This window comes from Rhamphochromis sp. 'chilingali', assembly GCF_963969265.1.
Source record: "Rhamphochromis sp. 'chilingali' genome assembly, chromosome: 12".
Classification (NCBI taxonomy): domain Eukaryota; kingdom Metazoa; phylum Chordata; class Actinopteri; order Cichliformes; family Cichlidae; genus Rhamphochromis; species Rhamphochromis sp. 'chilingali'.
Window position 1 is genome coordinate 29407146 of NC_137939.1, and position 144179 is coordinate 29551324.

The 144179-nt window shown below is 41.1% G+C and overlaps 1 protein-coding gene across 5 annotated transcripts; it reads right to left on the reverse strand.

Annotated features, from left to right (window-relative positions):
- Nucleotides 1–17110: 17110 nt before the first annotated feature.
- On the reverse strand, nt 17111–92238 carry vps13d (vacuolar protein sorting 13 homolog D). 5 transcript variants are annotated; one of them, XM_080898955.1, is made up of 70 exons: nt 91529–92238; nt 90407–90608; nt 89917–89994; nt 86999–87189; nt 86520–86600; nt 85854–85970; nt 83001–83105; nt 82352–82522; nt 81028–81128; nt 79685–79853; nt 79168–79269; nt 78769–78958; nt 78429–78608; nt 77658–77788; nt 77495–77549; nt 75583–75762; nt 75268–75398; nt 74993–75125; nt 72596–74887; nt 72346–72497; nt 69540–70592; nt 68190–68280; nt 67927–68053; nt 67647–67827; nt 66906–67130; nt 65531–65684; nt 64660–64876; nt 64015–64186; nt 63560–63675; nt 60668–60892; nt 60283–60581; nt 58197–58330; nt 55474–55629; nt 54001–54187; nt 53368–53442; nt 53080–53280; nt 52629–52718; nt 51057–51197; nt 50832–50957; nt 50291–50365; nt 48707–48809; nt 48298–48450; nt 47783–47918; nt 47606–47653; nt 47011–47161; nt 46614–46830; nt 46279–46529; nt 46001–46192; nt 45781–45907; nt 45517–45659; nt 45020–45150; nt 44446–44621; nt 42467–42590; nt 41778–42013; nt 41592–41694; nt 40499–40656; nt 40272–40380; nt 40005–40175; nt 33959–34063; nt 32652–32801; nt 30457–30606; nt 30183–30279; nt 29956–30104; nt 28332–28466; nt 26494–26661; nt 25397–25529; nt 24125–24320; nt 21973–22104; nt 21650–21890; nt 17111–19675 (listed from the first exon to the last, which is right to left on the reverse strand). In XM_080898955.1, exons 2-70 carry the CDS (start codon nt 90501–90503, stop codon nt 19544–19546), a joined length of 13218 nt encoding a protein of 4405 aa, XP_080755081.1. In that variant the 5' UTR covers nt 90504–90608; nt 91529–92238; the 3' UTR covers nt 17111–19543. The 5 variants fall into 5 exon arrangements, with proteins under 5 accessions (XP_080755081.1, XP_080755080.1, XP_080755079.1 ...); XM_080898954.1 differs by having other exon boundaries at nt 78429–78611; nt 91997–92237; XM_080898953.1 differs by having other exon boundaries at nt 78429–78611; nt 91529–92237.
- Nucleotides 92239–144179: the final 51941 nt, after the last annotated feature.

Below are 144179 nucleotides of genomic sequence, written 5' to 3' on the forward strand. Positions count from 1 at the left end.
TGTATTTAATATTAGTTTCTACACCAGGATCTTTTTCTAGTAGCTGACGCTGGTAACTGTGCAGGGGCGGATCTAGCAAAGTTTAGCCAGGGGGGCCGATAGGGCATTAACAGGGAAAAGGGGAGCAGAAAGACATACTTTTCTTTCTTATTCTCATTTAAAATGTCTAGCTTTTAATAAATAATTATCTGACACCCAAAGTTTTAATTTGATGCAAAATGAATAGAAGTCCATTACTGTATATAGTAACTATTAAGTCTAATATATATACCCTAGTAAGCTATAGTACTTTTTCCTTTGGGAAGGTACCATCTGTGCAGTCTGCAATTTTGTTGAGGAAAGATGTTGAATCTATTTAATATTTTAATATATTGAAAAAGAATTGATTTCTGTGCATTTTTTTTCACACTGCATCAAATTAAGGTTGATTACGTCGATTGAGCATCATGAGGTGGAGCGTGAGGGGTGGTTCCCTATTTTTTATTTATTTATTTTTGTTGTTGCTGGGAGTTTGAACCCTATTAGTTAGGTTGCTTAATATTTACGCTAAGTACTCTTTAAAATACCAGAATAGGGAGGATGGTGTAGGTTTAAGTTTATTAGATTGATCAGTATTGCTGAACTATGAAATATATTTTTTTGCATACAGGTATAACAGAATAGCTTTAGTGTAGTTGTTGTTTTAAACTTGAGTATGAACTTATACAAAATGCAGCAAGATATTTAAAAAAAACAGTTTTGTTGAAACACACTATATCGGATTCATATCGGTATCGGCAGATATCCGAATTTATGATATCGGTATCGGTATCGGACATAAAAAAGTGGTATCGTGCCATCTCTAGTGTATATAGAGTTTCATAGAAATCCCTAAAAATGTTGTTTATTCTTCCAGGGTCATATATTGTGTTTCCAGATAAATCTTTAACAGCACATATAGTTGTTTTTTCTTTATTTATTTTTAACTGGTTAGCTAGAAATTGACCTGATTTGTTACTGTGTTCAAAATTCTGCAAGCGAAGTCTTTGTACTAGGAATTGTGTTTTTTTTATTAATAATTTCATTTAATTCTAGTTTTGTTTTGCATATTTTGTTCATTATTTCTTTAACTTGGTCGCACACGTAGGCTTCTTCTAAGGATTTGATGGTTTTTTTGGGGTTCCTGAATGTTTTTGTTTTCTTCTTTCTTTTTGTGTGATGAGAAAGAAATTATTTTACCTCTCATCACATCTTTCCCTGTTCCCATAGAACAGAAGCTGATGTTCCAGGAGTGTCATTAAAGTCTAAATATGCAGTCCACTCTTTTTAAAAATATTTAATAAAGTCTTCATCTTTGAGCAGCGATGTAGCGTTTTTCTTATGTATTAGTGTTAAAGATGCAGGAGCATGATCGCTGACAGCTATAGGGTGAATCTCAGTGTCTGAAATATCATTCAGCAGTGAGAGTAGGAGTGATGAACATGTGAGAAGAAAGAATATTCCTTACTGTTGGGGTGAAGGGAGCACCATGCATTGCAAAGGCCATAGTCGCTCATATACTGTTTGATTATATTTGTGGACTGCCAATTGCGCTGAGTTCCTGTGTTGAGTTGAGCCTATCCATTTCTTCATTTAATCCAAGGTTGAGGTCGCCTCCAAGAATAAGTGTGCAATCAAGGTGTTCAGAGAGTGCACTAAAAAATTCGTGGAAGAATGAGGGTTCATCAACATTTGGACCATATATACTTACAATACATAGCTTTTTGTTAAATACTGATAATTTAATAATAAGGAATCTACCCTCTGGATCTATAACTGTATCGAGTACTGTAAAATTAACATTTTTATGTATTAAAATTGCCCCTTTGTTTAGAATTATAACAGGCTGCAAACACATTAAGAAACTCAGTTGTTTTAAGTTTGTTTAAACCTGTGACAGGCCGGTCTCTTGTAATAAAACAACATCTGCCTGTAGTTTTTTAAGCTGGTTAAATATCTTTAACCTTTTTTTCTCTGGTGCCAGCTCCATTTACATTCCATGTGACAAACCTTAGTATGCCCATAATTGTGTGTGTATGTCTAATGATGTACGCTGGGTGTTTCGTTTAAATGGGGGAAGAGAATGTGGAAACATCACTTGTTTGTAAATAGAAAGAGAAAAAAAATGGGTGGTGAGAGGCTCCATAAGTCTGATTATGTGTGTGTATATTCACTAATATGAACAAGCGTGGCTTGCGTGTGTGTCCTATAAGTCTGTGTGTGCTGTGAGGCTGTTGTAAATGTGCTACCGTTGAGTGGATGTGTTTGCGTGATCGTGGTGTGTAAATATGCAGAAATATTGTTTGTAGGTGAGTAGGGAAGTAGGTGATCACAGCAGTGAAAGAAAAGAGAAAGAAAAAAAAACCCGAGAACGGTGAGTAACAACAACAAAAAAGAAAAGAAACGGAAACATTCCAATTACAGCAATGACGGAGGGTGACGGTGTTATATCAGCTATGACATCATACTGATATTACTGTCACGGTTCTGGGTCCGTTGGACCCAGTATTTTGAGTTTATTATGTTTTGGTTCACTTTTGCATCATGGATTATTCTTTGTTTCTCTGGTACTTTGTGTTTCAGTTATCTTGGTGTTTTGGATTGTTTCTCATTCTCTTGTTGTGATGTTTATTATTATTATTATTATTATTATTATTATTATTAGAGTTTCATGTTTCTATTATCCATGTTTTAGGAATGGTGGTTTCATGTATAGTTCAGTTCCATGTTTCATTTTCTGTCTCTGTGTTGAGTCCATGTCTCTGAGTTGTGATTCATGTTTCCTGTTTTATTGTGAAAGTCTTTGTCTTATGTTAGTGTGTGCAGCTTTGTTCCCCATGTCTCGTTAGCCCTGATCTCTCCCAGCTGTGTCCCCCTCCTGTGGCCCATTTCCTCATTACTACCCTGTGTATTTAAGCCCTGTGTTTTCCCATGCCCAGTGTCGCGTCGTACCCTCAGATTATGCCTGTGTGTCCTTGGTCTCAGTGTTCCATCCTCACTTCATGTTTGTTTTCCTGCCAGCAATAAAGCTGAGGTTTTTGAGTTACAATTCTGTGTTCGAGTCCTGCATTTGGATCCTCATCTCTGCCTGCCCGCACACAGAGCCCTGACAATTACAAGGTTAGACTCATGTTAAAGGAGAGAGTGTGAATGAATAAGAAAAGAGTGTAGTGGGTTTTTATCTGGAGTGCAGTCAATATAACCACGGAGTGGTGCCGGGGTTGCGGTAGAGCTGTCCGTCCACATAGAGCCGGTCCACGGTGATGACAGCGCGGGAGCCTCTCTGGATGAAGCTACGTCGAACTGGGAACAGGACCTTGCGTCGTTCCAGGATCTCTTTGGGGAACTGGTCGTTCACGCTGAAGTCCATTACTTTCAGCTCCCTGCCGCGACTCTTCACCTGTTCCTTCTTTTTGAATTGGCCGAATTTGGCCACAATTGGACGTGGTCTCCCAGTCGGCGACCTTACAGCCCCCAAGCGATGCACTGTTTCGAAGGCGATGTTCCTCCGGCAGCTTCAGGTGGGTTTTAATGAAGCGTTTCACCATTGCTTCCGCGTCCTCTCCGGCAGATTCTGGAATACCAGAAAACACAAGATTGTCTCGCAGCTACGGGCTTGTAGATCGATAACGGACTCTTTTATTTTCTATGTTTAACTGGGTCACGTTATCGGTGAGAGATTTGACCAACTCCCATAGTGTGGCATTTTCAGTGGCAAGCGTTTCCACCTGCTGCTGGCTGAATTCCAGGGATTCTCTCCGAGATTTAAATTCCCAGTGTAAAATCTCCACCAGGGACAGCCTCACATCAAAACTGGACAATCGCTTGTCGATTGACACCAGGATGTCTGCAATGTCTTTGCCGACAGGTGATGTTGTGCCGGAGGAGTGTGCCGGGCGACATCTCCTCGATGACGGTGTCTCAATTTTGGCCGGGGAAGATGCACTCTGAGCCTTCTTCATTACTAAATCTTGGAAGCACCGGTCGATGTAATCTTGGAGAGCGTCTAAACTCTCCCAGCTGTCCTCCAGGGTGTTAGAGATGACAGGAGAGATGTTGTTAGTTATATGACAATTGATTAGTTTATTTGGTAATACTGAAGCTTAAAGAAACTTTGTTAAATTCTACGCTACAATTCCCTTTTTTCCACCAAATCTCCGGCGTCTGATGTCACCTACAACATGGGTCGCTTACCTTTTCCCATCACTTCCGTCACGTCCATCAGTCCCTCTGGAGTCATCCCTGTTGACTCTGTGTTATCTGTGACACCAATTTGTCTGTCAAAACTGCTGTTACTGATTGTGTGAAGCAGTCACTCTCATGACTCATTGAGTGATGCCATTGACTGCACAGTCCCTGCCATGCAATCTGTATATGTCACATTTTGAGAGTGACTTGGAAACCTAACTGAGCAAGTACTAAAAAAATACCTGTTACCAGTTACTACCGCCTAATGGAAAGTCTAAAGACCGAGCTGAGTCAAGTTAAGCCTAGAATTACTGAGCCTTTTTTTCCCTGGTGCAAGTCCCTACTACTAAATTTACTAGCCTGCGCAAATTTGCGTAAATTCCCCCCGACCCTAACACCTCTTGGCACCCCTTCTGACGACTGGGGTCTTTCCCAAGTAAGGAGATGCACTGCAGACATATTTGGTGTCCAAATCCGTGGCCACCCAGAACTTGATCCCAAATTTGTCTGGCTTGGTTGCAATATACTGTGTGAATGGACAACGAACCTTGGTAGGGAACAGCTGTTCATCTATGGTCATGTGTTCTCCTGGAGTGAAACTCTTAGCACAGTTCTTGTTGAAGCGTGTCCAGATGTCGGAGATTGACGCAAATTTGTCTGTTTTCACCCGTTCTGCCCACGTGTCCCTGTCATCAAATCAAAGGTGTTGCATAATTGAAATGAATCTATCTCGGGGCATTGTATCTTTGATTACTGGCACCAGAAATCCTTCTAACCAGCAATCCACAATGGCACCAACAGGACATATGATTGCTCTTACAAACAGGATTGAAATGAATGCCATCAGTTCATGAACTGACAAATTCCAGTCCGGCTCTGTTCTGCGGGCTTGATGTACCGTGCATTCTCTGATGGTCTGCAGCATTCCCTGGTCTAACAGGCAAAGGAAGCTTTGGAGCACACTCGTAATCTTACGTTGTCAGAAGATAAACAAATAGAGAATGGTAAATTTACATGAACCTCACTTTAAATGGGTTTATATAAATATCATATGTAATATGGCAATGAGGTGTGAATGTGTGTCATTTATATTTGCAGGTCAGTCAGTGTGTGGAATATTTTGTATAGATACGGCAGGCATTTCTGAAAGTTGTAACACAGAGGTTTGGCCTGACTTGGATCTGAGCAACTCTGAGTGAGCAAATGCAAACGTGCCAGGCCTCAAGGATAATGGGTGGTTTGCACAACAAAAGCTGGAGGAGAAACGAGCTGACGACCTGTGAAAATCTCAGCAGGGGTGATTAACTCGGGACTTGCACCAGAAAATAAAAAAGCCAGTAATTCTACTAGGTGTTGGGTTTAGGGAAGTTACGCAAATTTGCGCAGGTTAGTAAACCTAGTGTTAATGGGTAATCAGCCCACTAAGTTTACTGTTGACGAACAGTGGTTAGGAAAAAAAATGTGTCCAGGCGCTGGACAAATTAGTGTGGAAAGATGGAGAAATCCTAAAAAGACCAAATGTCCCACCAGAGAAGGAAAATGTAGCCCATCTGCATTATTACAACTTAAAGGAGCATTACTGAAAGAAGTAGGAGAGACAAAAGATTTAAAGAAAAAAGGAAAACGCACGCAAGAATTAGAATATTTCCAAGTATGGAAGCGAGAGGCAGATAGACGATGTGAGAATAAACAAAAGAAACAAGAAAAGAAAAAAGAAAAGGCAGAAGTATCAAACCCCCCACCATATGCACCACTCCCTGAAGCAGCATCAATACTGAAGCCAACCCCCACTCCCGCTGCTGCAAAGCTAACCCCCACTCCCGCTGCTGCGACCCCCCTTAAACTATCCTGTGATCCGTTTAGACCTCAACCTGGTCCTTATGCAGAGGCACAAAACATGTTAGATAAAATGGCACTAGGTGAAAATCCACAGGAAAAAATAGGAAAAGATCCCTACGGACGAGATATGGGAGGCGATGTCGATCCACCTGGTCCTCCCGGCATTTTTCCCATGATAGCAGTACCAAACCCCAGATACGGCCAACCCACAGGGGAAGGTGAAGAAGGTGGAGAGGCACAACGTGATAATAACCCAAATGTATTCGTGTTCCGGCCATGGTCACAAAAAGATAGGCAAAATTGGTGAAGTGAAACAAAAAGAAAATGAAACAGCGTCCGATTTTTTAGATCGCCTGCGTCCGGTTTTTAGGCAACATTCAGGAATGGATTATAATGAAGGTCCTGACGGTCCTTACCAACAGCAGCTAAAAAATGCATTCCTGAATGGCCTGCTACCCTCAGTGAAATCCCACGTTGAAAAACACTGGGTCACAATGAATACGGGACCACTAGCCGACGCATTGCAACATGCCGAGCACGCTCGCCGTGTAATAAAGAAAAAAACTGCAAGCACAGGTACTTTCACATTAGATCCAGAAACGGTTTATCGCATTCTCAGGAGGATTTAGAGGTAACAGACAGGGACAGAGGAGAGGAAATAGAGGCAGAGGAAGAGGAGGATTTAGAGGAAAGGGCCAGAGATACGTAGGACAGACAGACTTACGCGAAAGAAGTGAAGAAAGAGATAATACATGCTGGAACTGAGGCAAGGAAGGGCATTTCGCCAGAGATTGCAGACATAAAACAGACAGACGGCAATATTCAAATGAATGACTAAATGAGAAAAAGCCAAATGAAAATGACAAAAGTGACGCAGAAGTATTTAATGTCTATCAATTAGTTTCTGAAGTAAAAGGCAAACCAGTGCAGATGTTATGTGATACAGGAGTATGTAAAACCGTTTTGAACAGAAAACCACAGGAAGTACAATTCTCAGAAGATACTTTAATAGTAAAATCAGCATCAGGTCACACTACAGTGCAGTGACTGATAAAACCCTTATTAAGTGAAAACCAGAGATCAAAATAGTTTAAAGTAGTTTAAAAAGGTTGGAAACAGACCCCACCGAATAGATATAAATATAAGAAGTACAAAAATAAAAATAAACAAAGACAAAATTGCATTAGAACTTATTTTTAACGTATTGAAACTAATAATAGGAAGGATAACAACCTGTAAACTGATATTAACAATGAAACATAGTTGGCATGACGACCATGCCCAGAATGTATAAAATGAATAAAAGGAAATAATTCACACGAAAACCTTTTAAATAAAATAGAGAGATGCATAAGGTACATTAAGGCTGTGTCATTGTTCAGCCAAGGAAAGTGTGTGAAAAGGTAAATGTCTCCAGCTTCGGAAAGGGTGAAACTGCAGATCACCCGAAGCCCTTGATGGATACAAAATAAAATATAAAATATATAATAATAAACTGCTTGGTCCGCCATGCAACAGAGAGAATGAATGTGACTGAAGGTTGGATCTGAGATGAGGCAAACAGAAGACCAGTCTAAAAAGTAGGCACAAACCTGTTCAGAGAAAAGCAAATCTGTGCAGATTGGATGAATTCTAAATTATCTGTTTGCTGAGTAAGATGATCCTAACTATTAAATTGGCTCAGTAGTAGTATAGTGATATACACTAATAAAATATTGTAATATACTATTGTTATTATATAGAAAGAAAAAGATGATAATATTAATAATGATATAATATTAATAATAAGAAGCAACCTAGTCAGTTATGATGTGAGGTGGACGATTGTTATGAAGTAGTCTGCATCAAGCTTAAGGTTTGCTCAAACTCAGTATAATGACATATGAGATGAAGAAAATAAAGAAACTTTCTAAACTAATTAGGTGCATAGAGGCACTTAACCTGCTTGAAAACCTGTCATTTATCCTAGATAAAATATTACTGAGATATAGAGCACATCTATAATAACAACTAATAAGCCAAACCCTGTAGACAACAGCTAAAGCTACAGGATTGAGAAGCTGAATTAAATATGTGGACACCGCTAAGTTGATGAGCATGTTACACATTTTCTTTTATTTTTTATTTATTTGTTTTTAGAGCAGAGGCTGCATGCTATTAAAAGCCAACACATGCAGCTGTCTGTGAGCTCAGTTTTTACCTCACACTTCTGCTCTGTTTCAGTAGCAGCATTTTTCTTTTTGTGTCCTGACTCATGTATGTTTTCTGTTTTGGTTGATTATTTTATTTTGTTGGTTTGGAAGCGAATTTGTGACCATACTTGTGGATCACAGTGACACATAGTGATTAGGCATATGATTTACAAATGCCCAGTTTTAGAACTGTGAGCAATTCAAAGTTTAAAAAAAAAAAAAAATATATATATATATATATATATATATATATATATATTAATTAGTGCTGTCAATAGATTAAAAAAAAAAAAACTAACTAATCTCACAATTTTCTGTTATTAACTGCGATTAATCTCAATTACTTTATTAATAGCCTGGCTCCAATTACATTTTTTTATTCTTTATATTTTAAGATTGTAACAGACATTTATGCAACACAATGAAGTAAATGCAGAATAAACACAAAGAATGTATGCTGAAATTCAAAGAGAATTTTAATGGTTTTCATCAATCTTTAACACAGTGAAAACTTACAAAAAACCTTTAAGGCCATCAACAGTGACTGAACCCAGGCCTACAGGTTAAAGTGAATATCATAACAATAAAGGGTGCACAAAACTCAGTATTTAAAACACAAAAAGACACGGCTGAAAACCCAGAATGTTGAACATTTTTCACTTCAAAGGAGCAATCTGGATTAGTCCTTCTTTGCACTCAGCCAGTTACTGAGGCAGACTATTCTGTTTACATTGTCTGATGACAAAGAAGCACGCTTCTTTTGAATGATGTGACCTGAGAGTGAGAATAATCTCTCACAAGGCACTGTGGTTGCAGGGGTTGACAGGTACTTGCGTGCAATAGGTGCCAGCCTGGCATGTGCTCCTTCTCTCTTTAACCACCACTGTAGTGGACACTCTCCTATGTCAATTTTGGGCTCTGCTTTGTACAGATTCAGACAGCAGTCTATAGCATCTTCCTCTTCCTCTGTATCTGAATCAGGAGAACCCAGCAAGCAGATGGACATCTTGCTCTTCTTTGGTGAGGGTTTCTCTGTTGTCTGAGCAGATGGTTGGTGTGCATCCGTCTCTGACATCAGAAGGTCATGTACTGATGCCCACACCTCTCTTCTTTCATCTTTGGAAAGGCATTTAAGGTCTTTAAACCTGGGATCAAGGGCAGTAGCGATCTTCAGCCATGTGAGATTGCTGCTGTCCCTCCGCTGAGCTAGGTCTGTGGTAAAAATCTTCTTAAACCTCAAAACGTAGACTGGGTCATCATCTGAGGGCTCCATAATCCTGAACAAATGACACAAGGCTGGCAACACCATGGAACAAGAGACATACCGCTCTCCTCCCAGCAGTTCGGTAACATATCTGCAATAGAAAGATCAAGTCTGTATTTTTCTATTAATCACACAGAGACAAACATAAATACCACATATGAAAATACACAGAGAGGTGGAGGTGGAGAACATACTTGAAAACAAAGCTAGAATGCAAAGATAGACACACAATCATGAGAAACAAAATGTATTTACCTGCAAGGTTCCAGTAGTTCCTCCAGCTTTTGCAGTCTGTCAAGCTCCTGGTCAGTCAACATAGTCACCTTGCTGTTTTGTTGAGTCAGGATGGTGGTCAGCCCAAATTTGTTTCTCTGGATCCGCTTGATCATCTCTAGGGTGGAGTTCCATCTTGTTGGAACGTCCTGAACAAGCGGTTCTGTTTGATGTCCATGTGCAGCTTGCTGTGCCTTTAATTCCTGAGCGTTTGCTGGACTATGCTTAAAATGTCCAACAATCTTGCGACATTTGGCCAGAGCCCTTTCAAATGCGCTGTCATTAAGAGAAACTGTGACCGTTCTTTGCAGAATGTGGGCCATGCAGGGCATGTGTTCAAATGGAAGTAGTCTGGCGGCTGCAACCATGTTACGAGCACTGTAGGTGCCAAGCGTGGTTACCTTGTCCTTGATTTTCCATTCGTTTGCAACATTCAGAAAATGGTCAGCACACGCCTCAGCATAGTGTCTCTCTTCAGTTTTACTCACTGTTAGTGCAAACGATTGCATAGTCCAGTCGTTATCAATAAAATGCGCCATGACCCCCAAGTAATTATCGTTGTTCACCGAAGTCCAGTGGTCTCCGGTGAGAGCGACATTCCTTACTTGCACAAGCTTGCTGACTGCTGAGCCCTCTGGTCCCCATACAAAGTGTGCAGTCTCGACACAATGGTTCCTCTCGAGGGCAGATTGTAACACACATCTCCTGATGCAGCACGAATGACTTCTCTCAGTCCATCATCTTCTACTATGCTAACTGGTCGGCAGTTTTTAGCTATCCAAACAACCAAGGAATTGGTTACCTTTTCTCTCACATTTTTTGTTATTCGTCCACAAGCACCATACTCCTGAAGCGTAGACTGGCGAGGTCCCGTAGAGGTGGATTCAGTTGGGTGTTTTGCTCTCAGGTGATACGCCAGTGATGAACTGCTTCTGTGGTACTTGAATTCAGCTTTGCAAATTGTGCATATTACTCTCGTTTTGTCCAACAAGCCATCAGGCAACTTCTTAAAGAGAAACTTTCCACCCAAAAGTCCGCCCTCGTCCATGCTTGCGTGTGTTAGCTAGTGTTAGCTAGATAGTAGCATGGTGTCACTTCTTCTTCTAATCATTTCTGTCAGGCCAAACGCCAGCATAGCACACTGTTGCCCCCTCCTCCAGAGGTGCTCATGAATTTAAAGGTCTTAGATTACAGGAAATTAATAAAAAAACAAAATCAGCGTTAAATTTTTTTAATGCATTAAACATTTCGCGTTGATCTTAACAATTAACGCGATAATTTTGACAGCACTAATATATATATATAAAAACTCTAACTTCAAAGTTTGAAATATGTAAGATGTGTGAGAGGGTGAATTCTTTGAAAAACTAGAAATTATCTAAAAATGCATTAAGTGAAAATGTAATGTTGCATCTATAGAGAAGAAAGAAGAAGCATTCAGTTGTTTAAAAATAGGCATTACAGACAGATACAGTTTTAGCATTGCCTGACTATGATAAGCCTTTCTACTTACGTGTAGATAGAGGAGCAGGTTATATAAAAGCTGTGATAACACAGGCATTTGGAGAAAAATAACGCCTGTTAACATTCCTGGTGAAACTTAGACTTGTGTAAATTAGACTCTGTTGCGTCAGGCCTGCCTGCATGTGCAAGTCTGTGTAGCCGCAGCAGAGGCAGTAAAAGAGTCAGCTGCACGTATGCAGTCATACGTGCATATGAATTGCACACAGGCCAAAATATAAATATATACACTGACAGCCAGTTTGTTTTTCAGCAGTGCACCACTTTGCAAAAATTTTGCATAATAGAGATATGGTCACCTCTACGGGTAACCCAGTGAAACACGGCAGCTTATTAAAAATCTTATTGGAAGTGATCACCTTGCCAAAACAATTGGCACTTTGCAAATGTGCAGCACATCAAAAAGACAATTTTATTGTCACAAAAGGAAATAATTTTGCAGATCAAGCAGCAAAACAGGCTGCACAACAATCGGCAGAGCTACTAGTATCCGACTACTGCCCAGAAATACCACTTGACGTACTAAAAACCGAACAAAAAGCTGCAACAATCACTGAACAAAACAAGTGGCTGAAATGTGGAGCACAACTGAAAGATGACTTAATGGTCTGTGATGGAAAACCAATATTACCAGAGTCGTTACACAGGACAGCGGCTGTAGTGACACATGAAGTAACACATGTGTCAACAGGAGGGAAATATAGTATAGATAAACAATACACACTTTTACACTATAAATTTTTACACTATAAATTTTGAAACTTCAGCGAAAAAATTTGTAAGAACATGCCTATTCTGTCAAAAACACAACTCACAAGGAAACTTAAGACCTAAGAGAGGCCAGTTCTCCACACAATCCACATGGATTTTATCAAATTGAAAGAATGTCAAGGATCAAAATATGCCTTAGTGATCACAGATGTGTTTTCAAACTGACCAGAGATACAGTGGGGCAAAAAAGTATTTAGTCAGCCACCGATTGTGCAAGTTCCCCCACTTAAAATGATGACAGAGGTCAGTAATTTGCACCAGAGGTACACTTCAACTGTGAGAGACAGAATGTGAAAAAAAAAATCCATGAATCCACATGGTAGGATTTGTAAAGAATTTATTCGTAAATCAGGGTGGAAAATAAGTATTTGGTCAATAACAAAAATACAACTCAATACTTTGTAACATCACCTTTGTTGGCAATAACAGAGGTCAAACGTTTACTATAGGTCTTTACCAGGTTTGCACACACAGTAGCTGGTATTTTGGCCCATTCCTCCATGCAGATCTTCTCGAGAGCAGTGATGTTTTGGGGCTGTCGCCGAGCAACACGGACTTTCAACTCCCGCCACAGATTTTCTATGGGGTTGAGGTCTGGAGACTGGCTAGGCCACTCCAGGACTTTCAAATGCTTCTTGCTTCTACACTCCTTTGTTGCCCGGGCGGTGTGTTTTGGATCATTGTCATGTTGGAAGACCCAGCCTCGTTTCATCTTCAAAGTACTCACTGATGGAAGGAGGTTTTGGCTCAAAATCTCACGATACATGGCCCCATTCATTCTGTCCTTAACACGGATCAGTCGTCCTGTCCCCTTGGCAGAAAAACAGCCCCATAGCATGATGTTTCCACCCCCATGCTTCACAGTAGGTATGGTGTTCTTGGGATGCAACTCAGTATTCTTCTTCCTCCAAACACGACGAGTTGAGTTTATACCAAAAAGTTCTACTTTGGTTTCATCTGACCACATGACATTCTCCCAATCCTCTGCTGTATCATCCATGTGCTCTCTGGCAAACTTCAGACGGGCCTGGACATGCACTGGCTTCAGCAGCGGAACACGTCTGGCACTGCGGGATTTGATTCCCTGCCGTTGTAGTGTGTTACTGATGGTGACCTTTGTTACTTTGGTCCCAGCTCTCTGCAGGTCATTCACCAGGTCCCCCCGTGTGGTTCTGGGATCTTTGCTCACCGTTCTCATGATCATTTTGACCCCACGGGATGAGATCTTGCGTGGAGCCCCAGATCGAGGGAGATTATCAGTGGTCTTGTATGTCTTCCATTTTCTGATGATTGCTCCCACAGTTGATTTTTTCACACCAAGCTGCTTGCCTATTGTAGATTCACTCTTCCCAGTCTGGTGCAGGTCTACAATACTTTTCCTGGTGTCCTTCGAAAGCTCTTTGGTCTTGGCCATGGCGGAGTTTGGAGTCTGACTGTTTGAGGCTGTGGACAGGTGTCTTTTATACAGATGATGAGTTCAAACAGGTGCCATTCATACAGGTAACGAGTGGTGGACAGAAAAGCTTCTTACAGAAGACGTTACAGGTCTGTGAGAGCCAGAGATTTTCCTTGTTTGAGGTGACCAAATACTTATTTTCCACCCTGATTTACGAATAAATTCTTTACAAATCCTACCATGTGGATTCATGGATTTTATTTTCACATTCTGTCTCTCACAGTTGAAGTGTACCTCTGGTGCAAATTACTGACCTCTGTCATCATTTTAAGTGGGGGAACTTGCACAATCGGTGGCTGACTAAATACTTTTTTGCCCCACTGTATATCCAGTAAAAAGCAGAGGCAATCTCCATTGCAAAATGTTTATGTAATCATTTTATTCCAACATATGGTATCCCTTCTCTGATAAGATCAGACAATGGGACACATTTTGTCAATGATGTGATCAGTAAGGTCTCTGAAGCACTAGGATTCAGCATAAGAAATCAATGTGCTTATCATCTATGGAGTGCAGGGTTAGTAGAGAGAACTAACGGCACCATAAAACAGAGACCCAGAAAATGCCTGAAATAGATAAAAATGCAAAGAGTTTAGTTTATTTAAAAGGCAGTGTGTGTGAGAGGATTATGAAATTATTGTGTGAATGATGCTACATTTTAGATTAAAAGTTAGTAGAATTACAGAGGGTTTGTAGATTGTAAATACAAAATGAGTTTGATTAGCCTGTAGAAACACAAAAGAGAGTAACAGGAAGTGTGTGTGTGACAGGACCTTTGCATGCCCATAAAAGGAGTGAGCACCCAGAGAGAAAAACAGAAGAGACAGACTCTAGCCAGATGAAGCAAATGGAGGCTTTAAGAAAAGAAATGAAAATGATATTAATGTTATGGTTTAGTGTGTCAATATAGGTCACAAATAAATAAAGGTGGACTTTTCTCAACCTAGAATTTTGAGCATAGCAGCAAAACCATAGATTAACATAATTGGGAGAAAACAGGCCAAAGTTTGGCTTAAATTTTTACAGCTTGACCTCCCACTTGTCCCGATCCTGAGAAGAAGCTCAAAGGACAGTCAATCTCCTGATGAAGACCAACAGAACATCGTGGACTTGAAGAATTAACAGCAGGCTGGTAAGAACAGTGTGACATAACTGTTTAAAGGCACTGAATGTGATATTTTGCCTGGCTGGGACTTAATCTAAAAGGAAAATACTGAAAAGAAACAGAGAAGAAACAGATTATGTTTGCTGGAGATTTAAGACAACGAAGGATACTTTGAGAAGGGTACAGGGGCCAGTGAACGTGAAGCCCAGAGGAGTATAATTGGGTTGAAATTGAAGCCTGAACTCATGATGGTGTTTAGAGATGTCCACCAGATCACAACAAAGAGGTAAACAAAAATAGAAAACACACATATATACAGTAAATTGTTACATGTGAAATTATTTTTGGAAAGAATCAGTGAAAAGATGCATGATTTGATGCAAGTGAACCAATAGATAAATCTGTTAGAGAGGCAACTTTAGTAGAAAATAGAGATATTGTTTTGAACTGCTGTGCGACGCTTCTCAAGTCTCTTGCAGATTAAAACCAGGCGATTGGGTCCTTATACGAGTACTCCAGAGAAAGAATTGGAACTCACCTCGGTGGGAAGGTCCATACCAAGTACTCCTAACGACACCAACAGCTTGCAAAATCGCTGAGAGGCCCTCTTGGGTCCACCAGAGCCATTGCAAAAAAGTGGAAGTGAGTGACAGCACAACCTAAAGACACCACCACCCCGACTCTTTGGTGATCTACAGGTGAAGGGAGGGCTGATTGGGTATATCCCGCCTTCTACTTCTCGCCTGTAGTCCACTCACCAGAGTAAATCGGTGTGTCTGGTCATCATGAAGATTATTCTGTTTACCACCTTGGCCCTGCTGCTTACAGCATGGACTCTGATGCACTTAAAGGATCAAGAAGCCAACTTGCATAGAAGGGCATGGACATATGACAACTCACACCTGGCTGAAGTGACACAGGACCACATCCATCCCTGGATGAACAAGGCCTGGTATAGATACATATATAATCGCACAGAAGGCAAAGATTGTTATATATACTCACACATGCCTGCTACAACACAGCATGCTACATTATATGGCAGACCTATGAACATGACTCAAGTGACATGCGCAGCAAGCTTTGCCAGTCTAGGTTATCAATATTCAGGAATTGTCCTAAACCACAGCGACCCCCTGACTATTGGATTATCGTTTTGGGCTGTTTTTAAATGCATCGACCAGCATCAACAAAGAGCAAAATCAGGAAATTGATGCCATAAGAATAACTGTTATGCAACACCGAGTTGCCCTGGACATGATCTTGGCAGAAAAGGGTGGACTGTGTGTTTTGTTTAATACAACTTGTTGTACATATATTCCAGACAATGTGCATTCTGGTAATATGACAAATAATCTACAATTACTTCGAAACGTTCAACAGGCACAGGTAACCGATTGGGCAAATTCACAAAGTAATTGGTGGGATTGGCTTATGAGCGGCTCATGGAGAACATTGATGTTTAAGGTTTTGATGTTTATTGGCCTAATACTTATCATGTTTTATATCTTTACTACATGCATTATCCCCTGTGTAAGAGGAATGGTATCAAGAATGATATCTCAATCTCTTGTTGCATATGTCACTGTGCCAGACGAGGAAGAAGGAGAAGACGATGAGTATGAAACTAATGTGATGAATGATTATGTTTGAATGATACACATTTTATGACGACCAGACCGAAAGCACTCACAATGTAGGGTCTGTGTCTGAAACACGTTGATGTATCTGTTTAAATTTGCTACAACAGGAGGGAATGATGAAAGATTTTTTAGTTTTGTGATTATGTTTAGTTGTAGCTTCATTTAAAGGAAGGAGAGCTTGTGAATTGGAACCACCACAGGAAAAGAGAGTGAAGCCATATGTGTAGAAGAATGCTGTGACATATGATACTACCTCCTGTGTTAACAGACAAGTTAACGGTCTCTGAGTTGTGAGTTTCTTTGCCTTCTAACAATTTTCTCCTCACAAGGGGTGAAAGGTCTTCAAGAAACTTAGAGAATTCCAGCTGCTTTCTTTCAAAGCTCCTCAGACTACCATGACCTGGATGACTGGGAACCCTTTTTTTTCTCATTCATTGTGTGCAGTCCCTCTGGAGTCATCCCTGTTGGAGCTTGTTAGTAGCAAAGGCCTGAAAGTACAAAAATGGCTACTGAGGAGCGCTTAAGTGCATTTGATAATCAGCACCTGGCTGGACAGCTAACGTTGGCTGTAGGTCAGGAGGTATAGTCCATCTACTAATTGGAAGGTTGGTGGTTTGATCTGTGGCTGCTCCAGTCTGCACGCTGTCAGATTCATTTCATGAGATGAAAGACAAATATGCCCAAAGTACATTTTCTTAAATTTATTAAGCAGTTAAAAGGTTCAAGTTAAAAACACCATGCCTCTTAGGTTGTTCAGGAGACCCAGAGTTGTTTTCTTGTAGGTATCACAACCCAACACCCACATTGGAAAGATAACATTTGAATGTGTGAGATTAGATAAAACATAAATGTGTTATGAGTTTATTTGAAATATAAAGTAATGAGGTTTATAAGCATTAAACATAAAAAGTATATTCTAACAATGCCCAAGCATCTGTGGAAAAGACACTGATACCCATAGTTGCTCTCTGATCATTGGAATGTGTAGAAAAGTAGAATAGAAAAGTGATATATAAGAACCAGTCCATTTTCCATTTATTTGCCTAAATAAGGCTTTACTTAATTGTTTCACACTACTTCTACATTTGGATTTACTATACCTGTTAAGGACCAGATGATTTTTAAACATTTTTTGCCACTTTGGGAGCATCCATATAGTGTTTGTTGATTTTTCATCGTTTTCATATTCTGAGGAGCTTTGGGCTGCTTTCACTGAGCATATTTATCTATATCGGTTTTGTTTTTTGTTCAAGTAGCTGGTGGATACTGAGGTCTTGCTTTGGATTATTTACTGGTTGACTGGCATCTCCTTCCAGTACCGTGTTGGAGGGCCCAGTCTTTTTTCACTTTGATGGTTGACAGCTGCACATTTTCACTCGTAATAACTGCCACTCCACGTTTCCGGTCCTTTCACTGTTGGAAGTGAGGATCGACTCTATAATATTGAACCACCACTTTCTCAGCATCAGTTACATGCTCCTGCAGCTCTTCTCCAGTAACATTGCCTGTTTTACTTTTTTGCCCAGCAAAAGTCATCACTGAAAAAGTTACAAATAATCACATCCCGTCCTATTAAGAGTTCTTCATTCCCACTGTCACAGAGTGCTCCCCATTGGAAGGTCATCTGATTGTTGCGGTTTCCTCTCTAATATTGTAGGGGTAAAGTGCTGTAAATTGGTGCTATATAAATGAAGCACAAGTTTCACAAAGTTTGAGCTTGACAGTGGAGGAATAGAGCATCAATTAGAGTTTTCAGAAGAAAGAAAATGAATAAACTGCTGTCCAGTGATATAATGTATAAGGTTTAAATGTTAGACTACAAAAATACCTTAAATGTACATTAACTGTTATGAAGCTGACCCCAACTTTAGGTGGAATTTACTTAAAATGAGGTAGTAAAGACTAATATCAGTTTTTTAGGGATTTAATTTAATGTATAGATTATGTATGTAATTTTTAAAAATATCATTATACCTTTATATACAAACGTTATGTAAAAGAAAGAAACCCTCAACTGCATATGACTAAATAGATTAAATGTGGACTATTAAACATTAAGTGAACTTGATTAGAGCAGGCAGAATGCAATAGTTAAAATGAATCAATACCTAAATCATACTAACTCTCAGAATCCTTGAAGCACAGGCAGAGGAGGAAGAGGAGTGACAGCAGCAGTAATCTTTCTTGCCAGCTGTCTAATTTCAGGGTTTTGCAACCCCTCAGCTGTGGCTCTGGTAATAAAAAGAAAAACAAAAAAAATATATAGGGAAAAAACACTGAGATTGTAGACTTGGCCAGCTCTTTCTTCCACATTTTTGGTCTTGGTTTTCCTGAGACAGGACAGTAGTGGCCCCTGTGTATCATTGAAGTAAAGACCACTGGACAAGCAAGAAGTCAACAATGGAAATGTGTGTTTTGAATGAGTCGGAAAATAATGCGTTCCCCACAGTGAGTACTGCAATCTGGTGCTTTATTTGAAGTAGTGTCTATTTAAATCTTACCATTTTAACAGGATCACAGACCGAGTGTGTCATCTCTCTGACAGGCCTGTGATAACGCACGTGCACGCACACCTGCAAACAGTGGCTTCCTATCGTATGGGGCTGCTCAGAGTAAAAGGTAAAAAGGAAGCCCTCACTTTGCTTTAAAGTTTGGTTAGAAGGCTCATTATGAGGTCATTAAAAAAGGGTAGCTAAATAAAATTAGACACATTAGATTTATGATTGTAAAAAGCAGTGTAGGGGATGACGGACACTCCAGTGTGTATAATTGAAAGGATGAGGGGGCTGCATGTCCCACCCCAATGTCAGTGCAAATCAATGTCCCCATCTCTAATAGACTCTTACACAAAATACATTTGTAAAGGCAGTTTCTTACATAATCCACTTTAGTTGTGACTTTCTATATTTCATCATAATAGAGTATGTACAACAATTTATACTCTTGGTATGCAGCTCTATTTACATTTAAGTCTAGTCACAAATATATAGAACTGTTGTGGAATGTGTACAACTACAGCCATAAAAGTCATAAATGCAAAGGCCAAATGCAGTACAAGGGCTTTCTACATATACACAGTGAAAAGAACACTGCAGTGCAAGTTTTATTTTTTTTCTATCCTGTACATGTCTGTGCTTTCTGAAACATCAGGTCACGTATCTGTACCCAGTACCCTTTACTGCTGTTTGTCAAAACAGATTTTAAAAAACTGTTATCTGCAAAAATCAATTAAATGCCCCACAATCCTGCAGACACCATCTCCAAAAGTCCTGATCAGGATTCAAGCAGTAAGCAGTCCTCATTCTCAGTGGAAGGAAGCATGAGCTGTTGCTCGTAGTACAGACTCTTGGCGTAGTTGATTTCTTGAGATATTTTGATGGCGAGGCTCTCGCTTTTCACATGGACCTACGGAAGGAGCGTCAAAGAATGAAAACACTGAAGTTGGGAAGAGACAGAACAATTTGAATGAAAACTGGTCCTATAAGCCACCAGTCACTGAAATTGGAGAACTAAATTAGACAACTTCTTACAATTTAAAATGACATGGATTTTAAAAATTTAGCTGAAGTGTATCTCATTATCTGATTGAAAAAGAATCCTAGCTCATGAAGGTTCGGGATTAAAGAAAGTTATTTTGGTCTTCTAACCCACAACTTGACCTCTGCAATGTTATCATCACATTATGTAAGTGGGGAGTACTTCTAAGACCTTGAATTTTGTATCTGCAGGCTTCCCCAAACCATTATTATAAAGTGTCAAACTCCAGTCCTGGAGGGCTGGTGTCCCCAAACGTTTACTTTTTTTGCTGCAACACACCTGAATAACATGAGTAGATCAACACTCTATAGACTTGACTGCATGCTGACAGCTCTGAAGCCCATGGGTGTCTGCCCAGAGTCAGCTGCCATAAGAGTATCATCTGTGATTTTGACCAGGGCTGTCTCACTACTGTGAAGTGACCAAAAACCAGAGTGAAAATGCTCAAACAGACGATTGTTAGGAAGGTGAGAGTAGATCTAAACAGCAAGTTTTCAAAAGAAAAGGTAAATTAGCAATTGGACACAAATTATTTAGGTTGGAAGGGTCTGCATCAGGTTTGTTGAGAGTTGGAATTATCACAGCTGTTTTAAGAGGTAAAGGAAAAAAGCAGAGATTAGGGAAGAATGAATAATGTCTGCTATTAAAGGAAAGAGTAAGGATAAGTAGGATTTAGCCTCCTAAGTGGGAAGTGGGTCAAATTCCACCCAGCAGAGTGGATAAAGGAGACACTGGGTTTTTAAAGGAGCAAAAATATCCATAAGACTGGAGTCCATAATTGCAGTGAGACACCAGTTCATCAGGAGTAGATAAATTGTCTCTGCTAGGAAGACTCAATTAAATGGGAGAAAGCAGTTATATCAATGTTCTTGATATTATGATAATCGAAATGGGAAAATTAGCTTTCTTCAGGCGGTGGATGTGCTCTCCCTTAGCATGGGGTGAGGAGTTCAGTCATTTGGGAGGAGTTCACAGTAGAGCTGCTACTCTTACATATCGAAATGAGCCAGTTGATGCGGTTGCCTCCTGGGTTCCAACTGGAGGCCACGGGGTAGACCCAGGACACACTGGATTGGGAATGAAGTGTTTTTTCCCAGATAAGGTGGAGAAGGTGGCTCACTGCTTTTTCAGTAACTTATCTTTCTTGTAGAAATGTGCTCCAAATAAAGAACTTTGTGTTGACAAGATTGTTAATTAATTGTTTACAAATCAATTGTCTGTATGGACAGCAATTTCCCCCCCCCCAAAAAGTGCACATGTAAAACTGTGGTGTTAAGCAATGCGGTTGAAAAATTTGGGTGCACCTAACTTTTGTGCTGGTGCGCAAAAAGTACACTGGTGCGCAAAGTGCTCACCAGTGCAACCGTGGCAAAAAGTTTGTCTAGAGCCCTGTATATGAGTGTTTCTTAGTTTTAAATTGGTCTATTAGTCTCATTTTCCCACTTGCTTAGTCGATTTAGGAAATTAGTCGGCAGGAACATCCCTACTTGTGATGACACATGATCAGAGGGTAAGCACCAGACACTTACATGGCTACTAAGATGAAGTTATATTCTTAGTTACCAAACATACTGCAAATGATGTTCAAAGGGAAATTAGGAGTCTCTTTTTCTGCAGTAAACCATATTGATGGGTGTAGTTGTTTGAGTATCACACAGGACACAAAATAAAAAACATAGTGGATTGGTTTCTTCTTCTGTGAATGAATCTGTGTCTGGCTTTTATTTGTCCTGCTTGGTCTAATGCAAACTATCTGCTTAAAGAGAAATGAGACAGTATTTTTGTCTAATTTGAATCAATCAAAACCACTGGAACAATCCAAAAATGTCACCGAAAACTCACCATGGGCTTCTGGTGGGAAGGACCGGGAATTGCCACACCACTGCTAGTATTCTCAGCCTTCTTGGTGAGTTGCACATATACCTTCCCATGATCCTTAGATACCAGACAGTGGTAGAGGTCATCGTATTTGACCTCCAGAATGATGGCCTCACGATCCACGAAGTCACCTGGCTTCAGGAAGTAGACAACTTTCGAGGAGATGAGTACGCAGTACGTGTCGATGGGCTCAACAGCAATGAAGCTGTAGGAAATAAAACATTAAGCTTTGCTGAATCTGCAGGCAATCAACTGTAAGAACACACAATGAACTGAGTTACACTCACAACTCGGAGTGAATGTTGTCTGTGAGGTGGAACAGTTGCTCCTGACCGTCCGCCTGTGTGGCTGAGTATCGAGGCAGCAGACCCTGGGGTCCCTTACAGCAGCGGGGCTTCCTCACACGCTGCACAGTGAGCCTGAACGACATAGCAGCAGAATGTAAACACTTCCAAGAACAAGAACGATTCAGGATATTTCAGTTCTAAGAACATTAGACAAAAATGAAGCTGTGCCTTAGGGTCGGGGAACGGGTCCTGACTGTCAATTGTGCTTATGCGCCGAACGGGCAGGGTGCTTGAGGGTGCTCCACCTGAGGACTCTTTTGTCCTACTGGGAGACTTCAACGCTCATGTAGGCAACGACAGTGACCTGGAGCATCGTGATTGGGCAGAACGGCCTCCTGGATCGAAACCAGAGTGGTGTTTTGTTGTTGGACTTCTGTGCAAATCACAGTTTGTCCATAACAAACACCATGTTTGAACATAAGGGTGTCCATAAGTGCACGCAGCTGCCCTAGGTCGCAGGTTGATGATTGATTTTGTAATCATATCACCAGACCTGCAGCCATATGTTCTGGACACTCAGGTAAGGAGAAGGGCTGAGCTGTCAACTGATCAACACCTGGTGGTGAGTTGGATCAGGTGGCGGGGGAGGATGCTGGACAGACCTGGCACACATAAAACGTACGCCTGCTGCCAGGTCTATGGCAGAACTTCAACAGCATTCTGAGGGAGACTGGAGACGTTGAGGTGTAAATTTGATCCAGGAAGTTATGGCCGCACATTGGAAAGTCTACATGCTGGTAATACTTAGCAGGAATTTCTTCTTGATTCTCAGCAGGGCTGAAGATTGGCTCCCACATACCGATGGACCATTAACAACTGACATATGAAATGATCTTGCGTGCCAGATATAATTGTATCGCTGACCGTAGGTTTGGCCTCCCTGGTCTAAATGGTTCAGAGAAGGCTTGGGAGAAAGTGCTGTGGTCAGATGAAACCAAAAAACAACTTTCTGACATCAACTAACCCATTTAAACCTGAACAAGAACCTCCCTCCCTCAACTAGAACAGTGAAGACCGATCGTGGATGAGTCTTCCACCATGGCAATGACTCAAAACATACCACCAAGGCAACAAAGGAGTAGCTAAAGAAGAAGCACACTGTAAGAGGCCATAAGAAGATCATTTGTAACCTCCACTAAAGCTGTTTCTGTGCTGTGATGAGTTTTGAAACCTGACTGAAACTGTTTGAATAAACCATTCCCCTGCAGATGATCTGTTAGCTGTTTTACAGCTACTATTTCAACCATTTTTAAGATAACAGGAAAGTTGGAGATTGTCTTTAATTAGAGAGTCTATAATTAGCTAAGACAGATGTGTAAAGCGATGGCTTTTGAGTAGTGGTTTAATCACTGCTAGCTTGAAAGTCTGTGGTACCGAGGTCATTAATAGAGATAGGCATGTTTAAGAGTGAAAGATTGTAGGATGGCAGGACTTCATTGAGCAGTCTTGTAGGAATATGGTCTAAAACACATGTTGATGTTTTGGAATTACTGAAGTAATAATTACTGAGGTTGGAGAAAAAGAGTCTAAATAAACTTCAGTGATACTGAAAGCTGTACTGCGCTGAAGAGAAATCTAAGGTTGCTATTATTTTTTTTTCAATCAGTGATGAACAGTAAGATGTTCTAGCTTCACAGGGAGCTTTTTTATAGAGTAACAAAGTATTTCAAAGTATCTTCAGGCTAAATGTAGATTGCACATTTCAGTTACATCTTTCCTTTTCAGAGGAGCCACAGTATCCAGACTTGTATGCACCAAACATGTAATACATTTAATAAGATAATTGATGTCTGGGGGCATAGAGTTTAAGTAGTTGCTCTGCACTGTGTGGGCACAAGGCATTGAAGGAGATAGTGGATAGTGGAGGAATAATATCCTTAAACTTACTTTCACCACTATCAGAAAAACATCTACTGAAATGAAGAGTATTCCCCACCGCAGAGTGGCCTAATCTGCTTGGAGAGAATCCGTGTGCACATGGTCAAAATATAAGCTGGTGCATGTTCAGGTTGAGGTTATATAATAAAACTGACTTTAACAAAATAAAAGAATGTTTTGGATTCGAATACTACAGAGAACAGACTTAACCCACCTATGATTACTTAGACTAGCCATATCACGGACTGTCTGGGCTGTCTCTGATGCAAAGTCCAGAGCTCCAGCCACCGGTTTGGTCACAGTACCAACAAGGCCTTTACCCAGGCCAGAGAAGAAGCCACCGACCCCACCCTCCGTCTTCACACCCTCCACTGTGGAAGTGATGATGCTCGTCATGCCTCCAATGATACCTGAGAGAGGACAGAACGTGTATTTAAAAGGATGTACAAACTTGCCAAAATGCTAGCTTCAAGGGGAGCAGGCAGTGGGTCTTTAGTTTAATGTAGGCAATCCGTAACTTTGATATTTCATGTGAGTAATGTTTCTGGTATGTTGTTCTGAGGCTCTTGGATGAGTCGTTGCTGCGCTGTGTAAGTTTGGTTGCCCAGCTACTCTTGGGAAGGTTCACTACTGTTCCATATTTTCGCCCTTTGTGGATGTCAGAGGTTGTGTGTGGAGGCGTGGAAGAGATGACCCAAACGCAGGACTCACGGTGCAGAAATGATGAGGATTTATTGGAGTGGGTGAATGAACAACGCAGGAACGGCAGAACTGACTAGCTGACTGAAAGACTGAGTGGCTGGCTAAATAACTGAGCACTAACGGGAACGACGACATAACATCAATGACATGACAAAAAACTGGTGAAACCGAGGAACTTAAATACACAGGTTGAATGATGACAATGATTGGAAACAGGTGAGTACAGGGCTGAACATAATCTGACTAATGACACGGGAGACAAGCTGACACGGGGAAAAAACAGGAAGTGAGAACATTAATGTGGCGAACTAAACTGAACATGAGCAAACTGAAATCACTGGGTCAACGACCCAGGAACCCTGACAGTGGATAATAGTTAAAAAATTCCTTGCTCCATTAAACAGCACTTTTCAACTTTTCACAATTTCCATAGGGGGCTAATAATTCTGTCATCTGAAGATCAGCTCAAATTATGTAAAAATCAATTCTGAAACATCACTTATTCCAAAGGGCTCAAATATTTTCTATTAACAATTATCATTTTAGTGTCATCTTTCATTCAGTAATCTGTATTGTTTGATCTTAAATCTTTTGTTTCAACAATAATTTGTTCTCCCCACCACTTTTTTTTTTTTTTTTTAGCATTTTAGCATACGGACAACAGAATTTACATAAATTACATTTTTAAGGGTTTGGGAGGCTCTTCATTCAGACACTAATTAAATGAATCTTTTATCAACTAGTGGTAGCATTAACCAGACAAAGAAGAGTTTTGAAGTTGTACCGTGAGCCAATCCATGAATCCCTGCTACCAGGTGCTCTCCACTGGTGGCTCCGTGGTATCTGATGTACTCTCGTTCATTCTGGTGCCGATTGTCCATAGTCTTTCCCAGCCCATCTGATAAAGTCCCTGCAAACTGACAAACAAAGTAGAGTCCCACCACACTATAAATGGACTGGTTCTATGCACCATTTCTGCAAAGAGTGTGGCGCAGGTGCCGTTTCAGGTCATCTCCAGAAAGACATACTGATCGACCAGGGCACATCGTTCATGTCTCGCACAAGTGAAATGTCACAGCTTGATGCGTAGCCCATGCCCTGGGTTGACGAGCTCACGGACCGGTTAGGCACTGCTCACTTTTTTTTACAACACTGGATTTAACCAAGGAATACTGGCACATTCCCTTGTCTCTGCAGTCTAAGGAAAAAAATGGCCTTCTCTACTCCATATGGTTTGTACAAATTTTTCACACCTCCTTTTGGCTTGTTCGGAGCCCCAGCCACTTTCCAACAGCTCATGAACCAGGTGCTACGTCCACAAGGTGAATATGCTGCCACCGAATTTGAATCATCCACAGTGACACCTGGGCAGAGCTTGATTAAATGATTAAATCATTTCAGATTTAATCTACTATAATCTTAGAATATTTAATCAACAAAAACGAATTAAAAGAATTTAGATGCCTAAATTATGACTAAAACTAAATGACGATTTGCTGTCATTGGCTGGACATTATACACCTAAACAACAAAACTTACTTAACTCTTCTAATGTCTATGTATATATTTGAGGCTTTATGTATATTTTTGATCATGTGTGGATTTGCAGAAAATCCTAAATAAATTTGAAGTTGTGTATCCGAATCTTGTTTTTTTTAATCTCATTAGAGATGCTGCACAATCATTCTAACCTGGAAAAAGAAAGTTAAAAGAAATGATTAAAAGATGACATTCATACCTAATGACCAGGGTATATAAACTATATAAAAATATCACAGAAATACAGAATTCCCTGAATTTTGGGGGTGAATAAAGTTTATCTGATTTTAACCAAACCTAAAAAGTGAGAGGCACCGTGAAACAAACCTAAGATATACATACCTTGGCTGCAGAGTTGGACACACCGTGGGTTACACTGCGTATGAGACCACCCACATTGCCATGTTTGAAGAGTTCAGTCATGCCCTCAGAGACGTCATTTAGGAGGCCCATGGGGTTCCCCAGGAAGTCCACAGACCCAAGTATCTGAGCCGCTTGACTGATGAGCTCCTACATAAAGACAACACTGCACTGTAAGGCTCTGACACAAGCTACACTGTCTACCACAGCACATGACATAGTTGTCTATGTGATAACTTATAGTGGATTTAAAAACATTTTTTTATAAACACTTTAACAGCTTAGAATTGTTGCAGTTTTAATTTTTTATATATTTTTTGTTGTTCTACTAAATTCTTCTAAATGAAATCTCTGTTGACATGTAGTACTGTGCAAAATTCCTGAGCCCACCACATTTCTTTATAGTTTGCTATGAAAATGGGATATAATAGCTGCAGCCTTTCATTGAAAGAGATATATATATATATATATATATATATATATATATATATATATATATATATATATATATATATATATATATACACACACACATATACATATATATAAAAATGCAGTATATAAGGCAAGAACAGAAGTTGTACAATTTCACAAAGCTTGAAAGTCTATATTTGGTATTTTTCAACACAGCCTGAACTGTCTTAGGCAGCTTGGGATGGGAATAAGAATTGATAAGAATGTAGTTATTCCATTATCATTATTACTTATCGATTCTCATTTGCTACATTTTGAGAGTCACCACTGAGACATTACATTAATGCAAATTAATTACATGCTGTGGGTCAAATGTTTGTCCATGTTGGAGGGATTTACCTTCTTTGTTGCTATCAGCGTTGGGATCATTACTCAAAAAAGTATTACACAGAACACTTTTCTTAAAAGTAATGCAGGATAATACTTTGCTACACTATTCATTACAATACTACTGCATTTATCTGTAAAATGACCTAAAACATATTGCCTCATAATTACCATTTCATATAAACCTGAAGTTACAGTTCCACACAACAACACAAATCCCTGTTTACCATTGTTCAACTGTTCTATTTATGGTGGTGTAGATCAGCTGATAGGCTGTGGTGATGGTTGCAGTAGGAATTGTCCATCATCTAGTAGATCTTCAGAGGGTACTTCACGTGGTCTTGGTAACCGGCTATGGAGGGTCCAAGTTTCCAGCTTTGCCATAATCCTATCTTTCAGGTCAGCACCTCTCACACTCAACACTCCTTCTTCCTTCATACTTGGGGTTTGGTACCAAATGTCAGATGGGGGTTATGATATCTCCCCTCTGACCTGTCGTCCTTGGTGTAGCATTTTTGTTGTACCTCGTCAGTCTCTTACAGTGAGAGCAGTTACCTTCTTCTGAATGTTGGAACACTGAGCTACTAGTTGTTTTGCCATCAAACTGGATGCTGGATATCGAAGATTCCATAGGTCCCTCATCATGTTCATGTGACCACTTCCACTGGAGTTACTTGTATAGTAGTGTTCCAACAGTGTCCTATTCTCATCTCTTGTCTACTTGCACCTTCTTGCTCCAGAAGCTCACTTCTCATCAGTGTGTCCTGGTTCCTCAACACCTGACGCGGGACATTATTAATCTGGGCGACGTCTGAGCCGGTATGGCTTCAGTCTCTCGCTCATATCAGAGGTAGGATTGGTTAGCATGGGAGTTCTAGCCTAGGGACCCTTACTTGATACAGACATTCTTACCACTATGCTAAGCGCGCGCACACACACACACACACACACACACACACACACACACACACACACACACACACACACACACACACACACACGTATATAAAGCCTGTTACCTCTCTAAAGTGCTTAAGGATGTCATTGATGATGATCTCCTGTGTTTCATAGGGATGCACTCTTGTGAATGGGTACATGTTGATGACTGCATCTTCAAAGCGAACTAGAGGAAAGCCCAGGGTACCTTTCAGGGCCTAAAATGACCAAAAAAAAGGAAAAGAAAAACAAATCATGTAATAATATGAGGCAGTAGCATGGCAGCTCTCAGATACTTGAATTGTTTTATGCCACAAATGCAGAGTGCCTGCAAAGTCAGGCTTTAACCACATTAGAATAGAATAGAATAATCCTTTAATTGTCCCACAAGGGGAAATTTGGGTGTAACAGCAGCAAGAAAGACACATATACAAACAAACAGTACACATGACAAAGAACAGAAACATGCACAATTTTTACATATTTACATGAAGGACAATGGTTACCAAGAGTACTGTACCGTTATTAAATTAAATAATTAAATACAGATAAGAGGCAAACACTGTTTATAGTGTGAATCGGTTGATAAAATAGTGCAAGTTACAGCGCTGATGTAAACATCTATGTTTGTTGGGAGTGGTGGTCTGAAACAAAAGGCAGCCTCAGGGGCCCACGGACAGCCTGATACAAAACAGCTTGGTAAAAAAATATGTTGCCGTCCATCTCTCCCTAGTAACAACTATATGGGAAGTAATGTGTTTTTTACGATAAATCTCCCATTTGGACGTTGGTTAGTCAGTGGCTTGGCTGCTTGGATTGCCAGGTGTACCTGTGTAGTGCTTTAGCTAGCAGCTGTCTGACTTCACCTCGGCTAACTGTCAATGATCTGGACCTTTTAACAACGTTTGGGTTTTTGGCGCCATTTGGTACTATTTTAACAGATTTATCTAATCAGCAGATATGCACAGGTGTGTGTGTGTGTGTGTGTGCATGTGTTGCATCAAGCAGTTTATAGATGCCCCTTGGTAAATGAGCTACCAACTGTTAGCTGATAACGTAGCACTCCATATCGAGCTCCAGATGTACTCTCCAGGCTCCAAAACCCAATATGGTGACAGCTTTAAAATAAATTAATTAATAATCGGCAAAGTCACAACTTTATGGTGTGAAAACCAGCTGATCACACATAACATTATAAGTATTTAAGTATTTAATGTAAGAAATGAAAAGCACTGATCTCCTGTGACAGAATACGATGTTCTGGTTGGAAACCTTGTGTCCTAGTATTCATGTGGATATCTCCCACCTAAATATTGCTGCTGTTGGCAGCACGAGTGAGAGCTACACAGAACTGGTGCCTGTCTACTGTTATATCAATCCTTTAAGATTTCATCTGCCCTACAAAGACGTTTTCAACTTTAAACAATTAATTTAGCTTTATTATTTATAAAGATCCAAGCTACTCCAATTTTTATACTTGGTTAGGTTAATTAAATTGTATTTACATGTAAACAGCATATTAAGGAAAAGAAGAAAATATTCTCAAAATGCTGAGCAACTGCTTTAAGAAAATAAAACTTTTGAGTGGTTATGTCTACCATTAAGCTTTGGTTTTTGGACATGTTGCTCTCTATCAAAGGCACCGCCACTTTGCATTATCAGAATGATTTCAAGCTTGGTTATAAAAAAAGATCAGTGTCTGGTTACCTTGAGTTCAGCAGGCAGCTTGTGAGAGGTGAAGACACTCAGTTTGACCTGAGGAAGGCTGATCTTCAAATTCTCAAAGTAGTACCGTTTGTGAGGTCCAGTGTCCTCGTTGGGCTTGTCACGGAGGTTTTCATCCAACTTCTCCAGCTCTGGATAAGGATAAAAATGATCAGTTTTGCGGTGAGCCTCTTACCACTATTAACAATGATGCTGAAACAAAGACCCACCAGCATCTGTCTGTCCATATCCAACGAAACTGAGCAGCTTGAGCAGCAACTTCTCCTCAATTATGACAGTGAAGCGACGAGCTGTCACCATCAGGTGCTGCGTATATATCATGGTTACATCTTTAGTCACAAGATTCTGGTACAACAAAGCTATATGTTTTCTAAAAAAAAATATCAAGATTAAGTTAAAAAATATACTTTATGACAGTTTCATCAGTTTACTTTTCTACAGTCCCCAGTGATCACCTGTGATGGAGCACTGTGTGGTACTCACCTTGTAGAGGTCAGTAAGCATGAGGCTGCTAGGAACCTTGACTGAATTGACTTGCATCGCTGGGCCACTGTCACTTACACTGCTCTCACTGGAACTGGGAGTCACACACAGCATGACAGGATGAGTGGTACCCAAGAGCTGATTATCCACCTGATAACCACAATGTGACAGAAAGAGTATTTATAGAGTTAGCGAAACATTTACTACATAAACAAGTTCATGAGGAAAGCATTCACAGCACAGTGTCAGACTGAATACTTATGTACATATTATATTTTTATTTTCAGATTTTAATTTACAAGAATTTCAAGAAAACTTTTTCCCTTTGTCATTATAAGGTATGTGTGTAAAAATGTGAAATTAAAAAAATAAATAAATCCATTTTGGAATAATATGACAACATCTGGAAAAGGTTAAATGTTGTGAATACTTTCCAGATGCACTTATCAGACTCACAAGTACAGCAAGTTAAATAATTATTTGTAAATTTGCTCACTTACAATACAAAGATGTGAAATCTCTCATTTTTATGGCAGCTTAATTTTGATTTAAAAACATATTTCATAAAAAGTTACGAATTGATTTGTATGTCATTGAGTGAATTAAGTATTTGATGCCTAAGCTAAAATGACTTAGAAACCACAAACACAGCAATAAGATGTTTCTTGTAGGATTTTGGCTGGGGGGGTCAAAATCCTACAAGAAACATCTTATTAAACATCTAACGGCACCAAGAAACCTAAAGGAATTAGTGTTTCTGTGGAGATGGGGGATCTCCACAGAAACACTAATTCCTTTAGGTTTCTTGGTGCCGTTCGGCAACTTGAAGCTTTAGCTCCCTCCATACATTTTCTCTAGTACTGAGGTCTGGAGACTGGCTCCATGATGTTAATGTGCTTGTTATCTGGCTGTTCCTTTGTTAGGTTATGTTGTTGGTATGTTTTGGATAACCGTCATGCTGGAAGACCCATCATGACCCATCGTCAGCCCTCTGGCCGAGGGAAAGAGGTTCTCATCCAAGATTTTACCGTACACGATCCCATACATTGGCCGCTCAATACAACAAAGTCACCCTGTACCCTTAGCAGAGAAACAACTCCAAAGCATCCACGTCTGTGCTTGACTGTTATTTATATGAAGTGTTTTTCTGGATTTTTGGTTTATATTCTGTCTCTCTCCAATAAAATTAAACTACCACAAAATTTAGAGACTTTTCTTTTGTTTGTAAGTGAACTTACAAATTCAGAGGGGGATCAAACAATTTTCCTTCTTAACTTTCAGCATGTATACCACATGAATGTAAAATGAAGCATCTTTTGCATTCATTTATCTATATTATCAACCGCTCTATTCGAATTCAAGGTCATGTGGGGCTTGTGCCTATGAATGTATGTGTTAGATAGAAAGCACGGAAGCATAGAAAAAAGTGCCTGTATGAATGGCTGAATGAGGCAAGTTGTATAAAATCCTCTGAGTGCTCAGGTAGAGTAGAAAAGCAGTATATAAGAATCAGTCCATTTCCCATTTACTCCACATGGAAAGGCCCTAGTCTGGACTCTAACCCAGGACTTTCTTACTGTGAGGCAATGATGCTAACCACTGTATCATTCTGCCACCCATTTAAGCTGAAAGTACACATTTCAATAAAATCTTGGTTGCTTAATTGAAGTCATTTATGCATCTTTTAATAACATGAATTCAAATTTAAGTGATTTATGGCTCAGCTGCAGGGCAGAAGTGGAGCAGTGGGTTCAGGGTGTGGTGTCAGGGGAGGCATGAGACCTGACTGCAGAGCGGTGTCCTGTACTAGAGAGAGGAAGCTGGAAAACTGTTTTACTCTAGGGTTTTATGTAAGCTGGGTTTTATGTATTACGAAGGTGGTTTAATTCCTACTGTAAACCAGTATGTTGCCATGGTAATTTTTGCTTCCTCCCAGACTATCATACACCACAGAGGCTACAACTAAGAGAAAAAAAAAACAGATTAGTGAAACCTTGTGTTAACGTTGATAGCCAGCTTTGTGTGAAACTTATCCTGACTGTCAGTGTTGGGTAAGTGAGTCCAGATAATGGAAAGCTACCCTGAGCATGTGAAACAGTTCGTTTAAAGTAGCTCTGGAATAAACCTCACACTGCGTGGTCCTCCAATGCGTTTATTAAGTACTGTAAATATTTTCAAATGTGCAGTAAGCTCACCTGTATATTGTGGATGCTCAGCTCCAACACTTCATTGGCAGCAGTGCGAGTAAAGTGGACATCTATACCAGACAGCGTAGTAAAAACAAGCTCCTCAGGAACCTTGTTGACCAGAGACAGCCCTAGCCCCTCCTCCAAGTTCACCAACACCTGGGTATAATTACAGAGAAGAAGTGTATGATTCCTAGATGAACCATTTTAAGGTTTTCTAGAAAGCCTATTCTAACCAAGACCAGTGCAACAATGTAAAAAATTCTAGAAAATAATAAGATAATATTCATCCACACATTCACCATCTTTCTCTTATTTAGGGCAGAGTTGTAGGGCTAGGAAGAGAGAAGGCAAGACAACCCTCTCCCCACCCCATCCAGCATAACCAGGAGAACATTGAGGGATTCCCAGACACGCCAAGAGATGTAATTTCTCCAGCAGATCCAGGGGCTTTCTCCTGGTGTGACATGCTTGGAACATTTCACCCATTTCATCTTTGCCAGATTACTGAGCCACCTCAACTGGCTCCTTTCGATGTCGAGGAACGGGGGCTCTTCTCTAAGACTCTCTCAAATGACTATCTCCTCATCCTATCTCTAAGGAAGAGAGACCAGAGAGCATCACTGTAGCCATGGTCTCTTGCTCCCTTCTCCCATCAATCATGAACAAGACCCTGAGATACTTAAGCTCCTTCACATGACGCAGCAGCTCACGTGGAGGACTCCACCCTATTCCAGCTAAGGGCCATGGCCTCAAATTTGGAGGTGCTAATACTCAGTTTTTTTTTGTTTTTTGTTTTTTTTTTCTTTTGCCTGTCCCGTTTGGCTCTTTTGCCATCAGAATTATTGTCTAAAGGCAAAGAAAGATGCCCAACAGATTTACTTTACCAAATTGACCATCCCAGCCTTGCCGTAATGGTCCATTTGATTCACCTTTTATTGTTTATTTTATTTTCACTTGCTGAATACGGGACAGACTTGACTGGGGGAAAGAAGGGGAGAAAGAAAGAGGGAAAGAGAAACAGCTCAGAAGAGGGAAGGGGGACTCATTGTTGGTACGTCACACTCTGCTGTGCTCCTATCCAGTACCATGGAACAGATTTTTCAAGGGAGGCTGTGGAGAGTGATCCCCCAGTAGTTTAAGCACAGCCTCCAGTCTTCGTTCTTAAAGATGAAGAGCTGGGAGAACATATTCACTTTTTTAAACTGTGAGAATATCTGAATCCCCAAATTGAGAAGTATATATACACTACAAATAAACACTTGAAGTGAAAGATTTTTGTTACAGCATAATAGATGCATTTCAAATGATTTTACCTCCAGCTCCTGCTCAGCCTCTCTCTTCTTCACGTCATCTTTGCCCCGATCCTGTTCTGTACTAGGTGAGCTCCTCATCATTCTCCTCTGATTGAAGTCACTGATCTGCAAAAAATGCAGTTTAAACCAAAATCAATACTGAGGAGGTTCACAGATATGAAATTCAGATATTTTCACAAGTATTTTTGGATCATTAGAGTGATAAATATCTGGTACATCATAAAAGAAGCAGTTACCAGATTTATAGTGTGTGAACAAAAAAGAAAAACCAAAGAGACTGTATATCAGATTTGGAACATCTGGAGTCAGGTCAAATATAAATGACTGAAGTAAAGACTGGAAAGCAAAAACAACTGTATTATGGAATTGCAATTTTTTTTCAACATCAAATGTGTTACTCTACCATCCCACCTTCAGTAAAAAAAAAACAAAAAACACATGCTCAGATGGGTTAAAATCATTCAAGAACATTCAATTCTTTGTCTTAAGGCACGCTCACACAGGAAGTGATTTGCCTGTCGTGCATCATTTTGTTGCTCACAGTTGTTCGCTACCAGTGTTTTTAGGAATGTTAGTCAGAGGTTTCTAACTTGTTTTGTGTTGCATGCTCTGGCCCCTGGAATACATTGACAAGTCTCTAGGGTGGAAACATGAGTGAGTTGGTAGTGTACCCAAGGCTTCTGATTCACACAATTACTGGGGGGTGTCCTATTGACCATAGCATATTCAGGAGCAGGATAATGAGTCAAGACCTGCTCCCAATAACATGATCCCAAAAAGTTGATTCTGTTCATCCAGACATCTCGTTTTCAGTGGGAGAAACCTTTCGTCACTCATTCAAGTGACTTCTTCAGTCTCAGCTGACTGCAGATTTCCCCAACCTTATAAACAGTACATTTGCATAATGACTGAAACAAGCACCACTTGTGAAAAATGGGCTGTGAGGTCAGTTTCTTGATCATTATTGCGCATGAACAACCACTGGTCACTGACCAATGACTAATGATCAGTGTCCATGAGTACCACAGAGAGTTCACAGAGAGTTGGGGAATGGCTGCAATCACAGCACTGCAAGATGGTGACAGATGTACCCTTAGGACCCCTCCTCGATTCAGAGATGGTCTTTCCCTTTTCATGTAAATGGCCTCTTTGACTCCCCACTCAAACCAGCGTTCCTCCCTGTCCAGGATGTGTACACCCTTATCACTGAAAGAGTGTCCACTGTGGTGAAGATAGACTGCAGAGTCCTGGCCTGACAACTTAACTCTTTTGAGTGTTGTGCCATCTGCTTCGCCAGAGGTTGTTTGGTTTCCCCGATGTATAAATTCTGGCAATTCTCCCGGCACTTAACAGTGTACAGTATACTTTTTTTTTTTTTTCTCTTCTTTATTTATTTATTTACCCCTCTTATTTTCATTTTCATTGTATTGCTTATTGTTACTCTTATTTGCCCTGAATGTCTACTGTACAAACTGAACTGGAATGATTGACTGTTCACTTTACAATTTCAAATAAAGTTCTGCAAAAACAAAACAAAACCTCCCTGCCTTTCGTGCTTCCTTTTTTTCTCTTTCCCTCTTTCTTTCTCCCCTTCTTTCCCCCAGTCAAGTCTGTCCCGTATTCAGTAAGTGAAAATAAAATAAACAATAAAAGGTGAATCAAATGGACCATTACGGCAAGGCTGGGATGGTCAGTTTGGTAAAGTAAATCCGTTGGGCATCTTTCTTTGCCTTTAGACAACAATTCTGATGGCAAAAGAGCCAAACGGGACAGGCCAAAAAAAAAAAAAAAAAAGAAAAAAAAAAAAAAAAAAAGGAAGCACGAAAGGCAGGGAGGTTTTGTTTAGTGTACAGTATACTACTCTGTTTGTGTCGGGGGACACGTCCTCCACGTCTGCAATGTTGCCGTTTCTGTGGCTGTGATCAGTTCCACTAGAGGGATTTGTTTCTGTGTCACAGCAAAGTTCAACCCTTTTGTTTTTCTCTGCTTGGATGAGTTGTCTGTTAGACATATTTTTCACCCACTTGTCCCCTTCGGTGTGGCATCCTTCTCTCTTCTGGCCGCATTGTAAGTCTCTGTTGGATCCGCTCCTCTTTCGCAAGTGGTGCTAGTTTTACTCATTGTGCAAATTTACTGTTTATAAGGCTGTGGAAACCTGCAGTCAGCTGAGACAGAAGAAGACACTTGGATGATTGACGAAACCTCCGGATGAACAGCATCAACTTTTTGGAATTTTCTTGCCTGGATGACTGAGCATTCATTAAGTCAATATCATGATGTTATAACAGTATGTTAAAGACTCAAAAAAAAAAAGCATACATACCAAGTTGCTTGAGAAGAGAGTACTGCACCTAATCTACAGGGTAGGCGAGTTTGCCATGTAGGGAGGAAAAGATTGATAACTCCCTGGTACGTTGTGGTTTCTAGTAAACCAGGTAAAACAACAATAAACTACAACAAACAAGCAGGTTAAACTATTGGTATGACCTTTTAAGATGAACAAAAGCTGTCAGAACGCATTTTCTTAGTTATTATTTTGAAGAGCCTGTTAGGTGAAACTGTTTGTAATTGCTGTGTTTTTTTATTTGTTTAAACCAGGGGTCAGCAACCTTTAAGACCCAAAGAGCCATTTGGCCCCAGTTTCCACGGAAAAGAAAACACTGGGAGCCGCAAATACTTTTTCACATCTAAAATGAAGATAACACTGCATACATTGTTTTTTTTACCTTTATGCTTTGTATGAACAGCTATAAAGTGTTGCTTATGAAATTCACGAAGTGCTACAAAGAAAATAAAATTTAATTCATGTAATGAACACATTTTGAACTCTTAAAAAAATTACAAAAAAGAATGACATCCAGCTGAAGGTCTCTTTTAAATGAATTAAAAGGCTGAACTTAAATTATCCATGTAGCAAACAAAAACTGAGCTGTCATTCTTATATCACCTTTGGGCTTGCTCTGAATTTTAAAAATAATTGGAAAAAAGCAACCTATCCCCACAAGCTTGTGGGGATAGGTTGATTGGATAATCCAAATTGTCACTAGGTGTGAATGTGTGAATGAATGTGAGTGCGAATGGTTGTCTGTCCCTGTGTGTTGGCCCTGTGACAGACTGGTGACCTGTCCAGGGCAGGGCTCGCAATATCGCTAGCCCGACGTCCCGGAGCTAGCGATTTTTCCAGTCGGGCTACCAAAATCTATCTCTTCCCTGCCCGTCGGGCTATTGTAGGAAGGAAAAATATATGTCAATGCTTTTGCATTCTTTCAGAAATGTAGCTGGGTAATTATGTCATTGGCATCGGTGAGCCACTGTCAATATGTGACATATTGAAATCGCGTTTGAATTTGCGCTTGTTTTTTTGCTTTCACTTTGCAATCGTGCGAACTGTGTATAGAGAGCGACAGCACTGATCTGTGAGTGATGATAATTTGTGCACCAATTCCTCTGACATCGTCTTATTAATCGTTAGCTTACTATGCAAACATGACAAGTGAAATCTCCCGCAGCAAGCTTAAACATGTGAGAGGTTGATCGCGCAGAGAATCGCTGAGCTTATGTGAGTGCGTGTGTAAAAGCAGCAGGATATATATTTTAGTTCTGCTGAGCCAAATAAGACAGGTCAGGGTGAAGAAGTGACAGCCAAAGAAAAGCTTACCACAAGCAGCTTTATGGTTTCATGGACAAAAGAATTTCTGTGGCTGCAATATGACGAGCTATATAACCAGGGGTGCACATAAGTGGTCCGCAGGTGCGCATTCGCTGTCAAAAAAAAAAAAAAAACAAAAAAAAACGCGCACAAGATATGAACTTGCAACGCGTGTTTGCATACATAAGATTTTCTGGAGGAGGACAGACATTTGTTTAAAACTCTTAAAGATGTCGAAGAAGCTCCTTTAAGCAATTACTTTGGTGTTCCTCCACCTCCAAAGAAATGTCAGAAGGAGTCCGAACCACAAAAGAAGCACGTATTCTCGGAAAAGTGGTTGCAGGAGGTGAGCTGGCTTCAAACAAATGATGAACGCACAGAGATGTGGTGTGGAATGTGCCGTGAAAATCCCACTCTAGCGGACAAAAACAGTGCTTTTTATATGGACGCAAACGCGCGTTGCAACTCCTTATCTGGTGGCGTCTTTTATTTTGACAGCGAATGCGCACATGCGGACCACTTATGTGCACCCGTGTAAATAACATAATGTTCTGCCGGGTGTGTTGTTGGTTTTCTCTCGATTTCTGAGTCGACAAGCGCCTTTGTTACTGGGACCAGTCATTTTAAGAAAGGCCCCCATTAGAACCCATGAGAAATGCAAGAAATGCATTATTGCTCAGTCTGCAATATCTTTCCCAGAACAAACACCAATTGCAAATAACATACTAAAAATAAACCTGAAAAATCTGTTTAGAACAGCGTACTATGTTGCAAAGAGTGAACTACCACTGGCAAAATTTAGCAGTCTTTGCAAACTTCAAAAAGCAAATGGCCTAGATCTTGGTTCCACTTGTCTCTTACCCGTGACTTCAGTGGAAATTTCAAATTCAGGATCTGGCACAGACTGATTCATGTCCTACACAGTTCTTACAAGTTCATAGAAATTTCTGTTCAATTAGAACCAAGTATTTGAGTTGATGATTGTAATTTTTATACAATGTTGTAATTTGTTTTTCAACAATTTTTTGATTAATGTTTTGTTTCCTTTACAATATTATACTTTAATGTATAATATTGTAAAGGAAACAAAACATCAATCAAAAAATTGCTCTCTTTTTTATTCGGGCTACTTACATTTATTTTGGGCTACCAAAAACTGAAGAGTCCCTGCCCGAAGGGCTACCAGGAATTTTGAAATTTTGAGAACCCTGCAGGGTGTACCCCGCCTCTCGCTGGGATAGGCTCCAGCGCCCCCCGCGACCCTGAAAAGGATAAGCGGAAGCGAATGGATGGATAGATGGATGGAAAAAAGCACTATGCTGCTAAAAAATGGTTAATGTGTATGGCGGGGCGTGGCCTGCAATGCCTCTGCAGAAGAGGTGGACGCACCTGAGTATCATCCGCAATGACGCCTTGCCACCTTAAAGTCTGTGCTCTCTCTGCTGTTGTGTTATGTGTCGGGCTCTGTGCTGGAAAGCTAAAGCCAGCTGCATGTGTACAGCAACCGTGTGTGAAAAGTGGTCAATAAAGAGATGCTAAAAAGCATGTTCATGCAAACATTGTTGGGTCTGCCGTGGTATGTTTACAATGGGGCTTTTGCTCCTGAACCTCTGCGCACAGCGTCTGCAAATCGGGGCTGTATGAAGTCACTTTCATCTTTACGCAAGACTGTAAGCTGTCATCTGTGAGGCGCGAGCGGTTTTTGTTTTTAACGTAGTGGGGAATAGCTGCTCAAATACGTATGTGGATCCGAAGTCCGAATTTAGGCATACTGGCAGGCCTCGTCAGAAGTAAATGCAAATAAATCTGCCCAGGCATCATTAAATGTTCTATTTTCTTCAGATATTTTTCTTTTCTTACATTTCTCCATACTTGGCCTACCTGGGGTTGAAAGTCCCGAGTCACACTCGCGGAAGCCGGGAGTGTGACTCTTATTTTGAGCAACGAAAAATAATAAAATATCATTTTATATTTTTTCAAGATCACCATGGTAAATGGCCTGTATTTGTATAGCGCTTTACTTAGTCCCTAAGGACCCCAAAGCGCTTTACACTACATTCAGTCATCCACCCACACATTGGTGATGGCAAGCTACATTGTAGCCGCAGCTGCCCTGGGGCGCACTGACAGAGGCGAGACACTGCCGGACACTGGCGCCACCAGGCCCTCTGACCACTACCAGTAGGCAACGGGTGAAGTGTCTTGCCCAAGAACACAACAACCGAGACTGTCCAGGTCGGGGCTCGAACTGGCAACCTTCCGATTACAAGACGAACTGCAAACTCTATACACAGTATAAAGACTAAAGAGCCGCAGGTTGCCGACCCCTGGTCTAAACAATTCTTTACGAGCAGCTTTTTGTCATTTCTTTAGACTTTCCTGTTTTGGGTTTTTCACCTGTAAGACACGTGTGGGTCCATCTGGCAGCACCTGGACCGACAGAACCCCAGAACCCGGCCTCATCTTCTGGTTGATGAACTGCTGCTCAAGACTAGGCTCCAGAAGTCCAGAATCTGGTCCCAGAACCACCTCTGCTCCATCATACAGACCCGCAACCCCACCTTTCACCTGGAGAGTACCAGTCACCGAATAGTGTAAAACTGAAGAAAGTCATGAAAGGAAAAACACAAGCACAATAATAAGCTAAGCTGGTGGTGCACCTACCTGTACTACCAGTCGAGGCAGGCCACAGGTCAGCATGCCTGAGCTGAAGTACCATGTCTGGGTGGTGCTGCGTCGTGAGTCTGGCCTCCTCAGCATTAGTGGCTCAAAACTGGGAGAGGTAAAGAAATACCTCTTACACCCAGAGTTCATCTCAGCTTACGGTCTGGGGTCATTAAATTACTGAAAATTACTCCTGAGAGAGAATTCTTAAACTGCAGAGAACAAACCTGTTGTCACTAACAGCTGCAAGTCCAGCGATGTCCAGTACAAGAGAGGAGTCCAGTGGGCGTGGCTGAGCTGGTTTGCTCTGTGGTGGAGATGAACCTTCATGACAAAGCATGCCAGTCCCAGTCATCCTCCACAGCTGGGAACGCTTTCCTGGTTCCTGCACAATATTCCATGTAAACAGAATGATTAGAATTTTCTATAATTTTCCTTTTTCCTCTCTCCTCTCTCTCTCTCTCTCTCTCACACACACACACACACACACACACACACACACACACACACACACACACACACACACACACACACACACACACACACACACACACACACACACACACACACACACACACACACACGAAAAGATAATGGCAACAGGTTTTCTGATCAGCCTGACACGTGCATAAAACTTGAGTTGATGGCAAGTTTTGCTGCTGGGTTGCTGCTTATTCACAGTAGTGGAGAGCTAGCCTGCACACAGATGAATGCGTTAACACAATTCCAGGTAGTATTTAAAGTGTGATATTAGCAATGTGACCATTTTTAAAAGAGGGCACCTATGACTGGAGATTCAAGCCATTGCACGGTTGTATAAGGACCGGTCAATCTAAGTCGCTACACTCACCAATAGACAAGTGCTAGTGACTGAAAGAATTAGATCTTGGATGTTAGATGAGCTTTCTCCAAAGGGTGGCTGGCCCTCGTTAAAGCCAGGGGGAGAAGCTTAGCAATTCGGGAGGGGTTCCAAGTAGAGCTGCTACATCTATTGATAGATTTAAATTTATCACAAGCAATGTGATGGAGGAGACTTGTACGTTTTTCTTGAGAGGCCATTAGTCTTATGTTGTGGGAATGTGGATCTACGTCATATTGTAGCTCTTGTCTTTTTCTATTGCATTCATTTTGAGACATTTTGAGTTTATATGGCTGCTAACCTGGCCAGGTCTCCCTTGAAAAAGAGATTTTATCTCAGTGAGACTTTAAGGTTAAATAAAGGTAATAACTAATAAATAAATCAATTACTATCTTAAATGACTTGTAAATCAGTGCATTCTGTTTTACATTTTACAATGTATAACCTAACAAATATACTACCTTCTTCCTCAGGATGACCCTCTGAGTCTTAGTGTCCACATCTAGAACCAGTTCAGCACAGCTCACCAAACACTTCTTCCCAACAAGTCGTCTCTCGACAATCCTGCAGATACAAAATTAACCTTTGAACTTTAAAAAAAAGGAAAACAAAGAAAATGATGTCCTTTTTAATTCCTTCAGCCATACTGTGAGAAAGTGTGCGTGGCTGCGATGTAGATGAAGTTCTCATAGTAGAGTTTGTTGTATTCTCGGAAGAAGTTCATGTCAGCTGTGACCTCAGAAGATCCAGCTCCCTTCACAGTGAGTATGAGGCATGGGGGCAATGTAGGCTCATCACATGCGTAGTCTAGCACTGCGCCTGGCTTCACCTCAGTGTGCAGCTGCATGTCAACTACACCATGCTGCCAGAATCGAATAGGCACCTGCAACAATTAAAACAAAGGAGTTTATTCTAACAATTTACCTCATGCTCCATTTGTCTTTCATTTTTACTGAAGACGTGTAACAGATAATAAAGCCAACCCAGACACTTTTGCATGTGAAGGACACAAAAAGATAAGAAATAACAAATAACCAGACCATAACTGCTATGGATCTCAAAAAAAGATTCTGAATTCCTCTCAGAACAACACCCCCCAAGTTGCAAATTAATAATAAGACCCTTTGTCTCTGGTATACTATCCATTACAGGAGGTAGAGCAGGTCGTTTAACACAAAGCACATCAAAGTATCCTTGGGCAAGTTACTGAACCCTTGGTTTACCTAATGTGTGAGAGTGTGCATGAACGTTAGACAAAAGCACTTGTTGTCCAGTGTTTTGAGTACAGGCGTTGTTTATCTGACTAACACAGTAGCACCTGACAGTTAGGACCAACCTCAGAGGTGTTGTCAATGCGGAAAGGAGGAGGCAGCTGGTCAGTGTCAGTAAAGGAGATCTGGTAGGTGGCTCCCTTGAGGGTGATCTCTGTCCGTAGGAAGAAACAATTCCCCAGTGTGTCCCTTTTTAAAATAAGATACAAATAAAATCAAATAAATACATAAAATATTGTGAAATGTGTTTCTGTTTGTCTGTCTGTAACACCTGCTCCCCAGTATCCTTCTCTGTCTCAATCACCCTCTCATGTCCTCCTTCACTACATTTGTGAATCATCTCTGAGGTTTCCTCCTGCCTGGCAGCTCCATCTTCAAACTCTTTGTCTTATGTATCCACCATCTCTCAGTTGCCCATGTGCAAACCATCTCTCTAACTTGCACTCAGCTCTACACACCACCCTTGTTCTTGAAAATTGATACCAGCGCATTTCTTTCAATTTCCAAGATTGTGTTAAACAATCTGAGTAAAACATCCACTGTCCTTTTTTCCGAGACATCTTCCTACCTGTGCAGGTATTTACACGAACCACTTTTCTACTCTTCATAGCCAAACTCACTTTTTCATTAAAAATCCTCTTCATTATTCACTAACTATTCCCCATCCCTCCTCCCGTAGATGTCTTTCTGAAAGTGCTGTAACTAAGTTTAAGAATATAATCCACCCACTGTTATCATCTTCAATGCCCTGTACCAACACAGAGCAGAGCAGCTACCTGAACACTACTCCAACAGAGGTGGATAGTAATTTTGCATCCTCACTACGTATGACTCTGGATACTGTAACTCCTCTGGAATATAGAGCCTCAAATCAGAAGTACCTGACTCCGTGGTATAATTCTCAAACACGTAGCCTAAAGCAGATGACTCATAAGCTTGAGAGGAAATGGTGTGTCACAAATTTAGAAAATCATCATTTAGCCTGGAGAAATAGTGTGTTGCTTTATAAAAATAAATAAATAAACAAAATTAAATTTTAAAAAGCGTCCCCCTGTTAAGCTACAACATCTTTCTATTCTTCACTGATTGAAGAAAATAAGAACAACCCCAGGTTTCTCTTCAGCACTGTAGCCAGACTGACAAAAAGTCAGAGCTCTGTTGAGCCAACCATCCCTTTAACGTTAACTAGTAATGACTTCATGAACTTCTTCACAAATAAAATGTTAACCATTAGAGAAAAAATTACTCATAATCATCTCACAGATGTAATATTATCTACAGCTACTTTTAGTACCATTGATATTAATATAGACTCTTTTCTCCAATTGATCTTTCTGAGTTAGCATCAGTAATTACTTCCTCCAAACCATCAATGTGTCTTTTAGACCCCACAAAACTACTACTTCCTACAAAACTGCTAAAAGATGTCCTGCCATTAATTAACCATGGGTTCCTCAGTTTCAGCCAATGTGGCAACTTGTACATGGAAGAATGGAAAAACAGGGCTTTGTTATCCTACCCTGGTCATTGTCATTGTCTCAGGTATGTGGATGACACCTGGGTGAAAATCAGATCTCAAGATTTAAGAGATTTTATCCATAAAATATTCTCTCAGATTATTAGAGAAACAAAATTCATGAGAATTTTTTTTACAGCCAGTAACAAGATTGCTTTCAATGCAACATTCGATACCCCTCATCAAGTGACAGATGGAGCTGTTTATCATGAATTTGTCTGCCATGACCTGACCTAATCAAGTCATAGCAGACACAGATGAGAGAGGGACATGGAAATCAAATAATCCAGACTACACATATGCATAGCAATTCCACAGTAGTATATCATTCCAGCTTTTGAATTTTTTGTTTAGAGGCCACGCTACACATAAATAGAAATGGCACATTCTTTAAATAACTGCATGTGAATTTCATCAAGCTGGCTGCTGAGTGGGGAAACGTGCTCCTAGAGGGACTTTGGCATCACGGAAAGACAACATGGACATTTGCTAAAAGATTAATGTGTCTTCATACAGTAGGTAGCTCACCTCATATTTACATGAAAAGACTTGGGTTTGTTAACCTCAAAACCTCCTGACCATGTGCAATTGGGGATGTCCATGAAGCGCACACATAGCAGTTGGTCATAATCATTTCGTGGCCAGTGAAAGACAACGCTGGAGCCTGGCAGGGTGGAGATGTAACCATCCGGGTTGGCCGTACCCTAGGACACACATGAATATTTGTTGTTATGGGAATACTGGTTCCCTGGAATCACTTTATTACTTTATTTATCTTTAATTATTTACTTAGTTACCAACCAGCAAAGCAAAAAGAAGCACTGTTTTAGTCTTTGGGCCTGAAAAGTAAAAGTCCAGAGTGACAAGGATGTCAAGGCTGAACCTGGTTGGTTTGTTTGTTTGGTTTGTTTATGTAGGGACAGGATATGGACAGTTTTTTTTCCTGTTTGCATATCGTATCTTTGCAGGTCAGAGTAAAGAAGTAGACAGGGAATGATAGAGAGGAGTATGAAACAAAGATCACTCTAAGCTGCCACTACTCTAAAACACCTGTGCAAAATAAATAAAAAATAAAATAAGTATTATCCAGAGTTTCTTTCACCTTTCCTCTTGCAAATTCTCTCTGAGCAAAGGCCAGTTTGTGTGTAGATCGGTTGTCCAGCAGGTAGCGTGGGGCAAAGGTTACGATGTGTGTGTCTCTATAGCGTCCTTTTCCTTTGCGCACACTGATACCTGTGTTAGTGAGACAGGGAACAGTTAATGAACTGACATTATATTTTGGGGTAGTGAGAAGAGAGTGCTGTAACAGGCGACATTTAGGAACAGGAGAAAGATCCTTGTTGCACAGAACTATAGAATCAGGGCAAAAGGCCACTATTTACAAGGCACAAAATAACTCAAAACTGATCAAAAAAATGAGGGAGAATACTAAGAAAATAATTAGAGAAAAAATATTAACTCATCTAAAATGTAACCATGAATTTGTTGCATCAGTACTGACAGCAAATCATCCAGAGAGGTCACGAACACACTATGATAAAATCTGCCGGACATCATTCAATCATTCAGCTCACACCGATTGTGAATAGACCAACTTGCCTATGTTGTAAATGAGGCCAGGCCTGTTTCCATGTTGGATCACTTTGACTGCTCTGACTCCACTTCCTCCATCCAGGGAGAAGCCTTGACACCAGCCAGGAATTCCATCTGGATGGATCCCTTTACCAATCCGCATTGTACACCTGGGATCATTATAGATGGGGAAATAAATAGAAAGTAAGGATGAAGGAATCAAATTCTATACCTGCTGGGTAGAACTTGAGGCTTACTGTGGAATCCCTGTTGTTTATGGCACACACTTACATGGCAGGCTGTTCCTTGTCGGTGTAGCAGAAGAGTAACGGGCTGAGGCTACGGGCCAGCTCGTGCTCCTCAAACTGGCCTGCTGCATCAGTCTTGGTATTGTCCTGACGGAAAATTAATGGCAGACCTGAGGGATAAAACCGGCTTTAGAGAACAGAAGCTTCCGGGAAAATGTTTGCTTTTAATAATCAGAGTAACTATTGCGTTCAGAAAACATTACCAGTCTTGTTGATAAGCCAGTAGGGGGCAGAAATCAAGATTTTTAATGCTCCTTGTGCTCGTAAAATGATGCGAATGGTGAGACAAAGAAGACGTTTGTTGGTGTCATACAGCCGCATGCGCACTACATAGTTCTGAGTTCCCGGAGGAATCAGCAGCTCTTTACACACAGGGAAGTTCTCCAGCAGGACTCCTAAAGAACGATGCACATCATCAACATGGAGACTGAGAATACAAGTTTATGACATAAACACCAGCTGATGTTTGGCTAATGCTCACCCAGCTCCATGTTCTGTGAGGTGTCAGCAGCATGGAGCACAGCCTCTTTTCCCGGCTTCAATGAGCCTTTAATGGACATTCCTTTAATGTAGTAGCTGATGTCACAGGGCAGCAAATTGGCCAGCACCATGGTAGGCAGAAGGTAGATCGTGTGCCCTGGCTGTCGATAGATTTGCTTTGTACTGCCAGAAACGTATTTGTTGGCAGGCTGCTGGTCTGGGTAGTTCTCCTTTTTTATGACCACGCAAAACCTGCAAGACAGGAAGAAACATTAAGAATGGTATTGAGCGCAGGCGAGACAAGAAGAAAGAGCAAAAACATCTGACCAGATCTACCTGAAGTTGAGCTTGAGGCTGTCATCAAAGTCTGCTGACTGACACTCCCTCTTACTGCTGCTGATCTCTCCAGGCCGCTCCACCGTGGTCCAGTGGATAGGAACCTTACAGAAGAACAAGCCCAGGCCTTTAGGCCGAGACTGCAGCCGCCAGGAGGTCAAGTGGAGGGGGACTGCCAAGGCCTGGCCAGGCAGGATTGGAGGCAACACTACTGGTTCTGTCAAAACACACACGCACACACAAATAGAAGGATTTGACAGAAGACAAGAAAATAACATAGAATAACCCAAACTACATACAATAAAACATAATTAAAAATAGGATAAATCAGTGGTTGATTGGATAGTTGATAAAATAAATGACCCTACAGTAGATGGGAAATTGAGCAGCGTCTTACTGTCAGGCGCGGAGGGGCTATCCAGTCTGACCTCCATAGGAACATCCAGTTGGTTCTTGACCATGAGGGCAGAGCGGACTGTGACCACCTTCCTGGCACTGCCCTCCATTGTGATGGAGAAGACCACTCTCACAGGAGGCAGGGCAGAGAACTGAGGAGCCATTAAGTATGAGGTGTATTATTAGCAACAGTCACGTCAAAGTCGTCCATCTCTTCACACTCAGAGTCTCTTAACTTCTGAGAACAGCTTAGAACCTTTGTAATTACTTTGACAAATGCAGCGAAGTTTGTCTTCAGCTTCTTTGTCCTTTTAACTCCAATGAACTTCATTTTTTTTTATTTGTAGTATTAGATCATAATCAACAATATACAAGGTACATTATACTAGATCCCCTATTATACTGGGCTGCTATTTGTTGCCAGTCATTTGAAAACTGTGAAAAACCTGACTAGACTAAAGACTGACAGAGCTGTTCACAGTCTGATTTCCTGCTGCGTAACAAGCATTACGCTGTTACTGTAGCTTTAGAGTCTCTTCAAAATGCTTGCCTTCTCTGCTGTTCACTAATCTGGAAACAAGATGTGGCATACTTACGTAAACGTGTGGGTGGATAATGTTGGTCCTGCTGATAGGGCTGCCGACCTGTGGGAAAGTAAAGGAGCAAAAAATATTTAAGATGAGAAAAAAAGGAACAACAAAAAAACATCCAACCCTAGAAGGCAGAAAACCTTAGCATTACTAATATGAATTCTGTTTTTGAGTTGCGCTCACAGTGTTGGAAGAGCTGCTCCTGTCTGGAGCTGCATAACGAAAGAAAATGCCCACTTTGTCCACAGACACCGGCTTCACTTGCTCCCATCCACATACACGAACCAGCAGCTGGTGCAGTTTCAGCTCATGAGTGTGTCTGTATTGAAAAAGGCAGTGATACACAGTAAGGGTGCGTAGCTCTATAGAGATGAACCATCTAAAAATATGAGCTGCATCGTGTTGGAGCTCATTTACCTCAACCAAATTGCTATTCACCCTGTTAATGTACTGATAATTTTCTTTTGATTAAAAAGGCAAATGTGAAATGCTTTACACTAACCAAATATCATTCAGATTCTTCTTGCATATCATCATTTGAGCAAAGTAGACAGCTTCTTAACAACATCTTAATTTCAGACAGCTGCTTATTAATAGCACAGTTAAGCTGCTGTGTTATCACAAATAATCAAACCGGGAGGAATAAAGATTAAGACAGTCAACAGAGTCACTGGATGCAACGTGAAGCCGAGCAGTACCGATGACGGAGTTTCTCATGGGCTTCAAACTCAAAGGGAATCTCCTCCCCAGGCAGCACCTCTCTCCACTGGCTCACATTGTGGCTGTCATCAGATCCTGAACTGTGGACATCAGAAATGGAGTCTGCACTACTGCTGTGGGAGAGTGCTACCCTGTGGGAAACATGTAAAGAGCTTCAGGTACTTGTCTATTCTTTGTGGCTGAGGCAATTCTTTGCTGTGTAAATTCATGCTTCATTAGATACAAATTAAACCCAAACGGAGAAAGTTGTGGTGTTAGCAAACTGATGCACTCAGCATTAACAGAACTGTCAGAGTACAGTCAGTGTTCACTTGTTGGCAGTTCATTTCTATGAAACATGGTGTTTCTGCAGATTGTATGCATTAAGATCGTTATGGTTACACCTACCTGGTGGGTGTTGTAGTCATAGTGGCAAACCACATAGTACATCCAGTATGGTTGCGTAGAGCATAGGGGACAAAGGGCTGCCTCTTCTTAGACAACTTGACATCTGACAGAAACAATTAAAAACAGAGTTTGTGTATATACATATACACAGACAGATAGAAAGATAGATATTCAGATGGGTTACTGGAACAAGAAGGTCTAAGTGGATGACGGATGAGAATAGGGAGCAGAAAGGATAACAATAAAATTAAATATATATAAATAAAACACATAGAACTAATAATGGTTCATCCTAATACCAACTGCAGTATTATTTTGAATCCCTCAGTAATGTTTGTAGCGCTGCTGAGCAGATAGAGCTAGACTTAAATGGGTTTATTTTTTGGTTAAGAACTCTAAATGCAGACATTTAGACACATTTTTTCCATTCCAAGTCATTTCTATTTTTTTGTATGCATGTTGTTTGTATGGTTGAGTACTATAACAGTATTAACAATTAATGATCAACGGCCAAAAGGAGTGATGTGTGCAAGCAAGAGAGTTTTACATCCAGAACAGGTTTTAGCAGTTCATCCACAACCAGAGACTGAAATGCACCAAGTATTGCATTTCACTTGGTATCAAAAAACTTAACAATACTCACTTAGAAGCTGGAAACATCACATTTTTTATTTAAAAGCTTTAGGTAACAGACATGAGGAGAAATGAGAGTGAGAGAGAATGAACAGATGGAGCGGCTCTGCTGTAAGTCGGCTTCTTGGTTATTCTTGTCTGTAGTTTGGCATTTTTAATACTGATATCAGACATAATTTATAGAGTACGATCATTTTGGTGCTAGTCAGAATCTGACTGAGCCTAGTATAATAAGGGAACACACAACAAACTGTGATGCAGTGATAAGAAGATTCAAACCCATCGGCCAGCTTTGCAAAATTTGCATGTTCTGTGTTGTTTGGTTACGACAGCTTTTCCCCACAGTCCAAAGACACTGTGTTGGGTTAACTGGTGACTCTGAATTGCCTGCAGCTGCGAATGTGATTCTGCCTGTCAGTGTTAGCTCTGTAATAGACCGGGGACCTGTCCAAGGTGCACCCTGCCTCTTGCCCTATGACTGGGATAGGCTCAAGTAGTTAAGAAAACGAATGGACAGATCAATGGATGAAGTGAGGCTATCCAACAGAAGTCATTTTGTTCTCACTTCTAAACAACTTGTGGCAATTTTGAGCAAAAACAGTTTGGGTTTAGTAGCTAAAATAGATTCCCAGCACGAAGCAGGTGCCAGTGAAATCATGGCGATGCTGACATCAGGTCAGCTACAATTCAGCTTCACAGGTTTAGTACAAGTACTAACGCGAATTACAAGTACTGAAATAAAGAGACTACTCAGAAGAACAAAAGGTCTGCAGAGCTTAGGAAAAAGCTGGCTTTGTGTACCAGTGGAAACACATGGGGTATGTGGTTCCTAAAAGAGACAGGCATGCAAAACAAGAACCTCACCAGCACTCCAATAGTTAAAAAAAAATCCCTAACTGTGGTACTGATGCTACTGAGGAAGCTGAGTGGGTGGCTTAATCTGAACTGTACCTCTGGAATGAATCTGCTGCTCGAGGCAAGTCAAGCTGGCTGTGCTCCTAGTTCTAAGGTGAGCAAGAGGCGCACCTGATAGTAGAGACAGATAGTTGAAACAGAGACACATGCAGAGGGAACACACAAGAGGGTTAGTGTTATCCTTCAAACAAGAACACCAGCAATGCACTGAAAATCATCTCTCGACCAACACCCAGCTTCTAAACTAGGATAACAGGCGGGCTTCTGTTTTCTTACCCTGGCAACAATCTTACATAGTACTGTCTGAGCTGACAATACAAATAAAAACGGTTCAAAGAACACAATGTAACTGTTCATTCAGCTTTACAAAGTTACAAGACTGGAGATGTCATGCAGCTTGTCGTGCAGTGTTAGCATTGTACTGATAATGACACCTGAGTGCTGATGACACCTGAAACGGCCACTTTACCATTCAGGTGATTTTCAGGCGATTTCAGGTTTTTGGATTTTCTCTTTTACGCATTAAAAAAAAAAAGCTCTAGAGTCCATTAGGTGTTACCGATTTGCTGTAACTTACTTTGCCCAAAGCTGGGTGGATCAACTGAAGAGCCTATCCAGGGCATAGGGGGCGACGTCTGGGGGGGCTGGTCCTCCTCATTACAGTAGTCAGCTATCCAGGAGCTCTTGGTGGTGGTGTATTGTTCTGAAAAGGCCAGACATACACATGAGCCACAGGTCTGCCATGTGGGACAATTTTAACAATGTAACTGGAAACACTGTGTGAAAGTCCCTCCTTACTTACCCAGCAGGACAGACGTGATGTTGATGTCCAGTCTCTGCTTGGCTCGAATCCCCATCTTAAGACGTGGAGGATGGAGACGACCGGCGGCCTGCTGCTGCCACGAAAGGATGCAGGGCCAGGGCTCAATAAAGGGCTCCCAGCCTGGCACGCAGACAGAGATCAACTTAGCAAAACACTGTGCAGTATGCAGTATCATGGTAGTATTAATTTCTTATTATTTTTTAGAGCTAAATACTGCCTGAACTGAAGCTCCTATTTCTGCTTATCTAGCATTATGTCAAAGTTTATAGCAACTCTTGGCTCTCTATATTCTTCTGTTATACCTTTCTACTATAAGGTTGGACTGTCTGTGGAAGTCGCTTCTCTCATCTCGGGAACAATGTTAAAGTCAAGCCCTTGCTCCTCGATAAATGGATGATTGGGTGAATGAATGTTTTTCTCTCATTTACACAATATAATTCACAAATCCTGGTTTTGCATTCAGAGCATTCTGTTGTCAGTAACGTGCCCATTTTAAAGAGCTGCTTAAAACAAGCAGCCAGAAGGAATCTGAGTTTCTCAGATCAGAGAGGAGGATGAGCTTTGATGGTTGTAGCTCTATACCTTTAGAACTCCACCCTAATGGACTCTTGGGTCCTCCACTAGGCCTCAGTCCCCCCCTGTGAGCAAAGTGTGCAGTGACAAGAGAAGAGGCCTGGCCTGCCTACAGGGGCTGCACTTGACATGACTCACTTTGTTGATCGTGGTGCACATGATTCTGTTATACAAACCTGCTGACAACATGAAAATGAAGAGCCGTTGTTTTTCTAATGGCTGTAAAATAAGTAAACACGAGTTTCACACTAGGGCTGCCACGATTAGTCGACTAGTCACGATTACGTCGACTATCAAAATCGTCGACGACTGATTTAATAGTCGACGCGTCGTTTGAAGCTTTGTAAGGTCACAAAAGACGCAGGAATAAGTAGTGGGATTTAAGAGGGTAATAACGGACTGAAACAGAAGATGGCAGCACTGCATGTACAAGGATGCCAGCTGCCGTTAAACCCCGAAGAAGAAGAAGCAGCTCTGTCCCAGAATTCATAGCGCAGCCCAGCTCAGTTTCCAACAATGGTGGCAGCTAGTTAGTTTTAATATTACTCTTATTATACTTTCTGGGTCACAAAATAAACGTTTAACATATTTTCAGGCGAGAATGTAGCTGTATAAACCTCAAGTATCTGTTCAGTTTATCAAGACACCACATATTTTCAAAAGCGCTCCGACGTTTTCGGAGACGTCTGTTACCCACTAGCTTGATAGCTAGCTGGCGGCAAGGCTCTGTCTGAGATTGAGAGATAGATTCTCTCAATCTATCTAGAGAGAGATCGATTGAGGTCACCTTGTTCTGAACTCTGTTGTGAAACATCCTAATACATTTTACAATGCCATTAAAACTCTTGTCAAACTCTGAAAATAACAGTCTACTGAGACACTACTTTTGATTAATCTGCATAAACATAAAAACACAGATGTAGGAAACAAAGAATGTTCACCATATTGTGTAAACATGCAGTAAGTAAATCCTATTACCTGACAGCTCTCTGTTGTAGTAGTCTCCAGACAGAGTGAAGCTAGCGTTGCCTTCATGGATGGAACCAATGCGCTGCAGCACGTAAAGTCCTTTAATGACAAAGACTCTGAGATCAGGCTGAGAAACAGGTGGATGCTGTTCATTGGATTTAGTGAAGGTGCTTACCTGTTTCATCTTATGCTTAAGGTCTAAAATTTCTAATACTAAAGTATTTTCTCCAATAACATAAAAGAAGCGCTTTCAATTTTGTTGTCCAACATTATTTGGAACACAAGCAGCCCATGTTAGTGGGCACGAGAACAGTAACTTCTAAGTGAATCTAATAAATGGCTTTGCTCAGCAGCAGTTGCTGAGGTAAGATTAAAATGTGCCACTTGAGCTTAAACTACTGGATGCTGACTAATCAATTTTAAATGTCTTTGGTAACAACCATTATTTAGAGAGACTTACTGGAAAAGGTTAGTTCTGCCAGCGGAATGTCACAGTCCAGGCAGTCATCGATGAAACAGATGCAGATGCTATCAGCCTTCACCTCCACTCCTGACAAAGGAGCCGAGTGGCTGCTGGTCCCAGAGCTAGCCCTGGCTCGATGATGACCTGCTATATTCTCAGCATTCTCCAGCAGCCATGTTGCAGCTTGATCCAGCTGACCTGATGGACAAATAATTGGATTTTTAGGAAGGTTTGCACAGATTGTTAAGCATTTCATCTACTTCCAGTTTTAATAGTCTCACTCACCTTTACAGTGGATCAGGGCTGTTTTGCAGTCCTCCTTCCTGAAACCAAGGTCTTCTAAGTGGGTTAGCTGACCCTCTGAGGGAAACATATTTTAGAGGAATAACAGCATATAATCAGTAATCAGTGCAACTAAAAATACAATCTAAAAAGTCAGGAATGAGGTAATAATGTAAAAAATTATGTGTATACATGCACACTGATCCAAGGAGCTTGAAAAGAAAAGCGTGTGGATTTCTTTAAGTTTCCTTGAATACGTTTCACCTCTCATCAGAGAAGTTTCTTCAGTTCTAATAGCAACTGGTGGAGAGTTCCAGTCTTAACGCCCACTCACATCCTGGGCCATTTGACCTCAGGAAATCACATGATAGGGTGGGGCTAGGTTTCACAGTGGGTTCACCCAAAACCTTGGCTGATTGTGACCCACACAAGTTTTCTCACCTTGGCTTAGTGTGATTAAGCAGAGGATCAATAGGGGCTCCTTGACCCTCTTGGGGGACACTCCCATAGGGCTTAAAATCTGGGACTCTCCTCCATTTGACCTTAGAACTGATGAAGCTTGTCAGATGAAATGTCTTCAAGAAACTTAAATGCATTATGTTGATCTATGAAGACTTAAAAATCTGTACAGCATACCTATAAGGGACTCAGTCTTCTGCCTGAAGATGTCTTTGGGTGCAGGGCTGGCTCCTTTGGTGGGGGGAGCAGTGGTGTCAGAGACATGAGGCAGTGGGGCACTGGCAGTAGGGAGAGACTTGGTGATGGCCAAGAAGAGCTGTATGTCGTTGTAGGACAGACGGATGTCTAGAGCTGGAAACTGAATCTGCCAGAAAATCAGATCCAAAGCTAACTTGGTAATCCATAATGTTACATTCTGTGAAGAAATACTGGGAAATACTCCATATCTGCTTTCAAAGCTCTTTTTAACGTATGTCTTCTAACTTCAACTATTTTATGACAAAACTAAAACCTCAATCGTAGGACAAGTCTTTACCAGCCATGCTCAGCGTCACTGATATTTTTTTCACAAACTTATGTAGTTACTAGTTGAAGCTATCAAACATTAACAAAAATATAAACAATGAATGGAAATGATATGTGAATTAAATTTTATTGATGTTAGGGAAAATGTTCTAAAACACTTCTTCAGTAAAGACTCAGAGAAGAGAAACACACAGAACTTCTTGCTAGCAAGGGCAGCCTCCACTCTAAGAGACTCCAGTGAGAGAACTGCCCCGGTCTTTATTTATACTCCATTGAGCGTGTGTGTGTGTGTGTGTGTGTGTGTGTGTGTGTGTGTGTGTGTGTGTGTGTGTGTGTGTGTGTGTGTGTGTGTGTGTGTGTGTGTGTGTGTGTGTGTGTGTGTGTGTGTTGATCAAAGGGTCATATAACATGAAAGCACAAAAGGTACATCCTTGGTCATAAAGAGGGTAGTCTCCCCCACCCTAGATGGCACGGTGAGGAAGTCCAGCAGTTAAAGCACTTAGACTAAAACAGACATAGCTACGTTAAAACAATAAAACAAGGTACGACCTCTCCCATGCTCCCAGGATGTGGGGGTGAACCAAGCCTGCTAAAAATCACACATCCTGTCACTACCAAATAACTACAAACAGCATCCTACCATAAGCAAACTTATATCACTAAAAGATTATACTGACTACTAAATACAATTTTCCATTGACAATTGACATAGAGGCAGCAAAGGTTGAGTTGAGATTAAGGAAATTGTCCAAAAATACAGTACAGCTAGCTTCATGTGCATTTCGAGTTACCAGCTTTAATCACCAAGTGTCATCATTATTCCAAAGCCATTGTCATTAAAGTTGAATCTTGCCCATTTCTATGCACTAACAGGCAGCCTGGACAACAAGGCTTTCTTAACTCATTCACTGCCATTGACGTCTATAGCCGTCAATTGCAGTGAATGAGTCAGTGGGTTTAACTCATTCACTGCCAATGGCTGACAGTGAATGAGTTAATAATCTTCGGGGCGTCCTGCCAATGTAATGCAATATCTTATCCTATGTCTCTTTTGAAAATATGTTGAACTTGCAAGTAACTCCCAACCTTAGTTTACTGTACATAGGTTGATTGTAAACCTCTAACCTCCAGCAGCGGTGGGATGTCCTCTACATTGAAGGCGTCCAACAGACCTGAACTGCTTTGGTATGTGGGGCTCCCACACAGCTCCAGCTGGATATTGACCGGGTCGATGATGGAGAGTGCAGTTTCCTGCTCGCTGCCCAGCCGACATGAGAACACCTGGTGTCACAAAATTCGTCAGAATCAAAGGAGTTGAAGTTGATAGCAGTTTTCATATGCTAACCTACTCACTCATCCAAGTTACTTCTGCAGTTTCAGCTGAATGCTGGTTTCCTCATTCTTATAAACAGAACATTTGTACAGGGTGGGCCATTTATATGGATAAACCGTAATAACATGGGAATGGTTGGTGATATTAAAGTCCTATTTGTGGCACATTAGTATATGTGAGGGGGCAAACTCCTCAAGATGAGTGGCGACCATGGTGGCTATTTAGAAGTCGGCCATCTTGGATACAACTTTTGTTTTTTCAATAGGAAGAGGGCCATGTGACACATCAAACTTATTGGTAATGTCACAAGAAAAACAATGGTGTGCTTGGTTTCAACGTAACTTTATTCTTTCATGAGTTATTTACAAGTTTCTCTTTGTTCACAGCCATTGACATGTCCAAGAGGTTAACACATGAGGAGCGGATCGAAATTGTGTTGATATCTGGTGACCGCAGTAACCGGGTCATTGCAGCAGATTTCAATGGAAGACACCGTACGAGACCACCCATCTCCCATGCTACAGTTAGCAAACTGCTTGCTAAGTTTCGTGAAACTGGTTCAGTGTTGGATTTGCCAAAATGTGGACACAAGAAAACTGTCACTAATGAAGAAACATCAGTGGCTGTCCTAGCTTCATTCAGCAAGAGCCCACAGCGTAGCACTCGCCGCATGTCACTGGAGAGTGACATTGGTCGAACATCCCTTCGGCGGATATTAGCTACTCACAAATGGCACCCTTACAAACTCCAGCTACTGCAGCATCTCAACGAGGATGACCCAGATCGGCGCACAGAATTTGCAGAATGGGCAAAACAAAAATTGGAACAGGATTTTGTTCAGTGATGAGGCAAACTTTTATGTGAATGAAGTTAACAAACAAAACCACCGCTATTGGTCTGACACTAACCCACATTGGATGGATCCCTCCAAGACTGTTGGACCAACAAAAGGGATGGTTTGGTGTAGTATATGGGGTACAACGATAGTGGGTCCATTCTTCATCAATGGAAACCTCAAGGCCACTGGATATTTGAAATTGCTACATGATGATGTGTTTCCCTCTTTATACACTGAAGCTGGCACGTTCCCTGAGTTTTTCCAGCAAGATGGTGCACCACCACATTATGGGTGCCAGGTCCGAGCATTCCTAGATGAACAGTTTCCTGGAAAGTGGATTGGTCGTCGTGGGCCAGTTGAATGGCCCCCAAGGTCTCCCAATCTGACCCCCTTAGACTTTTATCTTTGGGGTCATCTGAAGGCAATTGTCTATGGTGTGAAGATACGAGATGTGCAGCACCTGAAACTACGGATACTGGATGCCTGTGCTGGCATTTCTCCTGCGGTGTTACTATCAGTGTGTGAAGAGTGGGAGAAGAGGGTTGCATTGACAATCCAACACAATGGGCAGGACATTGAACACATTTTATAAGTGGTCAGAAACTTGTAAATAACTCATGAAAGAATAAAGTTACGTTGAAACCAAGCACACCATTGTTTTTCTTGTGACATTACCAATAAGTTTGATGTGTCACATGGCCCTCTTCCTATTGGAAAAAAACAAAGGTTGTATCCAAGATGGCCGACTTCTAAATGACCACCATGGTCACCACCCATCTTGAGGAGTTTGCCCCCTCACATATACTAATGTGCCACAAACAGGACTTTAATATCACCAACCATTCCCATGTTATTACGGTTTATCCATTTAAATGGCCCACCCTGTATATTGACTGAAACTAGCACCACTGACTAACAATGTGCTGTGAGGTAGTTTCTTGATCATTAATATGCATCATGACCATTGATCAGCAAATACTGATCAAAGACCATTGATCAATCTCAACTGATTAATGTCCATGAGTACCATTCACAGAGAGCTGGGGAATAGTTGCAATCACAGCATTGTAAGATGGTGACAGATGTACCCTAAAGCCCCCTCCTCAATTCAGAGATTGTCTTTCCCTTTTCATGCAAATAGCCTCTTTGACTGTTACTGATGGGTGGATAAGTGATGAAACACTTAATAATAATAATAATGGATTGGATTTATATAGCGCTTTTCAAGGCACCCAAAGCGCTTTACCATGCCATTGTTCATTCACTCTCACATTCACACACTGGTGGAGGCAAGCTACGGTTGTAGCTACAGCTGCCCTGGGGCAGACTGACAGAAGCGAGGCTGCCATATCGCGCCATCGGCCCCTCTGGCCAACACCAGTAGGCGGTAGGGTAAAGTGTCTTGCCCAAGGACACAACGACCAGGACAGAGAGCCCGGGGATCGAACCGGCGACCTTCCAGTTACAGATACGCTTCCCACCCCCCTGACCCACGGTCGCCCCACTTCTCCCACTGAAGGCGCTACATCCAGATGAACTTTTTGGTAGAGCCATAATACTAATACCACAATTAGATCATTTAATGAGTTTTAATTTTTAAACATCATCTCTTTGAACTGAATAAAAGAACTGTGATAAATGAGCAGCAGTACAACAACTAGCAGTCTCAGCTGTCACCTCTATTCCTGCCAGGCTGCCAGAGAAGGGTCGGTCCAGCAGACGGGGTTTGTAGGTAAGGACAGTGGTGCCCTTTAAAATGATGGCATTGGTATCCAGGCAGGACGAATCCTCCACAACCACAAACTCTGTTCCTGTAAATCAAATGGCAAATATTTAAAATGGCAAACTCAGTAAAATATGCAGGTCAGGTATTTTAGGATAACCCAAAATATTTCTAAGCCCTGGCATAATTTACAAATGCAGGAGATGAAATGCTACACAAATATATTTTTCTTCAGTGAGATTTAAGTTATTATGTGACTTTTTTTTAAACTATAAATGTAAAAAAAAAAAAAAAAGGTTTTAGTTGTCTGACCAGTGACTGCCCGATGTGCAAGTCCTGTTTTTTTAACACTATGCAAAATAATTGTTAACAACATAGCATTCTAAAATGGGAGTGTATACAGCAACTAAGTTGTGCATGAAGATTGTGAGAGAAATACAGCACGTCATGTAAAGGAGATGGGGTATACAGCTGATTTTGTAAGTTTTCCCTCTAACAAAGAAATGATCAGCCTATAATTTTAATGGCAGGTTTATTTGAACAGTGAGAGACAGGACAATAACCAAAAAATCCAGAAAAATGCATTTCAAAAAAGTTAAAAATTAATTTGCATCTTCATGAAGGAAATAAATATTTGATCCCTTTGCAAAACGTGGTTTAGTACTTCGTAGCAAAACCTGTTTTGGTAACTGCAGAAGTCATACGTGTCTTGTCGTTGGACACAAGTTTTGCACATACCTCAGGGGGGATTTTGTCCCACTCCTCTTTGCAGATCCTCTCCAACTCATCGATGTTTCATGGCTAATGTTTGGCAACTCTAACCTTCAGCTCCCTCCACAGCTTTTCTCTGGGATTGGAGACTGACTAGGCCACTCCAAGACCTTAATATGCTTCTTCTTGAGCCAATCCTTTGCTGCCTTGGTCGTGTGTTTTGGATCATTGTTATGCTGGAATAACCGCCCACGGCCCATTATCAGTACCCTGGCTAAAGGAAGGTGATTATCACCCCATCCATCCTCCCTTTGATGTGATGCAGTTGTTCTGTCCCTTTGGCAGAAAAACACCCCAAAGCATGTTTCTACCTCCATGTTTGATGGAGTTCCTTCCGAGTAGTTCTGGCCTGATTCCTCACAGTTCTTATTTTATAAACTCCACGAGGTGAGATCTTGTGTGGAGCTCCAGACCGAGGGAAACTGGCAGTTATTTTATGATTCTTCCATATGCGAATAATCGCACCAACTGTTGTCACCTTCTTACCCAGCTGCTTGGTGATGGTCTTGTAGTCCATTCCAGCCTTGTGTAGGTCAACAATCTTGTCCCTGATATCCATGGAAAACTCTTTGGTCTTGGCCATGGTGCAGGTCGATTGATTGCTTCTACGGACAGCTGTCTTTTATACAGGTAACAAGCTGAGAAGGCTCCAAATGTCAGCTTGTTACCTGTATAAAATATAAATGGGAGCCAGAAATCTTGCTGATTGATGGGGGATCAAATACTTATTTCCTTCAAAATACAAATTAATTTACAACTTTTTTTAAAATGCATTTTTCTGGATTTCTTTTTCTCTCACAGTTCAAATAAACCTATCATTGAAATGACAGACTGGCCATTTCTTTACTGGTGGGCAAACTTACAAAATCAGTAGGGGTTCAAATAATTTCTCCCCTGACTGTGAGAGACCAAGCAATCTTTTCCCAATATGTCACAAGCACTAAAGGACAGTCTTATGAAGTAGTTAGCTCCATATAATGAGTGGAGGAAAATCAATCACTTTTCATTGCAGTTCTTTTCATTTGTAGATGCAGTGAAAATACAACTGCTGAATGGAAGTATTTCTGAATTCATTAAAAAATAAAACTATCTTTAAAAAAAACAACAAACTTGTTCCTGTTAGACTGCTAGTAGCATTAGTTACAGTACTGTGTGTAGCCACTGTAATCTGAAGTTTAAGCTACATTTTGGTGTGCCAACAACCACACTTTGACTACTTTTCAATATAAGAGCACACACAGTTTTCTTTCTTTGTTCTTCATGTCTGACCTGTGACGTTGATCTTGATCTCAAGGCAGCGCTCCTGGGTGACCGACACTGTGGACCTCTTGGTGACTACCCCACTCTTGACTGTCTTTGGCATAACAGTTCCTATTGTACTGGCCATGGTACAGGAACCTGAATCTGTGCTAGTGTTACTAGGCCAGCGCTGATGATGTTTGGCATCACTGGGTATCTTCTCAGTCGGCTTCTGCAGGAAGTCCTGTACCAGCTGGACCCAGTCAAAGATGAGAAAGACCCTGAGGTTGTTGAGGACCACTGTGAAGCTGGAAGACTCACGTGTGGATCTGTAGAAAGGGAGATCATAATGTAAGTGACTAACATTATCTAGAATGTCCACTTCTTCCAGTTCAAAGATGTTCTCCAGTGTTACCTATAATGCAGTTCAAGCTGTAAGGATGCCCGGTTGGTGCCTGTTTTGGATGCCTGGAGAATGCAATCAAATACATTGTGCCTTGCCCCATCATCTTCACCGGCTCTTTTATTTAACCCGGTGTATCGAGTGTCATATGCCAGCAGGGAATGAGACACCAGGTTGACAGACTTGGATCCATTAGAGAGACTCTCAAAGAGCAGCTTTGATTTAAGGAAGTCGAACCTTTGCAAGAAAAATAAAAACAAAAGGGTGAAATGGAATAGTTTCAGACTCCCCTGTAAAAAAAATTAACAATTTAAATCCCTCGAACACCACCACAGTTTTTCATCCATCAAATATTAGATGACCAAACCCAAGTTGCAACTTTTAGCTGATGTTTCTAGGAAATCAAAGAAGACATATAGCTTCTGTTTCTTCTTGGTGCACAAACTAAAATGATACCAAATGATTTAAAATTCTCTGGAGAAGTTTGGCTATGATGCACAGTGCCACGTTTGAAGAAAACCAAATACAGCATATCAACACACCTCATGCCAACTGTTAGCTTAATGCTAGAGCGGTGATGGGCTACATTGCAGCCACTTGCAGTCACTAAGTATGGAGACCATGAACAATCTGTGCACATATCTCAAGCACTGTCCACCATAATGGACATGATAAAAGCACCAGTTGCTAGGGAAAAATGTCTATTCCCCCACAGGCTGGCAGAGGTTTTTGGAGGTTTCTGGCTTTTGGTAGGTGACCTTGAATGCAAAGAAGGTACTGTACCAGAAAAGCGCCAAGTGTTTGATTTGATTGCTAGCAGACTGCCACAGTTGCTGGTAGCTTTTTATGTTTGTCTGCAAACTACGAGTTAAGCAGTAGTACATCTTGAGAAAGAGTGACGCAAACCAGAGATTAAGAAGATTGATCTCAAAATAAAAGTTGTGCCTTTGTGCTGCAGCCAACATGGTTCCTTAGGCACAGCATTTACTCTGAAGACAAACAGTCTCCATTTCCAGTTTGAGGCACCCTTAGTTTCACTTCCGCTCAGAGAGTAACTGGCCAGCCTGCATGAACTGTGTAACTGAGGTTACACAGGCTTAGAGAATGTGGGTTCACTTGATCCCACATTGTCACGTGTCCAAAATGGCAAACAAACGAACCTCAGTACCAAAAATTCTAGGGCCAAATGTGAGGCCTCGTCTCCCACAGATAAAAGCTTGAATTAAACCGGGTCATCCATCAGGATAATGGTCCCAAGCACAGCAGGAAATCTACAGTTGGTAAAATAAATGTTTAACCACTCATCGATATTCGAAGTAAATATATGTCTAAAGGTGCTATTAACATGAATTTCTTAATAGATGTGGTAACAACCCATACAACCCACACGAGCAATGAAATCAAATTGTAGATGTCCATAAATTAAGTGCAATTAGCAATGAGAAATGACACGGAAAAAGTATTGAACACACGCAGAACAGGGGGTCATGACAACGAAAGCCATGACCCTCAAGACCTTTGTGACCTTATTATTGCAAAACATACTAAGGGGCAACAAAAGTCACAAAACAAGTTAAAAAGAGGTAAACAAACAAACATACAAGAGAATGTGTCTGTCTGTGCATGAGCGTTTGTCCCCAGCATGAGCCAAGGAAGGGGCCCCAGACACCAGCCACCCAAGAACTGCCTGACACCTGCCGCAGCTCTCACCTCACAACAGAGAGGCCTAAGTGACCGAACCAGGGAGCAGGCTAGCAACCACCCACTAAGCACCTACATCACGGGGTTGTTACCGTTCTAAACCATGTCCCAGAGGGACCCAAGACTGGCCAAACAGATACACACACAGAAACTGCACAGAGGCACACATCCTTCCACATCCACCAAGAATTATCGCAATAGCTGTGCAAGAGCCAAGGGCCCCTTGTGGAGAGCTTAAGAAAGACCCTGAATCAGAAGGTATGATTGTTTCAAAGAAAACAACAAGTAACACACTCAATCTCCATGGCCTGTACCGCACAACTCCATTGCTGAAGAAAGCCTGTGAAATACTGGGAAACTATAGCCTGCTAAGATGTTTGGAGGTCTAAAAGCACAGCATATCACCCCAAAAACACCATACCATGAAGTCTGGAGGTAGGGCTGTTTTTCAGCACACACCACTTCATATAACTGAAGGAAGGATGAATGGAAAACGTACAGAGACATTCCTGTTAAAAATCTGCTGCCATTAAAATGAAATGAGGGTGGACATTTCAGCAGGACAATGATCCCAAACACACAACCAAGAAAATAATCAACTGGTTTTAGAGAAAGAAAATAAAGCTGCTCTAATGGCTCAGCTAATCAGCTGACCTGAATCTAATTGAAAATCTAAATGCTAAAGCTCAGAGTTTAGGATTTGGAGACTCTGTGGAAGAATGGGCCAAAATCACACTTGAGGAGTGCATTCGACTAGTTTCCCTATACAGGAGCTTTCTTGAAACTGTCATCACCAATAAATGCTTTAAATAAATAAATTTCCGTCGCATAATTTTTGGACATCTATGGTTGGATTTCTTTGCATGTGTGGACTGGATGGGTTGTTACAGACATCTGGTGAAAATAGCACCTTTAGAAATATATTTGCTTAGAAAAATGGTGACCATACCTATGTTACCTGCTGTATAACACCATGGCTGAAACCCCGCCCACAAGGTGCTACAATGACTCAAAGTCCAAACCTCAACCTGACTGAAGTGCTATTGCGGGACTGTAAGAGAGCTGCGCATAAATGACTGCCTGCAAATTTCAGTGAAGTGAAGGAATGCTGTAGCTCCTCCACAACAACACCAGCCCGAAATATGTTAAAGAGCCGTGAAATAGCTGTAAATGCTTCTATATAGAAAGTCAGAAAGGACTTACCTTGCTAGTGAGCATTTGTGTTCACTGTTTTGGGGATTGTACAGTAGCTCCAAACTGACATCCATCATGTTCAACAAGAATGAAAAGTTGGTATAAACATCTCCACTCAACACCGTCTAGGGAGAGAGAAAAAAGTCAGTCTGCAAACTGAAATATGAAAAAAGAGCTAATCTGTTTTGCTATTCTGGCAATGAGATCTTCTATAATTGTAGTTGCTGTCCTCACTACCCACCACGTAGCCTCACCTGAAGAATTCCCTGCACTTTCCAATGTCAGCTTTACGCTCTACATCACCTCCTTTTTACAGCTTTTAAAATGAGTAAATGTTCTGCAGTATTTAAGACATAAAAAACCAGCAAATGCTATATTTTGTAGGATATATGACATATCCTTATTTAAAAATGTACTACAATGCACTGTAAACTGCTCAGGTGTACGTATGTGTGCTTTCTCACATAGGTGCTGGGATCCTGCAGGTTGTAGGGTCGCAGGAACTCTTCAATAGGCTCTCCCAGGTTGTTTTCCAGTAGCCCTCTGACAAGTTGGTAGTGGTCCACATCCAGAGAGCAGTGTACCGATGACAGGCTGCCTTGGATGGACATGTCGGGTACCACATGGCTGAGCTCTCTGAGTTAGGACCAGGTTTGGATTATGAGTATGGTCATATACTGAAACAATTCTAGCATGTGCTACAGAAAAAGGTTTTCTCTAAACATTATCCCATTATTCATGTGAGAGTTGGTGATGTTTAAAACTTCAGCATATCAATGAGTGTAGGATTAAAATATTTGATGTACTGAAAGCCTGTACTTTTCAGTATCCTTCAAAGTTGGAGGAGAACCCAACAAAGCCAAAGTTGGGTGCTCGTGAGCCTAATAGCCCTGAGTTATAACTGACTTATTTTACGGTAGGGGAGCAAAACAACACAAAAATAATGGATGGACAGTGAAAATATGCCCTGAAAACTGATTTTCAATTCAGCTTCAATTCAGTTTTATTCATTTAGTGCCAAATCTCAACAAAAGTCACCTCAAGGTGCTTCCACTGCTAAAGAAAAAAGAAAAGAAAGTCTGTTATGAGCATTTAAAAGCAGGGCTTACTTGTCCAGGTTGCGCTCCACTTTAAGTTCGAGGCGGCAGCAGTCTTTCAGCAGGTTGTTTCCGGTGCGACGGACACAATAGGAAGGAAAGACCAGGTCTGAATATTCAAGAGGTTTACCACCACTGTCCAAAGGTTGACTTGGCAAACGCTCTGCAGCAAAGATATCCATCTCCTGCAGGTCCAATGCAATGCAGTCCAACAAGCACACATGGTTTTCTAATGGGGATAAAGACACACCACATACAGCTAGGTTCATAGTGTTTTGGACAAATTCTATAACACTGCCTTTACCATCTTCAATAGATGACATGGCTTCCTTTGGCTGCTCTTACTTTCATAATTCTTTTCACTTCCCATCATTCTGATACAAATTAATCTTGTACCAGAATGATGGGAATCAGTCCAATGTTGTTTCTCTACAGGCCTCAACTGACATGTTAAATGTTACGTTTCATATCAGTATAATTACAGAAAATATGGCCTGTTTGGAGTTAGGGAAAGTCTCCTCGCTCTTAAAGGAAGACAGCAGCAGGGCTAAAGTTTGCAAAGCTCCAGCTGAACAAAGCACAAGACTTCTATTATGTCCTTTGGATAGATGAGGTGAAAGTGGAGATATTTTGCCATAAGTTATGCAGTCTAAGACCTAAGTCCAGACCTCAACAAGATTAAAATGATGTGGTAGGACCTTAAGAGAGCTTATCATAAATGACGGCCTGCAAACACTATGAAACACCAAGGACTGCTAGAGATGTGTGAAATGGCCGTGCATCCTTATCGAGGGCTTTAAGAACTCAGAAATTACTCACCTTGCTAACGAGCATTTGCATTCACTGTTTTTTGGGACTGTACAGTAGCTACAGAGATGCTGACCTAAACTGCGAGGGCCATCCTTCTCAGGTGTCTTCTCTGTGTTTACGGTTTGTGGCCTCCCAGAGGTGAAACCTGTGTATGAGGTCGAACTGGATGTGGAGACTCTGCACGTCTCCTGATCACTGCACCTCTCTGCTGCACTCTGGACATGCTCCTTTAAAAAAAAGAAAAAGAAAAGAGCTGTATAGTTGAACACCAAGTACTTTTAAAATTGATTTCTACATACACACACAAATAGTAAATCATATTTTTGTTAAATGCCAAAATAACTAAAAGCAAAAGACACTATAAACTGTTTTACATATATATTTATGAGATGGGACTGTGGAAAAGCTTACCAAGAGCTTAGAAAATAATATACACGAAAAACAAATACAATTTTCAAAATACTTTATCATAATAACCTAAATCTAACATAATTCCTAAAATTTAGTAACACCAATTGTTAATTTTTAAGTGAAGTCTATTTCTTTGTAAGCACATTTAAAAACAACACACAGATTGACCAAAGTGTCATGCAAACTGGGGGAAAAACACTGAAACAAAAACAGAGACAAGACACAAACCAAAAAAAGAATTTAAAAAAATCCTAGGGAGTAAAGACGTGTCTTCAGGCGGGTTATACAATACAATATTCTTAATTATTTTTATATAATTTAATCTGTGGATCTCTTTAGGTCACAGTTAAACTTATACATTCAAGCATGTATTTGTCCTTAAGAGTATTTTTTCCCCCCTGTGTTATACATTTATGACAGGAGGAGTAACCTCTGTTTAGTCAGTGTAACATGTAACAATAACTGTACAACCAGCTTTGTGAGGCAAATGAGTATGTAATATATGCCGATCATTGACATATCGGCATTACTTTACATCATCATTCAGATATTTATAGTATGGTGACTTGTGGCACTGTAAAAACAGTACAACCTGTTTCCACATCAAAAGCATTGTCCCATTTCAGATCCTTGTTTTTGAATTTGCTGGGATTTAATTCTTCACACACACACACACACACACACACACACACACACACACACACACACACACACACACACACACACACACACACACACACACACACACACACACACACACACACACACACACACACGTAGATAAGCATCATTCCAAAAAAACAGTGATGATGTGCACACAGTCATCATAATAGCTGGTTAAACACCAAAGCCAATCAGAAATTGAACTACACTTGACAATCACTAACTTATAGTACATTAGTGTGTGAAGTGACATGTTGTTTTTTTTAAACGTATAATTTAAATAATAATAAATGTGGTGAAATTAGAAAAGACTGGAAGAGAAATGGGGCGCAGGCATCACTCCATGCATGGATGAAACCAGAAGCATGACTCACCAGAGAAGGGAAAAAGGCATGTGCCATGGTCAGTTTCTCTACCTTGTCTCTGAGGGAAAAAGTCCCATACGCCCCTGCAGGAAGGAAGTGGTTCTTCACCCTCAGCTGACCAAGGTTGACTACAATGAGCCTTGGTGACCAGGAGCTCTCTGGGATGAGAATAACTGGGGCACCAGCCTCAATATCCAGCAGGAGTCTGGATGCCCTCTGAGGCTGATCTCGTACCTTTTGACAGACACAGGGAGGAAGGAATGAGCAATATGCAACAAAACCCCCACTGGTTAGCACAATCTCTCCAGTGATTTATCATGAAATGTAATGGAAAAACACAATCTAATTAAAAAATTAACAAGTAAACACCTGTGCTTATTTAGTGCCCCTCCAATTAAAAAAAGTCATGCAAAGTGTAGTTACTGACAAAGCCTGCTCTGCCCAAGAGTGAACTGTGCCACTTTAGCAGTGGTCAAATTGACAATGTGGTCCATTCTCCAAAAGAAGGAACGAACCTTCTCAAGAACACTAAACGGCCTGAAGACCACAGAGGACAACTGAAGTCTTTCCTTGGTTAAGAGTCTTTACATCTAACCAAATGAAATGCAGCCTGGAGAACATATGCATAACTTTACAAGGGGCTACAGGCAATGACACCAACTTCACTAACATTTGGTTTGTAAAAACTACAGCCTAAAGAAATCATGTTGTTTTCTTTCCATGACGGCAGCCCTAGCAGACAGCACTCACAAGCTGGCCCTCCACTGCAGCCCGCTGCCGGCCTAGCACATCCTGTAGCTGAGTGAAGTGTTGGATGAAGGCTGCCACCTCAGCTTGAAAGCGCTGTGTGTGCACGTAATGCACTGACGCCATCTGCAAAGACACCTTGATGTCACATTCCCGCTCCAGGTCGGGGTCAGGCTGGCCATACCTGAGGAGAACAGAGCACACAGGTGACTAAAAACAGCACGATACTTCTAATTCCTTTAGCACAGAGGAACAGTCTTTCGAGCACTGCAGTGATACATACTTAAGAATATTGAAGATCAGTGCCTCCCCTCCTTGTGTAGTGAAACGCTCTCTGTAGAGATCACCATGTGGGGTCAGGTCACTCAGGGACAAACTTCCTAAAGCTCCTTGTAATGCCATGTCACCATCTGAAATACCAGACAAAATATAACAACAATATACATTTTGGTGAATCGATAGTAATAAGATAAAATCTGAATATGCACAGTTTGTTTTTTTGCTTTTACAATATGGAAAATAAAATAAAAAAAGATTCATTCATACCAAACATCTCCAGATGAGCAGATAATTTGGACACACTTGCTTTGGCAAGCTCATTGAGTTTCTTGTTCAGTACAAGAGACAAAGAATGAACCTATGAATGAAAACACGGAAAGGGGTTAGCAATACAAAAATCACTTCAGAATTGCCACTTTACACTCACCAGCCACTTTTATCAAGGACACCTTGCTAGTAGTAGGGTGGACCCCATTTCACCTTCAGAACTGCCTCAGTTCTTATTGACACAGATTGAACAAAGTGTTTAAAACATTCCTCAGAGATCCATGTCCATGCTGATATGACATCATCACACAGTTACTGCAAATGTTTTGCCTGCATCCATGATTTTAATTCTCCTGTTGCACTAGAGCCCAAAGGTGCTCAAAGTATCTAGCCATTACATTACCGCCAACCTGAACCAATGATAAAACGTAGGATGGATCAAATTGTGACTACGATCCAAATCTTGCAGGAGAAACTGAAACTCATAAGACCAACATTTTTTTCCCCCAAATCTTCTGACCATTTTTGGAGAGCCCTTGTAAACTGCGGCCTCAGTTTTTAACCCCCTACTTAGCTGACAGGAGTGGCACCCGGCATGGTCTTCTGCTGCTTTAGCCTATGCGACTAGTTCACTCCCATGTATTCATGTGTGATTATCAGGGTTGCAGCAAGGCTATATGTTCCAGGTGTAATCTCTCCACTGTGGAGGTCTCTCCGGTTGGTTCACAGCATGACTGACTGTTATGAACCAACACTTGATGAATTTGCTAGTATGTTTACTAGATGATTAGCAAATGACATGGTATGCTTTAGATCATAAGCCCTGTTTTTCCCCAGCAACCCCCTCGCCTATTATCATTGTGCTACAAAGTCCTTCTTTTCCTTCTGTTTTTTTTATTTCTAGCAGCGTGACAGAAGTTTATGTTCTTGAATTATTATGCTATCTCTTGATTGCAGACTTTGAAAATAATACACCTACCTGTTAAGTACGTTCTTGACTTGACTACATGCTGTACACCACATTCCAAATTATTATGCAAATTGTGTTTAAGTGGCATAAAGATCAAATAAGTTGTTTTTCAATTAAACTCTTGGATGGAATTGTGTCTCAGGGCTCTTTGTATCACTGAAATTAATCTCGGATACCTATGATCATTCGTTTGGCAGGTGAGCCCAATTAAAGGACAAACCACTAAAATTGTATCTGACAGCCTTACATTGCTATCCTTAGAGCAATGTAGCCTGCATCAATGATAAACAGACTATATTTTCATACAGGATCTCTTAATTATTGAATCCATATGCATTCAGCATAAGGTCTGATAACTTTTAGCAGGCTATGTGACATACCTTTAGGTCGACTTTGGTGTTGACAGGCTCTCTTTTGTCTTTCTCACTGCTGTCTGGCTCATAGAGAGGCTCTCCTGGCGCGGGCTGGGGTGTCACAGGCACCTTGACTGCATGATTATTGGCAGTAGAGCCAACACCAAAAAAGTCCAGAATAACCACCCAGGTCTGCAGCGTGATCAAGACGTCCAGGCAGTTAAAGTCAACGTCCACACTTCGGCCTACGCTCCCATAACGCGTTCTGAACTCTGGATGGTTCTGGTCAACCAGCTGTACACTGATATGGACCAATGACTCATCAAAATCTGGTGGTGGGTTAGGAGAGGGTGTGTGGTGGTTCGGAGAAGGAGGAGGAGTGCAGGGACAGTCCGGGCCCCTCTTGGATTTGCGACTGCTAGATGAAGGGTTGCTGGGGTGCCTCTGGTACAGCTGGAAGACATTCTGAGCCTCCTCCATGTGAGCGGGCAGTGACCGAGGCATGACTGGGTACAGAGCATTAGATGCTGACGGACAGCTTTGAGAAAGGTACTCCTTTGGACTAAAGGTGGAAGGTTTGGGAGCTCCACGCGACACCATCAAATGTTTGTACTTGGACTCGGGATTCTGCTCCAAAAGGTCTTCCATGAGCAGGGAACGAAGAGCCAGCTGGATTTCCAGTAAATGAGGGTGATCCTTGGTAAAGTCTCCCTCCAAATCTTGGAAGCGCAAACTGACTAAGCCCTGGGACCCCTGTGTTAGATCAGCACTGAGATGAACCTGCAATTCTGCCACATGTAAGGTGACTTTTAGCTGAGTGAACGAGGAAGAGTCAATTGTATGTTTGTTTGACTGTAGAGGCAAAGGAGATGAAAGTGACATGTGAGAGAAGCTGAAGTGAGGAGGGTCCCTTGCAAACATTCCTCCCTGGGGGTCGGGAAAGCGGTGAGGTTTGGTGCAGGAAGGTGTTGGTGGTGGGGGTGTGGGCGGCTGGCTCGGTGTAACATGTTGCTCTTCAGTCAGAGACAAATTGTCCAGTGTCTGGAGGACTTGTTCATACACAGGCTTGCACAGGAACACCTGTCACCAGAATGAAATGTTAAAGCAATTAATAACCCAGCAGTAAGACTTGCACAGCCATCGCATGTTATATCCGACTTCATCTCAAGCAGAAGATGGTGCAGCTGTGTTGGAATAAAGTATTCTCAAAAGGGAAAGGTGAAGCCAGTCAAGCTAGTCTTGGTGTAACCATGTGATGTTGTGATAAGCCAAAATTATTAAAGTAATAGAGTCAGTTTAAAATTTGTATCTTTAAAATCTAGAAAAAAAGAGAGGTAGTTACATCTAAACAAAAACTGTGGTTTTTAAATTATTGCTTTTAATTACAAAAGTCTTACTTCCTAACTTTTTACAAGTATATTTTAGGAAGATTAATCCAAAATACTCTCCACCTTTCCACCTCTGAAAAATATAAATGATGCAGATGTGCCACAAACTGCAGTTACACGAGTGGCTGGCAGCTGAATTCCATTTTTATCTTAAAATGCACAACTCTACAGCAGCGTGTTATAGCCTACAATAAAAAATGTTTTTTGTCTCTATGTATAGTTTTCTCTATATTAAAAACATGCATGGGCGGTGAATTTTTTAAATCAGTTGTTTGGGGAATCTGGTGTCTACGACAGAGTATTATGGCCACATTAAGAAAAAAAACAAATACAGATCAATTTGAGAATAAAGTTGAAATTCTATTTTAAGAAAAAACTCAAAATGTGGAGATTACAGCTGTTTCTAGGCAAACTTCCACTTTCACTTTAATTTTAAAATGATCAATGCTATATTTGTTTCTTATTGTGGTCATAATACTGCTTCATAGATGTCCACAGCTTTTAGCTCAGGTCTCTGAACTAGACCTTTAGACCAACATTTTCTGTGTTGGTGCAACTTTTGTATAAATTACATGACTTACTACATGTTACAGACCAGCTCAGAAACTAATGGAGGAAATCAAGCTATCTGTGTTATTTTTGTAATCTTGTTTATAAATTTAGTTTAAATATAGTTTACACTTCTCACACATTAATATTCAGTAATTGTCAGACTACTGTTGTTTAGAATTTTTCTTTTATAGAAATACAGATTTTTCCAACTATAAGGAATTCAAAATGTTCTACTTCATGGTTCTTTGTTCAGTATTGATGTGAAGGACACTTTACAGAAACATCTACTGACAGTAGTTTAAAGAAAGAAAGGTAAAGTACAGGTTTGAATTGTTGTAAGGACAGCATTTATGTTAAAAAGTGAAATTGGGCCCAGCTCTGTTGTAATACTGATGTGCAAGCACTGTTGTGCTTTCCTTAATGTACTATGTGATCTGTAAAGGCAAAAACCACCAGTCTGTGTTTTCTATTTATGTGTTTAGAAGTAAATGGTAAATGGCCTGCATTTGTATAGCGCTTTTCTAGTCCCTAAGGACCCCAAAGCGCTTCACACTACATTCAGTCATTCACCCATTCACACACACATTCACACACTGGCGATGGCAAGCTACATTGTAGCCACAGCTGCCCTGGGGCGCACTGACAGAGGCGAGGCTGCCGGACACTGGCGCCACCGGGCCCTCTGACCACCACCAGTAGGCAAACATGGGGTTAGTATCTTGCCCAAGGATATTTGGCATGCAGCCAGGAGGCAGCCTGGGATCGAACCACCGACCTTCTGATTAGTGGCTGACCTGCTCTGCCACCTGAGCTACAGCCACCCCATAGTAACCAGTCCTTCATTCACGAATAGTGACTTATATTTAGAATGCATATATAGTTATGTTATATACCTTAACAGGATTAACAAATTTGCCCTCAATTCTCAGTAGTCCTGTGCTCTTGAAGGATTCCTCTGTGGTGAGGAGAGTAAACTGTGCATCTCCATCAACAGGAACTTTCTCCAGGGTGAACTGTATAGTGGTGTCTTTCAGTATATGGAAAGCTAATGAAAGAAAGAAATTATATGAACATACTTGCATTACCATGGAGAGAATCTGCCATCCGAAATACAACTATCCTAGAAATTTTAAGCGTGCTCACCTTTTCCATCATTTAAGGATTCAAAGAAGTCATGACGTGTGAACTGTGGTCCATCCTGAGTGTTGCTCCTGTTGCGAGTTGGTGACACGCTGCCAGCATTAACCCCCTTGCCTAGCCTCTTCACAACTAAATTACTCATGTTGAGTGAATAGAGGCAAATGTCCTTCACCAACACCTGCAACCTTTCTTTTTCTGAGTCTTGCCCAGCAACAAAATTCTGGATTGTTATGCTTCCCAGGTGACCAACCAAGAGTTCTGGGTGACCAGGTTTACGGGGAATGGACACAACTGGTGATTCAATGCTAATGTTGAGGGTCAGTTTTACTAAGAATGTATCTAAAGTGGATTCAGGTTCCTCCATGGGAACGTCCTCTTCATCCTCAAACGGATAGGCCCAGCTCTGACTCAAAGATCGCATTTTCCGTGACGGCGTCTCAAAGAGTGACACCATCCCACTATACTCTGCTGTTTTGTTAGCTAAAACTGTTGACACTTTCGTGGCAGCTCTTTTCAACATGGAGCGGAAATTGTCTTCTACTTCATTGGCTGACAGACTGAGTTCCTTTAAGAACTTAGCTGAGTGGTTGTAGTGCAATGATGCCATTTGAAGTTTCAAAGAACACTCTCCTTGGGATTTCTCCATAAGGCGGAAATTCAAAGCTTCTGCAGGAGAACGTTCTCCTGTATTGGGAAGGAATGTTAATCCATCAAGACTTGGGGAGCAGTCTTCAACACTACCGATGCTGACCACAAACTGGCTTCGGCCTCCCTCCTGGGTTAGGTCCACCAGCTGCATGCATCCAAGTGAACCATTAATGTCCAACCGGCTACCCATGGACACATTGACCTTGGTACCAGTAATGCTGGCAGTGGCAATCTTCAAACCCTTCTTCTCAGTACCTAAAACAGTGCTGGTAGACTCTGTACGGAGGAGAAGCAGGTTGAGGCGATGGATCTCCACAGTCAGTTCTTTGTTCTGGTCATAGGTGGACTGATATATCCCATCTTGTTCCTCACCACAGTCCTGTTCTGTATGTTGTTGTGCTTTATCGTGTTGCACTGGTGACGTCCAGGTGCCTTCTTCTTTGGGGAAAGACTTCTGTAGGAACTTGAGCAGTTCTACCATAGTCTCAGGGTTGAGAATGATATCCAGGTTATTAACCTGCATGCTTGTAACCTGAAGGGAGCTTTCCAAATTCATGGAGGGGCAGTCTGAGCTGACAAACTGGTACTCAAGCTTAATCAGGGCTTCTTGGTCTTTGAAAAAGGAACTGAAGGGGGAGAGTCCATCTGAGGGCAGGTGAGAAGACTGCTCAGTATAGCTTTGCTGATGTGGAGGAGAACTGCCATTAGCTGAAACAGGAGACGATGGCTGGCTTTCTTTTAGGCTGCCTGTGGGTATGTCAAAACTGAGATGCTTATGAGAAGCAACAAGGAGGTCAAAGTCTGAGCCGTAAGTTTGTAGGGTGTCCACCAGCAGAAGACCATGGACAGTTAGAGCAACTTCTGCATCATATGGTCGCTTGACAAAATGAGCATTTGTGCCAAACACTTTAAGAACAGATATGTACCGCCCATCACTCTCTACACCAAGCTGCATGTAGTTAATGTTGAATTCAGCTAACAGTAGACGGGATTCCACCAAGACTTCACGTGTATGCTGCTCCAATGTCATCACGCTCTGAGTAAGATTTTTGGCTGAACCCTGCAGCTTCCATGAGCTCTCTTCTCTTTGAAATATCTTTTCATGGCGGAGGGTAAGAGGATCAGAAGGTCTGACAGTCTGACTCTTCTCTTGGCCTTTGTTTCCTTCATTTACAGCTGGACTGTTTAGTCTAGCCAGACAACTCCTGAGAGCAGTCATCTTCTCAAGGTTCATATGGATCTTGAGGTCTGGTAGGGTTCCTGACAGCACAGCACCGGGGAGCTGGGGGTCAGATGTGTAGCGCAGTCTCTGCTCAAGCTGCAAGAGCACATTGAATTTCTCCACCACGTGTGTAGGCCCTACCTCACTCTCCTGAAGATGCTTCCAGTTGTCTTTATAGCGACCAACCATTATCTGGAGGTCTTTAAAGGACAAGGAATATTTTTCATAAAGCTTTTGTCTGTAGGCCTGAGTACCTTCCAGAGACCTGAAGCTTGTAAACTCAGGGTATTTCACCTGTGCTTTCAAAGGCACATCGAGTTCAGGTGGGGGAGATTCTGGTGGGGTTGCAAGAGGAGTCTGGTACTCATCATCACTTATGTTTTCTCTTTCTGGCTGAGTAGCCACTGAGTTGGACTTATTGTCATCTTGAAAAACAATGGATACAATAGCAGGGGTAAGTCAGATATCACTCTTAACAGTGGGAAAAATAACAAAGACACTGAGGCATATTAGTGAAATGGCTAATTTACCTTGAGAGTTTGTCAGTAGAATCCTGCCTAAATCAACAACAACAAGCATTGGGTCTCCTGACTGGAAGTCATCAGGAAAAATCACCTGGGGTGCAGAGATGTCCAATTTCATTGTCCAGCGCTTACTGTTCTCCTACGAATCAGACATGAGTAAGATTTAATGGTGATTTAACTTTTTCATACCACCATGAGCAACATGAGGCAATTGTTGTTGTGATTGACACTATAAACTGAATTGACTGAAAATATAATTGAATTCAGAGTATGTTTCTTACAATGAACTCTCCCACAAGCAGCTGATCGATGGTTTGTCGGATTTCTGCCTTGGTCTGCATTTTCAGCTTGTTGTACTGCCTCCTTGCAGCTTCTGCCACTCTCAGCTCCAGTTCTGACTGATACCCAAAACCTGGGTTTGAAAGACATTTATTTAAACAGTAAACTGTTTTTAAACAGTCTCAATTCAGTCAACTCTGCTTGTAATTGCATATCACATGACCACTCACGCAGAACACATTTCTGGTCTCAGTGCTTGCAAAACATGCTACAGAGGAAAACCAGCAAGGTATAAAATCCACTTTAAATATACTTACCCGAGGTGTGAATTCTTCCCTTATAAAAGAATTCAATCACTTCTTTTATTGCTTGTGGGTTGTAGATTATGTTCAGTGGACTAGTGTTTACTTCCAGTCTTCTCTCAAACTTGCACCTCACAGGGTTACGCTCGTAAATCATCTCAAACACTGGGCATGAAACGCATTCCACATTGCATCCTGACAGAAACATAACAAACAAAGTGTTCTCAAGTGCGTTATGTTAAAAAAGGAAATAGTCACTCAAATCTGGTAGTATGCAATAAAAGCACAATTCCATTACACAGCAGTGGGTGATAAGTTTCATCACAGCAGGTGTCTTTCTGAAAGTGCTGCAACTAAGTTTAAGAATACAATTCCTCTACTGTTATTTTCTTCACTGCCATGAGCCAACACAGAACAGAACAGCAACCTGAACTCTGCTCTCACATGTAGGCTGATTATCTCAGCTTTACATCTTCACTGCATATGACTCTGGATACTGTGTAAAGGAGAACAACCCTAGGTTTCTCTCTGCACGGTTGCCATGCTCACAAAAAAATAAGAGCTCTGTTGAACCAATCAATCCTTTAAATCTTAACTAGCAACCTTAAATAGCAACAGCTTTATGAATTTATCCACAAACAAAATTTTGCTCTTTGGAGAAGAAGTTACTCATAACCATCTCACAGACGACATTCAATTCAGTTCAATTTTATTTATATGGCACCAAATCAAATCAAAACAACAGCCGCCTTGAGGTGCTTAATACTGTAATTTAAAGAGATTAGTTAAATTAATACAACCAAATGCTTTGGTTACAGTGAGAAGGAAAATCTCCCTTTTAACAGGAAGAAACCTCCAGAACCAGCCTCGGGGAGGGGCAGCCATCTGCCATGATCGGTTGGGGCAATGAATGACAGGACAAAGACACACTCTGGAAGAGAGCCAGAGATTAATAATAATTAATGCAGAGTGGTGTATAAACACAGTGAGTGAAAAAGGTGAATGAAGAAGAAACACTCAATGCATTGTGGGAATCCCTCAGCATTTCCCTCGGGATAAATATCATCAATCAATCCATCATCCTAGACCTATTGCAGTGTAACTAAGAGGGGGTTCAGGGTCACTTGATCCAGTTCTAACTATACACTTTATCAAAGTAGAAGACATATATGATTCAAACCACTATAGCACAGTTCCTGTAATACCTACAGTATGCTCTAATAAGCACAACGATGAATCCACACCCAGAGACCACATTCTGTACTGAAACCTGACTGAAACTCAAATAAACCTTTCCTCTGCAGATGATCGGGAAGGTTGGAGATTGGAATGTAATTAGCTAAGAGAGAAGGGTCAAGTGATGGGTTTTTTAGTAACAGTTTAAATACTGCCAGCTTGAAGATCTTTGGTACATTTGGTACACAGCGGATTAATCGAAATAGGTTGATCATATTTAAGATTGAAACATTAATTAATAGTAGGACTTCTAGGAAGAAGACTGCAAAAGACTGACGAAGTTCATGAAGTCATTACTAGTTAAGGTTAAAGGAATGCTTGGCACAACAGAGCTTTGACCTTTTGTCAACCTGGCTACAGTGCTGAAGAGGAACCTAGGGTTGCTTTTATTTTCTTCAATTAGTGATGAAAAGTAAGACGTTCTACCTTTACAAAGGGCTTTTTTAATAAAAGCAGCAAACTATTTTTCCGGACTAAATTATGAGATGGTCTAAATTAATCCACTGGCAGGACACAAATATCGACACACTGAATTTAAAAACTTCCCCCAACCATTTGTGCACAATTTAATACTCACCCACATACAGCATGGCCACAAGCTCAGCGAACCAATTATTTTATTCCGTTTCCATAAAACTTTACTTCATAACTGTAATTGGTCATTAACATTAACACAAAACAAAAATCTTACCAGAAGTAGTGCTGGACTGGCTCGATGACTGGTTAGCTACAACAACAACGTTCCCCTATAACATGTAACAGCAAAATATAATTAACTGTGTGTTTGAGGAACTGCAATCCACTTTTTCAATATTTTTATGTGATGAACTCCCTGCTCTGCCATCACTGCTTACCGTTTTGGGCGACACCAGGACAGGAAAGATGGTGCCCTGAGTGGTCAAGTCTCGAAGGAACAAACTTCCCAGCTTTACAGACAATAAGGAGGACTCTGAGCGAGGGAGAGACTCCACCATCACTTTCACCCCTGTGGAAACAGTTACAGTCATTTGGATTTTAACAGACGTGCACAGGTTTTGAGTTTATTACATTTTCCCATCAGTCTATGGGAAAAACAGCTGTAGGTAGATTAAACTACAGCTAGATTGTGAACATCAGTCACTTGTTGGAACAAAGACTTTGATGGCATCAGTCATGTGACTCTTAACTGGCTGGTTTCTTATGTCTCTAACAGGTCCTTATCTGTAAGGCTAGGACATTAATGTTTTACGTGAGATCATCCATCTCAACTAAAATATTTTAGGGGGACTTGAATTTGTTCACCCAGGGTACCCCCCTCTCTTGATATTCAATGCAGACTGTATTCAACTATGTTTCCATCCTGCATCCTGCAGGTGAATGAAGCCACAAAACAAGTGAACAAACATGTTACAGTTTATCAGAGCTGCTGGGTCCATTTAGGGTTGATTAACTGCCCGAGTGGAAGAAGTTGAAAAATTACCATCATTGAGAGAGTATTAATGGTTCTCTAATAAATCTAACCAAAGCACGGCCTCCTCAATCCAACTCTTCCACACACAGCAGATTAGACGTGCAAATACTCTGGTTTTTCACTTGAGATGCTTGAGTTTAGACATTTAAAAGACACAATTCCTGCTTTGATATACCAGAGAATTCCAGCTGTATGACTCCACTCTCATGTAGCGTGTCTCCGCACTTGTCCTGGTGGAAGAGGGTGACTCCACCTTTCTCCAGTAAGAACTCCAACCGGCCAAACAGATGATCTCGCCTGGTGAAAGTGTTCAAAGTGTGAGAGTCCTCCAAGGGGTCGAACAAGTCTTCTGTTTCTGCTGGAAAAATATTAAACGTTTACATTATTTTAAACAGAAGATTGTTTCACAAGACATGTGTGCACTACCACAACTAGAGTTTACAAACAGATGAAAAATAGATGTAAAACTGTTCGCAGCTGGCATTTGTCAAAGGTACCACGATCGCCTAGCTCACCAAGAATATTCCAAGAGGATGGACTTTGCAGGAGTTCTTGTGGCCTATCTGGATCCTGGGACTCTCCATACCAGCCCCCCCAGCCTGGGAACCACGATTGTAGGTACTGGATCATTCCTGAACTCCCGCTCTTTGGAACAGATGTTGTAGATGAACACGTCTGGGGCTCACTGCTGGGCTCACGTGCATTCTGACAGAGGTGACACGGAAATAAGATGACTGGAACGTTCACAACGATCAATGACCGTCTGAGGAGTGATGGCTGCATTTCTTGTAGGCTGACTAGTTTAAGGGTGGGGGTGATTAATGACAACACAATATCTGAAAGGCATTTACGTAAGGCTGGGAAATGACACAATAATGTGTTTTTTGTTTAAAATGAATAAAACCTGAGAATACCTCTGCGATTACTTCCTGCTTTCGAAACCACTCATGGACAACTTCTCTGAGAAGCTGCAGCTCTTCAAAAGTCTGCTCCTCCTCAACCCGCTCCAGCTCACTCTAGATGAAAAAGTCCAGGGAAATGTTCTCAGAAGAATATAATCTTGAAAGATCAGTACAGTACAAATTAACTGCCTTCCTATCCATGCACTTGGACAGACAACAAGAGTGAATCTAAGAAGATAATGAGGTTAATGTGTTTTAGCTGGAAACAAATCCAACAATTTCACACACTTTTCATGCCATCACTGTTCAGCTAAGCAGGATTGTATACAAAAATATCTTTCTTATCTATAGAAAATGGTACAGATGTGGGCAACAGGAGTATCTGTTAAGGGATCTAGCCATCATTCAAAAATACTCAACACTGTGTACTTTTGGCAGTTTTTATTAGTAATAGATTTTTTCTTTTCATATTAGCAACATGTTATACTGAATGCTTATTATTCATCTCGTCTTTCTCTTACTGAAGTACCTCTTCCTGAGGACTCAGTGGAACTCCTTTGAGTCTTCTGAAGTAGAGGCTGGTGTAGGTTAGGGAGTCCCGGGCGCGCTGCAGGGCAAAGTCCCAACTGCCTCGCCGCCGTTGCTCGTTTATGTCACTCAGGTTGGCTTGGATGGCAAACATCCACCACTGTCGGCAGCTGCATGATTTCAAAGGTTTATTAAACAACAACCCGAGTATTAAAATACAGTACAGCATGTTATCAAGTCTACTGGTAAAGGAAAAAACAGACATTATTTTGACCCGTAGCAGAGCGGGGAGAATGTGACTGAACACTTGGGTTACTGACTGTTCTGAGCAGCGGGGTTACGGTAGCTGAACTCAGGAGAGACTTTAGAGTGTGGAAAACTAATCCGAGGAAATAAAGAGGAAATTCCATGGCCAAATGGTAAATGGCCTGCATTTGTATAGTGCTTTTCTAGTCCCTGAGGACCCCAAAGCGCTTCACACTACATTCAGTCATTCACACACACATTCACACACTGGCGATGGCAAGCTACATTGTAGCCACAGCTGCCCTGGGGCGCACTGACAGAGGCGAGGCTGCCGGACACTGGCGCCACCGGGCCCTCTGACCACCACCAGTAGGCAAACATGGGGTTAGTATCTTGCCCAAGGATATTTGGCATGCAGCCAGGAGGCAGCCTGGGATCGAACCACCGACCTTCTGATTAGTGGCTGACCTGCTCTGCCACCTGAGCTACAGCCACCCAAATAGTTTCAGGTCTGAGCAGCAGAGCTGAGGAGAGGCAGCTGCAGACTGAGGCGGAGCAGAGTGGATGCTGGATCAGAGGCTGGAAGTTTGGTGATCAGTGTTTGTGTGTCTGCATGTAGCTACGGGCCAGGCAGATACACAGTAAACCACAGGTGGAGAAAATAACTTGTAGGCATTCGTGTGCTGTGGGGGCATATTTGATTTGAGTGTACACCTTCAAGATATACCTTCAAATCAAGCTATCAAGAATCACATCTATGTTTTATCATCGAACAAAGTGTCCTTCACCAAAGAAGCAAAACATGAAAGAAAGGGACAACGTGACCAGCATAGGGATAAAGTAATCCGATTACAAAGGTTCATGTTTTTGTCATAAAAAACTAATTTCACCTCCTGATTTCCTATTCGCAAATATCAACTTTTTAAGAGAAAGTAATAGTTTATAACTCAAAAGCTAAAATGTCTTTGGTTACAGTCGCTAGTGTTATGGAGTTCAATCAAGAGAGGTAAGAAAACGGAATTCAGTTGACTGCAGTCTGCAATCTACTGACATCCAGCAATGAGATCTTCCACACTGTACCTTTAAGTGTGAACTTACTTTCCTGAAATAGGTACTTTTGGTCTCCACTTTCTGTAAAACATCTCCCTTTCCCTGCGATCCAGCTCTTTAAGGAAGGCCATGATCTGCTGGTACTGCACCTAAGAGGCAAGACACACAGACAACAAACATCATCCAAAATTCTAGCCTTGGTCTGTGAAAGCTCTAGATTAGGTTCAGTTCCTAAGGATACAAGGAATGCTTCAATGGAAAATCCATACATCCATTTTCTACTGGTGATCAGGGGTCAGATTGTGGGGCAAGTAGCCTGAGCAGAGAAGCCCAGACTTCCCTCACCTAGTCCACCTCTTCCAGCTCATCCAGTGGGACACTGAGACGTACCCAAGCCAGCCAAGAAATGCATTCTCTCCAGTGAGTCCTGGGTCTGCCCTGGGGCCTCCTCCCTGTAGGACACCTAGGAGCCGTCTAGTAGGTATCCTAGTCAGACCCCCCCTGAACTACCTCAACTGGCTCATTTCGAGGTGAAGGAGCAGCGGCTCTTGTCTAAGGAAGAACCCAGCTACCCAGAAACTCATTTCTGCCGCTTGTATCCATGATCTCATTGGTCACTACTCATAGCTTGGCGCCACAGGTGAGGAATGCAGATTGACCAGTAGCTCAGCTCTTTTATGCTCAGCTGTTTCCTCACCAGAACAGATCTGTACAGCCCCAATCCATCTGTCAATCTCACGCTTTGCTCTCTCTTCACTAGCGAACAAGACCCCGATACCTCCTTCACCTGGGGTTCTAACTTTTCCTTGATCCTTTTCCAGCTGAGAGCCATGGTTTCAGACTTAAGAGGTGCTGATTCTCATTTCCACCACTTCAAGCTCAGCCTCAAATCACTCCGCTAAAAGCTGGAGGTCACTACCTGGCCATGCCTAGATTTTCTGTATATAAAAACTATGAAAAATCAGTGACAAAGGGTAGCTCTAGATGATCCCCTTAGTTCGAGCACATCCTCTGGTCCCTCTTCTGAAACAGGGGAACCACCTACCCAGTATGCCAATCCAGAGGTATCGCTCAAGACAACGTTGCAAAAACGTGTCAGCCAGGACAGCCCTACAACATCCAGAGCCTTCAGGAACTTTTAGGGCAAATCTTATCCATCCCAGGAGCCCACTGTACAGTTGTTTACCTACATCAGTTATCTCAGCCCCAGTTATGGGCAGACACTGCTTCAATCATACATCCCCACAGCATGACTGTGGGATTATGGAGATCCTCAAATTATTCCTTGGGGATATGAAACCCTCACATATATAATTTTACGAAAACAGTTGTCACTGTTTAAAAAAAGAGGGCATTAGGTTTTCATACAGACCTGTGAAAGGCGTAAAGACATAGACTCCAGCTGAACCTGGCCTTCGATTCGTGGGGTGTGTCGGGACCTCAAAGGCTCCTTGGAGGTGTTTCTTCGGAGCAGCACAGAGGCACACACCGGCTCAAAGATGTACTGATGCTCACGGCTTTGCATACACTGGCTCATAGCATCCTGTTAGTTAGAAAAACAATTAGCCTACTCATATGGGGTATCTCTTTTGAGAAAATTTTACTTTTGATCTATCTTTGTATAATCACAGATCAGAATCCAAGAGGATTTCTAACTGGTGGACTATAAAAAGAGGGGTGGCAAAGTAAAAGAAAATCATGAACCCTTGATCCTCACAGTATAACAATCAGGTGGACCTGTGATGCTGTGGGCATCATCTGGGTCCCTAGAGGACTATGGTCATCAGAATAAACGTCTTTTGAATGTGTTGTAATGCTATGGAAATTATAGTTATTTGATACAACCCAAACACGTTTCATCATCATCAAAACAGCAAAAGAGTGAATGTATTTTGGAAGATTGTTGTTCATTCTATCAGCGTTTTAGTGAACTGAATTTTAAAGACAAGCCATCCAGGTGGTCTTCAGAACTGAGCTGTAATACTCCAGTGATTTGCCACCAAGTTCACCTTATGACTGACCTGGATCTGGTTAATGGGCAGCTTTCCCAGCATTTCACACTCAGTGTCCCAGTAGACACTGAAGTCTTCGATCTCCAACTGCTTTTGTCTGAAGAGCTTCTGGACCTGCAAAAGAAAACCACCACTAACCTCAAATCCAAAGACCAAACCAAGTCCTTAATCAATAAAAGGAGCAGTTTACCCTCTAACCTCTTTTGTAAATGTGATGCACATCTGATATTAACTGACTGATTGACTGATGTCATTTTAGGGCATGTCTCAGGGTTAGCTGACAGATTAACAGACTGATGGCTCTTAATGGAAGTGTTTGATAATGCTTCTAATTTTCCACAGAAAAAAATGAATAGGCACACAGAATCTCTTTTTGTGATACTCTGCTGCTCATCAGTAATACTTAATACTTAAATAGTTAACAGTATTTAGTGCTTTCAAGGGAAATTTTGCATTAATGTAACACAGCATTAAGGAGGATGACTTGTGATTAGGCATCTGCACGTCTAGTTGACTAGCCGACTAATTGTCAGTGTTGTCACTGGTCGGTAACTAGGGGTGGGGGAAAAAATCGATACTGTGTAGTATCATGATATTTTGTTTGCTAATAATGTATCGATACAGGGACAGCAGAAATCGATATTTTGTTACACAAAAGGTTCTTGTGCTCTGACTTCAGAGCATGTTGATCCTTTTTCTGAGCAAGAATCCTGACATTCCTTCACTGTCCAAATGTGTTTAACTTATTTTTGGCAGCAATAAACATGACTGTTTACTTATTTTAATTTAAGACATGTTTTATTTTAATTACGTTTAAAACTTTTTTATTTAATGTAAAATTATATTTTGTTTTAATTTACTTTCAAATTCTTCAGTTGCTGAATGGGCTGCATAGTTTTCATAAATTGCATAGTTCAGAATAGCTATAATTGTACCAGATGGTTGCATTCAGTTAAGTTGGACTAGACTGTAATACAAACCGTTCAGTTTGTCAACAATAAAACTGACTGAAATGAGAGAAAGACTGAGTGCGAGACTTTGATATCAGATAAAATGAATATTGATAAAGTTTACCTTTATGTACAGAATCTGAATATCGCAAAATATTTTTAAAAAATTGCAATAATATCGTATCGTGCGTTAAGTATTGTGATAATATCGTATCGTGGGATGTATGGTGATTCCCACCTCTATCGGTAACAGACATAATAGTCTTTTAATCTAATAGTTCAAATTTGAATTGATGCCCAATGCCGGTAAGTTATTGTCCTAAATATTAGGCAGACATCTGCCACGAGATGGCACACTGTTGTTGAAAAATGGCGTAAATCTGTTAATCTAGGCCTGTTGTTTTTGCTAACCCTATCAGACTGAGATCACGGATATACCCGGAAATTAACTTTCTCCAAAAGGTGGGTTAGGAGTTCAATCATTCAGCAGGGTTTCAGAGTAGAGCCACTACTCATCCTGGATCGAAATGAGACACCTAAGGCCGTCACCTCCCGGGTAAGGTGCTTCGGCCAGGTATGGCCTACCGGAAGGAGGTCCAGGGGTAGACCCAGGACAAGATGGAGAGATTACATCTATCAGCCGGCCTGCGAATAGCTCGACGCTTCCCTGGATAAGCTAGAGGAGTTGGCGAGAGAGATGTCTGGGCTTTCCTGCTGCCATGCGGCCCGACTTCAGATAAGCGGAAGAAAATAGTTGGATGATTTATTGATTTATTATTTTAGATTTTAACCTACATTGAAGTGGTTGTCATGAATTTTCAAACCGCATGAATCATAATGCACGGCATAATGCTCCACTCTTTTCAGTTGCAATTTAATTGATCACATTTTAGTAATACCAAGTGATATCTTTTATAGTAACATGTTGGTTTATTTTAATTGTTTTTCGTCTGCTACTTAACGGTGCAAAACCTCATGTCGTGCATTATCAACATTACGCTGTGTGTAATGTTGCCACCAACATGATTTATTATTAAGAATGTCCTTAATAGTTTAAAATGCCTTTGTTATTAGTTTTTGACATTTTCCATTAAACGGTTCTCAGATGTAACTGAGTATATATAATAATGCAGTAATATCTTAGTGTTTCTTAGTTTCAGACTAGTCACCAGGAACATCCCTGTGTAATGACTGCCCATTTCATGAAAGAGGCTGAGAATGATCAGAACAAGAATAGATGACATATTAATCCACATCAGTTAAACTTTCTAATACAAATATATATGTTTACACTATAAGCTAAAGACCCTACAATAATACAGAGAAAACCCCAACTATGGGGTGATAACCTTCTATGAAAAAGCACTTGGTGACAGTGGGAAGGAGAAACTTCCTTTTATCAGGAAGAAACCTCCACCAGAACCAGGCTCAGACAAAGGCAGCCATCTGTCATGACTGGTTGGGGTGAGTTGGTTATGGTGCTGTAGGAAGATGAGAAGAACGTCTTATGGTAATGTTTTTTTGTTGTTCTTGTTTTCAGACAAACACAGGTAATTTCCTTCTTGTCTTTTCAATTTCCTTAGTTCTCATTCATTGCTACAGCTGCTGTTTGTAACCGCAAAATGTCATGATGGCTGCCAGTCCAAACTGAGAGTAGCAATAGTATGAGATGCAATAAGTTTACAGGTCTGGGCTAAGCTATAAAGTGAAAATGTCAATACATAAATCAGTATGCAATGGAAGAACTTGTTTACAATGATGCACACAGTGTTTTTGAACTGCTTTGATCAGAAAATCTTTATGTAGCAATAACTAGTCTTACAAGAAGAACAGAAAACAAATGGACTACTGTATCATCTGTTCTCATGAATATAACAAATGATTGGATTTTATGAAATCAACTAACACTTACCAATTCCCTGGAAGGGTTCTGAGCACATATATTTTTGATGCAAACACCAAAGGAAAAGTGCTTCTCTGGGTTGGAAAAGTCATCCTCAAATCGTAGATGCACATTTTGGATCTTCAGCTAGACATATAAAAAAAACATCATTTAGTCACAGTTCAATCTGTAACTCAAGGTCAGACAATGAGAACTACCTTAGTACCAAAGAGTTAAGATAACTTTTTAATGAAGCAAACCAGCTGTGTCGTTGTTCATAAATGAAGAAATTCAAAGTCTGCAGTAAATGTGACCCTGAGAGAATTGTGCCTGATGTGTGTATTCTGTGTAGTTTGTAACCCATTCATTCACATGTCAGGTGTTCTCAACAGGCCAAAATGACCCTCTGGTCACCGCCTGCTCCTTGTTCAAAAAAGATCACAAGCTGACTGCACACGCATTCACGTTTCTATTTTCAGAGACTTTTCAGGAAGATTTCTTTTAAAAGCTGCTTCATGGAAGAGAGGAGGTTATTTATTTATTTTTAACTGCTGAAGACAAAACCACCGCTGAGATCTACTGTGAGGGCAAAACATAAAATGGACCAAATTCTGTTTATCCGTTGGGCTGTTTGTAATAATTATTTATATTATTATTTGTTTTTGATATAATCTCAACTGGTATCTCATGTCTTACCTCAATATTTTCCACAATTCTGGTGACTAATGAGGCAGTCACAGAGTACCAGTACGACTCTCCTGTCTGTTCACACTCATTCTGAAAGAGCCAAAGACATACGAAAAATACATTAAAGATAACTGTGCTTAGTAGAAAAGCCAGACATCATAAAATCACTGTATGAGATAAAAGCGATTCCTGTGACTTCTGGATGGACAGACGAACAGACAACTTGTCATGTCATGAGCTCGTCTGGATATAAGACAGAAAATAATTTTATCACAATCAAAAATAATAGTTAGGTGAGATAACCTTAAATTGTTTAGGCGAGAACTGATGCAGTGGCCTGCATCTACAATTTACAACGGTGTTTTCACTGTGTGGCAAAGTTCATTAGTAACCAGACAATTAAATGGCAAGACAAACTTATTGTTACATTGTTATTTTTTATTTCCACCATTTCTGGGAAAAAAACAAAACACTTTTGATCTACTTACTTTGAATTTGTCCTCGAGAGCTTTGAGGAGGCGTTTTTTGCGTTCTCTCTCCTCGTCTATGTCCCTCTCCCTATCATACTCCTGCAACTGGGCAGGGCCAACAATCAGGTTGAGCTGGGACATGGAGATGACCCATGGGTCACTGTGAGGCCGGTAGAAAGGGATCTGGAGAGTGATCTTTCCAATGAAGCCTAGTAAAAGAAACAGAACAAGTACTTTTTAAATTCATGTCTGTTAATCATGCATTGCAAGGCTTGAAATGGCTTTTAAACTCCCTACTGAGTAATCACTCAGTAACACAAAAAGAACCTGACACATAAGGCACTGCAGTGCTGTGGAAGTTTATTTTGTTGCACTTTGTTCACCACAGCTTTTCCCACTATTTGAGAAGGTCCAACGGAAAGCCATGATTGGACGATGGAGACCAGCAATGCTGGTTAGCCTCCCCTGACACCACCGCTGAACCCACTGCTCCAACCATCCCCAGCTGAGCCAGAAACCACAACCCACCAAAGACTCCTTACAGCATTTGTGCTTATTCCACTTGACTGCAGCAACACCTTTCAAAAACAGTTGCAACAAAAATTATTCACACTGTGTTGTACAACCTCTTCTTTTACCAAAATGCTGTAATGCTTTGAAACTGCTGCAGTTTTGAATCCAAAAGGTATCCTTTGTCATATTTTTTGCCGCCACCCTTTAAAGCCTGAATCATGAAATAACTGCAAACTGGAAAAATAGAGACTTAGCGGGGCTGCATTTTGATGCTATGTCATCTTAAATCGGTCATGTGATTTGGATTTAAGATAAGATAAGATAAGATAAGATAACCTTTATTAGTCCCACACGTGGGAAATTTGTTTTGTCACAGCAGGAAGTGGACAGTGCAAAAGTTATGAGGCAAAAATTAGAATACAATAAGAATAAATACAGTACACAGCTGTACAGAATAGAATAAAATAAAATACTATATACAGTAGAATAAAATAAAATAAATATACAATAAGATAAAAATAGAATACAAATACAAATACTATATACAACTGAGTAAAAATACAACGATGCCAGAAAAGATTATTGCACTTAGTATTATTGCATATGTATGGATGTGTGTGCTTGATCAGTTAAAGTCTTTATTATGGAGTCTGACAGCAGTGGGGAGGAAAGACCTGCGAAATCTCTCCGTCCCACACCGTGGGTGCCGCAGTCTCCCACTGAAGGAGCTGCTCAGTGCTGTCACAGTCTGCTGCATGGGGTGGGAGATGTTGTCCAACAGGGATGACAGCTTAGCCGCCGTTCTCCTGTCACTCACCACCTCCACTGGGTCCAGAGGGCATCCTAGAACAGAGCTGGCCCTTCAGATCACCCTGTTCAGTCTCTTCCTGTCCCCAGCAGAGATGCTGCCGCCCCAGCAGACCACGCCATAAAAGATAGCAGAAGCCACAACAGAGCCACAACAATTTGTTGGCGTGTCTGTCGTCCCCAGAGGGTTAAAGGAGCTTCGCAAGTTACTAAGCATCAAGTCTATTCGAACCAGCGTCTACCATCTGCTGAGGCATTGGTGGAGCAGCTGAATAACACCTTGAAGTTCATGCTTTGTAAGTTCATTCACAGGGATGAACGCAATTAGAATCCTGGTTAGACTCTCCCTTTGAGTTACTGTTCGCTCAGAGTGTTGGATCTGGTTAAAAAAAACTGGGAGAAAAGTCCAAGCCCAGCTAAGAACGAAATTCAATACGTTCTGGACCTGAGAGCTGAACTTCACACATTGGTGAGGTTATCTCACGAAAATCCGCTCCAGGCTCAGGAATGTCAGCGCAGACAATTTTCACTCATTGCTCCCTTCATTCAGCTCAAAGTTACTCGCCAAGTGACAATGGCCCTTTGTTGTCATACAGCCAGTAGGGGATGTTCACTATGCAACGGTACGGTTGGATAGTGGGGGTGCCACACAAATATATCACCTCAACCTCCTGAAAGAATGGAGAGAGGCTAAATCACCTCTCTGGTGAGCCTGGTTAAAGAGATCGGTTGGGACTGGAAGTGCCTAATTCACCCATTCCATCCTTGCCTCATTGTGACAAGCGTATCACACAGGCCCAGACAGCAGATGTTGCTGCTGGACTGGGCTAGATGGCTTCCCGGCCGGTCAGAAGGTATGTAGCAGGGTACGGTCGGCATAACACCCCACTGTTAGAAAGGCAATGATAGAGAAAAACTTGTTTGACCTAACAGAGAAAGTCCTATCAGACAAATAGGAAAAAAATAATTTAATGCAGAGCCAAAGATATCCACTACAGCCTTAAGCATGTTAGGTAAGAATTTATGGTAAACAGTATCAATGACTGATACTGTAGAAAAAAAATCCAGAGCAGTTCCCTGCATCGAAAGCTATCAAAAGATAACTATAGACCTCCAAAAGTCGAGTACAGCTTTTGAAAATCCCACTGAAAAGGGTGAAAAACCTTCCATTTGCATAATAAAGATCTGAACTGACTTTCCAACTTTTTAAAAATAATTTCCTAACAAAGGGCAAATTCAAAATATGGCAACAATTGCCAATAGAGCATGGCATCAGGATTACGTTTCTTTAGTTCTATATGACACTACTTGGATTACAAACACAACACAAAAGGCTTCTGGTACCAAATAAATGTGGAAGGAAATATTGATACAGAGATATATTATATCCACTGCCTCTTTTGATACACTGATGCCCAAAATCAATTGTTTTATGAAAACATGTAGGCACTCTGAAAATATTCTGTAGCCAGTCTGACAAACTACTTGGTTGACTGCTGGTGATTTCACTTAGCAAATAAGTGACTAGTAGTTCTGTGTATTCATACAGATACAGATCTGTTTAAACAAAGTAGTTGTCTCTACACTATGTGCAGATATCAGTGAATGTGTTTCACCTGCTTTGACTTCGAATGGTAAGTCAAACTCTCGAAGGGCATCCTTCCTCAGAGGGAGGTTCTCTAACTCCACCGCACCTGAGGAATAACAACAAACAGATAAACACCATGTTTACTAGGGCTGCTGCACACTCCTTTAAAAGTGTCTGAATTCAGATTGACCTTGACAGTTTTTACACTGTCTTTAAATGATTTTCCAAGCACACTCCCTTTGACCACACACAGTTAACATTGAGCTGCAGATCATTAAAACAGCAGCAGATCAAACCACTATTAGTCCACCGGCATAGCAGAGGTGTGCCAATCTTCATCCCCCTGAAATAAATTTTACTTAGAACTAATATTCATAAACTGGTTAAAGTGGAGTGGCAGCCATCTAGTACAACAGACTAGGGTGAGAGGAAAATGGACAAAGACAACAAGAAGAAACACAAGCAAATATGAAAGAAGTGAAGTTACTCGCCTGTACAATTTCAGCATGTGTAATTACCTTTCAGAAGAGCAATGGAAAGTTGATCTGTATTTAGGTTGCTAACATATTTTCCTAGGTATGTGTTCAGCACCCAGGCAACAAGGCCCTCCAACATCCTGATGGCTCGGGGGTGATGAGAGCCACCCGCGGTGGGAGAAAATTGTGATGATGAAAGATTGACCCTCTTGATTGCAGGTCTTACGAGGGAGCCGTTAAATGTCTAATAAACATAGCAAACAAATTTCTTTTAACCATTTGCATAATGTTCCTACAAAATTCTAGTAAATTGCTACAAGTCAGATACAGATAGATGACAGCTTAAAGAAATCAAGCTGTAGTGGTTCAGAGATAGCACTTGTACTCTAAAATGAAACATTTTGTCTTAATGGGACTGGTTTCGTGTGGGATTTCAACTACTTGGTCAATAGGGCACACACTGAATTGTACGAGAATGAAAATTGTGTGATTCATATACTATAACCTTCACAATCATCATACCACTACTATGGGAGATTTTTGCCTGAGGGGTCAGAAAATGCTCTCCAACACCACCATTAAAACATTAAAGTATGGTGTCTGTTGGAGCAATTATGTTTAGCCCTCCTGTAAGATCCAAGGACTGAAGCTACTCTATCAGCATGTGGTGGCTGAACACTTTACTAACACAGGTTTTCCATGAAATGCCCTTTAACGTGTCACTTGTGCAGTGCCCCACTAAGAGACCCGAAATTCGTTTCGTAATCACACATATTTATTTATAAGCAACTGCGGTGCGGTTTTGGGGGTGTAGGCTTGCTGTTCTTTAGCCAAATGTAGCAGCCAGGCTGTGATAACCTTCTCTGCAAACTGGTATCCTCACAAATCAGCGGTTTTGCAGCTGGTTTCATCACCGAAATACTCACGGCAGGCACCAGGCTAAAGCTATCCAATCACGTGTCGTCAGAAACGGCTACTATTAATGAAGCAACGACATAGTCATATATATGGGATTAGCGGCAATGTTTTGATTTATCCAGTGTTAGCACAGAAGGACTAACTGGAAATTCCTCAACTGGAAAGTCAGCAGTTAGCTATCATATGCGTGTTACAACAAACATCGGTCAAATGTTACTCTCACGGACAGCAGTGCCACTGACTCACCGCCAAAGACGACAGCTGCCTTATCGATCCATCCTTGAGTTCTTGTCAGTACCAGCCTATTGCCACTATCAGTGGGTGGCCATGTCATGTCAGAGCACTCAGGACAGGACTTTAGAAACATTTAGCGGGACAGCAACAGCAACCCAAGGTAGTCAAATATGTTCCGGCATTAAGGAAGGGGCACTAGCTAAATAAGGGAAAAAGTGAAACTGAAAGCGGACTTATTGACAAGCGTTATTCGTCAAAAAAGAGCACCCAAGTCGAGATGGCTGTAGTGACGGGTGATAGCAAGGTAGCCAGTATGCTAAATGCTAAATCTAGCATGTTACAGAGCTCACAACCCGCTAATCTAATAAGCAACTGATGGCAACACTGCTGAGCTTCTCAAAATAAAAAAAAAACAACAACCTGTAACTGTCGTATTTCAATGCGTTAGAGTTATGTGTCGCTACATTGTAAATAACACACTTCCGAATAATGTCGAACTTCACGTATACTTCCTGTCACATGACAAAAACAATTCTTCTCGTGTGGCGTTGATGAACCACGGGGAAAATGAATGATACTAATATCTCGTCGCAAAACTAATTTCGATAAACAAGTATTTGTTAATGATGTACAGCCAAAAAACTAATCTTCGTACAGCACACTTGTTCCCGTATTTCGTTGATATTAGCTGTCATTTAAAGTGTTGGCGTATAAAAAATGTAAATCCCGTGTGCTGTCATTAACAAAGGAAAGAGACCATAAACACAACACGAGAACTTCCGGTACTAGGTAAGTTGGCAATACTGGAGTAATACCTGAACTTCCGGTTCATATCGTAAGAAAGAAATATGCTTTATGCAACAGTCTGTGTAATCCCGTGTGCAGGAATATAAAAACATAGTTAAACACAAGCATCCGCACATGACGACGTGTTTTCACATACGAAATCGTTTCTACCTCATAACTTCCGTTTATATCTTTCAAAGTAAAAGTCCTCCTGAAGGCAATAAAACAACTTGTACATTAATAATTACACGGAATCAGATAGTACTGATAAAGCACGTGTGAAGAAAAAATAAAACACAAACAAAAAAATAAATAAAGTACACAAACTGATTCATGGAGGGGTTCTGAAGCCTGTACAAGTGATTCTTGTTCGTGGCAGATACTTGAACCACCAGAAGGGACTTCCCAGGGTACCTGTCCCTCCTCTACGGAAAATATGTGAGGGCTACCTCGGTGCCCTGGATCCCATCATAGAAGAGTATGAGTTAAAGCAAGCAAAACAGATGGTGGAGACGTTTATGAAAGGAGGAGGTGTTGGAGAGGAACTGCAGAGAAACCTGGTGAGGAAAGCATGCAACACTGACAACTGGGTGAGCTCATTTACTGCCACTAAAAGAGAGATCCAAGTTGCAGTGAGCGGACATAGGGAACTGACTGATAATGAAAGAAAGTATGGAAATTCCAACTCGTGATCATGCTATAGGGAAGGAAGAAGATGGAATTACATAGGTCTGCATAAGGATTGCATATCGTGGATAGACAGGTGGGATACCCCCCGAAATAAATCGCACATCATACTTTATAGATGGCATATAGATTCGGAACTGATAACCATTCTGATTGAAAAGATGAAGTGAATCTTTATTGGCCTTATGAATTCACAATGTTGCATTAAACAGTAAAATGAAACACTGTTGCAGCAAATGTGTTGATATTAATCCAAAAGAGAACTTGTTTTTTGTTAATTGCAAGTGGGGGTTTGAGGGATGCAAGTGAAATTTATATAAGTCTGTTTTTCTGCTCACTGTGCTCCAGGTGCTGCCATCAGTTTCTAATCTGACAGCTGCTCATCAGTGTTAAAACATTTTATGTTTAAATGCATTGGGTTAAAGTTTACTCTGTTTCAAGTCTGACATTGTCCCACAGCCTGATTTGGAAACTAGTTTATCGCCAACAAAGTGTGATACATTTTATTGAGTGAATGCGATTCCCGAGCAGTGGCAAAGGTAGGATTTTGTCTAGAAGTAATCACACATTAATCATTACATTTTTTGTTTATGAGCAGTTTTAGTTTTTAGTCCAATAAAATACCATTCTTTAAGTGAGCTGTGGTACTGCATTCAATGAATTTAAAAATCTTTTAAAAATAACTCTCAGGTGAGAAGTTGTTTTTTGTGCACAACATATTACCAGAGGCTTTGTGCAGATACTTGCAAAGAGCCAAAGTTGTTTTACAAGCATAATGCGGTTGTTTCTGTTCTGGATATAGTATACACTTTGCCATCAAGCTTTTGTGCAATTGAAATAAAAGTAATGTTCATATCTATGGAGGAGACTGTGCCACTGTCTCCTCTGAGACAAAATAAAATCAGCTGATTGTAGTGCAAGTGGAACCGATTAATGGATTCGATAGGCAAGCGAGCTAACAATTCCAACAAACTGAACTACTGGGATGAAATGAGTACACCTTTTTCAAAAGACATTTGATTATTTGCTTGAATATTGTAGTGTAGCGAGTCACATTTTCACAGGTTTGACATAGGATTGTTGCTCCTGGCTACTGACCTGGGAAAACACTGTCCTACTTAATGTTAGCTTAATATTTGCTCTATAAACACTACTCATGACCTAGAAAAAAAACTGTCACATGGATTCCATTTGTCACCATTCCTTATCTTTGCATATTCTCCATTGCTCAAAGGGTATTTTCCTTCCTCTTCTTATCCTCCACCACTTGGTTGGTGGAGGACCACCAACCAGTTGGTTTTATTTATACAGCACCAAATCACAGCAGCAGTCGCCTCATGGCGCTTTATATTGTAAGGTAGACCCTACAACTTATCAATAAAATCATAGCAAAAGATTTAAACCCCCGTCAGTTCCGTACGTTACTGGATGAGGTGGAGAGCACGTACTCTGATCTCCTGCTGTATAACAGAGTCCAGTGGCTTTCCAGAAGAGAGGTGCTGAAACGGTTTGCTGCATGTCTGGGAGAGGTGAAAACTTTCATGAGCAGCAGAGGGCTCACCTTTTTTGAGCTGGAACAGCCAGAGTGGCTGGAAAGCTGCACTTTATGGTGGACATGACAGCAAACCTGAACAAGCTGAATACAACTCTTCAGGGGAGAGGAGGCAACACGTTAGTGTTTGAGCTGACAAACTGACAGTTTTAGCCAGAGATTTACAGAGGGCTCTTTGCTTAGGCTGCTGCCCCCGCGACCCGGCCCCGGATAAAGCGGATGAAGATGGATGGATGGATGGATTTACAGAGGGCCACGATGTCTGTCGATCTTCGAATCCACATACGTATGTGAGCAGCTATTCTCCACCATGAACTATGTTAAAAACAAACACTGCTCACGCCTCACAGACGACAGCTTACAGTCCTGTGAAAAGATGAAAGTGACTTCGTACAGCCCTGATTTGCAGACGCTGTGCGCAGAGGTTCATGAGCAGAAGCCTCATTAGCCAGGTAAAATAAATATTTAGCAAATATTTATTTTTCATAATTAATTTCGAAAGCCCAAAGGTGATAAAGATGACAGCTCACAATTTTTTTTTGTTTGCTACATGGATAATTTGAGTTCAGCTTTTTAATTCATTTGAAAGACACCTTCAACTCAGTGTGTTTCTTTTTTGTTATTATTTTTTTAAGAGTTCAAAATGTTTCAAATGTGTTCATTACATAAATATAATGTAATTTTCTCTGTAGCACTTCATGGATTTCATAAGCAACACACTATAGTTGTTTATACAAAGTGTAAAGGTAAAAAACAAACAAATAATATATATCGTGTTATCTTCATTTTAGTTGTCAAAAAGTATTTGCAGCTCCCACTGTTTCCTTTTCTGTGGAAACCGGGTCCAAATGGCTCTTTGGGTGTTAAAGGTTGCCAACCACTGCTCTAGGAGGCAGGATCAACTTTTTAAAAATGTGCATACTCCCTAAAGTTCTGTACTTGTTCCAATGTCTCCCTATCTTCCTAAAAAAATCTTGTTTATCAACTTAAATAGCCAGGTATCTCGGTTTGTATGGAACAAAAAACAACCATGAAACGCAAAATTGGCGGCCTATCCCGTCCAAATTTTCTGTTCTGTTATTAGGCAACAAACATTGGCCATTGCTTGTTTGGGGGGATGAATGGCGCTGTTTCCAAATTCAGCTGGCTAGCTCTGGAGGACAGCTCAATTAAAGAAACATCTCTTGCAGCTGTACTGGGATCCAGCATACTGTGAGAACTAGAAATGTTTGGTTTACAAGACCTATGCTCGCAAATGATACAGATGTCTTTTTCTTGTGTGTAAATAAGTAACGCACTACATTACCTTTAAGAAAAATGTTCTGTGTAACATTCTGTGTGATAATGACTTTTTTGAGTGATCAATGTTGGGGTACATTGATCACAACAAAGAGGGGAAATACCTTCAACGTGCACAAACATATGACCACTTAGCACGTAATTAATTTGCATGAATGTAATGTCTTTGATATGCTGCTTAGAGGAGGTGGAGCCAATGACAATTGATAAGGAGTCAGTTATGCTGGAGGTTTCCTCCTGTTAAAAGGGAGTAGGGGGTCATATGATTGTTGGGTTTTCTTTGTATTATTGTAGGTCTCGAACTTGGAGCCCAACCCGTCATCCCTATTTGCGCCCCGTATATTGACGTGGTGAAATATGCGATTTGACCCTTGAAATTACGTTTTTTGTTAGGGAGGATTTGGTTGTTGTTGAGTGCAATGTTAAAATGTTTTTTTAAAAAGCAAAACATGATTTAATATGAAGGTGATATGAGCAGAGAGTACAAATTATTATTGTTATTTGTAAAGAAAACAGTTTTCACGCAGGCAAAAACTAATGTGTACACTTATGTCTGCATTTTTATTTTGTTAAATACAAAGCAAAAGTATAGCAGAAGTGCTGCCACGTGTCTGGCCAGAAAGAGAGTACCAATTTGTTTATTTGGTAGTTCAATGGAAGGCTTCAGTTACTTAAGAGCGAGAAAAATCCCCTGTTGTTGGATTTATCTTACAGTATAAAGCGCCTTGAGGCAACTGTTGTTGTAATTTGACGCTATATAAACTACCAGTCAAAAATTTTGACATACCTTCTCAATAAATATTTTTTCTTTATTTTTACTAAATGGTAAATGGACTGTTATAGCACTTTTCTACTCTCCCAGAGCACTCAAAGCGCTTTATACAACATCCCATATTCACCCATTCACACAAGCACTTTCTTCTATGCTTTTCAGTGCTTCCTAGCTAACTAGCTTACCTGGATGATTGAGCGTGCATCAAGACTTCCTAGCTAACACACACACACACATTCATATTCTGATGGATGCAGCAGAGAGCAACCACTTGGCATGCAAACTGGGGGAACGAGGAATCAAACCACTAACCTGATCAGTAGATGACAGCTACCCCTACCATCTACATTGTAGATACATACTGAAAAAAATCAAATATATGAAGCAAGACATATGGAATTATGTAGCAAAGAATAAATAACAAGAATAAACATAATAAGAATAAATATGTTTTATATCACAGATTCCTTAAAGTAGCCACCCTTTGCTTTGTTGACAGTGCTGCAAACCCTCGGTCTTCTCTCAGTGAGTGTTAGGCTGCCTGGGTCGTTGACCCAGAGTTTTGAGTTTATTATATTATTTATCATTTCTAGTTTTTTGGTTTCTTTGTCAGAGTTGTGTCTTCTGGTTTCTGTTCTGTTCCATAGTTGCTGCCTCCCTGTGTCCAGTCAGAGTCTGTGGCTGTGTCCCAATTCAGGTTCTGCACGCTTGAAGTACACATTTTAAGTGCGATTACGTCACCGCCACGCAACGACGGCTGTCCCAATTCGAAGTGTACTCCAAATGCGCTCGATTTCCCCAAATATCAAGCGTGGTCCGGTGCACGCTTCGTGGTTCCATATATCCCACAATTCATAGCGCGGCGGTGGGTGTGGATAATTTTGCCGTAAGAATACGGCAGAAGGGAGCGGCCGAAGAGTGAACTGTCAAAAGTAAGTACTGAATATGATGTCACTTATTTATGTGCTAATGTTTAATAACGAAGAACATTAAAACATTACAGTTGACCACATGTCGGCAAAGTTGTGTGACATTAGTGATGTTTGTACTTTCAGCATTAACTTGGTTTTAAACCTTAAACCATCTTAACCTTTATACCTTAATCTTACAGAGAATGTGATGATTTTATGGATAATTAAAGTCAGTCATATATCCACAAACACAACAAGCTGAAAGTCTGTGATACTGCTCGGTTTGTAGTCCTGAATATCACGGCACAAGCAGGATTCACTGCACTGTTAATGTTAGCTATGTTATATTGCTGCCTCTGTTCGGTGGTGTCGAGCCAAACGGACTTTAACGTGTGTTTGAACGAGCTGACGGTTCACTCGTTAAGCTGAAGGAAAGATGCTTTAATCACAGGAGTCACACATGTGTCCACTGTACCATCTGGAAACTCTTCTTGTTTCGTAATAACACAAACACTAAATCCTCCTTCTCTTGTGCTGTTTTGTAGCAGTGTATACATCTGAGACTGTCACCTGTCTGTCTGTCCTGCACTCTCTCTGTTTCTTTCTCTCTGATTGTGGAATAAAAGTATGAACATGTATTTATAAGTTACACTTGTGTTTGAATCTTGCAGTTTATCACACATTTGATTTCCATGTGTGACAACTGTTCCCTGTTTGTGAAGGACTGCTAGAAAAGTTTAAAATAACTAATTGTCTGTCCTGAATCAGTCGTATTAGGTAATGTTCAAACAATTTTATCATTCCAGTGTTTTCAGTGTGGGAGAAAATACTCAGGGCCTTCAAGTTAAACACTATGAAAGGCAGAAACAAGTTTAATATTCAGAAACCTAAAGTATGTATCAGCAGCAGAATGGACCTAAAAATAAATGTTTGTTTCAGTTCTATGAAGCTTTGAGTATTTTCGGTTAGTAGTACTGCTGTGTTTGTTGCATCATATTGCTGTAATTGTTTATATGCTTTATATATCCTGAGGTAAGTTGATCTATAGTGTTACATCATATTCTATAAGGATGTTATGTGTTTGTATACTTTCTGCCCAGTTTGACCCATTTAGCAGAAGTCAGCCTGTTTAAGGCTCTGATATCTATTCTGTATGACTTAAAGCAGTTATGACATGGTATGATTTTCTCACCCAATAAAGGAATATTTCATATATCAGTTTACTCTTCATTCTATCAGAAACAGTTCTCACAGCTCGTACATTTTCCTTTTTACACATATATGTAAGCATTGAGCCAAATGTAATAATTCCAACATATTAAACGAACAATATTTGTCTCTTATGTATAATACATCTGTATATACACTGTCACAGATACTTGTCTTTGAGTGAAGATTTAAGGTGATAGGAAATATAAATAACTGCAACTTGAATCTTTGACGCAGAGTTCAAGCTCACTGCTGTAATATATATATATATATATATATATATATATATATATATATATATATATTAGGGGTGCAACGATATTCGTATCGATATTGAACCGTTCGATACAGTGCTTTCGGTTCGGTACGCATATGTATCGAACAATACAACATTTGTAATTTATTTTATCAACTTTCCTTCTGACGATGCTGTCTGTGTTGAGCGCTCAGTGAATCTGCGTTCGACTACTCCGCCTAGGCTGCACTGTCGAGCGCAGATCCACTGAGCGCTCAACACAGACAGCATAGTCAGAAGGAAGAGCGCAGGGCAAGCTAGCAAGACAGAAGTTAAGCTCTCCTTGCAACATGGACCTCCCCCACTCTCATTCAGATCTGGCGTTTGGAATTATTTTGGTTTTCATGTGACGTATGACCCTGAAGGTAAGCGAGTCATGGACTAAAGTAGGGCTGCCACAAACGATTATTTTGATAGTCGACTAGTCACTGATTATTTTTGCGATTAGTCGACTAATCAGATCATCATCCATTGGACGTAAAACTACAGCTTATTGCACCAGCAGCATCTGCTCTTATATAACTATCATTAGCTTACAGCTTTAAGTGTTTAAGGTCTGTGCTAACTAAAAATAAAGACAAGATGATAGTTTATTAAATTTTAATGAAATTTGCAGATTGTTTCGGTGAAGTTTAATAAACTCCTTGCTATCTAAAATATAACAGGACACTGGAGTATATTCTGGAGCATCTCACACTTCTGATAATCAGTTGTCTGCTTGACGTTTATTCAGCTGTGTAAAAACTATAACTTTAATCTCAGACAAACTGATTTACTCAGGAACAAATAAAATATTTTTTTAAAAAAAGCCAAACAATAACATTTTAAGTTATCTAAGTGACTCATATATATTTAACCTGAGTAGCGAAAGACGGCGGTGGGTTTGAAAACGATTTGCGGGGAGTCCGGTGTTCTCACGGCGCTAGTGAGCCTAGCCCCCGGCTCGCTAACGAGCTAGTGGGTAACAGATGTCTCCGAAAACGTCTGAGCGCTTTTGAAAATATGTGGTGTCCTGATAAACTGAGCAGATATTTGAGGTTTACACAGCTACATTCTCGCCTGAAAATATGTTAAACGTTTATTTTGTGACCCAGAAAGAATAATAAGAGTAACATTAAAACTAACTAGCTGCCGCCATTGTTGGAAACTGCGCTGGGCCACGCTATGAATTCTGGGACACAGCTGCTTCTTCTTCTTCGGGGTTTAACGGTAGCTGGCATCCTTGTACATGCAATGCTGCCATCTTCTGTTTCAGTCCGTTATTACACTCTTAAATCCTGCCACTTATTCCTGCGTCTTTTGTGATCTTACAAAGCTTCAAACGACGCGTCGACTATTAAATCAGTCGTCGACGATTTTGATAGTCGACGTAATCGTGACTAGTCGACAAATCGTGGCAGCCCTAGACTAAAGTAAAACAGTATGTTGGATGTGCCATGCAATGCTCAATTACATGGGTGGGAACTAGTGTGTTAGCGCAGTTAGCTCGTTAACGTGTTGGCCGTCTAGCCCCATGCACGGGGCGATCGGCGGTAGCTCGTTAACGGAGATTTGCCGTGTTGTGGCGTTAAGGTCATTTCAACGAGATTAACCTGAAAGCACTAGTGGGAACACAACGAATATGACTGCACATTTACATCATCCTAGTGCAAAGACAAAAACAACAAGCATGCTACTAACTTTAGCCGAGTCATTTAGACAGCTGTTAGCACATGATTCTACTTATGCTGCTGAGAATATAGCCCAGAAGAAGCGGATAGTATAGCTTTTATTTTGGAAAGAGACATTTCTCTGTAATAAACTCTCTTTTCCAAAGATGAGTGATTCCTCAATCAGATACAGGGCTCGCAAAATCGCTAGCCCGACGTCCTGGGGCTAGCGATTTTTTTCAGACGGGCTACCCTGCCCGTCCGGCTATTGTAGGAAGGAAAAATATATGTCAATGCTTTTGCATTCTTTCAGAAATGTAGCTGGGTAATTATGTCATTGGCATCGGTGAGACACTGTCAATATGTGACATATTGAAATCGCGTTTGAATTTGCGCTTGTTTTTTTGCTTTCATTTTGCAATCGTGCGAACTGTGTATAGAGAGCGACAGCACTGATCTGTGAGTGATGATAATTTGTGCACCAATTCCTCTGACATCGTCTTATTAATCGTTAGCTTACTACGCAAACATGACAAGTGAAATCTCCCGCAGCAAGCTTAAACATGTGAGAGGTTGATCGCGCAGAGAATCGCTGAGCTTATGTGAGTGCGTGTGTAAAAGCAGCAGGATGTTTAGCACTGATCACCACCTGCACTCATGTATATATCTATCTATCTACTTAGCACTTTTAATTCTTATTCTCATTTTTATTTTCATGTCTATTTAAGCTTAATTTATAACAGTATGTTTGCACTGAAGCACCGCAGCAATTTCCTAATGTTGTAAACCCGCTCAACATTTGGCAATAAAACCCTTTCTGATTTCTGATATATATTTTAGTTCTGCTGAGCCAAATAAGACAGGTCAGGGTGAAGAAGTGACAGCCAAAGAAAAGCTTACCACAAAACGGAGAAGTTATGACAAATCAGACTATAAGGCAAAAAGAAAGTGCAGCTTTATGGTTTCATGGACAAAAGAATTTCTGTGGCTACAATATGACGAGCTAAATAACCAGGGCTGCACATAAGTGGTCCGCAGGTGCGCATTCGCTGTCAAAATAAAAAACGCGCACAAGGGTTAGGGTTAAATTTAAAAACTGTACTTTTGAGTTAAAATATATATTTATAATTTTAATAAATGACAAATTAAAAATGCATGAACATTTTTTTTGTATCGAAAAAATATCGAACCGAACCGTGAATTTTGTGTATCGTTGCACCCCTAATGTATGTATGTATATATATATATATATATATATATATATATACACATACACATACACACACACACACACATACAGGGGCAAAAAAATATATATATACAGTGGGGCAAAAAAGTATTTAGTCAGCCACCGATTGTGCAAGTTCCCCCACTTAAAATGATGACAGAGGTCAGTAATTTGTACCAGAGGTACACTTCATCTGTGAGAGACAGAATGTGAAAAAAAAAAAATCCATGAATCCACATGGTAGGATTTGTAAAGAATTTATTCGTAAATCAGGGTGGAAAATAAGTATTTGGTCAATAACAAAAATACAACTCAATACTTTGTAACATAACCTTTGTTGGCAATAACAGAGGTCAAATGTTTACTATAGGTCTTTACCAGGTTTGCACACACAGTAGCTGGTATTTTGGCCCATTCCTCCATGCAGATCTTCTCGAGAGCAGTGATGTTTTGGGGCTGTCGCACTGCGGGATTTGATTCCCTGCCGTTGTAGTGTGTTACTGATGGTGACCTTTGTTACTTTGGTCCCAGCTCTCTGCAGGTCATTCACCAGGTCCCCCCGTGTGGTTCTGGGATCTTTGCTCACCGTTCTCATGATCATTTTGACCCCACGGGATGAGATCTTGCGTGGAGCCCCAGATCGAGGGAGATTATCAGTGGTCTTGTATGTCTTCCATTTTCTGATGATTGCTCCCACAGTTGATTTTTTCACACCAAGCTGCTTGCCTATTGTAGATTCACTCTTCCCAGTCTGGTGCAGGTCTACAATACTTTTCCTGGTGTCCTTCGAAAGCTCTTTGGTCTTGGCCATGGCAGAGCTTGGAGTCTGACTGTTTGCAGCTGTGGACAGGTGTCTTTTATACAGATGATGAGTTCAAACAGGTGCCATTCATACAGGTAACGAGTGGGGGACAGAAAAGCGTCTTACAGAAGACGTTACAGGTCTGTGAGAGCCAGAGATTTTCCATGTTTGAGGTGACTAAATACTTATTTTCCACCCTGATTTACGAATAAATTCTTTACAAATCCTACCATGTGAATTCATGGATTTTTTTTCACATTCTGTCTCTCACAGTTGAAGTGTACCTCTGGTGCAAATTACTGACCTCTGTCATCATTTTAAGTGGGGGAACTTGCACAATCGGTGGCTGACTAAATACTTTTTTGCCCCACTGTATATATATCAGAATAATCTGACAATACTATAATATTGGCCATATCATATTTACATTACCACAGTGAGATAATTTTAGTCTCATGAACAACATTAGCTAATTGTTATTTACTAACTACTCTTGAAATGACTGTTCAGTACACAAATGAAGCCCAACAATCATGTTTTACAGTCCCGTGGTCTCAGCCTCAGATACTCAATTAATCAAAGGGATGTCATGACAAAAATTAATGACCAAAAAAACATGTTTCTCCTTCATTTCTGTCAAACAATGCTGTATGTAACGTTTCTCGCGGTTAGTATCATGGTTGCTAGGGAACCTGAACAGCGCGACGAAGGCTAGACCGTCCCATTTCACAAGCCTCTCACTTCCACCCTTCTCGTGCTTATAGTACGCACCGTACGTAGTACGCTTAGTGCGTGTACCCTGAATTGGGACACAGCCTGTGTCTGTAGTTCAGTCTGTGTTATGTTTCCTGTTTTACTTTGGAGGTGCATGTCTTATGTTAATGTGTCTGGTTTTGCTTCCCCTGTTTCGTTAGGCCTGATTTGCCCCAGCTGTGTTTCCCTCCTGTTACTCATTCCCTGATTGCTCCCTCTATGTATTTAAGCCCTGTGTTTCAGGTTGTTGGTGTCGTGATCTACCTTTATCTTGCTGTGTGTTCTGTTTGCGTAGGTTTACCTTGGAGTCTCAGTTTTGTTACATTTTTGGAGTTCAGCATTAAAGCTGTATTTAAGTTCATCTTTTGTCTCCGGTTGTCTGCACTTTGGGTCCTTTTCCTGCCTGCACACAGCCGTCAAATAACAGTTAGCTTCATGATGTCGTCACCTGAAATGGTTTCACTTCACAGGTGTGTCTGTCAGGGTTCATTTGTTGCCTTCTTAATGGGGTTGGGACCATCAGTTGTGTTGTGTAGCAGTCAGGTTGGTACACTGCTGACAGCCCTATTTGACAACTGTTAGAATTCATATTATGGCAAGAACCAATCAACTAAGTAAAGAGAAACAACAGTCCATCATTACTTTAAGAACGGAAAGTCAGTCAGTCCAGAAAACTTTGAATGTGAAACTGTCTCACATGAGGACGCCCCAGGAAAGGAAGACCCAGAGTCCCCTCTGCTGCTGAGGACACATTCATCCAAGTCACCAGCCTCAGAAATCACAAGTTAACAGCAGCTCAGATTAGAGCCCAGATACATGCCACACAGAGCTCCAGTAGCAGACACAGCTCTACATGTTCAGAGCAGACTGTGTGAATCAGGCCTTTATGGTCAAATAGCTGCTAAGAAACCACGACTAAGGAAAAGCAACAAGCAGAAGAGATTTGTTTGGGCCAAGAAACACAAGGAATGGATATTAGACCAGTGGAAATCTGTGCTTTGGTCAGATTAGTCCAAATCTGAGATGTTTGGTTCCACCCGTGACCCAGAAAGATGAATGGATGGTCTCTACATGCATGGTTCCCACTGTGAAGCATGGAGGAGGAGGTGTGATTGTGTGGGGGGCTTTGCTGGTGACACTGTTGTGGATTTTCAAAAATCAATCCAATCTGGTTTGCATTTAGTTGGACCATCATTTATTTTTCAACAGGACGATGACCCCAAACACACCTCCAGGCTGTGGAAGGGTTGTTTGACCAAGAAGGAGAGTGATGGAGTGCTGACCAGATGGTATGGCCTCCACAGTCACCTGACCTAAACCAAGTGGAGATGGCTTGGGATGAGATGGAGCGCAGAGTGAAGGGAAAGCGACTCAGCACCTCCTTCAAGACTGTTGGAAAACCATTTCAGGTGACGACCTCATGGAGAGAATGCCAAGAATGTGTAAAGCAGTAATCAAAGTAAAGGGTGGCTGTTTTTAAGAATCTAAAATATAAAACATGTTTTGAGTTATTTCACACTTTTGTATTTACTACATAATTTAATGTGTTTATTCATAAGTTTGATGCCTTTAATAACAATCTGCAAAACAAACAGTCATGAAAATAAAGAAAAAATATTAAATGAGGTGTGTCCACACTTTTGACTGGTAATGTAAATAAAACTGAATTCAATTCAATTTTATTTATATAGCGCCAAATCACAACAAAAGTCGCCTCAAGGCGCTTCATAGATACAGAGAAAAACCCAACAATCATATGACCCCCTATGAGCAAGCACTTTGGCGACAGTGGGAAGGAAAAACTCCCTTTTAACAGGAAGAAACCTCCGGCAGAACCAGGCTCAGGGAGGGGCGGAGCCATTTGCTGCGACCGGTTGGGGTGAGAGAAGGAAGACAGGATAAAGACATGCTGTGGAAGAGAGACAGAGGTTAATAACAGATATGATTCAATGCAGAGAGGTCTGTTAATACATAGTGAGTGAGAAAGGTGACTGGAAAGGAAAAACTCAATGCATCATGGGAATCCCCGGCAGCCTACGTCTATTGCAGCATAACTAAGGGAGGATTCAGGGTCACTTGGTCCAGCCCTAACTATATGCTTTAGGAAAAAGGAAAGTTTGAAGCCTAATCTTGAAAGTAGAGATAGTGTCTGTCTCCCGAATCCAAACTGGAAGCTGGTTCCACAGAAGAGGGGCCTGAAAACTGAAGGCTCTCCCTCCCATTCTACTTTTAAATACTCTAGGAACAACAAGTAAGCCTGCAGTGCGAGAGCGAAGTGCTCTAATAGGGTGATATGGTACTACAAGGTCATTAAGATAAGATGGGGCCTGATTATTTAAGACCTTGTATGTGAGGAGCAGGAGTTTGAATTCAATTCTGGATTTAACAGGAAGCCAATGAAGGGAAGCCAAAACAGGAGAAATATGCTCTCTCTTCAATCAGTGACGAATAGTAAGATGTTCTGGCTTTGCTTTCTTATAAAGCAACAAACTATTTCTCCAGGCTAAATGATGATCCTCTAAATTTGTGACACGCCATTGACCCCAGTTGCTCTAGTCCCTGCCCCCGTAACACTGCTCTTTTATTGAGGTTACATGAATATGCATAGGTTCATTAACATATGACGTCTACATACAAACAAAGAGTACCTTGTGTGTGTGTGTGTGGTCAGAGTGTGACCCCATAAATGACTTCCCTAAACCTGCTGGTCTGGAAGTCCAGCAGTTCATCTAAACAAAAGGCACTTAGACTAAAACAGATATAGCTACGTTTATCCTACCATAAAACAATAAGAGAAGGTACGACCTCTCCCATGTTCCCAGAGTGCTCTGGAATGCACACAAAGTTTTACAGACTATTAAGGATCAAACCTCTACCAATCTACAACTAATTATAAAACTCTAAGCATATATAAGTAGATATTTCTAAGCATAAATGACAATCAACAATACAAAATCTAACAGTTCAGACAGGAGAGGGTTTTCAGGAAACATTGTTAAATGTTCAGTTTCTATGCCATATGTTAAAACAAGATCTAGTGTGATTAAAGTGGTGGGTGGGTTCTTTTACATTTTGAGAGAAGCCAATTGAGTCTAATAACAGATTAAATGCCATGTTGAGGCTGTCATTTTTAGCATCTACATGGATGTTAAAATCACCCACAATAATTATTTTATCTGAGCTCAGAACTAAATCAGATAAAAAGTCTGAGAAATCAGAGAGAAAAACTGTGTAAGGGCCAGGTGGACGAGAGATGATAACAAGTAAGACTGGTTTCTGAGTTTCACAGCTGGGGTGGACGAGGCTAAGCATCAGGCTTTCAAATGAATTAAAAGTCTGTCTTGGTCTTTCATTAATTAATAGGCTGGTGTGAAAAATTGCTGCCACACTGCCCCCTCGGCCTGTGCTTCGAGATTTCTGGTAGTTAGAATGACTCGGGGGTGTTGATTCATTTAAACTAACATAATCATCCTGCTGCAACCAGGTTTCTGTAAGGGGGGGGGTAACAGGAGGAGAGAAGCTGCAGAGAGGCGTGTAAGACTGCAACTGAAGCTGAATTGAATTGACTTGGATGAGCAGTGTCAGAGCCCTACAAAATGACCTTCAGCAGGCCATTGATGTAAATGTCTCTGACCAAATAGTCAGAAACAGACTTCATCAAGGTTGCCTGAGGGCTCGATGTCCTCCACCGGGCTTTGTGTTCACTGCCTGGCACAACTTATTGTCAGAACCTATCATGGTGCAGTGGGTCCTTGGTTCCTGCTGGTGCATGACAATGCCCGTCTTCACATGGCAAAAGTATGCAGGCAGGTCCTGGAGTATTAAGGAAGTGATGAGGGTGACTCATTGAGTCACCCTCATGCTTACCTGACCTAAATCCAGTAGAACACCTCTGGGACATTATGTTTTGGTCCATTTGCTGCACCCAGGCCACGCCTCAGATTTTCCAGGAGCTCAGCGATACTCTGGTTCAGGTCTGGGGGAGATCCTCTATGTGCTGTCTCACATTAGAAAGAAAGAGAGTGTACTTTATTGATCCCCGTGGAGAAATTCCTCTCTGCATTTAACCCAATCACTCAGTGAAGCAGTGGGCAGCCATTGGACGCCCGGGGAGCAGTGTGCAAGTACGGTACCTTGCTCAGGGTACCTCAGGGTAGCTGTTCAGGGGAATCGAACCCCCGACCTTCCGATCATGGGGCCACCACTCTACCTACTGAGCTATCCCTGCCCACATTAGGAGCATGCCCCGACATTGGCAGGCATGTATACCAGCACATGGGGTCTGCACAAACTACTGAGTACTATTTTGAGTTGCTGCAGTTAAATTTTGGCCAAAATAAATAGCCTTCCACATCATTTTTTCACTTTCACACAATTTTCAGCGCATCTCTTAATTCAGCCCTCTGTAGGTTGATCATTTTCATTTCCATCAAACGATGTGGCATCCTTTTGTATCTAACATATTACCCAGTCAGTGAAATTAATGATATATATTTTAGACATTTTTCCCATTGAGATCTGATGTGCCATTCTTGCAACAAGCATGTATACTACGATTTTGAACCTCACCCTAAACCCTACACAACAAATGCAAAACTCTACCGTCCTGTGGCTCATATTAAGTCCTATTAAGAAATAAGCATTACTTAGTTTAATGCTTATTTCTGTCTTCGGTCTTTTCTTAACTACTTTTAATCATTTTTAAAAATTTTCACTGTTTTATCCTGTATTTTTCTTTTATGCTTTTATATGCATTTCTTTTGCTACTGTGTTTTAATGCCATTTAACATGCTACCATGTTGGTACTTCATCCGCCCTGTTACTTCATCTTACTCTGTTGTATGTTAAGCACTTTGGTACACCACTGGTTTTTAAATGTGCTATATAAATAAAGTTTTTTTTTGTTCAAGTTCAAGTTCAAGTTCAACTTTATTGTCACTTCAACCATATACAGTTTAAAAATACACAGTGAGGCGAAACAACGTTCCTCCAGGAACCAAGGTGCTACAAGACAAGTTAGTGCAAAAATAATAATAATATATAATATATCTAGTAATAATATTGTGCAAAAGAGCATTTACAGGTTGGTGTGTGCGATGGTTTGGTGGTGTAGGTCAGTGTGTTTGCGCTTGTGTTGGTTAGTCAGTCCAGTCTCAATGTTTTGAGGTATTTGAGTTAAGCTGAGTGATAATGTTAGTGAATGTGTGTGTGTGCGTGTTTATCAGTCAGTCCCTTTTTGCTGAGGAGACGGATGGCTTGTGGAAAAAAGCTGTTGCACAGTCTGGATGTGCGTGCCCGAATGCTTCGGTACCTTTTTCCAGATGGCAGGAGTGTAAAGAGTGTGTGAGAGGGGTGTGTCCGATCAGCCACAATGCTGGTGGCTTTGCGAATGCAGCGTGTGGTGTAGATGTCCTCAATAGAGGGTAGAGAGACCCCGATGATCTTCTCTGCTGTTCCCACTATCCGCTGTAGGGTCTTGCGGTCTGATATGGCACAGCTCCCAAACCAGACAGTGATGCAGCCACTCAGGATGCTCTCAATAGTTCCTCTATAGAAGGTGGTCAGGATCGGTGGTGGAAGCCGGGCCTTTCTCAGTCTTCTCAGAAAGAAGAGACGCTGTTGGGCTTTCTTGTGCAGGGAGCTGGTGTTGAGGGACCAGCCGAGGTCCTTCTCCAGGTGTACGCCCAGGAATTTGGTGCTGTCAACGATCTCCACAGAGGAGCCGTTGATGCTCAGCGGTGAGTGGTCGCCTCGTGTCCTCCTAAAGTCAACAACCATCTCTTTTGTCTTGTCAACATTCAGAGACAGGTTGTTGTCCTTACACCAGTCCGTTAGTCTCTGCACTTCCTCTCTGTACGCTGACTCGTCGTTCTTGCTAATGAGACCCACCACGGTCGTGTCATCAGCGAATTTAATGATGTGATTTGAACTGTGTGTTGCTACACAGTCATGAGTCAGCAGTGTGAACAGCAGAGGACTGAGCACACAGCCTTGTGGGGCCCCAGTGCTCAGTGTGGTGGTGCTGGAGGTGCAGTTCCCGATCCGTACTGACTGAGGCCTTCCGGTCAGAAAGTCCAGGATCCAGTTGCAGAGGGAGGTGTTCAGGCCTAACAGGCTCAGCTTTCCGATCAGTTGTTGGGGGATGATCGTGTTAAATGCTGAGCTGAAATCTATGTACAGCATTCGGACGTGTGAGTCCTTCTTGTCCAAGTGTGTCAGGGCAAGATGGAGTGCAGTGGAGATGGCGTCGTCCGTTGAGCGGTTATGGCGGTATGCAAATTGCATTGGGTCCAGTGAGGGGGGCAGCAGGGTCTTGATGTGTCTCATGACGAGCCGTTCGAAGCACTTCATGATGGTGGGTGTAAGTGCGATAGGGCGGTAGTCATTGAGACAGGACACAGAAGACTTCTTGGGCACGGGGACGATGGTGGTGGCCTTGAAGCACGTGGGGACAACGGCACTGCTCAGAGAGATGTTGAAGATGTCGGTGAGAACATTTGCCAGCTGATCAGCACATTCTCTGAGCACTCTGCCTGGGATGTTGTCTGGTCCAGCAGCTTTACGTGGATTGACTCTGCGTAGAGTTTTCCTCACCTCAGCTGTAGTGAGACACAGGACCTGGTCGTTCGGAGGAGGGGTGGTCTTCCTCGCCGCCACGTCGTTCTGCCTGTCGAACCGAGCATAGAAGTTGTTAAGCACATCTGGGAGGGAGCCGTCACTGTCACAGGCAGGTGGTGTCATCCTGTAGTTAGCGATGGCTTGTAAGCCCTGCCACATGCGTCGTGTGTCGCCGCTGTCCTTGAAGTGGTTGTGGATTCTCTGGGCGTGTGCGCGCTTCGCCTCTCTGATGGCCCGAGAAAGTTCAGCCCTCGCTCTTCTAAGCGCCACCTTATCTCCCTCTTTGAAGGCAGAATCTCGGGTCCTTAGAAGTGCACGCACTTCCGCAGTAATCCACGGTTTCTGGTTGGGTCGTGAGATGATGATCTTGGAGACAGTGACGTCATCGGTGCACTTGTTGATATAGCTGGACACTGATGATGTGTACTCCTCCAAGTCAGTGAAGTCGCCGTAAGTTGCAGCCTCTCTAAACATGTTCCAGTCAGTGCTCTCAAAACAGTCCTGAAGAGCAGAGATGGCTCCTGCTGGCCAGGTTTTCACCTGCTTCAGAACCGGTTTTGATCGCCTGACGAGTGGTCTGTATGCTGGAATTAGCATAACAGAGATGTGGTCTGAGTAGCCGAGGTGGGGGCGGGGCTCTGCCCGATATGCGCCGGGGATGTTTGTGTAAACAAGATCCAGCGTGTTTTCTCCCCTCGTTGCAAAGTCCACATACTGATGGAATCTAGGAAGCACTGACTTGAGATTTGCATGGTTGAAGTCCCCAGTTGTTGTTATGAAAGTCTTGTTTGTTTGTTTCTGAGAACCTTTTGTTTGCTATTTTGGCTGTGCGCACCGTGACATTATCTACCTGAAAAGGGTCTAAAGCTGTGCTTAAGGCTGATCCTGTTGGAAACAGGGGAGTCACTTTTATGTCAGGCTCTGATTTCCCCTAAACTGGGAGTTAGGACTTTGTAGCCACTAACATCTTGCATGTATTTAAAGATTTGCGTAGACATTTACAAGTCTGATTACAGAAGGAACTGAATAAACATACTCAGATCTATATACACAGAGAGAGATTGAGAAACACAGACACAATACAGCTCCATAATAGAAGGCTTTTATTACCTGGGAGTCCACATAGATAAACAGCTGATATGTAGGCTTATCACAACACCTGCTGTTGTTAAAAACACCCAGCAGTACCTGTATGGCCTAAAGGACTGCCATCCTTTCCACTGAGAGCCTTCCGAAAGGTTGCTTTACCACCTGGTGCGAAAACTGCACAAGAAAGGACTGTATGACTGTTAAAAGATTGGTGTGCATGGGTCAGCACCTTAGTGGTTTTAAGCTACCCTGCCTACATAAACTAAACTCACAGTGGTGCTTCAGACAGGTCCTGATAGTTTGCACAATACCCACTGAATTCACACAACAGCCTTTTATCATTGATGCCCTTTGGTTTAATAGGAATTCACAATTGACACTCCAGCTGACGAGCCAAAAGAACTACGAAAAAAAAATCGTAGGTTTTTTGGCTACGAAAAACCTACCAACTGTACACTGCTGTCTACTGCTTTACATATTTTCCTTTGATTGACATTGTTTCATTTTTTTCATTAAAATAATAAACTAGTATTATTTATTTATTCATTTTAAACAATTTTAAATACACACATCTTACTCTCGTTCTCTTTTCTTTTCTTACTTCAATTTATAGTCATTGATTCACCATAATTCCAGTGTTTTTCATTGCAAACATCCCCATCTATAAGTACTTCAGTTTTAATAAGAAGAATGACATTGGCTCTTCTGTTCCTAGTAAAAATAAATTTGGTAATCATCTGCTAAAGGTTTTTCTGTTCCTGTGTTTTCATGGCAGTATTATTTAACACAGCATTTTCACCTTCTCCAGCTTGCTCTCATTTTTGTTGAGCTTTCTTATTGGATACTGGCATGCTCCTAATAATCCATTTCCCCTTCTTCTGTGACCATCAGTCATTTCCTTCTCCCTCATCTCCTTTACTGATTTTGCTAAGACGCTGGAAACAGTGGACTGTGGAAGCAAGAAAAAAGCTGGCCATGATGGCAGCCACAGAAACACAGATGCCAGAAAAGATGACAATGAGGTAGTCAGCGAGGGTGAGAATCCTATGGCACGGTCTGAAACTGTCTTCAGAAAGTAAACTCAGTGGTACCCGACGTCCATCCAGAGGCAGGGTGCAATCTATCCCTTCCAAACCTGAAAAAAAAAACCCAAAACAAGTCAACCAGCTGACAGACAGACACTGAATTTTCTCAAAGTCAGCCAACAGCAGCTTGCCTTAACTATAAGGCTAAGTGGGTGTACAGACCAATGATGGCATTAAACCACGCCCACAATGTTGTACATGACCTAACACCTGAAATAGCTGACTGGTTATTTTAAAAGATATGTATGAAGTAATTGCATTCATGATTCACTTTAGTTTTATCAATATAGTGACAATTCACCAAATTTATCTCAGGACAATTTTGGAGGTCAATAAATGTTTAGTGTATGTTATTATATCATTATGTGATATTATATGAATTTTTCAGTTATTTAAGGGGTTCAACCAGACTATTGCATTAACTGTTTGGGAATTACAGCCATTTTTATACACAGTCCCCTATTTGCAGACCCTCAAAATTTTAAACATTAAGAGATGGTTTAGGTGACCCACTGAATTGGGGTGGAGAGTTTACTATTCTGCCATTGTGCTAGGTCTACACACTTTTCAGCATCACAAGGGCTGTCAAAAAGAAAGAAGGAATGGGCTAGTGCTGTTATTTGCATAACATTCACCTCCTCACTACGTACGACTCTGGATACTGTAGCTCCTGTGAAAACTAAGGTCTCTAATCAGAAGTACCTGACTCCGTGGTATAATTCTTAAACACGTACCCTAAAGCAGATGACTCGTAATCTGGAGAGGAAATGGCGTGTCACAAATTTAGAGGATCATCATTTAGCCTGGAGAAATAGTTTGCTGCTTTATAAGAAAGCCCTCCGCAAAGCCAGAACATCTTACTATTCATCACTGATTGAAGAAAATAAGAACAACCCCAGGTTTCTCTTCAGCACTGTAGCCAGGCTGACAAAAAGTCAGAGCTCTTTTGAGCCAACAATCCCTTTAACGTTAACTAGTAATGACTTCATGAACTTCTTCACAAATAAAATTTTTATCATTTGAGAAAAAATTACCAGTGATCATCCCACAGATGTAATATTATCTACAGCTACTCTTAGTACCACTGATGTTAAGTTAGACTATTTTTCTCTAATTGATCTTTCTGAGTTAACTTCAATAATTACTTCCTCCAAACCATCAACGTGTCTTTTAGACCCCATTCCTACAAAACTGCTCAAAGAAGTCCTGCCATTAATTAATTCTTCGATCTTATATATGATCAACCTATCTCTAATAATCAGCTATGTACCACAGGCCTTCAAGCTAGCTGTAGTTAAACCTTTACTCAAAAAGCCATCTCTAGACCCAGCAGTCTTAGCTAATTATAGGCCAATCTCCAACCTTCCTTTCATATCAAAAATCCTTGAAAGAGTAGTTGTCAAACAGCTAACAGATCATCTGCAGAGGAATGGTTTATTTGAAGAGTTTCAGTCAGGTTTCAGAGCTCATCACAGCACAGAAACAGCTTTAGTAAAGGTTACAAATGATCTTCTTATGGCCTCTGACAGTGGACTCATCTCTGTGCTTGTCCTGCTAGACCTTAGTGCAGCATTCGATACTGTCGATCATAATATCCTATTAGAGCGATTAGAACATGCTGTAGGTATTACAGGTACTGCACTGCAGTGGTTTGTATCATATCTATCTAATAGACTCCAATTTGTTCATGTAAATGGAGAGTCCTTTTCACACACTGAGGTTAATTATGGAGTTCCACAGGGTTCAGTGCTAGGACCAATTCTGTTTACACTATACATGCTTCCCTTAGGCAGCATCATTAGAAGACATAGCATACATTTTCACTGCTATGCAGATGACACCCAGCTCTATCTGTCCATGAAGCCAGATAACACACACACCAATTAGTTAAACTGCAGGAATGTCTTAAAGACATAAAGACCTGGATGGCCGCTAACTTTCTGCTTCTTAATTCAGATAAAACTGAGGTTATTGTACTCGGCCCTGAAAAGCTTAGAAATATGGTATCTAACCAGATTCTTACTCTGGATAGCATTACCTTGGCCTCCAGTAACGCTGTGAGGAACCTTGGAGTCATTTTTGACCAGGATATGTCCTTCAATGCACATATTAAATAAATATGTAAGACTGCTTTCTTCCATTTGCGCAACATCTCTAAAATTAGAAATATCCTGTCTCAGAGTGACGCTGAAAAACTAGTTCATGCATTTATTACTTCCAGGCTGGACTACTGTAATTCATTATTATCAGGATGTCCAAACAACTCGCTGAAAAGCCTTCAGCTAATCCAAAATGCTGCAGCAAGAGTACTGACAGGGACTAGAAAGAGAGAGCATATTTCTCCTGTTTTGGCTTCCCTTCATTGGCTTCCTGTTAAATCCAGAATTGAATTCAAAATCCTGCTCCTCACATACAAGGTCTTAAATAATCAGGCCCCATCTTATCTTAATGACCTTGTAGTACCATATCACCCTATTAGAGCACTTCGCTCTCGCTCTGCAGGCCTACTTGTTGTTCCTAGAGTATTTAAAAGTAGAATGGGAGGGAGAGCCTTCAGTTTTCAGGCCCCTCTTCTGTGGAACCAGCTTCCAGTTTGGATTCAGGAGACAGACACTATCTCTACTTTCAAGATTAGGCTTAAAACTTTCCTTTTTGCTAAAGCATATAGTTAGGGCTGGACCAGGTGACCCTGAATCCTCCCTTAGTTATGCTGCAATAGACATAGGCTGCCGGGGGATTCCCATGATGCATTGAGTTTTTCCTTTCCAGTCACCTTTCTCGCTCACTATGTATTAACAGACCTCTCTGCATTGAATCATATCTGTTATTAACCTCTGTCTCTCTTCCACAGCATGTCTTTTATCCTGTCTCTCACCCCAACCGGTCGCAGCAAATGGCTCCGCCCCTCCCTGAGCCTGGTTCTGCCGGAGGTTTCTTCCTGTTAAAAGGGAGTTTTTCCTTCCCACTGTTGCCAAAGTGCTTGCTCATAGGTGGTCATATGATTGTTGGGTTTTTCTCTGTATCTATGAAGCGCCTTGAGGCGACTTTTGTTGTGATTTGGCGCTATATAAATAAAATTGAATTGAATTGAACATAATACAACATTAACCAGGAACAAATCATCCAAAGAGAAGTAGCACAAGGGAGAAATATGAGGATGGACGGACAGAATACACAGAGGGTATGAGGGAAGCAGAAACAGGTGGGAAAACAGCTGACAAACTGAACATAATGCACACAGATCAAGGGTGTATAAAAAATAAAACAGGAATTAACAAACACAGAGAACAACATTAATAAAACCAAAAGCCATACAAAAAGCCTCAGAGTCAAAACAAAACAGAAAAGAGTCCAGGGGCTTGGCCTGGAAAAGGAACTAAACTGTCACGGCTGGGGAGGCGAGCTGTGGGGTGTGGAGGAAGGAGGACCCAAGATGCAAGCAGTGGATGAAAATGCTTGTGAAGTTTATTTACAAGGTGGTGTAGTGGCAAACGAGCAGTGGGGCATGACAAAATAACTGAAGACACCTAAACTGGGAGAACTAAAATAACAGACCTGGGAGCATACGACAAAGGGATGAGAGGCAGACGAAGGGGAACGCAGAGGAACCAGCACCAGGCAGGAGAACACACAGGGCTTAAATACACACACCAGTAATCAGGGGATGAGAGACAGGAGGGCAACACAGCTGGGAGGAATCAGAGCTGACGGGACAGGGGAAAGGTAAACTGAACACACTCACATCAGACAGAGACCTTCACAATAAAACAGGAAACTCAGACACGGGGAACCAAACAAGACACAGAACTAAACAGACAGAATCACAAACAGACGGGGTGACACCATAGACAGACAGAGACACAGACGCAGACTCAGAGGCAGATCGAATATAACACATAGAACTCAAACAATAATAATCATCATCATAATAAACTAGAAAATGATAATAAACTAAAAGCGCTGGGTCACCGACCCAGGACCATGACATAAACAAAGGGTACCAAAAAGTTCAGGAGGCTAACCGACTGGCCAGTGACAGAAATGGAAGGACCCTGGAGGTGGGAGCTGCAGTCCACCCAGCCATTACTCAGAGTTTCTATCTGATTCTAAGAACCATACCCAAGACATTGCATTCCTGTAAATTAATTACATGATGTGTGGCCAAATGTTTGTGCATGTAGGAAGTATTTCCCCTTTTTGCTGTGATCAGGGGTCGTTGCTCAACAAAAGTACTGTGTTACACATCACTTTTCTTAAAAAAAAAAAAGCAGTACATTACCTAATTACTCGCTGTATAAAAGTAATTTGTTATACAATGTTATGGCATGGTGGTTAGCACTGTTGCCGCACAGCAAGAAGGTCCTGAGTTCAATTCTACCATCTGGCCGGGGTCTTTCTGTGCAGAGTTTGCATGTTCTCCCCGGGTACTCCAGCTTCCTCCCACAATCCAAAGACATGCAGTTAGTAGGGATAGGTTAATTGATCAATCTAAATTGCCCATAGGTGTGAATGTGAGTGCGAATGGTTGTCTGTGTCTCTATGTGTTAGCCCTGTGACAGACTGGCGACCTGTCCAGGGTGTACCTTTTGCTCTATGACAGCTGGGATAGCCCCCTGCAACCCTGGAAAGGATAAGCGGAAGTGAATAGATGGATGGATGTTATATACCTTTCCTGTTTCTATCCTGAAAGGCATTGTCTTATAATTACTAACCAATATACACCTTAGGCTACAGACCCACACACGCCAACACAAATCCCTATCTTTAATGAAGAAACTTAAAGAAGTCCAGTTGCTTTCCTTTCCAACTCCTTAGTGTACTTTCCCATCATGCACTCATCCTTTTGTGTGATAAAAATAAAAGTACTGGCTATATCCACGATCTAGACCACTCCACTATTTTTCTCCTCTGGCACACAAACTGAAATCAGCTGATTGTAGAACAAGTGCAGGTAGAACTGATAAGAGGAATCGATAGGCAAGCAGAATAATGGGAACCAGTCCTGAGTTCTATCTAGAGATGGCACGATACCACTTTTTTATGTCCGATACCGATACCGATATCATAAATTTGAATATCTGCCGATACCGATATGAATCCGATATAGTGTTTTTTAATCAACAAAACTGTTTTTTAAATATCTTGCTGCATTTTGTATAAGTTCATACTCAAGTTTAAAACAACAACTACACTAAAGCTATTCTGTTATACCTGTATGCAAAAAAAATATTTCATAGTTCAGCAATACTGATCAATCTAATAAACTTAAACCTACACCATCCTCCCTATTCTGGTATTTTAAAGAGTACTTAGCATAAATATTAAGCAACCTAACTAATAGGGCAACAACAAAAATAAATAAATAAAAAATAGGGAACCACCCCTCACGCGCCACCTCATGATGCTTAATCGACGTAATCAACCTTAATTTGATGCAGTGTGAAAAAAAATGCACAGAAATCAATTCTTTTTCAAGAAATATTAAATAGATTCAACATCTTTCTTCAACAAAATTGCAGACTGCACAGATGGTACCTTCCCAAAGGAAAAAGTACTATAGCTTACTAGGGTATATTAGACTTAATAGTTACTATATACAGTAATTGACTTCTATTCATTTTACATCAAATTAAAACTTTGGGTGTCAGATAATTATTTATTAAAAGCTAGACATTTTAAATGAGAATAAGAAAGAAAAGTATGTCTTTGTGCCCCCTTTTCCCTGTTAATGCCCTATCGGCCCCCCTGGCTAAACTTTGCTAGATCCGCCCCTGCACAGTTACCAGCCGTTCCTCGAGTAGAAAGTAATATTAAATACATTCTAACAACAGCTGATCAAGCTTAAACGTGCTGCTGTTGTTCAGCCGCTGGTTTCCTCTTTCTGGTGCAAAGTGGGCCAAAAACAAACAAGAGAGACGGACTCGCGACAGAAAAGCCGATCAGCTGATCGTTAAGCAGTTTCATGATTGAAGTAGCAGCAAGAAGAGGCAGTCGCTCCATATATCGTTTGTTAAGCTTAACGCAGGAATGCTTTACAAACATTCAGAGATGGACTTACACACTTGCTTTACTTCTCTCGGGATAACTTTGTCGGAGATGAAATGCCGGGTTGCTAGCGAAGCTCCACATGCTATCCAGACCACAGGTCCTGCATGCCACAGCCGCTCTATCACGTGATGCATACTGCTCCGACGTGCTAACGTTCTGAGGTGAGTTACAGCGTGTTGCAAGTTTTGTGAGGTGCTTTCGTGATATTTAATGGATCGGATTACATTTTTTATTTTTCTCCGATATCCGATCCAGTAATTTAGGTCAGTATCGGACCGATACCGATACGTAATATCGGATCGGTCCATCTCTAGTTCTATCACAGCTTTCTTTGTAGCTAACATTTATGTTCAGGTCTATAATTAATGGTTTAAAATGGCTTCATAGAAAAAAGGAGCTTTATCATTGATTCATTGGATTGTGAGTAATAGAAATGGTTACTGGTTTAAAAAAAAGTTGCAGCATAATTGATTGATTGGTTGATTGATTGATTGCTTGATTGATTTATTGGTCGATCGATCGATCGATCATGCTGCAACTTTTTTTTAGTTGCAGCATAACTGAAACTGTAGAACTGCTCTGAAGCAAATTAGGATTTTAAAGTATCAAAGTAAGAGAAGAGACAAAATATCCACTCAACTACACAGAACATGACTAAATTACAATAATGAGTTTAGTCACTCATTGTTTCTCATTACATGCTTATAAGTAATACTGTAACTGTTAACTATTGTTACATATTTTGTTTTATCAGAAAAAGCAACTGATGCTGAGCAATATTTATTTGTATTTATTTATATATAAATAACATTCAACTGAATTGAATTATTGTAGAGCTCTTTTAGTTTCTGCAAGCCATGTTTAACAAAAATGCTATTACACTGTGTGTGTGTGTCATACTAACAACTTAAAAATATTTTTTTAATGTGTTTAGAGAGGCAGTTCAATTTTATTCCTCTGATGCCATATTATTCCCAAATGTGTGTGTGTGTGTGTGTGCGCGTGTGCCTGAATCACTGTAAGACCAGAGGAGGTTTTCCACATGAAAAGGGACTAAATGACCTTACTTGGTGTCACGTACAATTACAGCAGGCTCAACACTTGCTACAGTAGGCTGCTGTAATTCAGTGCTACCTGTGGTATCACCAGCCAAGAATAGGTGGCACAAGAGTACAAAGATATTTCTAGAGAAACTGAGTCCATCGGTTTTTGGGCAAGCACCATATTTTATAGTTTTCCTTCTGTACATGTCAAGGCTGGCTGAAGGAGAATCCAAATGCTGGACTTGAATGGAGAAAGTGTTTTTATTTACAGAGAAAACAGTGCCAACAATCCACAGTGTGTGTTCTTCCAATTCCCTGTGCCGTGATTCCTCTCCGTGATGCGTGGTAGTGTTTCGTCCTCCTCAGTGCCTGTGTTCAACAGTGTGCTGCTCCCTCCACACGTTTCCGTAATCACCCTGGAAACAAGAGATGCCACAATGAGTACCGTCCCATCCACCGGCCAACTAAACACGTTAAGCATTTCAACAAGAGAGCAATTGAAAACACGAGCTGCGTACTAACTGTATTTCTAGTTTAACAATCCTGCGCCGACTGCTGCGCCACAGCTCTCTTAAGTAGAGCTCCTTGATTTAGGCAGATCGGCAACAGGTGAGTGATTATCAGAGGTGTGGCTGGCTCCAAGGCAGGGACTCTCCAGGCCTGGTGGGGCAGCAAACCACAACAACACACACAAGGGAAATGAGGAACCAGGAGCAGATCACACCACAACCATAAATGATTAAGAAAGACGAATAAAACTATTCATTAAACTCAAAAATGACACATGATCCTCAGGTCACAGACCCAGGCCCATGACAGTACACCAACAAAGTAAAATTTAAATCAAAAATTTTGAAGTGAAACCTTTTAGCCCTAGTTCAGCCCTAGTTAAATACTAAACCGGTGGGACCCAAGTTGTCATGGTTTGTCGGCCCAGACTTAAACGCAGCACTCAGAGATGCAAGTAGCTGAAGGTGCTTCCTAGAGGTTGCTGTTGGCCACTCCAAAACAACCTGGATCTTTGCTGGGTCTGCTCTAATGTGTCCCTCCTCCACTATGTGTCCTAGGAATGAGATGGTGTCATTGGTGCCAATGAGATGGTTTGTCTGGTCAGTCTCACACATAGGACTCAGAGATACAAGTTTAGTGAGTTTATTTACAGTGCAGGTGCAGATTGTGCAAAGTCTTTCAGAAGTTCTCAGTTCAAAATTCAGTAACACTTTATAACATGACCCGCGAATAAGGTAAAGGACACTCAAAAAAATAATTCATTGGATGAACGTAATTTTATCTTGCGACTTATATTCCATCTAAACCAGGGGTTGGCAACCTGCGGCCCTTTAGTCCTTATAGTGCGGCTCCGCATGGTTTGGGAAAATAAATTAGAAGTATTTCGCTGAAGTGTATTTTATTTATGTTAGCTCCTTTTTAACTTGTAGTTATAAATTGGAAGATTATTGTGATATTGAAATATAAAAATAAAATTATCTTCTATTATTTTTTCATTGCTCAAAATAAGCATCACACTCACTGAAACCGGTATACCCGCCGAAACGCCGTGCATTTATTGAGACTTTCAACCCCAGGTAGGCCAATTATGGATCTTTGGATCCACATTATGTCAGCAACTATTCTCCACCGTGAACTATGTTAGAAACGCCTCACAGATGACAGCTTACAGTCCTGCGTAAAGATGAAAGTGACTTCGTACAGCCCCGATTTGCAGACGCTGTACGCAGAGGTTCAGGAGCAGAAGTCCCATTGTAAACATATCACGGCAGACCCGACGATGTTTGCATGAACACACTTTTTAGCATCTCTCTATTGACCACTTTTCACACACGGTTGCTGTATGCATACAGCCGGCTGTAGCTTTGCAGCTCACAGCCCGACACATACCAAGACCGGAAACTGGGTCCAAATGGCTCTTTGGGTGTTAAAGGTTGCTGACCCCTGATCTAAACAAATCATGTTATATTAATCCATCTTGATTGGCCTGTAAATGGCCTGTATTTATATAGCGCTTTACTAGTCCCTAAGGACCCCAAAGCGCTTTACATATCCAGTCATCCACCCATTCACACACACATTCACACACTGATTGTGTTGTTTCAACATGATACATGTTTGTAAGTGTAACATAATATTCACATTAACATTCAATTAATTTGACTTTTATTCAGTTAACATGTTTGTACCAAGTTAGTCTAATTAAATTAATTTAAATTCATGTTATATTGTTTGAACAATGGCACATCAAAAGTCAGTCTTATTACATGAACTAGTAAATATGTCATGGTCCTGCGGCCATGACTCAGTGACTTTGTGTTTGTGTTCCTTATTGTTATTATTCTCTTTATTATTCTTGGGCTGTTTTGGGATGGTTTGTGTTTTGGGATTTTAGATACTGGGTTTTGGGTTTGTGCTCCCTCTATTGGTCCCTGGTGTTAGTGTTCCCCTGTCTCGTCAGGTTAATCAGGTCCAGCTGTGTCTCCCACCTGTGTGTGATTTCCCAGTGTCTCTTTGTGTACTTATAGTGTGTGTTTTCCTCTGCTCCTCGTCGCGTCGTCTGTGTTCATCCTCTGTGTTACCCTGCGTACTCTGCATTTCTCCGTGAATCCCCTGCGTGCTCTCCCTGCTGTTCTCCCTTCATGTTCAGGTTTGCCACTCCCTTTGTGTAGTTTCTCCCAGTTTAGTTCATCCTTAGTTCTGTTTGCCATCTCCACTTTATGTTCAGTATTGTCAATAAATCACCTTCACATCTGAGTAAGTGCTGCATCTGAGTCCTCCTTTCCACTCTTCACACGGCCGCTGCCCCGGACCGTGACAAAATATTTGTTTGTTACACCAATGTTAATCTTGTTGAATTAACAAGTGTAATTTATGTCTGTAGTACACACCAATTGTATTTCAGTTAGTGTTTGTATTGCTTATGTAAACATTACTTTTAACTCAATTAATGAAACATATATAAACGATAACTTGCAAAACCATCTCTTTTATTTTGCTTGAACATTCTTAAAACAGTTGGCAGGATCTCAGTTCAGCTCAGCTTTCTCCCCTTCAACCATCTCATACTAAACTTATTAGCTAACTTCATAGGAAGTTAAAAATTGCGCCCACACTTGGAATGGCTCAAAGCTAAGAGATCACTGAGCTCACTAGCTGAGTAAATAACAAGTACATTTAACTCAGATCTTTCTGAGTTAACTTCAATAATTACTTCCTCCAAACCATCAACGTGTCTTTTAAACCCCATTCCTACAAAACTGCTCAAAGAAGTCCTGCCATTAATTAATTCTTCGATCTTATATATGATCAACCTATCTCTAATAATCAGCTATGTACCACAGGCCTTCAAGCTAGCTGTAGTTAAACCTTTACTCAAAAAGCCATCTCTAGACCCAGTAGTCTTAGCTAATTATAGGCCAATCTCCAACCTTCCTTTCATATCAAAAGTCCTTGAAAGAGTAGTTGTCAAACAGCTAACAGATCATCTGCAGAGGAATGGTTTATTTGAAGAGTTTCAGTCAGGTTTCAGAGTTCATCACAGCACAGTGGTTTGTATCATATCTATCTAATAGACTCCAATTTGTTCATGTAAATGGAGAGTCCTCTTCACACACTGAGGTTAATTATGGAGTTCCACAGGGTTCAGTGCTAGGACCAATTCTGTTTACATTATACATGCTTCCCTTAGGCAGCATCATTAGAAGACATAGCATACATTTTCACTGCTATGCAGATGACACCCAGCTCTATCTGTCCATGAAGCCAGATAACACACACCAATTAGTTAAACTGCAGGAATGTCTTAAAGACATAAAGACCTGGATGGCCGCTAACTTTCTGCTTCTTAATTCAGATAAAACTGAGGTTATTGTACTCGGCCCTGAAAAGCTTAGAAATATGGTATCTAACCAGATTCTTACTCTGGATGGCATTACCTTGGCCTCCAGTAACGCTGTGAGGAACCTTGGAGTAATTTTTGACCAGGATATGTCCTTCAACGCACATATTAAACAAATATGTAAGACTGCGTTCTTCCATTTGCGCAACATCTCTAAAGTTAGAAATATCCTGTCTCAGAGTGACGCTGAAAAACTAGTTCATGCATTTATTACTTCCAGGCTGGACTACTGTAATTCATTATAATCAGGATGTCCAAAAAACTTACTGAAAAGCCTTCAGCTAATCCAAAATGCTGCAGCAAGAGTGCTGACAGGGACTAGAAAGAGAGAGCATATTTCTCCTGTTTTGGCTTCCCTTCATTGGCTTCCTGTTAAATCCAGAATTGAATTCAAAATCCTGCTCCTCACATACAAGGTCTTAAATAATCAGGCCCCATCTTATCTTAATGACCTTGTAGTACCATATCACCCTATTAGAGCACTTCGCTCTCGCTCTGCAGGCTTACTTGTTGTTCCTAGAGTATTTAAAAGTAGAATGGGAGGGAGAGCCTTCAGTTTTCAGGCCCCTCTTCTGTGGAACCAGCTTCCAGTTTGGATTCGGGAGACAGACACTATCTCTACTTTTATACTTTTAAGATTAGGCTTAAAACTTTCCTTTTTGCTAAAGCATATAGTTAGGGCTGGAACAGGTGACCCTGAATCCTCCCTTAGTCATGCTGCAATAGACGTAGGCTGCCAGGGGATTCCCATGATGCATTGAGTTTTTCCTTTCCAGTCACCTTTCTCACTCACTATGTGTTAATAGACCTCTCTGCATTGAATCATATCTGTTATTAACCTCTGTCTCTCTTCCACAGCATGTCTTTTATCCTGTCTTCCTTCTCTCACCCCAACCGTTCGCAGCAGATGGCCGCCCTTCCCTGAGCCTGGTTCTGCCGGAGGTTTCTTCCTGTTAAAAGGGAGTTTTTCCTTCCCACTGTCGCCAAAGTGCTTGCTCATAGGGGGTCATATGATTGTTGGGTTTTTCTCTATATCTATGAAGCGCCTTGAGGTGACTGTTGTTGTGATTTGGCGCTATATAAATAAAATTGAATTGAATTGAATTGAATTTAGAATCTTTCATTAACAGCAATGCATGTAGGAGACCACAGAACTTCCAGAGCAACCAAGACATGCTGACTGAAAGAAATAGTCTGTAGAATAGTTTGCCAACAAAAAATAATATCCCCAAAGCAACTTTGGTAAAATGTAGTAAAATATGCATTGCAAGCAAAAACATGAATTTTAACACAATTTAACATTCAACATTCAAATTCAAATTCAAATTCAAATTTTATTTGTCACATACACAGTCATACACAGTACGATATGCAGTGAAATGCTTACACAACTGCTCGTGACCTAAAGAAAAATGAAAAGGCTATGAATAAGGAAATAAATATGAGAATTAAAAAGGGTAAATTTAACTGGGAAAGAATAAGATAAAATATATAAATTAAAGTTGAAAATAAAATAACTGTACAACAAAATACACAATACACAGTATAGAAATATATAAGATATAAACATCTTATATATATATATATATGATATAATGTTATATAATATATAACATTACTATAATGTTTCTTGCATACATACATTAGTGCTCCATTTAATCAGGCTGTATCCATTAATGATAACTTTAGTCTATTTAACGTGTGGAGAAAACATTTAACAAGTTTGAGAAGAACTGCTCCACTCAAACAATTTGTGAAAACCTGTGGGTACATTTCCCTTTGTAACAATTGCCCAGCTTGCACAAATCAGTGTTTACACTGCAAGTGTATGAGACTTTAACTTATGAACCAACAATCTTTGTATAATGCCAACTGAGCAAACCACATAGTACTTATGAACATTTTATAACTTACAATTTTGAACTTTAAAAGGTAAACTCAAATTTGCATTGCAGAAATATGGAAAAATATCTGGCTTCCCTGAATCTGAAACCTCTGCCCATCTAGCTTCATGATAATCTTTTGCAAGACTTCAAAAGTGCATTTGAGCTCCGGTGGGTAGCTTAGGTTCAGACAGTATATCAGTCCAAATAACAGAGCACAAGCAATTGCAATGCTCCTCAAACCAGTGAAAATCTCCACACCTTCAATCAGGACACCGATGTTCTCTGGGTCATCTCCAGGCTCCACATCCTGCTGCTGTAGGACATACACTCCCATCACAGTTTGTTCCATGGCTTCAGTGTTGGCCTCAGTGTTCTGTGATGTGAAATATAATAATACATTTGTTTGAGTCTAGACATGCGGGGGAAAAAAAGGAATTCAGCAATCAGCGTGGATATGCTGATATCATATTTACCAAATTCTATGTCTCTGGTTTCACACCTCAGAAATTTGACATTAAACAAAACTAGGAAAAATTACAATACGTTTTTGTTGTACAGGGTGTCACATTTTGCTGTTTCATATATCAAAATTACCCCTGCATTAAATTACATAACACAGAACACCTTGTGAATGTAACTCACCGTATATTGCTTAACAAGTTTCTCGTGGTCTCGTAGTCACACAAGGACTTCAGGATGGATGCTCGTCTTGTATGTATTTTGTCATCCTAGGGAGAAAGGGAATCCATAATGACAATATTTAGCTTTCAGGCAGCAGTTTGAAAAAGGAATACTTAGTTTGGAAGGACCAAAAGGCAAGTACTCATATATCTCAACCAAATCAGACACAAAATGAGGCAACCAAACAGGTTTGTTTTTTCATTTTGATCAAGATTAACCATATGACTTTATCAATTACTTATTAACATAAGACTGACGCTTATATAATTCGTATAACAATATGAAAACAACTTAGGACTTTTGCCTACCATAAGTATAGATATTTTTACTCATAAAATTGGCATGTTATGGGCATAAAAAATTCTTAAACACAGGTCTAACCATTTTAGCACATACCTTGGAGATGGTCCCCATGATGTGTCTCATTTTTCTTCCAGCCCTTCACCTTTACCTCTAAAGATCTCCATCATGTGTAGTGTACAAGTCTAGCTCAGAAAGGAATGTAGATAGCAGCGGTAGTGTCGATATGCGCAAGAATTCCTTGTCAATCTGAAAAACATGAACATGACGCCAAAAAAACCAAAGAAAAAACTGATTAATAATAACAACAACAATACTACTAATACTACTACTACTACTACTAATAATATGTCAAACATATGAAACTTACCATGTATTGTTGAGGTGTAAGAATCTCAGAGCATGGGAATGTGGCTTTATTTTGAGACTTATTTCTGGGGAGAGAAATTATTTAATTAAAATACAATTATTACTCTTGATTAATTTGTGTTAATATCTACATACTGTGAAATGTGAAGACTGTTAGTCAGCCTTAATGCAGAGCACCAGAGAGCAGAGAAACTATGACCTGAACTAGGGGTGGGCGATATAAACGATATACGATAGAAACAATATAAATTTGGCAAACGATAGAGATTTTGACTATACCGCTCTATCGTGATAGCGCATGTTGATGATGTCATCAAGCTGCGCCTGTTTTGGTCGAAAGCATCGCAGTGGCTAAAACCATTATCATCTGCAAATTATGCCGACAGTCATAGCAAAGAGATGAAGCACTTTTGAAATATGGAGAAAGCCAAAAATTGCGCTTCCTCCACTTCCGTAACATTGATACATTAATGTTGAATTCTCTCACAGCTGCTCTATTCCCATGTTGTTGCAGTATATTAATAACTAACCTTGTATTGTGGATGAATGATCTCAGTTGTTCTCCTGACTGAAGTTTGGCCCATGTATAGCATCCTGCTATGCGATTGCATTTGTCCCTAACCACCAGAATACCTTATGTTAACTTTTATCGAGTAGAAAAAAAGTTGGCGTTCATCCTCCAGCTTCACTGTGCTAATGTTATGCTAACATAGCTGTGTTGCTAGCAATCACGTAGCACAACATTATATACCAGGTAGTCCAACTTCAGTAACCCTGCAAACGCCACTGCTGTTTAGTTTTCTCTCTTCATTTATGTCGGAAGTGGTAGCAGAGCTGTACGTTTTAATTAGTTTCAAAGATCTCTCAGTCAGAACATGGTATGTCATTGTAACAGAGTCATAAATCACATTGTTATAATTACACAAAATGTGTTCTAAACCCCCAAACTGCTCCTTTTATACCTGACTTTTAGGACCTCCAAGCCTGTAGTTGTGTTCATTATCAGTTAGAGCCCCTCCTCATTCTTTTCTTCTTCTTCTTTGGTGCAATACTATAAATACAGTGTACCCCTTTTGCCTCTCCCCTTTTCCTACAATTCCCCTGTGGGAGAGGTGGGTGTCATTTCTTTCCAACACCCTGAAACACACATAATTCATATTTAGCCACCCTGATGTTTATGATTGCGATGTTAGTTCAGTTATTGTCATTATTAAGCCTGTTTTTGTAAGATGTTATAAGTGTGTAGTATGTGTATATCATAAATGTGTTTTAGGCGCCATAAATGCTAGCATGAATATATACTCCTTGCTAGCTTGGGAGCTGTGGTGGGTTGAGCTAACCCTCTTCCCCACTGTTTGTATTTGGTCTAGGAGCTGGAGTGGGCAAATTATTTACTTGGAGGTCTTTCTTTCTTTTACCTTTTTTATCAGGTATGTCGGATTTCATGTTGTTGTTTTTGTTTTATCTTATGTCAAATATGTTACGTGTAAATGCATATTTTATGTTTAATGTAAAAATAAATGCCGCCCTTTTCCTACAATTCCCCTGTGGGAGAGGAGCTGGAGTGGGCAAATTATTTACTTGGAGGTCTTTCTTTCTTTTACCTTTTTTATCAGACACAACGCAGAATCACACTGGTTACATCATGTTTAGGTGGAAACTAGCGAGCTAACTTCCTGCTAACTTCTAACTCCGTTAAATTTAATAACTTCTGTTTTCATGGATGCCTGGATATTAAACTTAATTGTTACACCTGGTAAAGCAGCAACACTGATGATTTTATTAAAGATTAAAGAATTTAGACCGAATTTCTCAGTGTTCGTTTGACTTTGGGACCTGAAATGGACAGAGTTTTGGACACAGATTACTCCGCAAAGCTCCTCACTACGGCAACCGTAATGCTCTGACAATCCATCAAGCAGTGCGGCTTACCAAAGTTGTACTAAAACATTTTTTAACAGTTTTCTGCACGCCCAAATCGGTTCGAGATCAGTAAGCACAACCAGAATTCATACATAAGTGCATACACTCTCGATTTCTGAGAAAATTAAAGGATTTTAAGTGTGCTTTATAGTGTGGAAAATACGTTATACAGAAGAAAATAATATATTGCGATATATATCGTTACCGCACATGCCTCAAATTATATCGCGTTATGAATTTTAGGCCATATCGTCCAGCCCTAACCCGAACAATGATCTACCTAAATCATTCTGAATTCAAAAAATAAGTGAAGATATTACAAAAAAAAGAAAATGCACATGCAATTATTGTGACAGATTTTCTCTTACTCCTTGTTGTTAAATCCGCAAAACACTGGTTTAGTTGAATTCAACCCTTCATCCATCCAGTTAATGCGGTCGTTCCCTTACTAAACTCCACTGACAAAAACAGCAATTTTAGGTACAGCATCATAAAAAAATCACCAAAACTGTTTCGGTCAGTCTTACCACTGCTACCAACAATCACCAACTTCGGTTAAGGAGAAAGTAACCCTTCATTCAAGGCGTTATATGCGAAGACATTACTCTACGCGGCTTTCCCGCCGACATGACGCGCTTCAAAGTTAGCTAACTCCAGAGAAAAAACAGTCCTAACCTTGCAGATAACCATGAAACACACCTCATTCAAAGTCGACAGACACAAAAACCGAACTTACCAAAATAGCCTCGTCAGTTTTTGCTCTGTTGCAACAATTAGCGACTCTGGTTAAGTTGGAAAAAAATTCAAATTCACCAACTTACATGTGAAAAGTGTTTGGCTCTACACACTCCCTGATATACAGTATAAAGCTCCTCTAAGTTACCACACTACATGGGTAAAACATTTAACAAATAGTATTTATATATATATAAATAAATATATAAAGAGATATGTGAATAACTTACCTTACTGTCAGGTATACCAAAGGACTAACTCCACGTGCGCTCGTTAACGTCTCAACGGTCTCTTCCGCATCCGGTGGGCGTAGAGCATGCACAATACATGACACCATCTGAGTCGTTGGTTTGATGGACCTCATTCTCAGTGGATTGCCATGAATGAATTTAAATCATCAGAATGTTCTTTGACTCATATTCAACAAATAAGAATGAATCATTTAATACCCATAAAAATGATTTCTTCATGTAATGTAAACATATTACTGCTTTGCTAATCAAACACATGCCCTAGTTTATTTTTTTGAGTGTACACTGCACTTACAGGCAATTTTCAGGCAACAAGTTTCACTATTCAACTGTCGTTATACATTACCTATAAAATTAATACAGTGATGATCACTTTTCTCCATTTCTAATTGGAAATTATACATTGATACGTACAATCAAACTTTGGAGAGCATAGGCTCATCTGAGCATATCAAAATGGAAACTAAGAACCACCATGGAATTCACAAGTTTTCTCTCTTTTCAATTTGGAAAATGTCTTTTACTTTGTGAGCAAATGTCAAAAAACCTCAGACTGTCAGCACATTTTCAGTCATTCCAGCTAATAGAAATGCTTTCACCTTCTTGAGTGATCTCTACCTGTACAGACAAAAATTTAAGATAAAAGTTTTCAGCACATAATTTTTCCCCTTTAGCATTAAAACAAAATGAATTATTTTTTTTGTTGAAAGTCAGCCTAAATCCACCCTGCCATGACGATAAATTGAATAAGCAGTTATAGATGTAACATAAATCTTTTCCACGGAGACCTAAAAAATACAATATACAATGTAAAATCATGTATTTTATTTTTGGCTTTTACAAACAGACTTTATTCTGTCCCTCCTGTTATTTCTAAGGTATGTTTTTTATAAGTTTGTTATATGGCGGGTCATAATCATTCGTTCTGTAATTAACTGTTGCAACGTGTCGGAAAATATGTTTATTCCTGATCTTGTCTGGACAAAGCCTGCCATTTAGTGGGTTGACAGGGTAGCGCCATGTTAGAGCGCAAGCAGTTTTTTTTCTCCCAGCGCTCGACAGGGAAGGTCCATTTCTCTGTGTCTCTGTAATTTCCTGCATCTGACGCCCTTGAAAAGGCATAATCTGTAAGTGTGACACAGCTGGAAGTCAGGTCGGAATGCAGATCAGCAGCTTCACGCCGGTCAAACAGCTCAGCAGCAAGCCTTGCTGCAGCACGAGCACGAGCTGAAGCTGAAGCTGCTCGAGCAAGAGCAGAATACGCCAAACGCCAAATAGACATGGAGGTCGAAAAGGCCTGGATGGAGGCAGCGCTAAATGCTCTGAAGCAGGAGGGAGAAGCAGAAGCAGCACTTGCAGCCGCAAGGGTCCTAGAGGCTGCAGTTCTGGACCAAGCAGAGTCTGTGAAGCCACCAGACATTCCTGCCACAATAGCTGCGGCTGTCAGCCGCACTCAAGAGTACGTAGATACCCACTTCCACAACAACACTAATATGGAAGGTGAATCAAAACACAGTAGAGAGCAAAAATGTGACTTAGACAACACCCACACTACAGGGCCGGACATATCAGCAGCAGCTGCGCGTGGGTATCCCCCCAGTTCTCCACCCGTTTGGCAGCCCAAACTTCCACCTCCCCGTTGGTCCAACCATGTTGGCGCAGCCACACCACAACGACAAGCAGATGTATCAGACCTCGCTGCCCTCCTCTCACGTTGTGACCTACTGACAGCAGGATTGACAGTGTTTGATAACAAGCCAGAGACTTATCTAGCATGGAGATCTGTGTTTCACAATGCCACGGAAGATTTAAACCTAAAGAGCAGTGAAGAACTTGATCTGCTCACTAAGTGGCTTAGTGGGGAGTCTCTCCAGCATGCTCTGAGAATCAGGGCTGTCCATGTTAACAATCCAGAAACAGGTCTTCAGTGTTTATGGCAAAGGCTAGACAGGATTTATGGCTCATCAGAAGTTATTGAAGCTTCTCTGTTCAAACGCCTAGAGAGCTTTCCCAGAGTTACTCCGAGAGACAATCACCTTCTTCACAAACTTGCAGATCTCCTCCTGGAACTTGAAGCAGCAAAAAATGAAGGATATCTGCCAGGCCTCAGCTTTCTCGACACTCCAAGAGGCATAAACCCAATTGTGGAAAAACTCCCACATACCCTGCAAGAGTTATGGATCAAACAGGGGTCCAAGTATAAGAAAGAACACAGAGTGCACTATCCGCCTTTCTCCTACTTTGTTCAGTTCGTGAATAGCAATGCTGAAATGAAAACTGACCCCAGCTTCATTCTACAAAATTACAGCACTGGGCACATGAAGATAGAAAGGCCACTGGTGAGACAATCACATTTTAGAGCCCCGCTAACAGCAAGCAAAACACAGGTTGGCACACCCAGCAACAAATCTAACACTCACTCTCTTGATCCCGACAAACAGTGTCCAGTACACATGAAGCCCCATTCACTTGCAAAATGTAGAGGGTTTAGGATGAAAACACTGGATGAGCGGAAAAGTCTGCTCAAAGGGCTCTCAATCTGTTACAAGTGTCTCTCATCAACAGAACACAGGGCCAAAGACCGTAAAGCTGATATTCGTTGTCTGGAGTGCAAAAGCGTTACCCACATCTCCGCCATACTATGGATTCAAGAAAACTGCTGTGGAAGTAGAGAAAGAATATGGCAGCGATGTATGGGAATTTATTGAGCGCCATTTTTATGTAGATGATGGGCTAAAGTCATTTCCCTCTCAGACCCAGGCGATTGACGTCCTTCACAGAACACAAAGGATGCTGGCTCAGTCTAACATCCACCTTCACAAGATCTCATCCAACAGCCCTGTAGTCGTCAGTGCCTTCCCAAGTGAAGATCTAGCCACAGGCCCGCAGGAACTCCAACGTGGACAACACGCCCCACTCATGCAACGCAGCCTTGGGTTAGGCTGGGACCTGTCGACAGACCAATTGTCATTTCAAGTTGAAATCAGTGACAGGCCTTTCACCAAACGTGGTGTATTGTCAGTCATCAACAGTTTGTATGACCCATTTGGCTTCGCTGTGCCAGTCAGCATCGAAAGCCGCTCCATTCTGAGAGAGATTTCTATGGACATTAGCGAATGGGATGCATCGCTGCCGAGGGAGAAACAGGACAAGTGGCAACAATGGAAAGATTCCCTAAAGCACTTACAACAGCTCAAGATCTCCTGCATGTATACAGTGGGGCAAAAAAGTATTTCGTCAGCCACCGATTGTGCAAGTTCCCCCACTTAAAATGATGACAGAGGTCAGTAATTTGCACCAGAGGTACACTTCAACTGTGAGAGACAGAATGTGAAAAAAAAAATCCATGAATCCACATGGTAGGATTTGTAAAGAATTTATTCGTAAATCAGGGTGGAAAATAAGTATTTGGTCAATAACAAAAATACAACTCAATACTTTGTAACATAACCTTTGTTGGCAATAACAGAGGTCAAACGTTTACTATAAGTCTTTACCAGGTTTGCACACACAGTAGCTGGTATTTTGGCCCATTCCTCCATGCAGATCATCTCGAGAGCAGTGATGTTTTGGGGCTGTCGCCGAGCAACACGGACTTTCAACTCCCGCCACAGATTTTCTATGGGGTTGAGGTCTGGAGACTGGCTAGGCCACTCCAGGACTTTCAAATGCTTCTTACGGAGCCACTCCTTTGTTGCCCGGGTGGTGTGTTTTGGATCATTGTCATGTTGGAAGACCCAGCCTCGTTTCATCTTCAAAGTTCTCACTGATGGAAGGAGGTTTTGGCTCAAAATCTCACGATACATGGCCCCATTCATTCTGTCCTTAACACGGATCAGTCGTCCTGTCCCCTTGGCAGAAAAACAGCCCCATAGCATGATGTTTCCACCCCCATGCTTCACAGTAGGTATGGTGTTCTTGGGATGCAACTCAGTATTCTTCTTCCTCCAAACACGACGAGTTGAGTTTATACCAAAAAGTTCTACTTTGGTTTCATCTGACCACATGACATTCTCCCAATCCTCTGCTGTATCATCCATGTGCTCTCTGGCAAACTTCAGACGGGCCTGGACATGCACTGGCTTCAGCAGCGGAACACGTCTGGCACTGCGGGATTTGATTCCCTGCCGTTGTAGTGTGTTACTGATGGTGACCTTTGTTACTTTGGTCCCAGCTCTCTGCAGGTCATTCACCAGGTCCCCCCGTGTGGTTCTGGGATCTTTGCTCACCGTTCTCATGATCATTTTGACCCCACGGGATGAGATCTTGCGTGGAGCCCCAGATCGAGGGAGATTATCAGTGGTCTTGTATGTCTTCCATTTTCTGATGATTGCTCCCACAGTTGATTTTTTCACACCAAGCTGCTTGCCTATTGTAGATTCACTCTTCCCAGTCTGGTGCAGGTCTACAATACTTTTCCTGGTGTCCTTCGAAAGCTCTTTGGTCTTGGCCATGGCGGAGTTTGGAGTCTGATTGTTTGAGGCTGTGGACGGGTGTCTTTTATACAGATGATGAGTTCAAACAGGTGCGATTCATACAGGTAACGAGTGGGGGACAGAAAAGCTTCTTACAGAAGACGTTACAGGTCTGTGAGAGCCAGAGATTTTCCTTGTTTGAGGTGACCAAATACTTATTTTCCACCCTAATTTACGAATAAATTCTTTACAAATCCTACCATGTGGATTCATGGATTTTTTTTTTTCACATTCTGTCTCTCACAGTTGAAGTGTACCTCTGGTGCAAATTACTGACCTCTGTCATCATTTTAAGTGGGGGAACTTGCACAATCGGTGGCTGACTAAATACTTTTTTGCCCCACTGTAAATCAAGTTTAGGTGTAGTTTTTTTTCTTTTTTTTTTTCTTTTCTTTTTTTTTTGCCTGTCCCATTCGTTAGCCGTCAGAATTGTTGTCTGAAGACCAACAAGGATACCCAATGGATTTACTTTGCCAAATGGATCATCACGGCCTTGCCGTATTGGTCCATTTGATCGACCTTTGCTGTTATTTTTTCTTTTCTTTTATTTTCAGTTGTTACAGACTGGACAGATATGACTGAGGGATAGGAAAGGGAGAAAGAAAGATGAAGGAAAAGAAAAACAGAAGGGAAGAGGGACAGTGAGAAAGGGCACTTAAAAAGAGAAAGAAGAGAAAACTTACTTCAGGTAAGAAGTTATGACCTGCAGTCTATCTGGGTCAGATATAAATCAAGTTTAGGTGTGGTTTATTTTCGCTGTGCTGACTTTTTACCGTCAGTTACAATAACTCATACTGCGTACTAGCTAGCATGATGGAGTTTCTATACAGCTGGGTGGGTGCTCTGATGTTACTGATAGTGAACTTTATTTTATTCATAAGGCTAAGTTATTAGAGTTGCCAACCGTCCCGTAAAAAACAGAATCATCCCGTATTCATAGAAAATATTACGCATTTTGTATTGAGCTGAAAAGGAACACAGTTTGTCCCATACTTCAGCTAGAATGGAAAAAGACACAAAGCTGGAGTTATTCTGTGTCTTTATGCTGCAGCTGTTTCTTCTTCTCTCATTCTGTCCCCTTCCCTCTCCTGTTGCTACTTCAATCATCGAATGTTTTCTGGAGCCACAGCTGTAAAAGCTGCTGGTCCTGATGTCGGTTTGGATATGTGGTGAGAGGGAAATATGAAGATGAAACCAGGAGATGTCCTTACTGAATCATCAGAGCTGAACAGGTGATGGAGAAACAGGTTTATTGTTTAGGTGACATGAATGAGTTTAAGGGAAGTTATGAACTGTTTCTGAGAGACAAATAACACCAGGATCCTTTTCTAAGTAGCTGACAGCTGGTAACTGTGCAGGGGCGGGTCTAGCAAAGTTTTGCCAGGGGGCCAGGTAGGGCATTAACAGGGAGAGCGGGGCACAAAGAAATACTTTTCTTTCTTATTCTCATTTAAAATGTCTAGCTTTTAATAAGTAATTATCTGAATCTTACAACCAAAGTTTTTATCTGATATAAAATCTATAGACATCATACATATACCAACAAGACAGTGTACATCACTGTCACAACAGCATTCGTTTTCATTCAAAGGCTTTATGGCTTTTCCTATAATACCTGGTGGACCGGTCTCTAGTCAAAATGCCCGGGCTGATGTTTTGTCCCAGTCCAGCCCTGTGTCACCTCAACCTATGGGGCGCCATTTATAAAGTGAAACATGCTGAAATTAACGGCAACATTTTTCCACATTTAGCTCAAAACCTTACAAAACATGTTTTTTCGAGTCATTTTTTACAACATTTAGTAAAATATTTGTAAACTTTTCATATTTAAAACACAATTTTAAATGTTAAATCTAAATGTTAAATCTAAATATTATATTTAAATCTAAATGTTAAATTGAAATATTATATTTAAATCTAAATGTCACAGGAAACTAAATATTTAGCTACCATGCAAATTTATTGCATGGATCAATGGAAATACCAAAATAAAAGCTTCACGAAAACCTAGTAGTGGTCAGATTTTGTCTGCTATCCCCCTCACTTCTCATCGCCATGAGCTGCTTCACTTCTTGCCTACCAACACGTCCAGCGATTTAGCTGAAATCATCGGAAGATCCGTTTTGTTGGCCATCCAAAGGTTCAGCAGTAGTGGAAGCCAATCACTGCAGCACTCGTAGGCAAGAAATGAAGCAGCTCATGGCAGTGAGAAGTGAGGGGGAGAGCAGGCACAATCTGACCACTACTGGCACACTTTTGCACCGGAGGTTTTTGTAAAGCTTTTATTTTGGTATTTCTGTTGATCCATACAATAAATTTGCATGTTAGCTAAATATTTAGTTTCCTGTAACATTTAGATTTAACATTTAACATTTAGATTTAGATATAAATTTAATATTTAGATTAACATTTAACATTAAGATTTAATCTTTAACATTTAGATATAACATTTTTAAAATTGTGTTTTAAATATGAAATTTTTTTTTTGTCTGTTTGTTTTGTTGGTTTTTGGTTTTTGCCCTTTATCACCGCTCCTCTTCCCCGCTGTTTTTCTTTCCCTCTTTCTTTCTCCCTTTTCTTCTCCCCAGACAAGTCTGTCCCGTGTTCAGCAAATGAAAATAAAATAAACAATAAAAGCAAAGGTGAATCAAATAGACCAATACGGCAAGGCTGGGATGGTCCATTTGGTAAAGTAAATCCATTGGGCATCTTTCTTTGCCTTTAGACAACAATTCTGATGGCAAAAGAACCAAACGGGACAGGCAAAAAGAAAAAAGAAAAAAAGAAAAGAGAAGAAATGTGGCCCTGAACTGGAGATAGCTATACATGCATTTATTTCCTCACGCTTGGACTATTGTAACTGTTTGTTTATGTGTCTAAGCAAAGGATCTCTGGATCGTCTGCAGGTTGTGCAAAATGCTGCAGCTAGGCTGTTGACAAATTCGTTTTCTGGCTCTTGGCGAAGGCGGTCGCACTTTTTCTCCTCTCCTCCTTCCCCTTATCTTCCCTGCTTAGCCTCTTGTGTCCTTGTCTTGTCTCGTGTGTATTACTTTCCCTCGAACAGTCTCTCACTGTCGTTCTCTAAAACCTAAAAGAGAATTATGGATTTGATCAACTGGTCTCTGAATGCTATTGACACCCTTTTCTCAACGAGAAGTCTGGGCTCGGGAGAGCCCGAGTGCCCTGGAGGGACTTTCCCTGCCGGATACACGATGGACGGGTGGCAGAACTGGAGGGTCATGTGCCTGGCGGGACTGTCGATCGAGGACGCTGAAGATATCTACCTATTCGGAACCATGATAACAGGGTTCTTGCTGATCGGAGCTGGCTTGGCCCTGATCTATCGGAGAAATAAGAGAACGGAACCAGCTGTTCAAACCCCCCCCCCCCAAGGCTGACCGCTGGAATTGAAGCGATGGGACGAGGCGCGACCTCTCACAACGAACGCAGCATGGTTAACACCTTGGAGACGCTTACAGCTGCCGTGAAGACTCAAAATAACAACATTGAGCGTATATTGGGATACATCAGAGAGAGGCCTGCTCAAAATGACACCCTTGAGCGAAAGTTGGATCACATCGCAGAACGGCTCACTGCAGTTGTGGGGTCTCAGAATCAAAAGAATGACAACACCACGGAACAGAAGTTAGATACCATCATGGGGAGGCTCACGGCTCTCCAACGGGAGATCGAGAGACCAGTGTCGGAGTGTTAAAAAACAGCTTGAAATTTGGAGCTGCTTGCATAAAGGAGAAATCAACAATATTCAACATATGGACATCACGGCGCCAGCTGCTCAGGCCCAAGGCTGAAGCCGAACAACAACTCCCAGATAACGACTGTGTGATGACTATTCTTCCCATCCCATGGAAGGCCACCTGGGTTGGCTGGCAGACTGTTTACTTAGCCTGATAGAGCGAAGGACACTGTCTCAGCTGAACTCTGGACACGGACACACATACACTGATAAGCACGCACTCACCCCCCTCCCTTTCCAAACGCCTTCGATGCTTGTTTCCTGTGGGGGAGGATGGCGGGTCTGTGTGCCGCGCTGGAATGGTAGCGCTGTGTAGGACGACTGCTGTGTTCCTTCGGATTACTCCTCACCCCCTACCCAACCCCTGTGGCTTGTCACGTGCTCCAATGTTTTAATGTGGACATTTATGTGCTCTCTGTGCAGAGGAATTTTTTTGTTTCCTGTTCTCATGCTGTCCTCCCATAGGTGCCCAGAGTGAGAAGAGGTCTCTTTTTTCCTCTTGTACTTTTCCCATTGTTGTGTACTTTTTCAGTATTTTTTTTCTGTAACGCTGCCGATCTCCGACTGTATTCCCATGTGATATCTTGTTGTGTGTGTGATGTCTTGTTGTGTGTGTACGTCGGGGGGGGGGGGGGGGGGGTCCTATTCCTCTGTGGGGCAACCTGCAAATGGCCAATAAAGCATTCATTCAATTCAATTCAACTATTCACATGTGACACCATTGCTATTTCAGCTACACTGGCTTCCTGTTGAATGTAGAGTACATTTTAAGATCCTGGTCTTGACATTTAGAGCCTTGCATGGACTGGCACCATCCTACATCTCCGATCTGCTACAGCCCTATGTCCACAGCAGGTCCCTGAGGTCATCTGATCGGGGCTTACTTGCTATAAAACAGACAAAGGGTGACAGAGCTTTTGCCACTGTGGCCCCAACACTGTGGAACTCTCTCCCTCATACATTAAGAATTGTGGACTTGGTAGTTGTTTTTAAAAAACAACTCAAAACTCACCTTTTTAAAACTGTTTTTGGTTAAATTTCTGCCTGTTTTATATTGTCTGTTTTACCCTTTTATTATTTGTTATCTTATGTGCAGCACTTTGTGATTCTGTCTAGAAAGGTGCTATATAAATAAAATTTTATTTATTTATTTATTTATTTATTTATTTATTTATTAAGGGGCAGTGCCAGGGTAGCTGGCTGAGTAGCTGCTGCCACTCAGTAATCAGGTTCTCCTCTTTTTTCATTGACACTGGGACCTAGGAGGGGAGAGAGGTGTGGAGCGGGCAAGCAGCTGGAAAGCTGACTGCCCTGATGTCAAAACATAGTCTTGGTCTCGAGACTTTTGGTTGGTCTTGATCTTGTCTTGATCTCGGATCCCTCGGTCTTGTCTTGGTATCGCTGTCTCGGCTTACTGGGCTTAAGCCCGTGTCATTTCTTTTTCAGAAGCCTGGGGTCTTTTGGAGTGTAATTTGTTTCATAGCTAGATGCCTGACTGACAACTGTATAAAACAAAAACTACACACAATATTCGAAGCACATAGTGCACAGTCGTAAATTCACCCTGATTTTGGTATGATCCGAGCTCAGGCACTGGGTGACTGAGCACAGCACTTACGCATGTGAGCGAGGAGGGAGAAGCTGCTGCCTGCAGTCCTGATTTTGAACTGTTGTAGTCCTGTTTTAATTCCGTATCAGTTCTGGGTCTGGTTGAATTGGGGTTTAGTCCTCGTGTCTTGATGCAGCCCTGATTTTGTTCTGCCTTGCTGCTTAATTAAAAAACTAGTTTAAGGTGTCCTGCATACGTGATATATACTTTTTTCCTATATGAAGTCATTCTTTTTTGAACAAAACTCAAAACACAGCCTAATAAATCTTTCAGTCATTTCTAACTGGTAAGACAGTAGACAGCGATGAGGAGGGCTGTGCGAGTGCATCATAAAAACACATAATTATGCCTGACACCCGTAAACGAAGCAGCATCTGGCTGCAGTTTAAAGACTTTTTTGTCTCGGTCTTGGTCTTAGTCTTGGTCTTAATACCCTCTGGTCTTGGTATTGTCTTGGTCTCGGTTTAGGCGGTCTTGACTACAAGTCTACCACACACAGAGAAGCAAGCACACAAACCAAGATGTATCTTTATAGAATTTTGATTTTGTCATAGTTTATCTTTTCTAGTCTTTTGGTTTCTGTTTCTGTGTTCTTGGGTTGCTGTCTCCCCTGTCAGCTGTATCCCCTGGTCAAGTCCGCATCTCTTATGTTTTCTGTTTTACTTTGAAAGTCTGTGTCCTATGTCAATGTATTGATTTTTCCTTCCCTTGGTCTTGTCATGTCAGATTACTCCCAGCTGTGCTCTCCTTCTGTCTCATTCCCCTCATTATCCCTCAGTGTATTTAAGCCCCGTGTTTCTCTTTGTCAGTGTCGTGTTGTCTGTGTTCCACCCCCTATGTTATGTCAGGTTTCAAGATTCTGTGCAGGACATGATTCATGTTGCTTGTTCTTGTATATGTTTCATAATTCTTTCATGTTCCGGCACAAAGTCTTGTTCATAGTCGTCACAGTCTTCATAGTCATAGTCTTCACAGTTCTTAGTTTCTTCCCAGTTTAGGATCCTGTTTAGTTGTTGCTCCTGTTCTGCTCTCATTTTGTTTTGTTCATGATCTCCAGTCCCAATAAAACGCTCGCTTTTTGTTTAAAGTTAATTTTGTCTCTTCTTCTGTGTCTGACCTGGGTCCTGCAAACACCCTCACACCGTCTGCACCCGCAGATTATGACAGTCATAACCAGTACATAAAATGAAATACAAGCCCCTAGTGATAAAGATAGATAAACAATAGAGTATGCTAAAATTATCTTACTACAAGGCTCATTCACCCATTCATATAAGGGCTTTTTCAATGCCATAAGCACTTTTAAACTAATGTTCACACACTCTGACACCCGATGGAAAACCTGGATGAAGGAGCCAGGCTGGAGACCACAGCAATCTCCAATATCAATCAATATTACAAACCACAATCAGTCTTAGGGCCTAAGTCTTAGTCTTACCGGGAGCTGACATGATCCAGGTATTCTGCCTGACAAACCTAACATGACTCCATGACTCCTGGTAGCACCGAAATGTGAGATGCTAACAGCTAAACATCTATACTAATCCTGATCATGAAGGAACCCTATAGTGGTACTTATATTTTGATTTTCTACTCAGCTATATTGTTTATTATATGCTTTGATTTTGTTGTTGGTTTTATGTTCATAGGTGGGAGAAGTGTTTCGTCACTCATCCAAGTGGCTTCAGTCTTCTGTCTCCAGACTGAAGAAGTCACTTCGATGAGTGACAAAATGTTTCTCCCACTGAAAACACTACGTCCAGATGAACAGAATCAACCTAATGTAGTCTATACTGAGTTGTGCGCTCAAACGAAAAAATATGTAACATATTGCATTACTTTTTAAAAAAGAAATGAGTAATGTGTAATACAGTGGTCCCTTGCGGTTCACCTTTCACACCCTCGCTGTTTTGCTTGTTTTTTTCTGCAATTGTTTTTTAAAATTGTGTTCTGCATCCTGATTGGCTGTAGACCATTGTCAATCAATCTCCTCTGTGTCTCCTGTACAGTACAGAATGCGTTCAGCTTGTCAAATTTACATAAATCTTCGATCGCTAGCAGTGTGACTCTGAAGTGCTGCACTGTATGTTTGTAAGTTTTCTCCTCAACAAACACAACAATGTCAACGAAACGTTTTGCACCATCAAAGGCTCCTGCGGTAGCACCCAAAAGGCAGAGGAAGATGCTAACCATCGCACAAAAACTTGGAATTCTGGACATGCTAAAGGAAGGTGGAAGTTACCATATTTTTTGGACAATAAGGTGCACGGGATTATAAGACGCATGAGGTGTAACAAAACAGTCAGATAAGTCAAACTTTACTCAACTCATTCTTATTGCTTCCTCCACTTCCCTATCATTGATTCATTAATGTTGAATGAATTCGCTCGCAGCTGCTTTATTCCCATGTTCTGGACCTGAAAACAGGGTTTGATCTTTGGTTTCATTCTATAATACTGGACTTATTTTTCTACGAAGGTTTGAACTTTGAGAGTGTTTGAACAAGAGAGAAATGTGTGAAAATGTTAATGCCTGTCTGAGGAAAGTGTATAAAGTCTGTAGTGAGGGGTTTTACAGCCTTAAACATCTATAATAACTGTAAAAAATAAAGTTGGCAACTTTGCAGATTTCACCTATCGCGTGTTATTTTTAGAACGTAACTCCCGCAATAAACGAAAAATTATGTTATGTCTATTTTAATAATAAATCATTTTGATGAATAAACCTTTCTATGTTTAAACATGTGCCATGGTGTGTTCTTTTTGCTTGTGACTTCTTGATGTTTTTTATTAATAAAAAACAAACACTATATATATCTATATCTATATAACAATATATAATACGATCTTATAAAAGGTTGTGAGTATGCTTGTGCTGTGAGGTATGTTTATATATAATATACTATAACTTCTATAATTATAACTATATACATATAGTATATTTCTTATGTACATTTTAGACCTGGGAGACTGTTTCCAGGTAGGAATAGGCAAGCGTCCTTGGGGATCAGGATTGTCTGCCCTTCAGGTAGCCATTCTAGGCATCCTTTATTGAATTGCAGCTGGTTCAGTTGTGTTGCCAGACTCTCGTGGAGTGCAGTCAGCACCTTCAGCCAGTAGGCATGAATCATGCCAGGGTCTGGTGCTGTCCAACTGTTCATACTGGAGACCCTTTCTTGGATGTCTGCCACTGTGATGGTTATTGGATCCTGTTCAGGGAGGTTGCTGTGGTCTGCTCTTAGATCCACAAGCCACTGAGCATTGTTGTTATGAGTTGCATCCTTCTCCCACATGTTCTTCCAGTATTGCTCCGTCTCCAGCCTCGGTGGGGCTGTTCTCATATTGTTCCCCTGCCACTCAGAGTACAACTTGAATGGTTCCGTGGAATACAGCTGGTTTATGGGATTGCCTATAGTGCTGCATTCACATCTTCTAGTAGACCTTCAGGGGGTACTTCACATATTCTTGGTAACCGGCTACAGAGTGTCCAGATTTTCATCTTTGCCATGATTCTGTCTTTCAGGTCAGTTCCTTTCACACTTAACGCTCCTTCTTCCATCATACTTTGGGCTTGGTACCCAATCTTGAGTGGGGGTGACGATGTCTCCCTCCTGACCTGTCGTCCTGGCTCGTCTTTGCCGTAGCTGGACCCGATTCGTCATGGGCCCAGCTCAAACGGTCCAGATCTGATACGGATCTGTTCATGTACCAGCTCATCTACCTTGGATCTGTTTTTGATCCGTTCATCGTGACGTATTGCTGTTGTTGTTGTCAGCTGTCCGCAGCCCGAGTGTCCAAAAAAATGCACTTTCCCTCTGATAGAGTTTGATTAAAATCTTACACTGCCAGCAGTGACCCTTAATCATAAATATAAATATAAAAATAGGTAGAAAAAAACTGAATCCTGAATAAATATTATATTATTCAATAATTTTCTACAAATAGATCAGTGTGTTTGGGATCTTAGTAGATACATCTGTAGATCTGTACAGTGATATTATTGACTGCTCTGAAATCTCTGGAAGTTTAATGTTCAGCCCATGGACTCAGTTCAATGGTCTCAAGGTTCAAGGTTCTTTATTTGTCACATGCATAGTTATACAAGTATAACACACAGTGAAATGTAGCCTGACACGCTCCTCGACATGGGGGGGGGCTGTAGAGGAAGAACATTATATATATATATATATATATATATATATATATATATATATATATATATATATATATATATATATATATATACACACACATTGGGTGAACGTGCAGTAGTAGCAGCAAGCAGGTGAATTCTGTACATTAATATGAATAGACATCTGACTATTTTACAGGATAGACAATATAAACATGTTTAAAATTAAAGGAATTTGAAATGTACATTGTACCTTGGTTTAGTGTCTGGAAGAGAGTCCTGTCTCAGTCAATTATAGATGATGTGAGAGGGCGGGTGTGTGTGTTTAGGGCACGGATGGCTTGGGGATAGAAGCTCCTCTTGAGTCTCTCTGTCCTTGCCCGGAAGATGCGGAACCTTCTACCAGATTGCAGAAGTTGGAACAGTTTGTTGCCAGGATGGGACGGGTCCTTCAGTATCTGCGCTGCTCTAGTCCGGCATCTCCTGGTGTAGGTGTCCTGAAGCGGGGGGAGAGCAATCCTGCAGCAGCATTCTGCTGTACGGATCACTCTCTGGAGAGCTTTTTGGTCCTTCACACAGCTGTTCCCGAACCACGATGTCATGTTCTGTGTGAGGATGCTCTCCACAGCGCCTGTATAGAAAATCCTGAGGATCTTTGGAGAGACCCTGAACTTCCTCAGTTGTCGTAGGTGATACCTACGCGCTGCCTAGCCTTTTTGGTCTGGACCTGAATGTGGGCAGCCCATGTCAGGTCTGAGGAGATGTGAACACCAAGATACTTGAAGGACTGCACCCTCTCCACTGGAGCTC

Coding starts and splice junctions, on each gene's coding strand:
- vps13d (XM_080898954.1), bottom strand. CDS start 90,503: ATGTTGGAGGGCCTTGTTGCCTGGGTGCTGAACACATACCTAGGAAAA. Junction 89,995..90,406: donor TTCCATTGCTCTTCTGAAAG/GTAATTACACAT, acceptor GTTATTCCTCAG/GTGCGGTGGAGTTAGAGAAC. Junction 19,676..21,649: donor CTTCCCACCAGAAGCCCATG/GTGAGTTTTCGG, acceptor CTCCTTCCGTAG/GTCCATGTGAAAAGCGAGAG.